Genomic DNA, 144,179 nt, shown 5'->3' on the forward strand with positions numbered 1-144,179 from the left:
GAATTCAGGCACTTCCTGTTAAGTTTGGAAAGACATGAAAATTGTGCATCTGCCAACTAATTAGAAAGTTGGAGAAAAGGGACTGACAAAGGGGACAAATGAAGTTATTGTCCTATATTCCACTCCTCTCTGTTCACTTCTCTCACTTCCATCTCTTCCCTTTACTTGTAGATTCTGACTTTATGGTCAAAACAGCTTCCCTTTTGGCAGGAGTCTTGGTGTTATAATGGATGGAATGCTGGGCTTTAACCAGGAACACCTGAGTGAAATCCACTATATGTTCCAAAGTTCATTGGTAACCATGGGCCAGTCACTACGGGCCAGGTCATCCAGCCATCTATTATGGGATGCCCTATGTTCATGTGCTCCCTTCCCTCCTTCTCCTTCCACCTTTTGGACTCCTGATCTGGCCACAACTTGGTATCTGTGGACATCATGGCACCTGCCAAAAATATTTCCTGGCTGTTAGAATGCGGGTGGGGGCAGGTTGGTCATTTGTCCAGCAAGGCTTCTGATTGGCCATTGGAAATTTGACTGCCTGTACATCTTTTTTAAAATGTTGCCTCAGCAGCAGCAGCCACCATATGACAAGGATTTTCATTGTATGATGGAAGTTAAGCTGCTTAAGCTCCAGCATCTGTTGTATGAGTGGCTCCACTTTGTAGCAGGAGCTCCTTTGCAAATTAGGCCACATCCCACTGATGCAGCCAATCCTCCAAGAGATTACAGGGTTGTTCTTACAGGACCTACTGTAAACTCTTGGAGGATTGGCTACATCAGGGGTGTGTGGTCTAATATGCAAAGGAGCTCCTGCTACAAAGTGAGCCCTTGCTCCACCTCCTGTGGTGGCCATTTTGTGCAGCCATTTTATGACTGTGTCAGAATTCCAAAGATCACCCAAGGCTCAAAAAGGTAGGAGACCTGTGCAACAAACTACAGGTTGCTGTTAAACCCAAAACAGCATCTCATGCTCTATGCTTGTCCTCCCATCCAAGTCTGCAAAACATTATCAAAGTGTGGTTTGCAGTCCTGGTTTGGAGGGCTATCTACAGTTTGCTTTGTCTGGATGGAATGGCAAAGTCATCAAAAGATTCCTAGTGTACAAGGGGTGGAGGAAAGGAATGGACAGGCACAGGGATCATTCACATGGTACCAAGCAACGGTTTGGAGTTAAGATTGAACTACACTTAACCCATTTCTCAGGATTATCGTAAGGACACTTTCTCAAAATCCTTGGAGGAAGGGTGTGATATAAACATGATATGCATTTTTTTAGAAAAAAACCAAGATCTTCCCAGAAATGACTACACACGCATGTAGTCAAGAAAATACGAGAAGTGTATTTCCGTTGGGGTGTTTTCCCACATAATACCGGCATTCAGCCATTACTATTTTGGTGCTGCCCTCACATAATGGGAGAACACATTATCCACCATTCTTTTGTATGATGGAAGGTAAGCTGCTTAAACTGCAGCATCTGATGTATGAATGGCTCCACCTCCTGTGGTGGCCATTTTGTGCAGCCGTTTTATGACTGTGTCAGACTGCGTATGCACTATCATCGTTTTGCACTCACAAGACAACCCATCCGCACAGCCCTTCTCCAGGCATACACACCTGCTACTAAAGTCCCCTTTACTTCCACGTATCATAGATATCATACAGTGAATAACACAGTGTATGCACACATAGGTTGAGTTCACATTACACTAAATTAATACGTTTTGCAACTGGATTTTTGCTCTGTAAGAACAGCAAAAATCCAATCGCAAAACACATTATTTAGTGTAGTGTGAATGCACCCATAGAGTGTGCCTATTAACCTGTGACCTATCTATTACATTTACTGATTTCCTCCAAGGAGCTGTCCATAGGGGTTTCAGGCCACAAGGTACAAACCAGCCCAGTCTTAAGGACTGGACAGCCAAGTTAGCAAAACTCTCATCAATTTGACTTGGTGTGTTCCCTTATTAAGGGGAACATAACAGAAAGTTCGGCGTAAAAATAAGAGCAAGAAAAAAAATAACAGGATTAAATGCATGTTGTTCAGGAAGAAGGTGGGCTTATAAATTAGGGGAGAGGCTGTGGCTCAATGGGAGAGCATCTGCTTGGCATGCAAAAGGTATCAGGTTCAATCCCCAGCATCTCCAGTTACAAGGACCAGGTAGCAGGTGATGTGAAAGGCCTCTACCTGAGACCCTGGAGAACTGATGCCAGTCAGAGCAGCCAATACTGACCTTGATGGACCAATGGTCTGATTCAGTGTAAAGCAGCTTTATATGCTCATGTGCTCAAATATTTCAAATAAATAAATCGGAAACTGCCATACGGGTGGAAGTGGATCATCGACATAAACCCATTCAGCTGATCCTGGTTTAATTGGAGGTGGTTCCACAGCAGCAGGAGGGGGTGATTCTTCAGGGGGTGGTGGAGCAGATTTCCCTGGGGATTTTCCTCGTGGAGTACCTTAAAAATGAATGGATAAGAACATAAGAGAAGCCATGTTGGATCAGGCCAATGGCTCATCCAGTTCAACACTGTGTCACACAGTGGCAAAAAAAAAACCCCAAGTGCCATCAGGAGGTCCACCAGTGGGGCCAGGACACTAGAAGGCCTCCCACTGTGCCCCCCTCCAAGCACCAAGGATACAGATCATCACTGCCCCAGACAGTTCCAATGATAAACTATGGCTAATAGCCACTGATGGACCTCTGCTCCATATGCTTATCCAATCTCCTCTTGAAGCTGTCTATGCTTGTAGCTGCCACCACCTTCTGTGGCAGTGAATTGATGTGTTAATCACCCTTTGGGTGAAGAAATACTTCCTTTTATCAGTTCTAACCCGACTGTTCAGAAATTTCACTGAATGCCCACGAGTTCTCATATTGTGAGAAAGGGAGAAAAGTACTTCTTTCTCATGCTTAATATACGTCTCCTATGAATACATAAATAACTTGTAAGCAACTAAAAACTGGCAGTTTTCTTGGAACACCCTTCATCAATGGGGCAGCAGCTACACGGTATATGTCACATTTATTTGCAATATGGGAAAGTAGGCATTTTAAAATGTACTGAAATCATAGAATCAAAGAGTTGGAAGGGGCCATACAGGCCATCTAGTTCAACCCCCTGTTCAATGCAGGATCAGCCAGCAGGGATAGGGAACGTTGGCTCTCCAGATTTTTTTTGCCTACAACTCCCATCAGCCCCAGGCAGCATAGCCAATGGCTGGGGCTGATGGGAGTTGTAGGCAAAAAACATCTGGAGAGTCAACGTTCCCTACCCCTGCTAGAGCATCCCTGACAAACATTTGTCCAACTGCTGCTTAAAGATGCCAGTGAGGGGGAGCTCACCACTTCCCTCAGTAGCTGCTTCCACTCTTGAACATCTCTTACTGTAAATAAGTTTTTCCTAATATCCAGCCAGTACATTCCTGCCCTTCATTTAAACCCATTATTGTGAGTCCTCTCCTCTGCTGCCAACAGATCCACACAGCCCTTCTCCAGGCATTCACGCCTGCTACTAAAGTCCACTTAAAAAAAAAAAGGTAGTCCCCTGTGCAAGCACCAGTTGTTTTCGACTCTGGGGTGATGTTTTCACAGCAGACTTTTTACGGGATGGCTTGCCATTGCCTTCCCCAGTCATCTACACTTTCCCCCCAGCAAGCTGGGTACTCATTTTACCGACCTCGGAAGGATGGAAGGCTGAGTCAACCTTAAGCCGGCTACCTGAACCAGCTTCCACTGGGATCGAACTCAGGTCGTGAGCAGAGCTTAGGACTGCAGTACTGCAGCTTTACCACTCTGTGCCACGGGGCTGTCCCCCAAACACTGCCTCCAAATCTCCAGGAATTTCCCAACGCAGAGTTGGCAAGTCTCCACTGGGCCTCACTTGTGAAATAGCTGTTCTCCCCCATTTTTCAACAGAACCATTTTCTTCCCTATTGAATGAAAACATGCCACTGTCGTCGTTTTTAAAAGAAAAGCATGAAGATGAAAGTGAAAGTGAAAGCGGGAATCTTTTGTGGCTATGAGCAAAATAAGCATTACAAAAAAAATATAACTCAAACGGAGCTTCACCTGGCCTGTTGCTTGCCTCTTTCCCTTTGGCTGCATCATCTTTCTTTTTCTTCTTGTCTTTACGAGGCGGTGACGATGGAGGAGTTTCTGCAGGGGATGAAAGACATTTAAACATGGACAGCTTCAAGAGAAGACTGGATAAATATGTGGAGCAGTGGTCCCCTTGTGGCTATTAGCCACCACATATAGATGGAACACTGTCTGAGCAGTGATGTCCTGTATTTGTGGTGTGGTGCTTGGAGGGCAACAGTGGGAAGGATTCAATCTGGACTTCTGGCCAAATTGCTGGATCTCCTGATGCCAACTGGGCTTTGGCCACTGTGTGACACTGAGTATTGTACTGGATGGGCCACTGGCCTGATCCAGCATGGCTTCTCTTACATTCCTATGTTGATACAAATGCTCTGGCTCAAGCTGGCTTAGCTGCCCTTTGACCGCTAGCCAGTTCTTCTAAAGCATTCAGGACAGCTTTGTCATTATCTCATTTTGTAATCAAAACAATCCTATGTGAGAATGAACTGCGCAAAGAGATTTGTCACTGAGCTGCCCAATTTGAAACTCTCTTTTGGGGAGCACAGCCAGACATATTTACATTCAGGAGGATATGTACAGTAGAAGTATATCCACTGCATCTGCATGTGTGCAACCTGGCATCCTCTTTAAAGTTTAAGGGGAATTCTTCTTGGACAAGAATTACAGACGATGTTTTGAAGGAAAACAAACATTTCATGTGTGGGAGAGGCAACCCAAAGTTTTAACATGAATGGCAACAATGGGAGGGACGGTGGCTCAGTGGTAGAGCATCTGCTTGGTAAGCAGAAGGTCCCAGGTTCAATCCCTGACATCTCCAACTAAAAAAGGGTCCAGGCAAATAGATGTGAAAAACCTCAGCTTGAGACCTTGGAGAGCCGCTGCAAGCCTGAGTAGACAATACTGACTTTGATGGACCGAGGGTCTGATTCAGTATAAGGCAGCTTCATATATCATATATCAATGGGGAAAAGGAAAGAGGAAAAAGAAGAAGAGGGCCACACCAATACAAGTGTCTAGGAAGAGAAAGAAATAGGGATGCCAGCTCCAGGTTGGAGAATTTATGGAGATCTGAGGGTAGATTCTGGAGAGAGCCCCCAATGGGGTATAATTCCATAGAGACCAATCTCCAAAGCCATCATTTTCCCCAGGGGAGAAAATTGCATTGTTTATTGTTTGCACTTTGTCTTTTTATTGTATTATTTTCTCCTTTGGCAATTTTTTTTCTGCTTTATGGTAGGTTATGGGCCAATACGGGGGTGATTGCCTGCATTGCCTTCTGGTTTTGTAATCCTAGTCCAACGGCATTGCTCATTGGATGTCTTATGCTAGCAGCGCTGCTTTTATATTTTGTAAGAAAGAAGCTCCCAGCATTTTATTTTCCCTCTGAACCTCAGTTGTGTGAGGCCTAAGTGAATTTGGGACCGAGTCAGAAGGGATTTAAGTTTTCCCTGAAGTGCTTTCCCAATCCAAAATGGCCCAGGCCAGGAAACACACCTGTGCTCCATCCAAGCACTGAGGAATTTCTAGTGAAGCCAAAAGAGCACTGATAAACCTGTCAACATTTCCTAGCGAGTGGGATGGACATGATTGTCAAGAGGGAAAAGCGGGGCCAGCATCAGCATACCCTGCGATGGGGCAGTCAGCAGGCCCAGGAATCACTGACTTCCATCCACACACCTCCCATACCACCTGTCTGTACCTGTTCTCCCAACTGCCCAGAGTCACTGAAGAAAGGAACGAGGGTGGTACACAGCGGTAGCTCTCCTGGTGGCCAGGGCAGATGGTGGGAGGGCTTGCAAAGAGGAGAAGGATGCATGGGTAGGTGAGTAACATACAGGGGGGTAGAGTGGAGGGTGTGAAGCTCCATCTGCCTGGTGAAGGGCAGATGCAAACCCTGGGCCCAGCGCCCCCCAAAACCTGAAAGGAGCAGCCCTGGTTAAAAGTATGCATTACCATGTGGCACATGAAAGGACTTGACCTGTCCAGGGGTGGAATTCTAGCAGAAGCTCCTTGGAGGATTGGCTACATCAGTGGGGTATGGCGTAATATGCAAAGGAGCTCCTGCTAGAATTCCATCCCTGGACCTGTTATTCCATATAACTAAGAGGCAATTGACACTATGTTTCTATTTATACTGTACCAACCTTTAGGCTCTGCTTTGGGTTCTACTTTGGGCTCTACAAGTTCTGGTTCCAGGGGCTCAGGAGAGGAAACAGCTTCCAGTTCCTCTAGTTTTCCAGCTACTACTGACAGCACTTCTTCTTGGGAGATAGGCGAAACTGTTGCTTTTGCTTTTATCTCGGCTTCTTTCTTTTCCTGTTCTATTCCTTCAGCACAAAATCCACAGCAAAACACAGATTAACCGACAGAAGTCCATATATAAGATACAGATCTGTGACCAAGCAAGCTTAAAAAAAGAACAACACACAGTGGGTTGAATCCAAAGGACTCCACACTAAGCTGTGCTCCTGAAGCAGAAGTTCCCAAATCTTCTCCTTCCCATTCCCCACATGTGATGGCTGGCAAAATTCAATTGTCCCGGATTGCCATTTGGACACAAGTGTATGTTTTATGAAGTTTGAATATACGAAGTGTGGAGTGAGCATATAGATAAAACCACAGAGATTTTGCATACATAAACTGCCTCATTTGCAGAGGTTTATGCAATTTTCCTGGACTTGCTAGTATGTAATTGATTTTGACGAATGCTGGCCCTAAGGTGCATGGCGCCCCAGGCAGGCTCCCTGCCCACTGCCCCCTGCCCTCCCCGCCACCGCATCACTCCCCGCCCTCCCTCTGCAGTCGTGCTCCATTTCGCCCCCTCACCATTGATTAGAGGAGCGTGCTGTGATGAGGCTGGGCCCTACTGGCTTAGAGGCTGCCGGGCATCTGAATGCTTTTTTGAAGAGAGGTGGAGGAGGCTTCTCCCTCTTCCTTTCCAGAACAGGAAGTGAGGGGGAGCGAAGCCTCCTCCAGCTCTCGCTTCAAAAAACGTTTAGATGCCGGCTGCCTCGAAGCTAGTAGGGCCCCGCCTTGTCATGGTGCGCTCCTTGGAGGGGGGGGGGGTGCAGAGCATGGCATGGCAGAAGGGAAGGGAGGGGGTTGGCAGCGGAGGAGAGGGCTGGGGCAGCAGCGGCAGTGGAGGGGGAGAGAGGCAAATGTAGGCGGTTGTCTTGAGTACCGGGAAGGGGGGAGCCCAATTCAGCAACTCCCTCCCAGCACCCTAGGCAACCGCCTAGTTTGCCTAGTGGGTGAGCCGGCCCTGATTTTGGCAGCCATTGGATCTTGGTTTTGTCCCTTCCACCTCAGCGGAAAAAATAACAGAATTTCTTTTATGCTGTTGCAGGCTTTTACAGCCAGAATTCATTAGTTGTAGATTTTCCAGGCTTTATGGCTGTGGTCTTGGCACTGTAGAACCTGACGTTTCGTCAGCAGCTGTGACTGGCATCCTCAGAGGTATAACACAGAAGGCTAGATTCTTTCTGCGTCAAGTAATTTCTTTCACTTCACTGCTTGATGAGGAGTGGGGCAGCTAGTATGGGACTGAACTCATGATACTGGGAAGCTGTGTTCCAGCACAAGACACATGCTGGTACCATTTTTTAAAAGGCCAACTTTCTATCTTCCTGTCCTACCATGTTCATTTTGAAAAACTTTATACTAGAAACTCTCCCCGATGGCTGTCAGAACTACATTTATGACTATCTCTGACAACCATATTTGTGGATTACAACTTTTTGGTATACATTAACAGTGTTATTATTTCAGACAATTATTATTATGTTATATAACAATTGATATTATTTCAGAGCATAGCCATGTTGGTCTGCAGAAGAACACCCAGATTCAAGTCCAGGAGCACCATAGCGACCAACAAGATTTTCGGGGAATAAGCAAGGCTAGCATCAGCATGCCTTGAAGTGGGACATCTGGTGAGGTCCTCTGACCCTTACCCCCACCCACACATCTCCTGTACCTGTGGTCCCAACTGCCCAGCATCACTGAGGAAGGACATGTGGAGGGTTAACAGTAAAGGTGCACTGGTATCAGGTACCCTCAGCTGCATGCACTGGCCGATGCTGTCAGGGAAAGGGTGTGTAGGTGGTGCAGGCATCTGAGCATGGAAGGTGGCAGGGCTTGAAGGCAAGAGAAGCATGCATATATAAGTGGGGAGCATGCAGGTGTGGGGGTGGATGCAAAGAAGGTGAGAAGGGCTTGAAGGCAGGAGAAGGATGCATGGATAGGCAGGGAGCATACAGGTGTGGGGGTGGAAAGGAGTATGGGGGGTCCTGTTGGTGGGCAGATGAGAGCCCCAGAGCACTGTCTGCCCAGGAACCTGCAACCAGCCCTAAGTATAAGCTTTCAAGAGTCAAAGCTCCCTTCGTCAGGTATGGAGAATTGACATCAGGTATTTGATGCAGGGAGCTCTGGATCTCGAAATTTCGTACCTCGAATATTTCACTGGTCTCTATGGTGCTCCTGAATTCGAACCTAACAATTAGGATTGTTGATGACAATGATGACAACAACGATGTTGGGGAGGTTCTTGTGCAGGAGAAGTGATGTGTTAGCTTTGTTTCTGCTTAGAATTTCCGTGGACACAAAAAGAGGCAATATTTTCAGGCACTGCCCCCCCCCTCCCCCCGCAGCAGTGCCAAATGCCTCCCCAAAAGCTGCTTCTGTGGGCCAAGGAACACTTAGGGATAATATGGAGGAGAAATCATAGGTCTGCTGAGGGAGGGGAGAATTGGAAAAGATTTTCCTATGGGGTGCCTATGAAAATTTCTGGCAGGATCAACAAGCCAGCATGTGGTCACAAAGTAAGGCTGCCTGGAAGCCACATGGTCTGCACTTTGCACCAGCTCAGTGTTGCTCTCAATAATTATGCACTAGGAACCGGGGTGGAATTCTAGCAGGAGCTCCCTTGCATATTAGGCCACACACCCCTGATGTAGCCAATCCTCCAAGAGCTTACGAGACACTTTTTTTGTAAGCTCTTGGAGGATTAGCTACAATGGGGGTGGGGGCTAATATGCAAAGGAGCTCCTGCTAGAATTCCACCCCTGCTAGGAACTAATGCATGGAAGTCAGATCCTGGAATTTTTTATCTCATTACCAAACCACCACCACCACCCCCATTTTAAATGTCCTTAGGGCCTTCTGCAGGTACCCCCATGAAAATGGGCAAAATCAACAACTGCCTGTACAGATGCCTTCTTCATTGTGGCCCCTGCCTTGTGGTAGGGAGAGGTCAGGAAGGCGCCCCTTCTCCTGGCTTTCCGCAAACAATACAAAATGGAATTACTACAGAGGGCCCATCTACTCAGGCAATAGTTACAATGTTACATAGACAAATTATTGGGATCTGTGCTCTGTACTGCTGTATCAAGGGTAGCCAAACCTGCTTAATTTAAGAGTCACACAGAATAAATGTCAGATGTTTGAGAGCCACAAGACATGAGTGTGGCCAGATTTGCTCTGGCCAGTCAGCTCCTGAGGTGGAAATAAAGCAACTTTAACTTTAAATGCATTCTTCAAGCTGCCCCCCCCCCCCAATGCCAGCTGGCTTGGAGAAGGGATCTAAAGAGACAAATGCCTTCGCCAAGCTGGCCATTGGAGCGGCAGGGGCTCCGAAAGCCACAATTTGGCTGCCCTTGGTGTATAGCTTGCTGGGGAGTGCTCCCGTTGTGTAATTTTGCATCATTTAATGTGTCATATTACATTAGTTCTGTTTTTTAGACTTCTGGTTGGATTGACAACTCAAACTCTATTTCACTGTTTACCGAATGTCCCATCTTGTTGATGGACTCAGTATACACAATCCACCTTGAGCCCCATGGAGAAAGGAGGACTCTAAATAATTTAAATAAATATATAAAACCAGTGGGACAGCATGACTTACTCTTCTTTTCAATCTCCTCCATCAAAATTGCTTTTACTCTTTGACACAAAAGGTTCTCCTCTATCTCTGCATTGACTTTTATGAGTATGTTCTGCTGCTCAGCTAACCAGGTTTCGAGTTCAGGCCAAGTGTCCAGGAAACCAATGATTCTATGGAATCAAAACCATGAAAACTGAAAATCAGATATGAGAGCAGCATTCAGAACCTAAATGAGTCAGGCCAACAAAACACCTCAAGATGCCTATCTGCAAAGTCCTCATATAGCATGGCACTCCCGGGTACCATTTCTCTCTTCCCTCAACAGAACTTTACATTCAGTCCTATAACCCTACATTAATGGTAGTGACAGAAGCAGTTGCCATGAGGCAGATCCAATCTAGGCTTACATTGCTGCAGCTTTTAGAACAGTGTATCAGAATACTGGGGTTTTTTTTTGTATTGACATACTCAAATAAGGAATATTGCCTGTTTATATTATTACATATACTAACCCATCCTCCACAGTATTTTAATGTATTCCTTTTTTTCTAATGGCAAACTATAATGATGCTATAACCTCTTGAGTAACTATGCCCTCTATTTAAACTAACAAAGCCAGAATGTTACCCAGATTTATGGCACTTCACACCTATGACACCAATCTGCTTTTTTTATCATCCTCCAATGTTGTTTCAGCCCAGTTAACAACATTAAATAACAAACACAGACCCCAATGTGTGATTCTTTTAATCTGCTAAAAACATTCCCATGATTCTACATACCAACTCACTGTCCACTTATATTAAGAACTGCTGCTTGCCATTCCATTTTTGTCTGATGAAGTCTGCTTAGAGCATATGAAAGCTTACATTCTGAATAAAACTTAGTTGGTCTTAAAGGTACACTTGTCTACTGCTTTGTTCTATTGCTGCAGCTTGGCGGACTTTCAAAGTCATGCTCCTTTCTATGTTTATGAAAACGAAAGGGTGGTAGACCATCAAAAAATTCTCAGAAATTCGCAAGTACCCATAGACATTAGTCTATTGAAACATAATCATAGTAAATACAGAAAATGAAATAGAATTGGTGGTCACAATTCAGATACAAGTAGTAAGAACAAAATGTCACAATTCAAAAACATTCTTCAATAGCAAACATGAATTCAACATGAGACTCCTCTGAGCTCCTTCACAGAATAGTGTCCAAAAGACCTCCTGAAGTCCAAAGAAAAGGCAGAGGACATCCCAGAGAAATTTCTACAGCTGATACTTTCTTTCCAGGTATACAAGATGTTTCAAAACAATTCTTCATCGGTTATACGGCTGAAAAATGGAAACCAATTTCTACAGTACTCTAGGCACAGCTCATATTTCAAACGGAATCTTGAGAAGATGATGATACTGGATTTATAGCCTGCCCTTCACTCTGAATCTCAGAGTGGCTTGCAATCTCCTTTTACCTTCCTCCCCACAACAGTCACCCTGTGAGGTAGGTGGGGCTAAGAGAGCTCTCACAGAAGGTGCCCTTTCAAGGACGACTCTGTGAGAGCTATGGCTGACCCAAGGCCACTCCAGCAGCTTCAAGTGGAGGGGTGAGGACCCAGATAAGAGTTCATGCACTTAACCACTACACCAAACTGTCACTCAGAATGAGGTTCTCAGAATTCACGTTTATTATTGAGGAATGCTTCTTGAATTTCCTTTTCTGTATTTACTATGATTATGTTTCAATAGACTGATGTCTACTGATACTTGTGAATTTTTGATGGTCTACCATCCTTGCGTTTTCCATATCTCCATATTTCACACATTTGGGATCTCTATTATTTGGTCCTTTCTATGTTTGAGCAAGGAAGTTAATTATGGTTCAACAACACGGGATTTTTGGTGTTCCTCTGTCCTTGCTAAACACACACACACACCCCGCAACAGCTGTGTGGTGCGTAGCTGAATCTGTCTCTCTGCCTTACCTTTAACCCAGCATCATGGAATATCTTCGTGATTCCTTCTTTATTATTCTAAGTTATCCTTGCGATTGCAGGATTACTGCAGTAAATCCACACCACAGTGACATCCCACCATTTCTGTCCACACACAGATAGGCCTCTTGAATGGTGAGACCCCTGTCCTCCCTCCTGAGACCCCTCCCCCATCTGATCGTCAGTCACTCCTGAGTTGTTTTGGGGCACACCCTCTTTAAAGCCTAATTCTGGTGGGCAGGCCTTGAATTCAGCAGGAGCTCACAGGAGTGTAGCTCCTGAACCTACCTACCTTGTCCATTGAATCGTAGGTGCAGCTGCATAACAATCCCTGGATTAGGAGAGCAGGCAGTCAGCCAGCCACCAGGACCTTTGCCACATCCCCAGCAGCCTTCTATAACCCCTGGAGAAACCAATGCCACCTTTCTTATGTGACTTTGGATGGCGGGTGGCTTGCTGGTATTTTGACTGGGGGGGGTGGCCAAGGAGAGCCCCAGGTGAGTAAGGCCTGCTTGAGCTGACTGGATCTCTAGTGAGCCCAAGCAAGCCTTGCTTGCCTGGGGCTCTCCTTTCTTGCATCAGGAGAGCCAGTTTGGTGTAGTGATTAAGTGTGCGGACTCTTATCTGGGAGAACCGGGTTTGATTCCCCACTCCTCCACTTGCACCTGCTGGAATGGCCTTGGGTCAGAGGTTGTCCTCGAAAGGGCAGCTGTTGTGAGAGCCCTCTCCAGCCCCACCCACCTCATAGGGTGTCTGTTGTGGGGGAGGAAGGTAAAGGAGATTGTGAGCTGCTCTGAGACTCTTCGGAGTGGAGGGCGGGATATAAATCCAATATCTTCTTCTTTTGGCTGGTGGGGGGGCAGCATATGCTAATGAGTTATGTTAATGAACACCACCAATTTTTCTACAAAATGACCCCTGCTGGTGAGTCTCAGAAGTGCACCTGGTTTGCCATGACCAAGCCACATTCTACCAAGGAAACTCAGGTTTGAATCCCCACTCTGCCTTGGAAGCTTGCTGGGTGACCTTCGGCCAGTTGGTCAGTCTCTCTCAGCCTAACCAACTTACAGAGTTGTGGTAAGGATATGCATAAGGCACTGACATAATCCAAGGCAGGCATAATACAAGCATATCCCTTGCTTCAAGAGATGCCTCCTCAGGGTAACATGAATAGTTTCTGACCCAAACATTGACCAAAGAAGCCTAACGTCCTATCTACCCAGGATGCACCATCAAGAGGACAGTCGTACCATCATTTCGGGTAACAGAATGTCACATGTGGGTTGAGATCACGCTTTTAATTAAAGCAAACAGCAAATGCAGGGGCTCCAGCCAAACTATGCGCTCTGGCAAACCTGTGGTTTTAAATGGATGTTAATTTATTAAAAATCTCGGCATCCACAGATACTCTACATTTAAGGAAAATCCATCACGAATCTGTACCATGGTCTTTGCCTTAATGGCCCAGCCTGGCCTGATCTCATCATATTTTGGAAGTTAAGCAGGGTCGGTCCTGGCTAGTACTTGGATAGGAATTCTCAGGTTGCTGGGCAGAGGCAGGCGACAGCAAACCACCTCTTGTTCATATCTTGCCTTGCAAACCCCACCCCATTGCAATAGCTCTGCAACTTGATGGCACTTTCCACCACCATTGTCTGTGCACGCTTTCTCCCAGGGGTGGAATTCTAGCAGGAGCTCCTTTGCATATTAGGCCACACACCCCTGATGTAGCCAATCCTCCAAGAGCTTACACAAAGCTTACATCAGGGGTGCGTGGCCTAATATGCAAAGGAGCTCCTGCTAGAATTCCACTCCTGCTTTCTCCTGTAATAAGTATTCGGTAGGGTAGGATTCCTTTGGAAAGGGATGGAGCTACCTGGCTCTGTCCCATTTATTAGGCAGGTATGTAGGCTGAGATTGTTCATGCACTGGATTGCAACTTACCGCTGCTGCATCTGGCCTTTTAGGGAATACTCTCTTTCTCTTGCTTGGAGGTTGGCACCCGAAACAGCATCACCACTTTCACCGACATCAGGGATAGCTGTTGGGTGGAAAATGGTTCTTTGAAGAAGTTACTAGACAGAATACTTCAATTGCTTTGGTTGCAGGGTTTAAGGGAATAAGAACAGCTGCCAGCTATTATTAATCATGTATCTATATGAAATCCTGAACAATGGGCAAGTCATCTCGGCATGCCTTGGGATTATCTCAATTTTTGCAAGCTGTCTTAGGGAAAAAATCCATTTTTAAAACAAAGATCTCTTTGAGAACATTGATGCCCTGATTCCCCAGACTGCTTGGCAAAATGGAGGATCCATGGGGGAGTGTTGTGACTTTGGCAAGCTCAGTAGGAGCTGGTGTGAACTTTAATGATCTGGTGTGAACTTTAATGAACTCGGCTCAGAGTGGGCTTGGAGGGAGGCATCGATTTCATCCCTCCTCTTCGGAATCATGAAAAAAGAAATCTCAGAAAATTCATCTTTGGAGAATAAGGGAGAAAAAAATCTGGTGTGTTAGCACAGCAAAAATGCAATCCAGGATATTATTATCCTGTTCATTGTTCATTGCTATTCTTGCCAACAACCCATTTCTCTGAGCCTTGGTGAGAGTATCCAAGGATATCCTTTATAGAATACTGTGCACATACAGTTAATCAGTATTAAATTTTGAATTAATGTTGTATGTTGCATACTAGATTCAATCAGTCAATCAAATTTATTGTTACAGTCGACAATCAGCTCGTTTAATCGATTCTTATATGTTGGGAAGGTTTTTGCATTATGGTTTTAATTTTAATAAATGGTTTTACCTTTGTGTTGTGTATTTGAACTAAGGTTGTGTATTATTAATGGTGTTCCTGCCTGGCTCATTGGAACCTTTAGGACTGAGCTTGGGGACTCAGGAACAATGGGCAGTAGGATCCAAATCCCTGCTGCCCTGCTCCAATCACGGGCCCCCTGCTGGTTTGAATGATCCAATGGCATTCTTGTGTGGGAACCCCGAAGTGTATAGTTGGCCCCGTTGGCCCAGTTCTCCACTTAGAGTTCAGCCGCTACCATGCTGTACTTAATGAAAGAGCTTTGTAATCTCATCTCTCCATGCATTGAACCCACTATATTATACTTTGGTTTCTCTCCCTCTCTCTCAAATTATGGGGTTCTTGCCAGTCACCCCCCCCACACACACACACAAATCCAACTTACTGAACGTGGGAATGGGAGTCCTAGGAAAGGTTTCTATACTCCAAAATTCCTAACACTTTCCCACTCTGGCATTTCAGCTATCATACTTTTTAAAAACCCTGACCTGGGTAGCCCAGGCTAGCCCCTCTCAGAGCCTGTTTGGTGTAGTGGTTAAGTGTGCGGACTCTTATCTGGGAGAACCGGGTTTGATTCCCCACTCCTCCACTTGCAGCTGCTGGAATGGCCTGGGGTCAGCCATAGCTCTTGCAGAGGTTGTCCTTGAAAGGGCAGCTGCTGTGAGAGTCCTCTCAGCCCCACCCACCTCACAGGGTGTCTGTTGTGGGGGAGGGAGATAAAGGAGATTGTGAGCTGCTCTAAGACTCTGAGATTTGTTGTGGAGGGCGGGATATAAATCCAATATCTTTTTCTTCAGAAGTTCAGCAGGGTTGGCCCTGGCTACTATTGGATGGGGGATTCCCAGGGGTGGAATTCTAGCAGGAGATCCTTTGCATATTAGGCCACACCCCCTGATGTAGCCAATCCTCCAAGAGCTTACAAAAGGAGACTTGTAAGCTCTTGGAGGATTGGCTACATCAAGGATGTGTGGCCTAATATGCAAAGGAGCTCCTGCTAGAATTCCACCCCTGGGGATTCCAAGGATTACTGGGGTGTGCTAAGGCAGGCAATAGCAAACCTCTGTTAGACTCTTGCCCTGAAAACCCTACTGGGTCACCATAAATTGGCTGTGACTGGATGGCAAAAAAAAAAGTTATTAAAACAGGTGGGTATGTGTGGAGAAAGAACAAGTATATTGCAAAGATGTTGCATGCAGAGATGGGGTGTACATCTCTGGAGAATTCCCATCACCACTGGCATAACCCCCAGTAGAGGGCAGAGGGAGGCGAGTGTGGCTGTCCCTGAGCAGTGCCCCCAACTGCAGCTCTTTACTTTCCCCCATAAAAATGAATGCCATCTGTTCCCCTGTGTGGCAGAAAATAAACACATTCAGGTTCAGGGATCGCACGGAAGTGAAGCCTAAATCTGCTCCCTTTCAGGTGATCCCAACTGTATAAACATCTATGAAGCTGTCTCAATACTGAATCAGACCATTGATGCATTAAAGTGAGAACTTTCTATTCAGACTGGCAGTGGCTCTCTCCAGGGTCTCGGATATCTTCTTAAGAGCCCCTAATTAAAAAAATGGAGTTGGTTTTGTTAAGGCTGTCAGAGATTAACTTTCCATCAAGCCAGTGGAAGTGGTGGTGGTGATGAGAAGCAGATGGGTCCGGTGTTTTTTAAAAGGTACAGCATTTTTTAGTTGCTGGGGAGACACAGAAAGGAACATACAGTTACTTCTGGAGTAGACTGAAGTATGTTAGAAGAAGAAGAAATTGGATTTATATCCTGCCCTTCACTCAGAGTCTCAGAGAAGTTTACAATCTCCTTTACCTTCCTCCCCCACAACAGACACCCTGTGAGGTAGGTGGTGCTGAGAGAGCTCTCTCAGAAGCTGCCCTTTCAAGGACAACTCCTGCAAGAGCTATGGCTGACCCAAGACCATTCCAGCAGCTGCAAGTGGAGGAATGGGGAATCAAACCCAGTTCTCCCAGATAACAGTCCAGGCACTTAACCACTACACCATACTGGGTCTCCAACATTAGAAGGTACAGGACCACCTTGTAGATTTGAGGTGGTGGTTTTCCTACGTCGGAGGTGTGCCTCTTTTCCACCACCTGTGCTCTATCTCTGTATTTGCAAATGAAGCAAATACTACAAAACACCTTTCCCTCTGTTCCCGCAGCCCCTTCTGACTTTTAGAAAGACCATTTCTAAACTTCTGAAGGAGTAGCTATGCAAGTCAAGGAGCTACAGTGAGGACTTTGGCAGAAGGAAGATCCAGAAGAAGTAGCTGCTCCTTCTTCCCCCTCCTGACTGCAGACTTCAAAATTGGCTATTCCTACCTGCAAGTCCCAGAAATAATCCTTGGAATTGGGGGCTTCAGAAGAGGCAGCCAAAAGACAGAGGAAAACAAGAAGACTCTGCATGCTTTTCCTGGACAGATGGGTAGGATACAGGTAAATATAAGCCTTGAATGTCTACCTGGATAAGAACAGCCCCTGGAACTTCTCACTGCTTGGAGGAATGAGGTGCGCACAATGGCATTTGCTGAATATTGAGGCTATTCCTGTCTGCATAACCCCACACTGGGTTCTGTTTCTGGATCAAGAGTATGATGGAATATTGGGAATTGGCTTATTATACATTCAAACCTATAAGATTCCTGTAATCCTTGTGTCTCCCTGTTCCTTTAAAGTCAGTAAGAGAATCTGATAGAATGGTTACATACAGGGCTTTTTTTGTAGCAGGAACTCCTTTGCATATTAGGTTATACCTCTCTGGTGTAGCCAATCTTCCAAGAGCTTACAGAGTTCTTTTTAAAGGGTCTACTGTAAATTCTTGGAGGATTGGCTACATCAGGGGTGTGTGGCCTAATATGCAAAGGAGTTCCTGCTAAAAAAGCCCCGGTTAGATAAATTCTTCCTAATTGTGCCCATGGAAACATTAAACTTACGCTTTCTGTTGGTCACTCGGTCCAGAACGGTGGAGTCTGAAACTTCTAACAATACGGCGAAGTCGAGAGCAGGTGGGAACACAGGCAGCTCTTTCGGTGCTGTCGGGTCGACAACCAAGGTGGGCTTATTCACACTGGCATCCTTTGGTATTGGCTGGTCTGGATCTCGCCCCGTCAGTGCCTTTTCAAGGAGCTTGGCCTGATTCAGAGTCATTGGGAACCCATTTATGATCCAGCCTTGATCTGGTGGCAACCGGCTAAGTGAGAACAGAACCCCAAATTGTCCATATTGAGTAAAAACACTAAGCATTATTTTTTTCTGTAGTTCTTAGATCCTAAAATATGCAGAACTCTGGCTAGAAGTACCCAAAAACCACACCCTGGGAAGGATAGAAGGCTGAGTTAACCTTGAGTCAGCTATCTGAACCCAGCTTTCGCCAGAATCGAACTCAGGTTGTGAGCAGAGAGCTTGGACTGCAGTGCTGTAGCTTTACCACTCTGCACCATGTATCAATAGGCAGCTGTGAAGTCCAGCATGAGAGTTTTCAGCAATGTGGCCACCAGTTTCTAACAATATGTAAAATACCCCTTTCTTCTGAAAAGGTGAAGCTTTGAGGATGCTTGTGATATGATACCAATCCCCAACCATAAATCCTGTTCATAGAAATGCAGCTGGGAGGAGGAGCAATTCTGAGCAGAAAAATACCTTCAAGAGTTAAGAACCCTCTGCCATTGCTTCCATCAAAGGGATGAAAGTGTCCTTTGGCTTCTCTTTATTAAAAAAAAATCCCACACTAAAAAAGAGAGCACAGCATGTGTCTGCTGCCATGCAATGTTTTCAGACTCCTGATTGTTATTGCACAATATTGCCTTATATTGAATCAGACCCTTGCTCTGTCAAAAGTCAGTATTGTCTACTCAGATTGGCAACAGCTCTCTGGGGTTTCAGACAGAGGACTTTTACATCACCTCCTGCAAGATCTTTTTAACTGGAGATACCAGGAATTGAACCTGGGGCCTTCTGCATGCCAGGCAGATGCTCTACCACTGAGCCACAGCCCTAATCCTATTGCATTGTTTATGGAATGACCAATCTGTTGACCGTATTGACTCACTTTGTGCAACCCAGCTGGACTCCAAGTGAGAAAGGAGGACTATATGTAAATAAGTGAATAAATAAATAATGACTACTTTGTTTTTTAGCTACAGGTTCTGTTGCTGGGAAACAATTGGCATTCTTCTTCCAAGAAAGTAGTCAGCTGACATTTGAATACACCCAATACATATTGCCATGACCTCATCGTTCAGGCACAGGTAATTAAAAAATGTAATTTAAATGCTGTCTTGTGAAAATGGATAAAATGACTGACATAACTTCTAAGCTAAACACAGCTTTCTCAGTGCTCGATCAACCATTGGCTTTTGCTGTGCTTGGGATTGCAAAATCAAAATCAACCCAAACCACAAAAGAGGTGCTCTCAAGCACGCGACAATCCCTTTTACATGGTTGATGGTCCACATTCATCTGAGTAGCGTTAGAGATGCTGCAAAGAATAGAGTCCATAGTCTTTGCTTCACAGATAAGCCTCCCCAAAATCTAGTTTATCCACCAAGTATTTGCTATGATGTCCATATTATATGGACCCCTCTTTGCACAAAGCAAGGCAAAGGTGAAATATAGAAGAAATAATAAGCAGGACATTTAGATATATGCCAGCATTTTCATAATGCTGGGTCTCAGCCGCCCTGAGCCTGCCTTGGCGGGGAGGGCGGGGTATAAATAAAAATTTATTATTATTATTATTATCATAAGAAGGCACATGGAACTGCCTTATGGCACCATTGGTCTATCAAAGTTAAAACTCAAGGTCTGAGATCTATCTGGTCTTTTTAGCTGGTGATTGCATCTGGGATATTCTACGTGTAAAGTTCATGCTCTACCACTGAGGCACAGGTAGATAAAAGCAAATACTTCTTCACTCAGTAGGTAATTCAACTGTGGAATTCATTGCCCATGGACATACTGACAGCCACAGATGGCTTTAAAAGGGAATTAGATTTATGGAGGATAGGCCCATTAATGGCTATTAGCCAGGCCTTGGATTCAGCAGGAGCTCACAGGAGCGTAGTTCCTGAACCTTTCTGAGAGTTCCACCTCCTCTTTCCCACCTTGCCCATTGAATAGTAGATGCAGCTGCATAACAATCCCTGGATGAGCTCCACTACCTATTTTTCTACAAAACGACTCCTGCTACTAGCCATGAGGACTAAAGGGAACCTCCACATCCATTGAAAGGAAATCTATGAATACTGGGGCAGATCCATCCTCCAAGGAGTCTTTCTCCAGATTAAGGAGACCTCCTCCAACTCAAGTTCCTCTTTCTCTGTCTTTAGCATTTAATTTGCAAGAAATCTTTAGGCTGAAGGAAGGCTTCAAACTTTGTTCAGCTTTAGGAGGCAACTTCAGGGGCCCTGTTTATTGGCCCTGCAGGGCAACTGGTTGGCCATTGTGTGACAGTGGATGCTGGAGTAGATGGACCAGTGGTCTGATTCAGCAGGGCTCTTCATTTATTCTTAACACTCTCGCTGAAGAGGCATGAGGGGAAAGAAGATAAATATCTAGTGACCATTAGCAATCATGGCAGATGAGGTCACATTTGCTACTGTGATGAAGAGCTCCTATCTTGAAACTGAATCTCAGTTATTTGAATGAGGCTACTGGCAGAGTGATTCTCAAGTGCTCATTTTGAGAAAGAATGGGAAACTGGACAATAACAGCAGATACTCGAATTCAGTTAAACTAAGGTTGCTATTCCATACCTAATATCTTCAACCAGGATGCCAATCAATAATTCATCTGGAATGTTTCTTCCCCTCTTCAACAGTGTTTCTGCAGCTGCCCCAAGCTGAGCACGAATAGAAAACTGCAGAATTGAAAAGAGACATTTAAATAGGGTTGGAAATGCTCAGTAAATTCAAAGCAATTTTACTTTTTAAAAAAGATGCATTATTTCTTTAGCTCCAATAAAGGGCAAACTCTTTGGCTAAGGTTGACCAGAATGGTGCTATGGAAGTCACTTTTCTTTTTTTTAACTTCTTTTTTATTTTATTAAACAAAACACACACACAAAAGAGATATAACAACTGCAGACAAATATTCACAAACTCTTAACCCTTTAAATTCCCCTCTCCTCGGACAAAAACCTACCATTATCCTAAGATCAGATTCAGGCAGGCAAAGTTCAAAAAGCAGCTACAATATGATCTACATAAAGCTGCAAAATAAACTCCCAACACAGAGAATCATACTGACATGTTCAAAAGAGGCTCATCTTATAGAATGAATGGAATGCACAGGGTGAACTAACTTTTCAGAAAAGGAGGGTGAGGAAGTCACTTCTAAAGAACTTGCCCAGCACTTGTAAGCAGGATCAAAAGAGCCATGTCATACAAAGGGCTAGCAGTAGACTCAGGCAGAATTATTGACTACTTTGAATAACTCCCATGCCATATCAGAAACTACTTTTGAAACTGAACTCAGGCCCAAAAGCAGTTTGTCTCTTGCTATTAAGCAAGTTTTTTACTCCGTTGTATCTTGGCTTAAGAAACGAACTGGTTTTTTAAACAAAATAAAAGGGAATGGAAAAGTTAAGGAATACAGCAGTTATTCCATGGTGCTTTCATACTAGCTAAACATGAAGTTGTCCTGACCTGGATAGCCTAGGCAAGCTTGACCTTGTCAGATCCTGGAAGCTAAGCAGCGTCAACCCTGGTCAGAACTTTGCTAGGAGAACACCAAGGAAGTAGAGGGCTGCTATGAAAAGGCTGGCAATGGCAAACCACCTCTGAACATCTCTTGCCTTTAAAACCCTACAGGTGGTTGTCATCATCATAATCAGAAGAAGATGATGAAGATGAAGAAGATGATATTGGATTTACATCCTGCCCTATACTCTGAATCTCAGGGTCTCAGAGTGGTCACAATCTCCTCTACCTTCCCCCCTCCCAAAACAGACATTCTGTGAGGTAAGTGGGGCTGAAAGAGCTTTTTACAGCAGCTGCTCTTTCAAGGACAATCCCTGTGAAAGCTATGGCTGACCCAAAACCTTTACAGCAGATGCAAGTGGAAGAGCGGGGAATCAAATCCGGTTCTCCCAGATAAGAGTCCGCACACTTAACCACTACACCAAACTGGCTGTGTCTTGATGGTTATGTCTTGATGGCAAAGCAAACCAACCAACCAAAGAAAGCCCAAGCTGAATAGGGAATCATCCCCACCTCCCAATTTAAAAGCTCCCTGCATAGAATAAATTAATATGCTGCTGCAGGTAATTTATTAATGAAAGGGATTCCTATCGTTATACTCTGCTTCCCTATTTTGCATAAAAGAAGGGGAATTTCCTGAGACAAAAATACCCATTAAGGGAAAACTGCAATCTCCTAAGAGATCAGTACTCAAAGCGGGTCAACGAGTCAACAGGGTTCTTCAGTTTTATCAAAGCACAGGCTCACTCTAGGGAAAGGAAGAAATGAAGAGTATTTAGAGATCCAGTAATGCCAGAAAACAGAGTATATGAATGAAGGGGGGGGGGGGGGGGAGATGGCACTGTATAATACGAGCCCATGAAATCTCAGAAGTCAGTACTTGGAAGAGAGACCACCAAGGAAGACTCTGCAGAAGAAGGCAATGGCAAACCACCCCTGCTGCTCACTTGCCTTGAAAGGCCCTTGCTGGGGTCATGATAAGTCTACAGCTAAACAATGTTGGTAGCTAGGACGGGACCTAAGCAGGGTCAGTACCTGGAAGAGAGACCACCAAGGAAGACTCTGCAGAGGAAGGCAATGGCAAACCACCCCTGCTGCTCACTTGCCTTGAAAGCCCCTTGCTGGGGTCACCATAGGGTTGCCAAGTCCAATTCAAGAAATATCTGGGGACTTTGGGGGTGGAGCCAGGAGACTTTGGAGGCGGAGCCAGGAACAAAGGTGTGACAAGCATAATTGAACTCCAAGAGAGTTCTGGCCATCACATTTAAAGGGATAGCACACCTTTTTAAATGTTTTCCTTCTATAGGAAATAATGGATAGGGGCACTTTCTTTTGGGGCTCATAGAATTGGACCCCCTGGTCCAATCGTTTTGAAACTTGGGGGGGGGTACTTGGGGGAGAGGCACTAGATACTATACTAAAAATTTGGTGCATCTACCTCAAAAAACAGCTCCCTCAGAGCCCCTGAAACCTCCAGATCATTCCCCCATTATACCCTATGAGAATCGATCTCCACATAGGGAATAATGAAGTGCTCAGCAGACGTTGCCCTCCCACCCACCCCCTTTCTGGCGATTGGCCTCTCTACTCATGAGTTGCCGCCAACTTCTTCACAGCAACACAGAAACACCATCCCGAGAGTAAGCCTTTCAATCGGAGACTGAAACCTCCGGAGGTGGAAAGGCACATGGTCCTCTGGGGGCGGGGCTTCCCCCTCCCCCCCGCCAGCCAGCTGACTGGGGGCGGGAAGGAGCCTGGGAAAGCGGAAGAACTCCTGCTGGGACCTGGGGATTGGCAAGCCTAGGTCACCATAAGTCTGTTGTGACTTTATGGCACTTCACACCCATAAGAATGCAAGTGAGGTCTGTTTACTGATTGTTCCTTTGATGCAACACAGCCTAGTTTGACCTGTAGCAGCTTCCCAGTCTTTTTGTCTGATATTTTTTTAATGGACTATGTCAATGACTGAACCTGAAACACATTCAGGAAACAAGTGCAAGACTCCAGTCCAGTAGCACCTTAAAAGATTTCCAAGTTTTTGAGAGTCAAAGCTCTGACGAAGGGAGCTCACGTACATCTTGAGTCCCACTTAACGGTTCCTCTTTTAAGGTGCTGATGGGTTCAAATCTTAGAATCATAGAGTAAGAAGGGACCTCCAGGGTCATCTAGTCGAAACCCCTGCACAATGCAGGAAACTCACAAATACCTCCCCCTAAATTCACAGGATCTTCATTGCTGTCAGATGGCCACCTAGCCTCTGTTTAAAAACCTCCAAGGAAGGAGAGCCCACCACCTCCCGAGGAAGCCTGTTCCACTGAGGAACCACTCTAACCATCAAGAAGTTCTTCCTAATGCTGAGCTGGAAACTCTTTTGATTTAATTTCAGCCCATGGGTTCTGGTCCTACCTTCTGAATCTTGCCTTTTTACTAAAGACCAACATGGCTACTCGCTTGCAAAAAAAGTGCTTGACCACTAAGTGACCACAAAGGAGAAAAAAATGTGAACTGTTGACTGCTTTTGTCTATGAAATTGGAACTCAGTTTAAAAAACAGAGGAGCCTTGTGGTGCAGAGTGGTGGCTGCAGTATTGCAGTCCAAGCTCTGCTCACAACCTGAGTTCGATCACTGCAGAAGCTGGGTTCAGGTAGCCAGCTCAAGGGTGACTCAGCCGTCCATCCATCTGAGGTCAGTAAAATGAGTATCCAGCTTGCTGGGGAGGGGGAAAGTGTAGATAACTAGGGAAGGCAATGGCAAACCACCACATAAAAGTCTGCCAAGAAAACATCCTGATACGTCACCCCAGAGTTGGAAACGACTAGTGCTTGCACAGGGGACTACCTTTACCTTTTTATAAAAAAACAAACAAGCAATACTTGGTTTCAGAGTGCTGAATGTAATGTGGCAGAGGAGTAGCTCCCTGAAGTGTACATGCTGAGGTGGATTCTATCTCCGAGCAAAGTGTATTTATTTAGACATTTATACCACACCTTCCCTTTTCAGCACAAATCTGAAAGGTAGTCCCCTGTGCAAGCACCAGTCGTTTCTGACTTTGGGTGATGTTGCTTTCACAATGTTTCCATGGCAGACTTTTTAACGGAGTGGTTTGCCATTGCCTTCCCTAGTCATCTACTCTTTCCCCCCAGCAAGCTGGGTACTCATTTTACTGACCTCGGAAGGATGGAAGGCTGAGTCAACCTTGAGCCAGCTACCTGAATCCAGCTTCTTTGGGATTGAACTCAGGTCATGAGCAGAGTTTGGACTGCAGTACTGCAGCTTACCACTCTGCGCCACAGGGCTCCTACTCCAATCTAAGGAGCCTCCCCCCAACTTGAGTTGATCGTCCATTGGAGGAATAAATAAATAAATAAATAAATAAATAAATAAATAAATAAATAAATAAATAAATTTTATTTTTATATCCCGCCCCTCCCCCACCAAAAGGCGGGCTCAGGGCGGCTCACAGACATGACTACGTCATGATTCAATTAAAAGCAGATAAACATTATGAATACAATACAATTACATATATAGATTAAAATACATAAAAATAGGTGCTATAATTTCTGGTGTCACAATTACATATTATCAGCTTCAGTTACAACATAAGATGGCTAGAGTTAGAATGATTTTATCAAGTTAGTCTGGTCCTAATTCAAATGCGAGTTGGAAAAGAGAGGTTTTGCAAGCCCTGCGGAACTGGTTCAGGTCCCGCAGGGCTCGCACCCCCTCTGGGAGTTGATTCCACCAGCGCGGGGCCACTAATGAGAAGGCTTGCTCCCGAGTTATCTTCATTCTAGCCTCTCTTGGCCCAGGGATTTGTAGGAGGTTTTGGGAGCTAGATCTTAACGCTCTCCTGGGGATATATGGGGAGAGGCGGTCCCTGAGGTAGGCAGGTCCTCGGCCATATAGGGCTTTAAAGGTAATAACCAGCACCTTATACCGAACGCGGTAGACGACCGGTAGCCAATGCAGATCCCGCAGCACCGGCCGCACATGTTCCCACCTAGGTAGTCCCATCAACAGCCTGGCCGCTGCGTTCTGCACTACCTGAAGTCTTCGCGTTCGGCACAAGGGCAGCCCCATGTAGAGGGCATTGCAGTAGTCTAGTCTTGAGGTGACCGTTGCGTGGATCACAGTTGCTAGGTCGTCGCGTTCCAGGAAGGGAGCCAACTGCCTCGCCCTCTTGAGATAGAAGAAGGCGGATCTTGCGGTGGTAGCTATCTGGGCCTCCATTGATAGCGAGGATTCCAGTAGCACCCCCCAGGCTCTTGACCCTGCGCACTGGTGTCAGTGGCGCACCGTCAAAAGCTGGCAGAGTGATCTCCCCCCCCCGGTCCGTCCCGACCCACGCAAAGGACCTCAGTCTTCGTTGGATTCAACTTCAGCCCGCTCAGCCTGAGCCAGTCAGCCACGGCCTGTAACGCCCGGTCCAAATTTGTAGGGACATCACCAGTCCGGCCTTCCATCAATAGATAGAGCTGGGTATCATCAGCGTACTGATGACAACCAAGCCCATACCTCCGGGCAAGCTGGGCAAGGGGGCGCATAAAGATGTTGAACAATGTCGGGGAGAGAACTGCCCCCTGAGGCACCCCACAATGAAGCGGGTGTCTCTGAGACAGCTTCCCCCCAATTGCCACCCTTTGTCCCCGATTTTCAAGGAAGGAGGAGAGCCATTGTAAGGCTAGCCCCCAAATTCCTGCGTCGGCGAGGCGGCGGGTCAGCAGCCGGTGGTCGACCAGTCGAACGCCGCCGACAGGTCGAGCAGCAGCAATACCGCCGAGCCGCCCCGATCCAGGCACTTCCATTGGAAGAGGCACTTCCATTGGAAGAACAGCTTTATTAAAGTCCAGTAGCTCCTCAGAGACCAAAAAGGTTTCCAGGTGCAAGCTTTTGAGAGTCAACACTTCCTTCTTCGAAACTCTGATTCTTGAAAGCTCATACTCTGGAAATCTTGTTGGTCGCTAAGGGTGCATTGTTCACACTATACTAAATAATGCAGTTTGCAATTGGATTTTTACTGTGTAAGAATAGCAAAAACCCAGTTGCAAAATGCATTATTTAGTGTAGTGTGAATGCACCCTGATGCATGAATGGACTCAAATCTAGCTGCTCTACTGCAGACCAACACTGTGATCCTCTGAAACACACTAAAATTGGAGGAAGGAGACTAAGGCTGAAGGAAGGATGGTCAATTTAATCTTGGGTTTGTAGAATCTTTCGGACTCAAACGCCGTGTTCTACTGGAGAAAGTTTTTCTTCCAGACGTTTCGTTCTCGGCTGCAGAGAACATCCTCAGTGGCGTTGCAGCCAGAGCAGGTGCTCTGACCTTCTTGGCTGCTGTGCATTGAGTGAGGCCAGGGCTGCTGGAGAGCTGCTATTTCTAGGCTGGAGGGGGTGTGGTGAAAGGGCAATAGGTTTGTGAATGTGCCCATTGTTTGGTGGAGCTTCCTGGAAGGGTAGTGATAAGGAAACTGGCTGTTGAATGTGACCATTGTTCTGTGTTAATTGCTGGGAGGGTTGGAAGGGGTGTGAAGATAAGGAAGATGGTTGTTGACTGTGCTGATTGTTCTGTGGAATGTGCTAGTTGTTCTGTGAATTTCTGCAATTTATAGTCTATAGGATGTTTTGCAGAGCTGGATACCAAGATTGGTGGATGGAAATGCCTTCTTCCTTTCTGTTAAAGTAGTGCTGGTGTTTGGTAGAGTGGCGGGGATGAAAATAAACTTTGAAAAGACAAAGATATTGGTCAAAAATATTTTAAAAACTGAGTCTATAGAATTGCAATGAATATCTGGTTTTCAAGTTGTTAAAAAAGTGAGATATTTGGGAATATATCTCACTAACGGATGTAGTACAATATCTGAGGATAATTATTCAAAGTTATTAAAAGAAATAGGGCAAGATATGGGCAAATGGTGAAATCTTCAATTGTCTTTCATGGGTAGAATTGCAGCCCTGAAAATGACTATTCTCCATAAAATAATGTTTTATTCCAAACTATCCCACTACAATTGAATAAGACCTTCTTTCAGTCATTGAATAAAATAACCAGTGATTTTGTGTGGCGAGGAAAGAAAGCAAGAATAAAATGTAAGCTCATGCAAGACTCTAGAGATAGAGAAGGACTATCATTACCTAATTGAGAACTTTACTATAAAACAAATATACTTGTGTGGTTGAAAGAGTGGGCTAAATTAGACAATAAGAATATTAACGATTGAAGGTCAGTTGGCATGCATTTATATGGCATGGAATAGATGGTCACAAATACTTTAAGAATCATTTAATAAGAAAGTCATTAATTGTTATGTGGGGAAAAATAAGAAGATCTTTGTATGAAAAGACTCCAAACTGGGTCCCCCCCATTAGAGGCATTCACGCAGCTCCATCTGTCAATACATGAGATATCGTTAACATATGAAGCCATGTTGGACAAAGATGGGAATATCAGAACAAGTACTCAATTAGCAGACCAGAACATTATTCTAGATTGGTGGAGAATGGCCCAACTAAAATCTAGACATAATAAAGATAAAGAGAAGGGCTTTTACCTGAAAGAAACTGTGTTTGATAAGCTCTTTCTAAAGACTGATGTAAAACAGATCAGTAAACTATACAGTTTTCTCCTCCAGTTAGAAATGCAGGATGAGGTAGTTAAAGATGTAATGATCAAATGGGCCAGAAATATAGAGCATGGAATACACCTGGATAAGATTTGGCAAACAAATATAAAGATTATTAAGTCAACATCTTTTAAAGAAAATATTTACAAAATGATATATAGATGGTATATGACTCCAGCGAAATAAGCAAAGATGTTTCCAGGCCTATCTAATAAATGTTGGAAATGCGAGAATAATGTGGGAACATTTTTCCATGTATGGTGGTCTTGTAAAAGAGTCAAGGAATTTTGGACGAAAGTTCATGAAACACTCCAAAAAATGTTAAAAACTATTATTTCTTTCAAGTCAGAATTATTCCTTCTACATTTGTTGCCGGATAAAATGGGGAAAGTTGAGAAGCACCTGATAGTCCATGTCAATACGGCTGCGAGGATTTTGTTGGCACAGTATTGGAAAATAAATGAAATGCCAACAATGGATGGGTTAATTGTAAAAATAATAGATACTGCTGAAATGGATAAACTTTCTAATATGTTAAGAACTAAACCTAAGAAGTATGTTGATGAAAATTGGAATTTATTTTATAAGTAGTTAACAAAGGGTTGAGTTGTTAAAATTGAGAGAGATAAATGAAAGTCGCAGAAATAGATGATATATATACACTGGGACTGATTTAATATTTTCTAGGTCCTTGTTTTGTATCGCTCCACTTAGTAGGGTATGTTATGGATATATTTTTGTATTTAGAAGAGTGAATGAATGTTTGCATTCAATAATAAAAAAAGAGCTTACAAGGCTCTTTTTTGTAAGCTCTTGGAGGATTGGCTACATTAGGGGTGTTGTGTCCTAGGTTCAAATGGAGAACTGTTACTTTTGGAGGGAACTGTTACTTTTGGAGGGAAGCTGAACAAGCCAAGCTTGTACTCCATACCAGGGTTCCAGAGAAGGCCTAAGCGTGCCCAATCAGGGGAAGGATTGAAACATAAGTAGCCAATCAACATCTAGGCTCATACTGTACCCTGATAGGCCCTTAGGCCTCTGTAAATAGCCAATCCATGTACATAGTTAAGGTCCAATCAGAAGGGGGCAAGAATTGAATAAAAGGAGTGGGAGGTTTGAATAGAGCTCAGTCTGTGTTGGTGTTCCTGAAGAAAAGCTTGCTGAAATCACTCTCCGACTCTGGTCTCTTACTGCGCCGACCCCAGTACTTTACAAGGGGTGTGTGGCCTAATATGCAAAGGAGCTCCTGCTAGAATTCCACTCCTGCCTAAATCTGCAGGCAGGTCAGCAAGACTCACTGGAAAAAGATAAGCATGCTGGGGAAAAGTGGAAGGCAGCAGGAAAAGAGAAAGACCCAACATGAGATGGATGGACTCAATCAAGGAAGCCACAACCCCTCAGTTTGCAAGACCTGAGCAAGGCTGTTAATGACAGGATGTTCTGCAGGTCATTAATTCATAGGGTTGCCATGAGTTGGCAGCAACTTGACGACACTTGACATGTGCATTCAGGTAGAAAGTATAATGTTCCCTCCCCCCCCCCCAAAAAAAATAACCCTGAAAAGTTGCCTTGACATGTTGCTACAGTGGGCTATAAGTATTTTGAATCATTCATGTGTCAACCCAGTTTGAATAGAGGCAAAACAGGGGACAAAAGAAACAGGTGTGTGAAGCATTGGCAGCATCCACAGGATCTACGGGGGTGGAAACTGCTGTCAAGTCACAGCTGATTTATGAAAAGCCCTGTACGGTTTTCAAGGCAAGAGGTGCTCAGAGGTGGTTTGCCATTGCCTGCCTCTAGATAGCAACCCTGGATTTCCTTGGTGGTCTCCCCTCTGATTAGCTTCTGAGGTCTGATGAGATTGGGCAAGAGTGGGTCATCCAGGTCAGGACTTAGGATCTATGTCCAGAGGAACTTAGAACCAAATTACATACCTTGGTTAAGTCATTCCCTTCTTCACTCGGCTCTGTTGACTTATTTGAGGCTGATATTTGTTCAAGATCTGTGGATAGCAAACACCCCCAGTTTTTACTGTGAGATTTAACATGTCAATGTTGTCACAATTTGTATGGAAAGCTTCCTTTTGCAATAGGCAGTGGTAAATGGCACTTGTCTGCCTTTCAAATCGAGCCATTTCCTTAAAAACACATGATTTAAAACCAAAGGTTGGTTTTACAGTCTTGACTTCCTGCCATGAATGTGAAGTTGAATGTTTGTACCTTGCTTCCATACATACTTTTTAAACAATGGCTTTTTCGACTCACATATATCTTGAGTCCCACTCAATGGTTGATATAATTTTATAACATTTAACCATATGCCTCACTTAATTATCCATACACACCAGAGGTTAGCATTCCCTTTGTAAAAAGAAAGCTTTATCTTTTGAAAATCGAAATTCACAGATAGCTGGAAACATTTGCAAGTTACTCAGATCAGCAAACAAGACAGCATTATATTTATATACTTCTCCCCACCCCCCAGCATCAAAAGAAGAAGATGATGATGACATTGGATTTGTATCCTGCCCTCCACTCCGAATTTCAGAGTAGTTTACAATCTCATTTACCTCCCCCCCCCCCCCAAAAAAAAGACACCCTGTGAGGTAGGTGGGGTTGAGAGAGCTCTCACAGAAGTTGCCCTTTGAAGGACAGCTCTGCAAGAGGTATGGCTGACCCAAGGCCATTCCAGAAGCTGTAAGTGGAGGAGTGGGGAATCAAACTCGGTTCTCCCAGATAAGAGTCTGCGCACTTAACCACTGCACCAAACCATGTGAAGACAAATAGGAACCCTTTAGCTACAACAGTGCAACCAGTTTGCACTGCCAAACCTAAAGCAACATCCTAATGCTTTCCTTTAAATGCTCCTCTCCATTTATTGCTAAAGAATTAGCCGCACAAAGTGACAATCCTTATCATGCCTCCTCCAGAAGTTCCTAATCAGGAGCACTTGATGTTTCTCCCAGTAGAATTTCACAAGTACTCCCTTTTGATCATGTGGCACAAATGTGACTCACAGCAAATGGAAAATGGGAAAAAACTAAGTCACAGAAGTAACAAAAGCTCATGGCCAGCTGATCAGTGTGGTGAAGTGAAATGTTGATCTTGGGTGGTGGATTCAGGGGGAGGGGAGGCACAGTAGCCCCTTTCTGAAGCCCTCGCCTCTATCATGATCTCCTGTTACTTAGCCCAGGATCGGATTAGACAGTACACTTTCTCTCCTTTCTTCACTAGGCACCTTCAAACAAACTGCAGCAACCTGTGCATGCGCATTAGAGCTTTCAGAACTCTTACAAGCCCTACTGAGCACAGGCAGCCTGCAAGACAGCTTCTAAAGATGGCTGGCAAATGAGAAAGGAAGGGGCACACTATCTCCTGTGTCAGGGCAGTGAGAGGCAGGACAGTGGGGCAGCAGAAGGATATGGAGCAAGAGAGGCAAGGAATGGTAACTGCGGTGGTACCTTCAGGCATCCCCCCAGGCCCCTTGAGACCCAGTTTGGTGTAGTGGTTAAGTGTGTGGACTCTTATCTGGGAGAACTGGGTTTGATTCTCCACTCCTCCACTTGCACCTGCTGGAATGGCCTTGGATCAGCTATAGCTCTTGCAGAGGTTGTCCTTGAAAGGGCAGCTTCTGTAGGAGCTCTCTCAACCCCACCCACCTCACAGGGTGTCTGTTGTGAGGGAGGAAGATAAAGGAGATTGTGAGCCATTCTGAGATTCGGAGTGGAGGGCAGGATATAAATCCAATATATTATTATTATTATTATTATTATTATTATTATTATTATTATTACTGCAGCTGCTGTAGCAGAGCTAGCGCTAGGCCAGAGCAAGTACAAAAATACAGATCATCCCGTTACAGGAAGGTATCCTAAGATGCTTTGTTCTGTGCAAAGAATTTCTAAAATAGAGTTCTCGACTTCTAACTAAAGCACAGTTGCTAACATTTGAGGTGGGGAGTCACAACAGTTAGGGTTGCCATCTCTGGGTGGGAAAATTCCTGGAGATTTGGGGGTGGTGTCTGGGAAGGGCTTCTGTGAGGTATAATGCCATGCAGTCCACCCTCCGAAGCAGCCATTTTCTCCAGGAAAACTGTTCTCTGTAAACTGGAGATCACCTGTCATTTCAGATCTCCAGACCCCGCCTGGAGACTGGTAACCCTATAAAGTGCATATCCAATATACATTTGTGCCAATACGCATGTCAATTAGCTGAAATTGTACCAACTGTCTGAATTGTGGTCTCAGGCTGGGCCAATTGTCTGAACTATGGTCCTTTGTTTTAATCTTTATGTTTATATTTATGAGATAGTTTAATTTTGTTGATATGCTTTATTTATTGTTATTGTAATGTTCTCAATGTTGTGAGCACTGGCGGGATATAAATTGCAAATTTAAAATTAAATTAATATAGATATGCACAGTGGCTTTATTGAGCAAGACTATTTTAGAAGGACCATTGGGGAAGTGGAAGGAGAAAGGAACACAAAGCGAAGGAAAATGTTCCCAATACTTTTGACATAAGAACAGTAGCAATGGCTAGCTGTGGTAAATAAATAAATGGCAGTGCAAGGTCCTTTGGATTTTTTTTTTTAAATTGAAGCTAGGGCATAGCAAAAAGGGGCAAAACAATCCCAGTATAAATTTGTTATTTTAATTTACCTTTGCTTTCTTCTTCCCAACTCTTCAGTGCTACCAGGGAAGCCTTGGAAGCCGCCCTCATGACCTTGTGTGGGGGGGGGGGGGGGGAGAGGAAAAGTCATCTGTCAGAAATGTAATATTGTGAAAGAGAAGTACAGTTGGAGACCTCACATTGAAAGTGCTTAGGATTTTATACAGTCCTTTAAAGAGCATAAAAAGAACTCCAATGGATCAATGGGCAGCAACTGTGTCCTTGGCTCAAAAAGTACCTCAAACCAAGGTCCTGTCAAACTATAAAGAAAGAAGAAGAATTCCAGGAAAGCTTAACTTCTACATATTTTACAGATCATCTTGATGGGCTATTCACATGCAAAAGAGTAATCAGAATGGGTCTACCCCCCTCCCCATGTCAGACAAGTCAGAGGCGAATAGCGGGTTCTCAGTTCCTGTGAGCAGGGCTTTCTTTGTAGCAGGAACTCCTTTGCATATTAGGCCACGCACCCCTGATGTAGCCAATCCTCCAAGAGCTTACAGGGCTCTTAATACAGGATTGACTACATCAGGGGTTGTGGCCTAATAAGCAAAGGAGTTCCTGCTACAAAAAAAGCCCTACCTGTGAGTATGGTGTCTAATCTGTATCAGGCCCCATGGTGCATGTGGAGAAGAAACTTCAGCCTTCTCTCCTAGGGATGCCAGCTTCCAAGTGGGACCTGGGGATCCCCCAGAATTACAGCTCAACTCCAAACTACAGAGATCAGTTCCCCTGGAGAAAATGGATGCTTTGGAGGGTGGACTCTATGGCATTGCAGTCCACAGAGGCCCCTGCCCTCCCCAAGCTTCATCCCCAAACTTCTAGGAGTTTCCCAACCTGAATCTGGCAACCCCTACCCCCTGCCTCCACAGTACCATTTTCGCAGCCACAAACAGTCTGAGAGATGAGGCACCAGGAAACCTAATTCACAATAGACAAATTCTGATGATTACTGACATACAAACATGTCTTTCTTCAGAACCACTGTCTTTCACTAGAACAGCATTAAATGAAAGGGGGCATGGCATACCATTTTATTTCTTTAAATTATACTCAGCTTTTCTCCCCAAAATGCTCACATCGTTTTTCTCTCCTCCCACTTATTCTCACAACAACCTTGTGAGGTAGATTAGGCCGAGTTAATATGACTGGCCCAAGGTCACACAAGAAGCTGCCAGGGCAGAGTGGCAATTGGAACTTGGGCCTCCCAGATCCTTGTTCAGGGGTGGCCAAACTTGCTTAACAAAAGAGCCACAGAGAATAGACATTAGATGTTTAAGAGCCGCAAGACAAGAACATCAGGAATTTGAGAGTGAGCAGACAGGTGGGAGGAAGGAAGGAAGGAAGGAAGGAAGGAAGGAAGGAAGGAAGGAAGGAAGGAAGGAAGGAAGGAGGGAGGGAGGGAGGGAGGGACAAATGGAGAAAGGAAGGGAAGAATGAAGGAAGGAAAATAGATGAGGGAGGAGCAAAGGAGAGGTGAAAATAAAGCAACTTTAGAATCATAGAATCATAGAGTTGGAAGGGACCTCCAGGGTCACCTAGTCCAACCCCCTGCACAATGCAGGAAACCCACAAATACCTACCCCCAAATTCACAGGATCTTCATTGCTGTCAGATGGCCATCTAGCCTTTGTTTAAAAACCTCCAAGGAAGGAGAGCTCACCACCTTCCCAAGGAAGCCTGTTCAACTGAGGAATCGCTCTAATGATCAGGAAGTTCTTCCTAATGTTGAGCCGGAAACTCTTTTGATTTAATTTCAACCCACTGGTTCTGGTCCTACCTTCCGGGGCCACAGAAAACAATTCCACACCCTCCTCTATATGACAGCCCTTCAAGTACTTGAAGATGGTGATCATATCACCTCTCAGCTGCCTCCTCTCCAGGCTAAACATCCCCAGCTCCTTCAACCTTTCCTCATAGGAGTTGGTCTCCAGACACCTCACCATCTTCGTCGCCCTCCTCTGGACCCATTCCAGCTTGTCTATATCTTTCTTAAAATGTGGTGCCCAAAACTGAGCACAATACTCCAGGTGAGGTCTTACCAGAGCAGAATAAAGCGATACTATCACATCACGTGATCTGGACTATACTTCTGTTGATACAGCCCAAAATTGCATTTGCCTTTTTAGCCACCGCATCACACTGTTAACTCAGGTTCAGCGTATGATCCACTAAGACCCGTAGATCCTTTTCGCACATACTACTGCTAAGACAAGTCTCTCCCATCCTATAACTGCATAAGATTTTTCCTACTGAAATGCAGAACTTTACATTTATCCCTGTTAAAATTCATTTTATTGGTTTTAGCCCAGTTTTCCAGACTGTCAAGGTCATCCTGCATCCTGTTTCTGTCTTCTACTGTGTTTGCAACCCCTCCCAATTTAGTATCATCGGCAAATTTAATAAGCATTCCCTCTATTCCTTCATCCAAATCGTTTATAAAAATGTTGAACAAAACAGGTCCCAGGATAGATCCTTGAGGCACTCCACTTGTTACTCCTCTCCAAGAGGATGAGGAACCATTCACAAGCACTCCTTGGGTGCGATCTGTCAACCAGTTACAGATCCACCTAATGGTAACAGGATCCAAACCACATTTTAGCAACTTGTCAACAGGGATAGTATGTGGAACCTTATCAAAAGCCTTACTGAAATCAAGATAAACGACATCTACAGCATTCCCCTGATCCAGCAAGGTAGTCACTTTCTCAAAAAAAGAGATCAGGTTAGTTCGACATGACTTGTTCTTGAGAAACCCATGCTGGCTCTTAGTAATCACATCCATTCTTTCTAAATGTTCAAGGACTGATTGACTGATGATTTGTTCTAAAACTTTTCCAGGTAAAACTAAAGTTTCTAAAACTTTAACTTTAAATGCATTCTCCAAGCCACCAGATGTTTTGGCTTGGAGAAGCAATTTAAAGAGACAAAAGCCTTTTCCAAGTTGGCCAATGGGGCAGGGGAGCTTTGAGAGCCACACAATGTGTGTGAAAGAGCCACAGTTCGGCCACCCCTGTCCTTGTTTATATGCCACCTTTCTCCTGAACATCTCAGGACCTAAGATAGGTTTTCCACATTCCAATCACTACCATTCTCCACACACTAAGACCAAGCAAGGTGAGGCAGCGGATTTCAGTCCTAATTAATAGCGGCCGAGTTGGAAACAGACAGATCTAGCTCATGAGAAACAATCTATTTTAAAGCACTCTTGTTTGAGGGCCAATGAAAGAAAGCAAATGCGTGCCAGCATTCATGCAGCTCAACGAGACTTATGCAATAGATTTTCAGAGAAGACTGTGCTCTGTGTATGCAGATGGCATTGTTTAGATTTTCCCATCCTGGCTACTGAAATGCCTTAGAACAGACCCAGCAATGTGTGCCTTGGCTAACAACAGAAACCAACCAGACAGTGCTGATTGATTTGAATGGCTATAGCAAGCAATCCTTTGGAAGTCCTCATGGGTCATGCATGAAGCTGCCTTATACTCAGAGCTTTTTTGGTAGAAAAAGCACAGCAGGAACTCATTTGCATATTAGGCAACACCCCTGATGTCACTATTGTTTCACATAGGACTTTTTTGGTAGAAAAAGCCCAGCAGGAACTCATTTGCATATTAGGCCACACCCCTAATGTCACTATTGTTTCACATGGGACCTTTTGGGTAGAAAAAAGCCCAGCAGGAACTCATTTGCATATTAGCCCACACCCACCTGATATCACCATGGTTTCACATATGACTTTTTGGTGGGGAAAGCTCAGCAGGAACTCATTTGCATATCAGGCCACACCCCATGATGACACCATTGTTTCACATAGGACTTTTTCATAGAAAAAGCCCAGCACGGACTCATTTGCATATTAGGCCACACCCCCTGATGCCAGCTGGAACTGTGTTACTGTGCATTCCTGCTCAAAAAAAGGCCTGCATATATTGAATCAGACAATCAGTCCATCAAGGCCAGGATTGTCTACTCAGGCTGGCAGCAGCTCTCCATGGTCATGGGCAGAGATTTTTTGCACTGCCTGCTGCCTGGTCTGTCACTGGAGATGCCGGGAACTGAACCCGGGACCTTCTCCGTGCAAAGTAGAGGCTCGCCCACTGAGCCACAGCTCTTCCCCAAAGATCAAGGCTGCCAGTTCTTCTACACTTCACAGGTCTGCTCGAAGTTTTAAAAGGTGAAAACGAAATGTTCGCTTACATCAATTTGATTCATGGGAGATTCTTCCATTTTTATTTGAGGCAGGCAGGTTAGGCTTTCCAGTTCGTTCTGATGGAAAGCTTCGATGGCATCTGCAATCAACTCGTCGATAGACAACACCTGTATATTGCAGACTGACAGGGAGAACACACAGTGGGTGTCATAAGCTTATATTTTAAAAAGGTCCCCTGTGCAAGCAGCAGTTGTTTCCGACTCTGCAGTGATGTTGCATCACGATGTTTTCATGGCAGACTTTTTTTTTTATGGGGTGGTTTGCCATTGCCTTCCCCAGTCATCTACACTTTCCCCCCAGCAAGCTGGGTACTCATTTTACTGACCTCAAAAGGATGGAATGCTGAGTCAACCTTGAGCCAACTATCTGAACCCAGCTTCCACCGGGATCGAACTCAGGTTGTGAGCAGAGAGCTTGGACTGCAATACTGCAGCTTAACACTCTGCACCACAGGGCTCTTCCAAGCTTATATTTTAGGACAACATAATAATAGCGAACATCATCACATGAGCCCTGACCTTGTAGTAATATCAAAAACAGATGAGATGTGCGCTTGTGGAATGCCTCTTAGTTTCAACGTAACACACAGAGAAAAGATTACTAATAAATTAACTATTCTAAGCTAACTATTCACAGATGGTGACCAGAATGTACTAACATGTCATGGAAGAAGAAGATGATATTGGATTTATATCCTGCCCTATACTCTGAATCTCAGGGTCTCAGAGCGGTCACAATCTCCTTTACCTTCCCCGTCCCCCCACCCCCACAACAGACATGTTGTGAGGTAGGTTGGGCTAAGAGAGCTCTTAAAGCAGCTGCCCTTTCAAGGACAACTCCTTTGAAATCTATGGCTGATCCAAGGCCATTCCAGCAGCTGCAAGTGGAGGAGTAGGGAATCAAACCCGGTTCTCCCAGATAAGAGTCCGTGCACTTAACCACTACACCAAACTGGCTCTCAAGGAGATTTAGAAATAAGATTGGGCAGTACATCCTACTTTATTCAGTTCTTAAATCCCATTCATTGCAAACAGTAAGTTAACTTCCCATGGATCAGTTCTGTAAGACACCTCTCAGTTCATTCTGCTATTACCTTTGTTTTCTCATTCCACTGAAGTAGGCCAGTGAGTCCATTGTGGCAAAAACCAAAAGGAAAATTTTTGGTTCCTTAAAGACTAATAGATTTATTGAAGCGTAAGCTTTCATGGGCCAGAACACAGCTTGCTTGGCTACTAAGGGTGTTAGGTTGCTTAACACAACCAAGTAAATGTGTAATCACTAATTATGGCTGCTGCAATTCTTCACTATGCTTATTTAGTAAACTTCTGAGTTTTCATTCATTTGAAATACTTACAAGCTACCTTTCTCTTGAACATCTCAGGACCCAAGATAGGTTTTGTACAGAAATGTCGCAACTGTACTTGTTGCATTATGTGGCTTTTCAACACACTGGTCACAATTTATCCCCCTCCTTTGTCCATTTATATATACCCAGAGGTGGAATTCTAGCAGGAGCTCCTTTGCATATTAGGCCACACACCCCTGATGTAGCCAATCCTCCAAGAGCTTACAAGGCTCTTTTTTGTAAGCTCTTGGAGGACTGGCTACATCAGGGGTGTGTTGCCTAATACGCAAAGGAGCTCCTGCTAGAATTCTACCCCTGTATATATCTATTACATGTGGAAAGGAAAATGTGCTTAGTACAATTTCACTTGCACAAGCTGTAGGACAATGATAGTAGCCAGACATAGCATTTAATATAATTTTGAATAAAATAACAATGTACATATTGAGCAATGGAATCCATATGTTTATATGATTTCATTTAATTCCATTTTGAATTTGTGCTGTATCTCACACATGCGGGAAAGATAGTAGGGATACAACTGCTTTAACTTGGCGCAAGTGCCATTGAGGTGACCATGGCGACCCAAATTATGGGGTGTTCAAGGCCAGAGATGTTCAGAGGTGGTTTGCCATTGCCTGCCTCTGCTTAGCAAGTCTGGTTTTTCTTGGTTGTCTCCCATCCAAGTTTTAATCAGACCCTAGGGCACATGGTGCCCCAGGCAGGCTCCTTGCCCCACGCCGCTGCCCCCATCACTCTCCTTAGCTTTCAAAATCTGACAATCTTGGGGTAACTGGCTGCTGCAAAGACATGAAAATCCTGCGCAAGGACATACAAATATTGCCTGGGATCCAGTCCAAAATCTCCAGCTGACAGAAAATTCACTTCAGGCTCACAAGGGCCCTAAGCACACAAAAATATGCCTCAATAAATCTGTTTTTTTTTTTTTAAAAACACATATGTTTTGATTTAATCATTTCCTGCTGCTAGAATCAAGTCCAGGAGCATCTTAGAGACAAAAGATTTGGAGAGGGGTATGAGCTTTCAAGAGTCAACACTCTCTTTGTTAGATCCCTTCAACAGATCTCCCTTCATCAGACACCTATCAGTCTCAATGACACAGAGTGTGGTCACACATGCTAAATAATGCTGTTTCAATCCACTTTCAATGCACTTTCAAACTGGATTTTGCCAGTTCACACAGTAAAATCCAATGAGAAAATGCATTAAAAGTTAATTGAAATGGCATTATTTAGCATGTGTGATCACAGCCTGAGAATACCAGTTTAAGAGAGCCAGTTTGGTGTAGTGGTCACATGTGTGGACTCTTATCTGGGAGAACCAGGTTTCATTCCCCACTCCTCCACTTGCACCTGCTGGAATGGCCTTGGGTCAGCCATAGCTCTGCAGAGGTTGTCCTTGAAAGGGCAGCTGCTGTGAGAGTCCTCTCAGCCCCACCCCCCTCACAGAGTGCCTGTTGTGGGGGGAGAAGATATAGGCGATTGTAAGCTGCTCTGAGTCTCTGATTCAGAGAGAAGGGCGGGGTATAATTTATTTATTTATTTATTTCTTACTTTCCATTTATATCCCGCCCTTTCCGCAAGCGGACTCAGGGCGGCTTACAACATTATAAAAACAATCAGTCCAATAAAACATATAAAACCATAATTTACATATCAACTTTAAAACCATTCTATAGCGCTATTTCAGTCCAGTATAGGCGGTATTGACTTCTCGACTATGATCGCCAGCATTCTGTAGGATGTCCGGTGGCAGCCCTTTTTCAATTAGACCGCAAAAGCCTGTTTAAACAATTCGGTCTTACAGGCCCTACGGAACGCAGACAAATCCCGCAGGGCCCTTATAGCTTCTGGGAGGGTGTTCCAAAGTTCTGGTGCTGCCACCGAAAAAGCCCTGGATCTTGTTATACATAGTCTGGCTTCTTTGCAATTCTTCTTTGCAATTGCAAATCTGCAATTCTTCTTCTTCTACCACAATCCCATTAGACAGACTTCCATAAACTCACAAACACCAAAATCTTGTTGGTCTCAGAGGTGCTATTAGACTTGATTCTAGCTGTTCTATAGTTTACCCTTAGAAATTGTTTTCAACAGAGAACACAAAAAAGAGGCAGCGTAAAACTACCTCTTCCAGAGAATAACAAGCCCTACCTTCCTCCAAGAACTTGAGACAGGTTGTTTTCCCGCTACAGAGCTTCCCCAAAATACATCCCTTGATCGGAAATGGAGAGAGCACAGGTGGAGGTGGCTCCGGTTCCGGGGGATAAACAATACCCCTCATTCGATAGATCACATGACCCAGGATCGGATTACTGGGAGGAGGTTTATTGGCACTGATATCTTCAGGAGGGCACCATTCTCCGGTCATAATCTGCAACAAGACAAATCACAAAATAGAACTGAACACTTCCCCCCCTTGCCAAGCTGTAGGTCAAAAATTAAAGCGGCCATGACCTGTAACCTTATTGAGGAGCAAGTCCCACTGAACTCAGTAGAGCTTGTATTCCAGGAGACGCACAGAAACTTGGCTGCATCACTTTGGCACTGTGTGTCTACAACCAGGGCTTTTTTGTGTAGAAAAAGCCCAGCAGGAACTCATTTACATATTAGGCCACACCCCCTGATGTCACCATTGTTTCACACAAGGCTTTTGGGTAGAGAAAGCCCAGCAGGCTCATTCGCATATTAGGCCGCATCCCCCTGATGCCTAGCCAGCTGGAACTGCCTTCCTGTGCGTTCCTGCTCAAAACAAGCCCTGTCTACAACAATTATCATGGTGGTTTACCAATAATAATCAAAGGGGCCATTGTTCAGGTCTTGTAAATGGAGGTCCATTTGATTGAGTCAATCCATCTCATGTTGGGTTCTCCTTTTTCTTAACGCTAGGAAATAGTGCAGGATAAGAGGAAGACCCAACATGAGATGGATTGACTCAATTAAGGAAGCCACGACCCGCAGTTTGCAAGACCTGAGCAAGGCTGTTAACAATCAAACACTAGCAGGACATTAATGTGGCAGAAGCCTCTTGATGACACTTGACATATATTCAATCAAAGGGGCTGGGGAAATGGCAAGCAAACCTAATTATTTGCTAAACTCCCAGTGTATCAAAGTTTTTTTGTCATGACATTCAAATATATTTTGTACATTTGTACAGATTATCAGATCTCAGCAGCTAAGCAGGGTCAAACCTGGCTAGTACTTGGATGGCAGACCACCAAGGAAGTCCGGGGTTGCTATGCAAACCACCTCTGCCCATCTCTTGCCTTGAAAACCCTCTGGGGTCACCATAAGTCGGCTGTGACCTCAGAGAACTTCCCACCACCATTAACCAAGGTGAAAAGTTCAGCATCTTGAAACCTGCTCTATTTGTATGACACGTGTGAAAATAATTTACTAACAGCACATTTTTCGTTACTGCTCCCCTTAGAAGATGAATTAAGTTTATTCATTCATATTTGAGGAAGAATATGAAGTTATGCTTCTCTGCATCAAGAATAAACTCCCGTAAATAGTGGCACTATTAGATTTCAGCAGGGGTGGAATTCCAGCAGGAGCTCCTTTGCATATTAGGCCACATGCCCCTGATGCAACCAATCCTCCATGAGCTTACAAAAAAAGAGCCTTGTAAGCTTTTGGAGGATTGGCTACATCAGGGACGTGTAGCCTAATATGCAAAGGAGCTATTCCTAGAATCCACCCTCCCCCTGGATTTCAGCATTACACAGGAAAGCAAACTGGATCTCAATTCAAGAGGACATGTCAGGAGCTGAGCTTAAAAATGGCAATTTATTTAAAAAATGTGGATTCCATTTGCATCTCCTTCTATGGTCACATTAGGCTGAGGGAAGACGGTACTTCATGCCTTGAAAAGGAAGGATTTATTTAACTGGGGTACAGCAGCAAATTGGGTGCAGCTCAAAACCTATTCACCCCCTTTCTAATCCCATGGATTTCAATCGATTTAGAAAATGGTAAGTCTTCTTGGGATTGCACTGTCTAGTGCCCCAGTCTCAATGACAGAGAGTATACCACAATCCCATTAGATATTTCATTGGCTGCCCTCTGGATCACTTCACTCTGCTCTAGGAACAATCTGTATTCTTTGAACTCTGGATGATGCAGGTCAGGTAAACAAGGCCACACAGATCACACACATTGAAATGGCCAAACAGATCACAAATTAGTATTCCATATAACTAGGACATTAATCTGTCTTGTCAATTTGAGTCTACTGTTTTACCCAACAGTGAATGAAGCTATGGTTTTAGTACACTTACATTTGAATCCAGGAGTACCCTAGAGACCAAGAAATGTTTCAGTGTATAAATTTAACTGGCAAAGGGAGACTTGATTCTCAAAAACTGATACCCTGAAACTTTTCTTGGTCTCTAAGGTGCTCCTGGATTTGAATCTAGCTGTTCTGCTGCAGACCAACCCAGCTTCCCTCTGAAACTGTCTTCATGGTTTAAGTTGTAATATAATCATGTTCAGCAGCCAAAAATTGGCATTCTCTGCAGAAAGCTTTGGACTAATTTGACCTTTCCGCTTGTACCAGTGCTCACAGTTTAACATCTGGGTTTCCTAGAAGAGCTTTAATTTCCAACCCCAGTGCATCCCTCTGGTAGCAATAGTTATAATTTTCACGAATTTTTTAATGTTTAATGTCACTCAGACTACGGGGGAAAATGTTGCCATCTTAGAATAGCAAACACACCTTCTTTATACATGTAGACAGAACAAGAGTGGTTGGAGAGGTTTTTTTTTAAAAAAAAATGCAATTGCACTATGCCAGCCAGGAGCTCAGGGAAGCACACAGGGTTGTCTTCCTTCCCTGCTTACCTGTACAACAACCCTGTGAGGAAGGCAAGATGGCAGGAGAGCAACTGGCTTAAGACCACCCACCCACTAGACCAAGTCTTCCCAGATTAGTCTGTCACTTTAACCAGAGTGCCAAACTGGCTTCCTACGAAAAGCCCTTTTGTGAAGCAGTTCACCAAGAAGAAGAAGAAGAAGAAGAAGAAGAAGACTGCAGATTTATACCCCGCCCTTCTGTCTGAATCAGAGACTCAGAGCAGCTTACAATCTCCTGTATTTTCTCCCCCCACAACAGACGCCCTGTGAGGTGGGTGGGGCTGAGGGCTCTCACAGCAGCTGCCCTTTCAAGGACAGCTCTGAGAGAGCCATAGCTGATCCAAGGCTATTATAGCGGCTGCATGTGGAAGAGTGGGAAATCAAACCTGGTTCTCCCAGATAAGAGTCCACACACTTAACTACTATACCAAACTGGCTCTCCAAGTGGATGCAAGGATTTTCTATCAGATCACTACCAATCTTTTTTTCCTGCACTATGGACCCTTAACTGCATGGCTCAGGCTAGTCTGATGTTGTCAGATCTTGGATGCTAAGCAGGGTTGGCCCTGGTTAGTATTTGGATGGGAGACTACCAAGGAATACCAGAGTTGTGATGTAGAGGCAGGCAATAGCAAACTATCTCTGAATGTCTCTTGCCTTGAAAACCTAATGCAGTCACTATAAGTCAGCTGTGACTTGACAGCAAAAAAAAAAAAAAAATAGTTTGAGAAATCTTGGTGAGAAATCAGATTCAGCAGAATGTTTTTGCCAGGTGGAGAAACTTCAACATCACTGAAACATAAGTGAAGGCCACACTGCAGTGTGAATTGGGGCTAAAGCATTGATGAAAATACATTACAGGTATCTTGTTCTTCAGTATCTATTTGAAAGAGTTTCTTCAACTGGTATATGGAGTTATCCTTGAATAGTGGCTGAATAACAATTTCCTATCTCTTCACACCACTCTTCTACTTGGACTTCTTTTACTGAACGTGTGGGAAACTTAATGCCTTTTTATGAAGCAACTTCACTTCTCCTTTCTTTTCATCTGATTAAAGCTCCTTGACTAAAAGTCTTGAGCAATCAAAAACTCCTCTGTTAAGTAGCTTCTTGAAACGGTTCAAAGACAAGATAGCAGATAAAAGAGGGACTGATACACTTGCTAACGATCTTCTTAGTTAGGCACTGGCAAAGGAATAGAGGAGATGGGAGATGTTGGGGCAGAAGAAGCAGGCAAGATGAAAATGCATCCATGATCTAGAACAGGGGTGGCCAAACTTGCTTAATGTAAGAGCCACATAGAATAAATGCCAGAAGTTTGAGAGGTGCAAGACAGGAAGAAAGGCAAATAGATGAAGTGAAGGAGAGGTGGAAAGCAACTTTAAATGCATTCTGCAAGCTGCCAGTTGGCTAGCTTGGAGAAATGATTTAAAGAAACAAATGCCTTCTCCTAGCCAGCCAATGGGATGGTGGGGGTTTCAAGAGCCACACAATATGTGTGAAAGAGCCACATGTGGCTCCTGAGCTACAGTTTGTCCATCCCTGACCTAGAAGTTATCTGTGTCCAACGTGATATCAGAACACCTAGTCTAAATGGTTGACTAACCTGACATCTTATAAGAACATAAGAGAAGCCATGTTGGATCAGGCCAAAGGCCCATCCAGTCCAACACTCTGTGTCACACAGTGGCCAAAAAAAACCCCAGGTGCCATCAGGAGGTCCAGCAGTAGGGCCAGGACAACAGGAAGTCCTCCTACTGTTGCCCCCCCCCAGCACCAAGTAAAATCACATGACCCAGGATTGGATTAGAGGAAGGAGGTTTATTGGCACTGATCTCTTCAGGGGTTATGTTCTCTGTATCCTAGATTATGAACAGTAAGAGTTTGAACGCATAAAGCTGCCTAATCCAGAGTGTGATGATGGGTGTATCAAAGACAGTACTGTCTACTCAGACTGGCAGTGGTTCTCTGTTATCTCATGAGGTCTTTCGCATCACCTACTACTACATCTTTTAAACTGGAGATGCTGAGAATCGAACCCGAGACCTTCTATATGCAAAGCAGAAGCTCTGCCACTGAGCCATGGCCAGCCATGATAAGGCCCTTTCCTGATAAGGAGCTAGAATAGTTTATTATTTAATTTTTTTATCCCGCCCTCTCCGCAAGCGGACTCACGGTGCCTCTGACCGTCTTTCTTTTTTACTTCTGACTTTTTGAGATATTGGCTGCAGGAGAACCCATTGGCTCCACCAGTCTATTTTTAAGCAATCTGTGGGATCAAGATTACAAATGGCACAACAAAAACCACATTCTCATTTTAGTATTCTGTGTTGTACGGCACACAGGACAAGATGTGGTAGATAGATTAATTATATTTGAGGTATTGGGTTTGGAGTCTTCATTTTAAAATAAAGTCATACTAAAATAGCAAGGCAAATTCCACTTGTATGCATTTAATAAAGAAATGACTGCAGGGAATTAGCCAGGTGTTAGACAAGCACCCCAAATCAGGAATGGATATCTATGCTCACAGTTGATACAGAGGCACACCTGAATGCAGATGTTCATTTCAATGCTCATCTGGTCCCATTCATGCATATCCTTGCGCAGAGCTACTTGATGCACACAAATGCAGCTACAGCCAGGCCAAGGCAAGAATGTTTTTATAGTCTGCAAATGTAAGGAATTGCTTTGAAAGCAGCAAACCTTTCATTATAAAATAACGGCATGGTGAAACTGTGTGTGAGTCTGTGTGCCAAAAACGGGGAAAAAAACATGCTGGGAAGTAAAATAAAATAATGCAACAGCAGTACAACTATATATAGATCAATAAAATATCTTAATGAAAAGAAAGGCTGGATTAATTTCTTTGAATTGCTCCACTTTGGATGGTTCAGACTACATGGGTGCTCATTAACCCAAACTGAGATTTAAAATATTTACTTGTATTTTAACATTAATGCATTAATCAATCTGCACTCATAGGATGTGAAAGGTGTACATGAAGCTTCTCTACAGGTACTGCAATGGATGGGGCAGCTCCCTTACATGCATGCACTTTTTTTCCTGCATTACAATATTAAGGAAGCCTTTAAACTCACTGTGTTCTCTTCTATCTCAACCATCCTTGCCATAATGGAGACCCAGAGATGTTTGCTATTTCAGTTCAAAAAGTGGAATGGAAGCAGACTTGAGAGTACTCAATAGAAGAATGTAGATTTGACAGCATGTTAGTTATCTGTGACATTTCTTTTCTGCATTCCTAGACTGCAAAGAACCCAATTTGAACATTACCTGGGTGGTGCATCTGCCAATCCACACCGCTTAATCCTGTAGTGCAACAGTAATGCGGACATATCTACATCTGTGCTGTTTCTTGCTGGGGCAGGCAAGACTCATGTGGTTCTTGCAAAGAGGGTTTGCTCATGCCTCTTGTTCACTCTATCCAAACCTGATCAGGCTGGCATGCTATCAAGTCACAGGGAAAGCAGTCACCAGGGCTTTTTTTGTAGTAGGAATTCTTTTGCATATTAGGCCACACCTCCCTGATGCAGTCGATCCTCCAAGAAATTACAAGGCTTTTAGTACAGGATGTACTGTAAGCTCCAGGAAGATTGGCTACATCAAGGAGGTGTGGCCTAATATGCAAAGGAGTTCCTGCTACAGAAAAAGCCCTGGCAGTCGCCATGATCTAGTAAACTTGTGGACTGAGCCCAAGTCTACCGAAACAACAGGAATGTACCCACTGATTTCATGCCGACTACTCAACAGTAGTCAACACTTGTGAAGCACTACTAGCAATGAGATGCCAACGTTAAGCGGGAAATGAATTACCCTCCAAGCTAAAAAAAAAATGTTCTTCCAAAGGAAGCCATATTCAGAATTATAAAACATTTATACAAACAAGGAAAACAGCTTTCATTTGCAGAGGTAAAACCTCAAAGAATGAATTAATGCAAAACCATTTAAGGCATCTGGGACACCAACTCATAACAAAGGTTTACTATGTAAGACAAAAATAAAATGTACTAAATTCAGGATGTGGGCACAAAGAGAGCATAAAGATGTGGTAATCACTTCCCTAACAAGATTGGGGGGGGGGGGTACTATTTGCAGAGGTACATCAAGAGACTCAAAATAGAAAAGTTCCAAAACCAATGAAAAATCCCTTTGCTCAATGGAGCTGAGTTGATAACAGTGAAATTTGGTCAGGAACTAAAAAAAAAATTATCAGAACAAACTAATGTTTGGTTTTATAACCAGAGCCTATTTTCAAAAGATATCACGTACTCTAGGTATGGTTTTCACATAAGATTCCTATGGAGATGACACTGATAGCTATTTCTCAGAACCATCTTATGTAAGTCATGATATTAAAATTAGCTGATCACAAAATACCAAGAATCTGAGTAGAAAGTACTAATCTACTACCTTTAAAAAAAAAACAGATACCAAGGGTATACGAAACAAGACTACTCGTGTTGGGGAGACAGTGTTTATTTTGCATTCAGTTTTGCAGAATCCTTTATGTTACATTTTCTGGCACAATGGAATGTACTACAGTTTAACATTTGCTTAAACAGTAGCACTCTTTTATCGTCTTATTTGATGGTCTTACATACCGTCATTACTGTACTTTGGGCTGAACAACAAAAAACGTTTAAAGGATGATGGAACAGCCTTCCAAAATGGCAGTTACCTGAAGCACCATCTATTCCCAGAAAAACAGAATATGAATGAAGTACATTGAACCATGTGAAAATGCGCATTAAAATTCTAGTAATAAATCATGAATCAAACCTATACAGCATCCTGGACAACAGGCGGCAGTCACGAGCAACGGGTTTTTTTACAAGCATGCTTTTTGTTCTTCCACTAAGCCGTGTCAGCGGGGAGTACCTTATATTCATCATAATCTTTTTCATCTAGAAAATTCATTTTGTCCAGTTCTACAATCTGTTGAGGAGTGGGGTCCGTTGGCAAAGGGTCGATCACGGCTTGCTCGTAAACGGGTAACCCTTTTAAGAACAGTTCCTTCCAGTCACGCATCAGCTTTGCTGGGATTAAGCTGTGGAGATCAAGCAAAACCAAAACCTGTGGTCAGATCAACCAGACCATGTTTTTTTAAAAAAGAAGAAGATATTGGATTTATATTCTGCCCTATACTCTGAATCTCAGAGCCTCAGAGCACTCTCCTCTACCTTCCCCACCCCCTGGGGTCAGGTGATCAGGTCTCCTCTACCTTCCCCACCCCCAACAGACACCCTGTGAGGTAGGTGGAGCTGAGAGAGCTTTCACAGCAGCTGCCCTTTCAAGGACAACTCCTGTGAAAGCTATGGCTGACCCAAGGCCATTCCAGCAGCTGTAAGTGGAGAAGTGGGGAATCAAACCTGGTTCTCCCAGATAAGAGTCTGCAAACTTAACCACTACACAAAACTGATCAATAGCAACATCACATATACCACAAGAAGGGACCTCTTGAAGTACAATCTGCTCTGAAGCGAAGACCTAACATGTTCTCCGGACATAAAAAGAATAACCCCCAACTTATTACTCTATATGTTCAGTCAAGCCAGTAATTTCCCTTTAACCAGGAAGGGAGTCACTGCTCTGTTATTCTGTAAAGAAGCCACTGTCAATAGGTTACAAAGATAAAAGAAAGTCTGAGGGAAGGACAGGCACAAACTGACTTTTCATCGGTAAAACCAGTGCCTCTAGGGAACCACATCAAGGGTTCAATTTCTGGCTCTTCTCTCCTCCTACCTTTGTCCAGGAAAGACCCTCAGCCATGCCCAGCTTGCCTTAAAAGATGACTTAAAAAGTGGGTAACATCTCACTGTCTGTGGAAGCGGATTCTTTTAAAAGGCAGTTACAGACCAAGGAAGCATAGAACGGTAGAATACTCAAGACAAAAGACCTGCAGGCTCAGTACCTATTCTCTATACTGTCTGCCACCATGCCCACTGGGCTGGAGATGGAAACTGTAGTCATATCTGGCCAGGTAACAGGCACGGCTCTGCAAAATCCTTGGTGGTCAGGTGATCAAAGACAGCCAGCCCTGCACTGTTGGGTGTAGTGGTTAAGTGTGCGGACTCTTATCTGGGAGAACCAGGTTTGATTCTTCATTCCTCCACTTGCAACTGCTAGAATTGCCTTGAGTTAGTCATAGCTCTCACAGAACTGTCCTTGAAAGGGCAGTTTCTGGGAGAGCTCTCTCAGCCCCACCCACTTCACAGAGTGTCTGTTGGGAGGGAGGGAGGGAGGGAGGGAGATAGTGAGCCGCTCTGAGATTTAGAGTGAAGGGCAGGATATACCGTAAATCCAATATCTTCTTCTTCTTCCCAGTCCAGATACATAGTTTCATGAACTGAATTTTATATAAGGGAACTGAAGAGACTCAGAATTTCAATGGGTCCAAAATACGGCTGCGAGGTTATTAACTGGAGTTTACCAAATGGAGCACACAGCTCTGACAGTGCATCAACTTGACTGCCTCCCAGAGTTCAGTTCACAGAGCTGGTGTTGATATTTAAAGTTCTAAACATTCTAGAACTGGGTCACCTTAAAGGCCACCTCCACTATAATATGCTCGCAGTTTGAGATCAGAATCCAAAGCCCTGATCTGTGTTCATCCACCATCTGAAGTGCAGTGTGTTGGGACACGAGTCTTTTCAAATGTGGCACTATGATTCTGGGATGTTCTCTTTTCACCAAGCTGAAAAAACACCTCTGACTGAGAAGGAACCAACTATTGGCTGATTCTAGTCTTACTGTCCTGATTTTTCTGCCCTGCTGTGGTGCTATGATTATTGGTTACTGAGGTTTTGATTTGTTTTCTTTTTATATTGATTTGTTTTTTAAAAAAAATGTTTAATTTTATGCAGATTTTTTTCTGACAAATGCGGAGTAACAACTACATAAAATCTACTTTAAAATTCTGATATTGAGTATGTAACTTGGGCCAAAGCCAGGACAAAAGCAGTATATAAAGGGCCCCCACCCAGTCACTATTTCCCAGTATTAGTTCCCCTTATTTACTTTTTGTCCCCTTGTATAAAGGAGGTTACCAGACCAAGCTTCCCATCTGAAGAAAAGACAAGAATGTGCCACTGGACTTGAAATTCTCTGCCCTATTCATCCCATAGATATGCCTAAGTAAAAAAGGAGAGGAAGTGACAACTTTACCTCCTCCCTTCCTTTCATGTGTGGAATATGGGGTTGGATCCAGCCAGATTATTCAGTCACCCACAATTCTCCTCTTTCATTACATCCAGGGCTTTTTTTGAACAGGAACACAGTTCTGGCTGGCTTGGTGTCAGGGTGTGTGGCCTAGTATGCAAATGAATTTCTGCCAGGCTCTCCCTATAAAAAAGCCCCGTGTGAAACAATGGTGATGTCAGGGGTGTGGCCTAATATGCAAATTAGTTCCTGCTAGGCTTTTTCTGTGAAAAAAGCCCTGGTTATGTCCCTGTCCTACATGGCTCTTGCCAGCGATGTCTCCTGATTCTCAGCACAAACATTTTTGGTGGTCAAGGAGTGTTTGCCAGTAGAAAAGCTGATTGGACCCAACCCATTGACCAGAGTCCCCAACCTTTTTCAGCCTGTGGGCATCTTTAGAATTCTGACAATGTGCGGTAGGTGTTGCAACCACAAAATGGCTGTTGCACTAAGTTCATGCCAGGAAAAGGTGATGGATGGATCATTCTGGATAAAATAACTCAGCCATGAATGGCCACTGCAGGAGGTACACACATACACACACACACACAGAGGAAGCCCAAATGCAGGCGGAGGGGGAAGAGGAATATTTTTTTAAAAAAATACACTGAGGAAAAAAGAGAAAATAAAACCAACACCATGGTGGCAGCTGCCTGGCCAATCAGATTGGCCAGGGATAAGCAAACCTGCAAGATTGTCTCTCCCTATATTTCTCCCCGAAGAGCCTTGAACTCTTTGGACCAGCATTGCCTGAAAGACATCAGCCTCGCCTCGACCAAGGTCAGGGCCTTTTCAGCCCTGGCCCCAGCCTGGTGGAACATGCTCCCAACAGAGATCAGGGCCCTGCAGGATCTGTTGCAATTCCACAGGGCCTGCAAAACAGAGCTCTTCCGCCAAGCCTTTGGTAGAGGTGGCAGAAGTCATAAAACATCTGCCTCCCCTTAATCATCTTAAGCGCTGCAACTGACTTGAACTGCTCCATAGTCACATTTATATTAATTGGCACCAGAAGCAGTTGAGTTATTTTATTCAGAATGATCCATTACCTTTTCCTGGCATCAACTTAGTGCATGTTGAAATCTAATGAACCACAAGCTGCCAGTTATGTAATTTAAACCAACTATTTAAATTCTAACTTTGTTAAGTTTAATGTTTGATGTTCCGACATGTTATAAGCTGCTCTGAGTCTGCTTGCAGAGTAGGGCGGGATATAAATCTCATAAATAAATAAAGGCCAATCAGGAGCTTTGCTGGGCAGGAGCCTCACCCACTTTCTAAAACACTCAGCAGGCAGTAGGAAACGGGACAGTGGGCTCCCTGTTGGGATGCCTGCCAAAGACTATCCCTGTCCTGAACTCTGTTTGAGAAAGGTCTTACAACATAGGCGTTGAACTCATTTGTTATGAGGGCTGGATCTGACATAAATGAGATCTTGTCAGGCTGGGCCATGTATGTCATAAAATATAATGCCAGGTAGCAGAGAAATAAAGGACTCCGAAAAACGCAACTGAAGATTTTTTTAAATTTTTTTTAAAATGAAACATACTTAAAGCTTTAGCACTTGTTGGTCTTAATGGTGCTTTCTTTGTATATCTCCTGTGAAATCCAGGGAACTGGATTTCCTTCCTTCCCCAGGGGACCAGGAGGGAGAGACCCTCAGCCAATAGAAGGAAGAGAGGCTTGACTCAGTAGCTCTGCGGTGCACTTGAGAAAGCCTGGCAAAGAAAGCTCTCCTTCCCCCCTTTCCTCCCCAAGGGAGGAGCCTCAGCTAATTGAGAAAATAGAGTCTTTGCTCTGTAGTTCCTGTGGGATTTAGCAAGCCTGGCAAAGCAAGCGGTGATGCAGAAGGAAGCAAGAGAGAGGGAGAAGGAAACAAACAACAGCCAGTTGCTTGGGGGCCTGTAGAGAAACCCTGCACTCCAGCCTCGTTTCCTGTACAGACTGCTAGTCTTGTGAAGAAGACTTCTCTTTCTCCTTATAAAGCTCACTGGGTGGGTGAGGGATATTTTCATTTGTTAAAGCTGAATAAAGCTGCATTTCTTTGGCCAAAATTTATTGCTTGTAGGAATCTCTAGAACCATGGCTAATACACCATTGTTTGGTGTTACATCTTCTGAACCATTTCCCAGTGGTGTCACTCAGGTGGTGAAACTGTCTCTCCTGGCATATTTGTTTAGTCTCTATTCTGTTTTCAGCTTGAGCAAATCTGGAGCACTGGGAAGAGCTCCTGGAGACAGGTGGTTTGGCAGCTGCCCTGCCATTTAATTCTGCTCTTTTGCTTGCTTTGAAATTATTCTTATCTGCTTTAGATTTCAGCTTCAGTTGTGTGTTTTTTAAACAAGTATGCTAGCTGCCTTGGAGGCTTGAGTTGTGGAAAGACAGGATAGAAAATAACCTAAATTAGAAATACAATAACTGGGCTCGTTTTTCATCAACAGCAATTCTCAGCTATATGCAAGTTCCATTGATACCCAAAGGCATTTATTTTACATAGGAACTCCATCTTTTTGAAGAAACAGTTACAATTCAGCAATAGATCCAAGCCGGAAGCTGTGTTGGTCTGAAGCAGTTGAACAAAGCAGGAGTCAAGTTGCACCTGCACCAACAAAGTTTCATTCAGAACGTAAGCTTTCATGTGCTAAAAGCACACTTCTTCAAATCTGATCCCCTCGTCTGAAGAAGTGTGCTTTTAGCATACAAAAGCTTATGTGCTGCATAAAACTTTGTTGGTCTTAAAGGTGCAACTTGACTCCTGCTTAATTCAGCAATACTTTCTGATCAACAGCTGCATCTGATTCCCATTCAAAAAACACACCTTCAGAGCATTATGCCCATGACTCCTGTGCAAGGCTGGTGAAAAGGATCCCTGCAGCAACCAACAGGAGCAGAAAAGCTATGCAATACTGCCCCATCAGCTTCTGTAAAAGTGATTATTCTGAAAGTCAGGGACGCTCAGGCCTCACAACTGCCATTCTGTACAGTAACCACATCCTCATCTTCAAGTACTTGAAGGGCTCTCATGTAGAGGATGGTGTGGAATTGTTGTCTGTGGCCCCAGAAGGTAGGACCAGAACCAGTGGGTTGAAATTAAATCAAAAGAGTTTCCGGCTCAACATTAGGAAGAACTTCCTGACCCTTTAGAACGGTTCCTCAGTGGAACAGGCTTCCTCGGGAGGTGGTGGGCTCTCCTTCCTTGTAGGTTTTTAAACAGAGGCTAGATGGCCATCTGACAGCAATGAAGATCTTGTGAATTTAGGGGGAGGTGTTTGTGAGTTTCCTGCACTGTGGAGGGGGTTGGACTAGATGACCCTGGAGGTCCCTTCCAACTCTTCTATGATTCATCATCCCAGTTCTCCAAGTGTTGTGTTCAGCATGAAACCCAAATTGGCTGAAGCCATCGTGCAGCTGGGGAAAATACCCCCAGAAGGAAACACTTGGAAACAAAAGCGCTAGAGTTGAGTCCAGGGGCATCTTAAAAACCAGCAAGATTTTTAGGGTGTAAGAAATCGCTGATCTTGAGCCAGACATCCTGGAATGTGAAGTCAAATGGGCTTCAAAATGCATTACTAACAACAAAGCGAGCAGAGAGGACGGTATCCCAGTTGAGCTATTCAAAGTCCTAAAAGACAATGCTGTTAAAGTGATGCACACATTATGTCAGCAAATTTGGAAAATGCAACAGCGGCCACAGGGTTGGAAAACGTCAGTTAATATTCCAATCCCAAAGAAGAGTAATGCCAAGGAATGTTCAAACTATCCCACCATTGCACTCATTTCACATGCCAGCAAGGTCAGGTTAAAGATCCTACAAGCTAGGCTTCAGCAGTATGTATATCAGGAACTACCAGAAGTTCAAACTGGGTTTCGGAGAGGTAGAGGAACTAGAGATCAAATTGCCAACATTCACTGGATTATGGAGAAAGCACGGGAGTATCAGAAAAATGTCTATTTCTGCTTCATGGACTAAGTTAAAGCCTTTGATTGTGTGGATCACAACAAACTGTGGCAAGTCCTTAAAGAGATGGGAGTACACAGCTGCTGTTCAAGAATGGCGGCCAAATGGATCCTTCTTGAAACTAGTGTAACAGCAGTGAAATTGATCAATGCATGACTCCTGGCTGATCAGGAAGGGGTCAGAAGGAAGTGTGTGTGGTTGGAGTGGGTAGCAAGTCAGACTAGGATCTGGGAGACCCAAGGATCAAAACCTCCCTCCCTCACTTTGCCACTGAACCTAGCTGGGTGACCTTGGGCCAGTCACACACTCTCAGCCTACCCTACCTCACAGGGCTGTTGTGAGGATAAATCAGAGAACAATGTAAGGTACTTTGGGTCCCTATGGAGAAGAAAAGCAGGGTATAAACCAAGTAAATAAACAAATAATCTGGATTTGGTTGCTGTTTGTTCCACCTGCCCCTGCTTTGGTGTTTTGTCTCCCCTGCAAAGACCACATTTAAGAGAATGTTGTTTCTTCAACTTCAGAAAATTAACTTTTTGTGAGTGTGTGCTAAACTGAGGAAAGTTAAATCTACTTACTTGTTCGTCAGCATTCGGTACTCTCCGATTTTGGTCGCTAAATCAATGATTTGTTCAACCACTTCCCAACAAACAGAATAATGCTTCTTATAGCGAGCCTCGGCTCTTTCAGCGGCAAGTTTGGCATGCAGCTGTTTCTCATGAAGGGCTTGATCCTCAAGCTCAATTTTCTCTTGTTTTGCAAGAGCCTAGAAGAAGCACATGAACAGATACTTAGTCAGACCACTGGTTTATCATTATCATGGTCAGCAACAGGGCTTTTTTAATAGCAGGAGCTCCTTTGCATATTAGGCCACACCCCCTGATGTAGCCAATCCTCCAAGAGCTTACAGGGCTCTTCGTACAAAGCCTATTGTAAGCTCCAAGAGGACTGGCTACATCAGGGGTGTATGGCCTAATATGCAAAGGAGTTCCCGCTACAAAAAAAGCCCTGGTCAGCACTGCCTATTCTGTCCAGCAATAGCATCTCAAGTGGAGGTCTTTCACATCCCCTGCCACATGATTATTTTAACTGGAGATGCCAGGGATTGAAACTGGGGCCTTCAGCATGCCAAGATGCTCTACCACGGAGCCACAGACTCATTCTAAACTTTCATTCTTTCTGACATGCCAAGTTATAGTGCAATGATGACCCCCAGTGGTCAGGAGGTACATGTGTAGTTTCCAAACCCTGCAATCCATCACAGCCTGTTCACATCACAGTGTTCACTTGTATTAAGCAAACCGAGTTTGCCACAGTAATAAATTTCTCATTGCATCACACATCACTTCTTTTACACTTTTTTTACACTTTTTTTTCCACTTTGTTGCTCTGAAGTAAAACATCTTCAACTGTGCAATGATCAGCTCTGGTATTAGGACACCAGAAACCAGAACAGAAATGTATAGGTGCTGGCAGAGGAGGAATTCTAACAGGAGCTCCTTTGCATATTAAGCCACACACCCTGATGAAGTCAATCCTTCAAGGCTCTTTTTTGTAAGCAATTGGAGGACTGGTTACACCAGGGGTGTGTGGCCTAATATGCAATGGAACTCCTGCTAGAATTCCACTCCTGGGAGCTGGCACTTTGAGAATGTAATTAAACCAGGAAGGTTTAGCCATATAAAGTCTCATGTCCCTTCTTCAAAAAGTGTGGATTGCTCTGCTTTGGAGGCAGTCTGCTCTCTGCCACATTTCTCTGGTCTAAAACAGAGGTTTGCAAAATAGCTTTCCAGGAAAATGGATGGCTGTTTTTGGACCATTTAAAGTTCCTCAATGACATGAGTGAGCATGAGAAAAATCAAGCTTGCCACCATCCTTTAAGCTTCAGAGCTGCTGGGGAGCATCTAGTACAGGGGTGTCAAACATGCAGCCCGGGGGCCAAATCAGGCCCCCGGAGGGTTTCAATCAGCCCCCTGAGCAACTGCTTCTTTCTCCCTCTCTCTTGCTTCCTTCTGCATCACAGCTTGCTTTGCAAGGTTTGCTCAATCACAGGAGCTACACAGCAAAACCTTTGTTCTCCATTGGCTGAAGCTCCTCCCTTGGAGAGGAAGGGGTGGAAAGAGCTTGTTTTTCAGGCTGTCTCAATTGTGCAGCAGAGATACTGAGCCAAGTCTCTCTTCCTTCTATTGGCTGTGGCTCCTTTCCCCCAGTCCCCTGGGGAGGGAAGGAAGGAACTACAGCTTCCTTTGCCCCATTCCCTGGATCCCATGGAAGAAATACAAAGAAAGCACCTTTAAGACTGAGTGCTAATGTTTTAACCATGTTTTAATTTTTTTTAAAATTAATTGTGTTTGTTTGTGGTAAAATCAGAAGTAAAACTGAAATTAATTTGAAGAGCCTACACCACTGTGGAAGATTGAAAAAACTGAAACGGAGTAATAAAAACCTGGAGTCTTCATATGGACTTGGGCTGAGACATTACAGCATGGGACTCAATTATTACTGCCTAGTGCTGGGTGTTCTTTTATATCTTGTCTAAACCGTCACTCCATATTTTGTATTGTACAATTATTGTGAAGACACTTCCAAGGACTTTTAACTTCGCACTTTTGGAAAGCCTTAGAATCAAACCAGTGTCAGAACAGACATATTCCATTTGTGATTATAACACACAGGCAAAGTAGCTTTTGGGGGGGGGGGGGAGAAAAGGAAGAAGACAATCAATGCTTACCGCCTCTCTGTCAAGGGCTTCTTGGAATTCTTTCAGGCGCCTTTCCTCAAACTGTTTTTCTCTGTATATTCTGTTCTGCCATAAGACTGCTTTCTCATGCCGCACGTGCATCAGCTGCACAGCAATTCTGCGCTCCTGCTGAGACTGTCTCATCAGCCGGTTGATCAGCTGCTCCTCTCTGTAGGCATCCTAAAGAAAGTGAAAAGCAGCCCACAATCAAAAGGCTCAGCTAAGTACAGCTTGACTGGCAGAAAGCAGGACACCCATTTTCATCAGTTAGAAATATAACAAAGGACGAATTCCCCATGACTCGCATCATAACTAGGTTACTAATTACAAGCACAAATGTTTTGGAAAAGGAGGGGGGAACCTTCAGTTTGCTTTTGGTCAAAAGCATGTATGTGGATGTTAAGTGCCGTCAAATTGCTTCCAACTTATGGCAACTCTGTGAATTACTGTCCTCCAAAATGACCAGTTTACAGTCTTGCTCAGATCTTGCAAACTGAGGGCCATGGCTTTCTTGATTCAGTCAATCTATCTTGTGTTAGGTCTTCCTCTTCTCCTGCATACCTTCCATGTCAGAGTCAAGAGTACTTAAGGGGGTTGTATTTCTTTGCATATACAGGACCTCACTGAAAGCCAGTTCAGTGTAGTGGTTAAGTGCACAGACTCTAATCTGGGAGTACTTGGTTTGATTCTCCACTCCTCCACCTGCATCTGCACCTGCTGGTATGCCCCTGGGTCAGTCATAACTCTCTCAGAGTTCTTCCTCGCAAGAGCAATTCTCAGAGAGCTCTCTCAGCCCCACCTACCTCACAGGCAGTGTTCCCTCTAAGCTTAGTGTGAGCTAGCTCAGTTTTTTAGCCTCCAGCTCACACATTCTTCTCTTAGCTCAGGAAAAATGGCCTCAGAACAAACTGATTTATGCAGCAGCTCACAACTTTAATGACAGTAGCTCACAAAGTAGAATTTTTGCTCATAAGACTCAACAGCTTATGAGAGAGTTCCAACGATAAGCTGTGGCTAGTAGCCACTGATAGACCTCTGTTCCATATGCTTATCCAATTAACCTGCCCTGAGCCTGTTCTGCGGGAAAATGGAAAAGGAAAGGAAAGGTCCCCTGTGCAAGCACCAGTCGTCTCCGACTCTGGGGTGACGTTGTTTTCACAACGTTTTCACGGCAGACTTTTTACAGGGTGGTTTGCTATTGCCTTCCCCAGTCTTTTACACTTTCCCCCCAGCAAGCTGGGTACTCATTTTACCGACCTCAGAAGGATGGAAGGCTGAGTCAACCTTGGGCCGGCTACCTGAACCAGCTTTCGCTGGGATAGAACTCAGGTTGTGAGCAGAGTGTTCAGATCACAGTACTGCAGTACTGCTGCTTTACCACTCTGTGCCACAGGGCCGCTTTATTATATTGATAATAAATGTATATAATATAATTTATAATATAATATAAAAATATAAAATATTATATTAAATATAATAAATACATAAAGGGCCAGTTACTGCTGCACCATTTACCCTTTGCCCATATTCAGAACACATCCCACTCCTGGTGCTAATTTTCTGCCCCCCCAGCACTTCTCCTTTACTCTGACCATGCTGATTACAATACTCACTGCACTTCTGCATCCTTCACAAGCATTCTTTGCAACTTCCCTCCCACCTTCTAACTGGGATATAAAGACTCCGAGCTCCATTCCTGGTCATATCTGATGAAGAGAGCTTTGACTATTGAAAGCCTATACTCTGAAAATCTTGTTGGTCTCTAAGGTGCGCTCCTGGACTCAAATCTAGCTGTTCGACTGCAGACAGACACGGCTGCCCTCTGAAACTCACTTCTTGTGCTTCATGGGCTACCAGCTGCTCTTGTAGCATCTTCCTTCGCCTTTTCTCCCGCTGCTCACGAGCAAAAGTGTTTTCCTCGAGCCGTTTCTGAATTTTCCGTATGTATTCATCATCCGAGTAGGTATTTAGCAGCTGCGTGATCTTTGGAGCCACAGCATCCATATCTTTTGTTTGCAACACCATCTGCACCATGCTAAGGAAACAGGCGGCAAGCATTATAGGATTTGCAAATGCAACAGGGGGAAACCACTGCTTTCCCGATCTTTAGTCATTGACAGAGTACCACTGAAGTCCTTTACAGAGTAAAGTAATAATAATAATAATAATAATAATAATAATAATAATAATAATAATAATAATAATAATAATAATAATAGATTTTATTTGTATCCCGCCCTCCCCGCCAAGGCGGCTCAGGGCGGCTAACAACATTCCATACATTAACATAAATAGGTAAAACGTTAAATTTAACAGTTAAAAAATTAAACATAAAAACCAGTTAATTAAGTTAAAATACATAATTTAAGTTACATTAAATGTATCTGGCAGCAATAAAACTGTTCTGGCGCTGGTTCTGCCAGTTTAGATAGTTCCATGGTAGTATTATAGATGGCGGTTCTTTTATTCCTAGCAACTCAGCAGTCGATATCAGCATAGGCTTGTCTGAAAAGGGCGGTCTTGCAGGCCCTGCGGAACTGGTCACGGTAAGGGGGCAAAACAGCCAAAACAATAGAAAGAGGTTACAATGTTTTGATGTAGAATAATTTTTAAGGGACCAAATGTAACAGCCATATAGAATAACATCAGATGTTTGAGAGCCACAAGATGGATGAGAGGAAGGAAGGAAGGAAGGAAGGAAGGAAGGAAGGAAGGAAGGAAGGAAGGAAGGAAGGAAGGAAGGAAGGAAGGAAGGAAGGAAGGAAGGAAGGAAGGAAGGAAGGAAGGAAGGAAGGAAGGAAGGAAGGAAGGAAGGCAAATAGATGGGGGAGGGAGGAGGGAAAAGAAAGCAACTAACTGGTGTAGTCAATCCACCAAGAGTTTATAGGGCTCTTAGTACAGGGCCTACTGTAAGTTCCAGGAAGATTGGCTACATCAGGGGTGTAATATGCAATATGCAAAGGAGTTCCTGCTACAAAAAAAGCCCTGGGCAGGAGGCAACATCAGGGGAAGGCCTTAGCCTCAATGCCCTGTTGTTTGATTTCCAGAGGAACTGGTTGGGCGCTGTCTGAGACTGGATACTGGACTAGTTGGGCCACTGGTCTGATCCAGCAGGACTCTTCTTATGTTCTAATGAAACCCTCAGAACTTCTGGAATGGAAATACATACTAATTTTCCAAATCTGAGCCATCAATCCATCTGCAATGGGGAAAGCACTTGTGTAACTACCTACGGGGTGTTATGGGAACCACTGAGACATTGCTTGCCATGCAAAATGCAAACAGGGAACAGAGTGCACCTAATGAAGCAACCTTGATAGATAAGTGATTAGAACATTTTATCTGCCCACCTGTATGACAAACAAGTTACCTGCAAGGAATGCTGATGAACCAAAGATGATTGGCAAGTTCAAGGTTGGAAAGCAATTGCTTGCTTCTGTTTCTACACATTGCAACAGGACAATGATGTTCGGTTTGCTCAGAAATTACCGCTCCCAGTCTTACCTGTCATTGAGTTTGGTGATGGTGGGCATGGATGTCTCTTTCCTCATCTGCTGTTCAAACTTCCGGATTTCTGTGTACGTGCTCTGGAAAATAAGTAAGCTCATTTGACCTGCCTTCCTTCTGTGCAATACACTAAGCAGATTCTACCCTACAGTTAACAAGTCCAAACTAACTGCTGAAACAAATGTGTGACATGGCCCTCATTAATTTGTCACATGGTCAAACAAGTTCTGCAAAATTAGAGAACTTGAGAACTGTATGTAGCGAGGGCAAGCTCACTCAGGCTGGATTAACCTCATGTTTATTGCACAACAAGGAGGCAGTCAAGCATTTAGGAAGACAAAATTAAAGAAACAAAATTCTGGGGCCCTGGTTGCTTTGGAGAACCCATGGAGTTGGACAAGTCATGTGATTCCCTGGTTTCCAAAGAGTTCCAGCCTCATTACTTAAAACTCTGCTGTTTCCATGTGATCTATGTCACTGTTGACCTCCCCCCCCCCCCCCCACTTAAAACTTCCTGCTAAGACTATTCCATGAGAGTACTGCTGCCATTATGCTAGACACAATCATTTCTATCTATGATTATGGTTACGCAGTAGATTTGCAACAGGTAACACAGCAAACTGCTCTTCTCTGTATCACATAAAACAGATCAGGCTTCAAAGGAAATATATTTCAGATGCGGCAGCAGGTCAATGAACATGCAGCACAGAGGCCCCCAATGAGGTGCCCATGAACACTATAGCACCCAATTACACCTTTTGTTGTGCTGGACAAGTGTTTTTAAAAGTGGGTGTAGCCAGGGCTTTCTTTTTCTTAGCAGAAACGCAGTTCTGGCCAACTTGGTGTCAGGAGGTGTGTCCTAATATGTATATGAGTTCCTGCTGGGCTTTTTCTACAAAAAAGCCCTGGGTGAAACAATGGTGGTGTTGCAAATGCAAATGAGTTCCTGCTGGGCTTTTTCTACAAGAAAAGCCCTGGGTTCAGCCACATAGGGCTTTTTCCCAGCAAGGCTTCTGACTGATATGCAGATTTTTTAAAATTGCTGATTTGATAGCAGCTGCCACCACTGTGTGATTGACAGTAACCTGAGGCAGCCATTTTGTGGTTGTGCTCACCACACTGCTTCAGAATTCCGAAGGTACCTGCAGGCTCAAAAAGGATGGGGAACCCAGTTGTGGCACATTCTGCTGTTTGTAGTTTTTGTTTTCATTAAAGATCAAAAAGTAAAACTAAACAAGCCCCGGCACTTACTTCTGCCTCCCTTTTCTTTCTCAGCAATTTCTGGGCTTCAATTGCCTGCATGGTGTGCTGAGGCAATGGTTTTGGAATCTGGATGATTGCCGCTTGAATCTTAGCCATTATTTCATGTTGCCGCCTTCTCTCCACAACTTTCTAAATAACCAACGAAAAGCTAATGAGATTTTTAAAAAAGAAAAACAGGCTAGGAAAAAGTAACTACCTCCACAAAGTATCATTGTTGTACAGCAAATTCATGAGAGAGTCAGTCTCTGCCCATGCAGACTTCACAAGCATATATACAAAATGGTGAGGTTAAAGCAGACAGTTTTGCTGTTCTTTTAGATAGAGGCTTTAGAACAATAAGAAATGGAAGCTGAGATTCTAGAGACTTTATTCATTACAAACACAGAGTGCATCTCCAATGGGTTTGTCAGCTACAGATTTTAAAGTATTTTGCTGCCAAGGTGCAGCTGACTGATAGCAAGAGCAAAATTGTGGCGTTTTCAAAGCAAGAGATGTTGAGAAGTGGTTTCCAAGCATTAACAGGGCTAACCCTGCTTAGCTTCTGAAATCTGATGAGATCAGGCTAGCCTAGGATTGCCAATCTCTAGTTGGGGGTGGGGGATCCTCTGTTTTGGAGGCCCTCCCCCGACTTCAGGGTTACTAGAAAGTGTTTGAATGTCCACTGGGCACTCCATTCTACCCTGTGGAGACTGGTCCCCATAGGGTATAATGGAGAATTGATTTGTGAGTATCTGGGGCACTAATTTCTTCATGGTCACAGTGAAGCTTTAGGTTAAAACCTATTTCAGGAATCATGAACCCACATGGGGGCCAAAGCTCCAGCACACCCAAAACATAATCAGCAGAAGAGTCAGACCACGTACTCTGGAGCAGTGTTACTAAATGACAGCCCCTTGGATTAAATTGCTCTTGACGTTTTTAGAAGGCATGTATAGCATGTGCAGAAGTACATAAGAACATAAGAGAAGCCATGTTGGATCAGGCCAATGGCCCGTCCAGTCCAACACTGTGTGTCACACAGTAGCCAATATGTGTGTGTGTACACACACACACACACATATATATATATACACACACACACACACATATATATACTGTGGCTAATAGCCACTAATGGACCTCTGCTCCATATTTTTATCCAAGTAAAATTTAGGTGAGTTTTCCATGAAAAATAAAGAGAAAAAAAACACTTCATAAAGCTATCTTGCTCTGACCTGGATAGCCCAGGCAAGCTTGATCTCATCAGATCTCAGAAACTAAGCAGAGTTGACTTGGATGGGAAACCTCCTTGAAATAGCAGCAGTGAGGAAGACAGGAGCAGGCCCCCAGTAGGGGTCAGTCAGACTCAGGCACAGAAGAAGACTACTGCACTTGGAGCTGCAACGTGCATGCTAATATACTTCTGGACATGCACGGCTATGCTCACTGCAGAGTGTGCCCTGGTTGGTATGCCTATTGATTCTCAGGAGGATGTGCACAGCCATAAGAAGCAAACATACCCACAACAAGATCTCATGGGTGCAATAAACAGGGTCTAAAACCATTTTAGATGTATCTAATAGGCAGTGATGTTGAGAGTTAACATACTGGTTAGAGTACCAGATTAGAGTATTGGAAGGATGCTAAAGGGATTTCTCTGGTTAGGTGGTGCACTAAATTAAGGAATATAGCAGTACTTGAAAAATTAACAAACTAGAGTATATTAATCCAGGGGAGAAAAAAGAAAGAAATTTTTAAGGTAATTTGGAATTGTTTTATAAATTATTTAATGGGCTTTCCAGAATAGGGTTCATTTTTAAATTGTCTCTAATTGTATGAAAATTTATATTTGAATTTTGACTAAGACATAGAATAGATATATCAGAGGATATTATTTTTTAGAAATTGTATCAATGAAACATAAAATTACAATCAACTAGATGGAAGCGCCCCTTCCCCCCCCCCCCCCCACTCTTTCTTCTAATTGAATTATTTATTGTTTTTGTTTTATTATTAGTGTTTTGAGTTCATTTTTGTTGGAACATTGCCATAATAAGACTGCATTACTCTACATTGGATATGAGGCTACAGATGGTTTTGCTTGTTGGCTTTGTTGTTATTTACTTTGTGTACGTAAAAAATAAAAATATTTTTAAAAGAGTACCGGATTAGGAACCACGAGCCAAGTGGGTTCAAGCAAAGTCAACTGGGTGATGTTGGGCCAATCACTCTCTCTCTAACTCATGGAATTGGTAAGATAAAATCGAGAAGAGAGAGCAGCTCCAGCTCACACTGAGGTAGGTACCAAACAGACTTTAACATGGGTAAGTTCTGACATTTCCCAAAACTGCACATGACTTGGAACTTTTCAGCATCCTGTGTAGTGTAACTGCAAGAAGAGACAGTTTTCTGAAAACCTATTCGATGAAACTCATCATGGTCTTTGAGCATTTACACCACAAAATCCACACAGGTCATCTAAACTGTAGCCCAGGGGTGGCCAAATTGCAGCTCAGGAGTCCCATGTGGATCTTCCACATTTATTGTGTGCTCCATCAGCTGGCTTGGAACAGGCATCTCTCTCTTTAAATCACCTCTGCAAGCCAAGCCAGCCAGTGGCCTGCAGAATGCATTGAAAATTGCACCTCTCCCTCCCCCCATCTATTTTCCTCCCTCCCTGCTCTCAGACATCTGACATTCATGCCTTGCAGTTGCCAAGCATCTGATATTTATTCTGTGTTGCTTTTATGTTAAGCAAGTTTGGCCACTCCTGCACTAGCCCCCCCACCTATACGTTTCCTGGTTCAAGCTGCAGCCTCAGCAGCCACATTTGGACACCCCTATAGACAAAAAAAGAAAAGAAAAAGGAGTCCTTAAATCACAGGGCCCAAACAGACTGTGTAGCTCCACCTTGGCATTTGGGCCATGAAGAGCTTTCCAAGTAAGCAAAATCACCTTGATTCCAGCTCAAAAGCAAACTTGCAGCCAGTGAGCAACTGCTACAAAATTAGGACAATACACTCTCATCTCCAGTCTGGTGCAGTGGTTAGAGTGATGAGCAAGGATCAGAGGGAGCCAGGTTCAAATCCCCACTTGTGCCATGGAAGCTCGCTGGGTGACCTTCAGCAATCACATTCTGTCAGCCTAATTTACCTCACAGGTTTGTTGGGAGAATTAAATGGCAAAGACAAGAATAAGTTGCTTGGGGTTCCCAATGGGGTAAAAGGGTATACATGAATTAAAGAACTGTATCTGTCAGGAGGCAAATCATGGCAAAGAGACAAAGAACAGCTTTTCACCTTTTCCATGTCTTTAATTTTTCTCTCCTCTTGCAATTTCTTGGCTTTCTGTTGCTCCATAAGTTGCATCTGATTTTTCTTATTGTCCATGTCCTTGGCTTTGTTCTGGAAGTTGTCTGAAATCTGCTGGAGAGACAGGTCTGCTTGACGCGGCACCAAGGTTTTCAGGCGCTGAAATAAGAAGATTTTCAAAAATATATGACAAAGACATTGGCTCACGTCCAGCTGTCCACAGACTTTGCAGAGTGAGGCCTTCACATTTCCCCCTTTTGCTGCATCCTACTGAACCCCGTGAGGGACCCTCAGGAACAACTCTGGAACAAAAGTGTGTGTGGGGGGGTCTATGACGGGAGGGAGGAAACCAGCAGAAATTGCCACCTCCTCTTTCACAAACATAAATGCTGCTATGTCAGAGGAACTGCAGGGCTTGAATGCATGACTACAGAAGAAGAAGAATTGCAGATTTATACCCCACCCTTCTCTCTGAATCAAAGACACAGAGTGGCTTACAATCTCCTATACCTTCTTCCCCCACAACAGATTCCCTGTGAGTTGTTGATGCGCCTGTGCTTAGCGAGGGTGGTCTTTAGTGACGCAAAGAATGAAGGCTTGCACACAGCAGTGATAAAACCACTATATACAATTTATTTACAACTCCACTCTCCAAACCGACAGAATGCTCCGCTGCAACTCCACCATACATAACCCACACATAGTAAAGTGTCTTTGTACATTTATACAAACCATCCACCCAGGTAACCAATCAGCTTGCTGCTGAGTCATGCTGACATTGTCCAGGCTGATGCAATCTGGCAACCAGCCACCTTCTGTCACTTAGATGATCTACCTGGCAGTTCTGTTACTTTCACTTTTCCCAGCATGTGCATAGAAACTGCTTGGCTTTCATAATAATGACAGTGAGGTGGGTGGGGCTGAGAGAGCTCTCAGCGCAGCTGCCCTTTCAAGGACAGCTCCTGTGAGAGCTATGGCTAACCCAAGTGGAGGAGTGGGGAATCAAACCCGGTTCTCCCAGATAAGAGTCCGCACACTTAACCACTACACCAAACCGGCTCTCAAGTGAAGTACTCTAGCTTTTTCTCACATAAAGAAAAACATTCAAGTCCAGTAGCACCTTAAAGACCAACAAAATATTCCAAGGTATAAGCTTTCCTTAGTTATAGATCACTCACGAAAGCTTATACACTGGAAAATTTTGTTGGTCTTTAAGATGCCACTGAACTTAAATATTGTTCTACTACTGCAAAGTAACACGGCGCCCTGAAACTGTCACACAGATACACACCCCTGCAGCTCAGACCAAGTGACAAGTATGAAACAAAAACAAACATTGCTGACAATAATATATTCTGGGTTGGATCCTATCAACTATCCCACTGATGCAAGAGGAAGAAAGAGCCCCTTGTATTACCTGCAGTGTTTTTTCAGAGCTTCTACATGAGATTATGCTATGAATATCCTGTTTCCGGGTTTTCCCCATCCTCACTACTCTCCTTCCTAAACCTGCTTCATCCTAATCTTTTCGGAAAGAATGTGGTCCAGGCGCACTAGCACGTCCTGTGGAAAGAATGGTGCATCTTTTCCTGCTTTACAAAAGTCCTGCCCACACTGGTAAGCAGCCTTTTCTTTTTAAAATCAGAAATAGCTACACTGACAAAGTTACATCTGTTTCAAATTTTAACAGAACCATTATAGCACTATAGCATGTGTGCATCATGAGGCAAAAAGTGTGTGGAGGAGGCAGACAAGAATTCATTGCTCAAATAATACACTACGTACTGACATCTCTGCGAACCAGCTACAGGAAACTAAAGCAGTGATGAGACACTATTTGTATATAAGCATGTACGAAGAACAGAACCCCACCCCCCAAAAAATCCCCAGAGCAGCAAGTCACTCTAGCACAAAAGTTCCCAACCCCCGGTCCGTGGACCTGTACCAATCCGTGGCCTGTTAGCAACTGGGCCATAAGTTATATAATTATTTCATTATTTACTACAATATCCCGCCCTCCACACTGAATCTCAGCATTTCAGAGTGGCTTACAACCTCCTTTATCTTCTTCTCCCACAACAGACACCTTGTGAGGTAGATGGGACTGAGAGAGCTCTCCCAGAAGCTGCCCTTTCAAGGACAACTCTGCGAGAGCTATGGCTGACCCAAGGTCATTCCAGCAGCTGCAAGTGGAGGAGTTGGGTAATCAAACCCCGTTCTCCCAAATAAGAGTCTGCATACTTAACCACTACACCAAACTAACAGAAATAAAGTGCACAATTGTGCCATCCTGAAACCATTGCGCCCTGCCCCCCCCCCCCCCCCCCGCGCCAGTCCGTGGGAAAACTGACTTCCACAAAACCGGTCCCTGGTGCCAAAAAGGTTGGGGACCACTGCTCTAGCATCATGACAACCACACCCCCATGGCTGACTTATACAGAAGGCACAGTAGGCACAGTGCCAGGGCCCATTATACTTTTAGCTCATGAAAATGTTTTGATTTCTTTTAAAATCTGAAGAAAAAATGAAATTTTAGGGACAAAGAAAATGTTTTAATCTTTAATTTTTTTCTGTTTCAGAAAATTTAATGTATTTTCATGGGCTGTAAACATTTCAGTTTTTTTCTGACATGAGTGGGGCCGGCCCTGCCACTAGACAAAGTAAGAAATTGCCTAGGGCACCGACCTTCTGGGGGTGCAGGATTGGGCGCCCCTCCATGCGACTTGGTAATGTTTTTTTTTTAAAAAAATATTGATATTATTATGGTGGAAGGTGCCACAACAGCATAAGTACCTTGATCCCATGAAATTTTTATGACCCACAAAAATGTTTTACATTTTCTTAAAACAAGGGGGGGGGGAGTTAAAACCTAGTAGTAATGATTTATTTTCACACCTTTTGGCCTTGAAAGTATATTTGTCTTTATACCAATGCGGTCATAAAATATATTTTTTAATATTTTTATGGAGAAGGGGGTGGTGCCCACGAAGGCAAACATGCTCAGGGCCCACAAAAGTCATAATTTGGCCCTGCACACCTCCGAGAGCCAATGCAGAGTTACTGCAGGGCATGTATGGAAGGCGAAATGCAGAAACAAGATAGAAGAAGAAAAATGCAGATTTATACTCTGCCCTTCTCTCTGAATCAGAGTGGCTTGCAATCTCCTATATCTTCTCCTCCCAAACAGACACCTGTGAGGTGTGTGGGGCTGAGAGGGCTCTTACAGCAGCTGCCCTTTCAAGGACAACTCCTGTGATAGCTATGGCTGACCCAAGGCCACTCCAGCAGGTGCAAGTGGAGGAGTGGGGAATCAAACCCAATTCTTCCAGATAAGAGTCCGCACACTTAACCACTACACCAAACTGGCTCTCTGGCCTGTGCTGGAAACTTCTGCATATGGAAGCTCCATCCACAAAGTACATGGCTCTGCATTCACAGTAGTGATGAAAGCAATGTGAAGATTCCTCACTGTCAGGAAGCAGGTAGCTCTGCCCAGCTACATACCCCAGGTGTTTGGGAGGGTGTGTGTGTGGGGGGGGGGAATAGGGAGATTACATCCAGCTAGTATTGCCAGGTCTGACTCAAGAAATATCTGGGTACTTTGGGGGTGGAGCCAAGAGCAAGGGTGTGACAAGCACAAATGAACTCCAAAGTCCTGGCCATCACATTTAAAGGGACAGCACACCTTTTAAATATCTTCCCTCTATATGGAAATAATGAAGGATAGGGGCACCTCCTTTGGGGGCTCATAGAACTGGACCCTTTGGTCCAATCTTTTTGAAACCTGGGGAGTGTTTTGAGGAAAGGCACCGGATGTCACACTGAAAATTTGGTGCCTCTATCTCAAAAAATAGTCCCAGATACCCATGGATTAATTCTCCACTATACCCTATGGGAATTGGTCTCCATAGGGTATAATGGAATGCCCAGCAGAAATTTCCCTCTCCCCTCTGCTTTCTGATAACCCTGAAGCAGGGGGTTAAACTGTGCCTCCAAACTGTGGGATCTCCCACCTTGGGATTGGCAATCCTACATCCAGCCCCCATCCCTGCTTCAATTCTGAGCTGCTATCACTGGCTATATTTATACACGAGAAGTCCTCCAGCTGCATCAGGCAGAAACAGCACATACAGTACTGACCTCTTCCTCTAGACCAGGAGCACTGGACTCAGATCTATCTGATCTCACTACAGATGCTAATTTTCTGCTCCCAAGCATTTCTCCCTTGCTCTAATCTAGCTCATTGCATTATGCATTGGACCTTTGCATCCTGACTCCCTTCTCTGTAACCCCCCTTCCATTTGACTGGGCTATGATCACCATCTTCAAGTACTTGAAGGGCTGTCTTATAGAGGATGGTGTGAAATTGTTTTCTGTGGCCCTAGAAGGTAGGACCAGAACCAGTGGGTTGAAATTAAATCAAAAGAGTTTCCAGCTCAACGTTAGGAAGATCTTCCTGACTGTTAGAGTGGTTCTTCAGTGGAACAGGTTTCCTCAGGAGGTGGTGGGCTCTCCTTCCTTAAACAGAAGCTACGTGGCCATCTGATAGCAATGATTCACAGATCCTGTGAATTTAAGGGGAGGTATTTCTGAGTTTCCTGCATGTAGCTAAAGGAATTTCCTGCATGGGTTGGACTAGATGACCTTGGAGGTCCCTTCCAACTCTATGATTTTATATAAGGATGCAGGGATCTCTCCTTTCCTACTTGTATCTGATGCAGGGAGTTTTGAATCTGAAAACCCTAAATCTGGAAAAACTTGTTGGTGTCTAAGGTGCTGCTGGAACTGAATCTAGCTGTCAAGGCTATTCGCTTTCAACACGTTTTCTCAGCAATATGAGGCCCATAAATCTGGGCAAGGAATTTTTATAGTTGCTTGCTGCTGCAGTCCAGTTCAAGCCAGGAGGAATATAAGGTGAACCAAGCGTTTGTGTGAAGAACAGCAGCCATCTCAGTGTGAATTTGGCCCTGCCGTTAAGAGAGCCAGTTTGGTGCAGTGGGAGAACTAGGTTTAATTTCCCACTCCTCCACTTGCAGTTGCTGGAACGGCCTTGGGTCAGCCATAGCTATTGCAGGAGTTATCCTTGAAAGGGGAGCTGCTGTGAGAGCCCTCTCAGCTCCACCCACCTCACAGGATGTCTGTTGTGGGAGGAGATTGTAAGCCGCTCTGAGTCTCTGATTCAGAGAGAAGGGCGGAGTATAAATCTGCAATTCTTCTTCTTCTAAGTGACTCATTTAAAGTAATTCTTGCCTGGATGGAGGGAACACAACCAGCTCAGCATGAGTGTATCTGTGTGAAATGAGGGAAACATATGTTCAGAGGGAGTCACAGTTCGGATCTCCTTATTTAGCTTCCCAGGCATTTTGCCCAGTTTCAGTTTCCCAATGTGGCTTAGCACTGCAAACATTTGGCCAAGAGCTGTTTGCTTCAAGACTGAGAGCGGAGAAAGAACTACTCAGGCACCTACTGGGAGAAGACAAAGCAAGGACAACAGACTGTAATTAAAAAGCTGTCTATTCCACTGAACCAATGTGAGGAATACATTTTCAGGAATCTCCTGGAGTGGTTAAGTCAATACATAAGACAGGGTTTTTACTATGATCACACCAGCAGAACTCACTCACTCAGTACTATGGAGAGTCCTGTATGTGAATCATATATCCAAGATGTCTCATGTAGCTAAAGGAATTTCACGTGTGAAGTGGAGACCCCCTGAAACACACAATCAAGCTTTTAAGGGCTCTTGCCTGCCTGGGTCACGGAGCTGATTTCTTGGCCCACCTAGATCTACCTTCAGAAAACTTTGTAAGGCCTTTTCTTTAACACTAATAACAACAGAACTCTAGATTCTGGTTCTGAATAGTGGTAGATTTATTATCTATTATTTATTGTTATTTATTTATTTATTTAATTCAATTTTTACACTGCCCTTCCTGTAGAACAGGCTCAGGGCGGGTTACATCGCAAGAACAGTCAACAGTAAAAAACAATTAAAAAAAACAATTTAAAATATATTAAATTTAAAATTACAAAGACTAAGATGACAGATTCTGCCTCACAGATGTGACCTATTGTCCAGGTCCAGCAGATCTTGCAGCGCTGGGATGGAATGTGCGACGGAATGAGGGGGGGAGGCCAGTAACAAGTGACGTCCATTGCCTCAGCTGAAATCCTGGCGAAAGAGCTCTGTTTTACAGGCCCTGCAGAACTGAAGCAGATCCCGCAAGGCCCGGATCTCCAGAGGGAGCTCATTCCACCAGGCAGGGTCCAGGGCTGAAAAGGCCCTGGCCATCATCGAGGCAAGATGGACGTCTCTGGGGCCGGGTATTACCAAAAGTTGTTGGTTTGCTGATCAAAGGGACCTACGGGGCTCATACAGGGAGAGGCGGTCCCAAAGGTATGCTGGCCCCTGGCTGTATAGGGCTTTAAAGGTAAGTACCAACACCTTGAACTGGATCCGATACTCAATGAGTAGTCAGTGCAGTTCATGCAGCACAGGATGGATCCGTGCCTGTACAGGCGACAAAGTCAACATCTGTGCAACAGCGCTCTGCACCAGCTGGAGTTTCCAGAGGAGGATCAAGGGCAGCCCCACGTAGAGAAAGTTACAATAATCTAGCCTGGAAGTGACCATTGCATGGTTTACTGTGGCCAAGTCATGGGGGTCAAGATACAGGACCAACTGTCTGACCCGCCTCGGAAAAAGGCCAATCTGGCAGTGGTGGTAACCTGGGCCTCCATAGTTAGAGAGGCATCTAGAATTACCCCCAAGCTCTTCACCCTCGATGTGAGCATCAGTGGAGCCCCATCAAAGGATGGGAGCCTGATCTCTGATTCCAGTCCCCCACAGCATAGACACAACACCTTTGTCTTGGATGGATTCAGTTTCAGCTGGCTCTGTTGCAACCAACCAGCCACAGCTTGCAATGCCCTACCCAGTTCCTCTGGGGCTGAATCTGGGTGGCCATTCACCAGCAGATAGAGCTGGGTTTCATCTGCATATTGATGACACCCCAGCCCATACCTCCGGATGATCTGGGCAAGGGGGCGCATGTAGATGTTGAATAACATTGGGGAGAAAATTGCTCCCTGTGGCACACCACATTGTAATGGGTGCTGCTGGGATAGTTCACCCCCAAGCGTCACCCTCTGCCCCCGACCTTGGAGAAAGGAGACCAGCCATTGTAAGGCCAGCCTCTGTATCCCTGTGTCAGCGAGGCGGTGGGCCAACACTTCATGGTCCACCGTATCAAACGCTGCTGACATATCAAGAAGGATTAGCAGTGCCAAACCGCCTCAATCCAGATGCCTCCAGAGATTATCCACTAAGGCAACCAACACCGTCTCTGTCCCATGGGCAGGGCAGAAGTCAGACTGGAAGGGATCCAAGACAACAGCATCCTCCAAAAAAGCCTGAAGCTGTGTTGCCACCGCCCTCTCCACTACCTTGCCCAAGAACGGCAAGTTCGAAACTGGGTGGTAGTTTGCTAGGACCGTGGGGCCCAGAGACGGTTTTTTCAGGAGAGGATGGACCACTACCTCATTCAAAGCCCCCAGGAATGCCCCTGTTGAAAGGGACAGGTTGATGGTCTCCCTCAGGGGAGTTTGTATGGTGTCATCACAGGCTTTAACCAGCCATGACGGACAAAGATCAAGGGGGCAAGTGGTGCATTTCACAGCAGCCAGGGTCTTGTCAACTTCATCCTGGGAGAGCAGGCTGAAATGGTCCAAACTGGACCTGAAGACGGGCAAGGGGCTTCCAGTTCCATTATTGTATCAATTGTGGCTGGAAGGTCACGGCGGAGCGACAAGACTTTATCTGCAAAATAATCTGCAAAAGCCACGCAGCCTATATCCAATTCCCTAGGCAAAGATGATAAGGACCAAATTAGTCTAAATAACTGAGCTGGGTGGGATTTTGCAGAAGCGATGGAGGCAGCATAGAACTCCTTCTTTGCTGACTTCGTCGCCATCTCATGGGTGTTCATAAACTATCTAGAAGATGTTCTTGTAGCTTCGTCTCGGGCCTTCCGCCACACTCTCTTTAGTCGTCTCAGCTCCCGCTTCATCCGCCTCAGCTCTGGGGAATACCAAGGAGCCAAGTTGATACAGGGGTGGAGAGGGCACTGGCTCTCCACATCAATGGCTTCAGAAAGACGGCTGTGCCAGTCTTCCACCAGCTCATCCAATGGGCTGCCAGGGGGAATTGGATCCCGCAGAGCCTCCTGGAACCTATTTGGGTCCATTTGGCTCTGTGGGCGAGCGTAAATCCGCTTGCCGCCTAAACAGGGAGGGTTAGGCGTGGATAGCCGGGCCTTCAGGACAAAGTGGTTTTTTTCTGGCGCTTTGCTTATTATTTATTACTAATGATAAAACTCTAATCTCTGCTCCTTTAAGTATTAGTTGTTTATTTCTCATTCTTAATATTTGTTAGTTTTACTTCAAAACATACATTCCATTTGCTAGCCCCAAAAGAGCTCTTCAAATATAAAAAATAATATAAATATGCTGTCAAATTAAAACATTTTTAAATAAAACACATCACCCCAGCAACCACTCAAAATAACACCGAGTCAGTATTGAAAGTAATCAAAATGTCTTTAGCCAGATCCTGAAAGATTAACAGTTTTCCAAAAATAGTATGGTTTCTGAGGCCTTTATAGACACCTGCCTAACCTTAAAAGGTAGAAGCATCCAGAGAAAAGCTTCTTAGGAGGAACACTAAAGGGAAGTTATTCCTGCAAAGATGAACATGCTTTCAGCAGGGCTGGCCCTAGACTGTCTGGCACCCTAGGCAAGACTAACTTCTGCACCACACTGAAAATGTCACCGAGTCACATGGGGGCACCTAATTCAGTGCCCCCAGAAGTCTGGCACCCTAGGTAATTGCCTAGTTTGCCTAGTGGCAGAGCTGGCCCTGGTTTCCAGAGGTCATAAGGCATTCAATGCAGGACAACCTCGTCCTGTACTGTCCACCCTGCTCGTTAAGTTCTCCCTCCCAAGTTCAGTTCTCTGTGTCCCCGTATGTGTAGAGGTGCAATGAATAAGCCTCTAGAGGGCTTAGTGCTGTGATAGCAAAAAGAGTGTTTTGCATAGAAGCTTTATTTAGTGTGGGATGAAACTTGCTATGTTTGTGTCATGTACGCATGCGTTTGCTGTCACCAGGCAGAGTAAGTACGATGATTTATAGGTTGATGTTGTGGAATGCTGTGATGTCATAGAACTAATAAAAGCAGTGCAGAGGTGCGAAGGAGGAGTTACATTCCCCACGCAAATCTCCAGTGCACTTGGAACTCCTCTCAAGACGTCTTCCCTGAGTTTTATTGCCTCGCAAATCTTCCTATCAGCATCGCAAGTGTTAGGAGCAGGTTCTCCGACAGTATGAAGAGGCGGGGTTAGTGGCAACCAGTGTTCCCTCTAAGCTGAGCTAGTGTGAGCTAGTTTACAGCTTTTTCACCTCTGGCTCGCACATTTTTGTCTTCGCTCAGGAATGATGGCCCCAGAACAAACTAAGTTACCTTATTCAGTCGCCAAATTGCTCACTCACAACTTTAATGCCAGTAGCTCACCAAGCGGAATTTTTGCTCACAAGACTCCACAGCTTAGAGGGAGCATTGGTGGCAACCACAGGCAGGGCTCTTCCAGTAGTGGCACCTCACCTTTGAAATTCCCTCCTCCTTGAGGCTCACCTAATGCTTAATTCACTGTCCTTTAGGTGCTAGGCCAAAGCATTACTGTTCATCCAGGCTTTTTAACCAAAGGGTTCTTTCTCTCTAAATTATTTTTATGGTCTTCCTCTAGCCCGTTTTATGGATATCATTTTAGGCTACTGGATATTGTTTTATGCTGTTTTTATGCCCCTGATGGGCCCTTTGGCTTCTTTTAATATTTGTCGTTTTTACAGTTGCTGTTTTTATGATTTTATTATATTTTCTCTTTAATTTTGTGAGCAGATCTCTGGAGAGCTGTCATTTACATTTTCTAAATAAATCAATCTAGATGTGCAGTATAAGTGAAGAAGTCAGTCTGTCAATCCTTTTCACAATGATACTGAATGAATTTGAATAGAATCTGGGTTTACACTTGTCACGTTCGCTTTTGACATTCACATGCTACATGCCACCTAAAGGGACTCCCTGCAAAGAACGGTGCCCATATATAACAACTCACCTCTCGATACATCTCTGTCCCAACTCTCTTGAGCTTCGCAGGAGCCGAAGGCCTCATGGCATCCATGGCTACTCCAGTGAGTCCGGCTTTCTTCTTCTTCTCCAGAGCCACATACAGCTGGTACACTAGCTTGGTGGCAGCCCCACGCTGCTCAGTCATGATGTTTCGAGCCACATTTTGATCAAACTGCACACCCAAGAGTTGTAGGGTGGGCTCCATGCGGGAGAAATTGTTAAGCTTGGCATTGGCAACCCTGTAAGTTTACAGAACACGTGAGGTCATAGCCCAAGGCTTTCAAACTGTTTGGAAACGGGGAGGCCTTTTCAGACACTTAACCTGAAAAAGCTCATCATTCTACAATAAACATAAGCCATGGCAGGTAATGGAGGCAAAACAAAATTACCGTTGGGTGTGGATCAGAACCTTCTAAAGTTACTTTCCATCCCAGATGAACAAATAAAACTGATGTACTGAATTACGCTATTGGCCTCCCTATCTCCAGAATCCATAATGACAGACCGAGGTCCTTCATAGCACTGTTACACAAGCTACTTCATTAACTGGAGATGCTCAGGATCAAACCACAGAGCAAGACACATAACTTTTTGCTACTGTAAAAGGTGGCGCTTGTCCCTTAATGGGAGGCAAATTGTTTGACACAGGTAACTCCTGCTCTGGAGCATCTGTCCTGGATTCTGATTATTTCCAGTCCCAACTGCAATCCTCAGACTGCCACCTACTGGCTTTTCCCCTGCTTGAGGTATCCTTCCTGGCATCAGCCAGAGCCTTTTCTATTGTAGTACCCAAGAGTGGAATTCTAGCAGGAGCTCCTTTGCATATTAGGCCATACACCCCTGATGTAGCCAATCCTCCAAGAGCTTACAAAAAAGAGCCTTGTAAGCTCTTGGAAGATTGGCTACATCAGGGGTGTGTGGCCTAATATGCAAAGGAGCTCCTGCTAGAATTCCACCCCTGGTACCCACCCTGTAGAATAGGCTCCTTTAGGAGGGAGGCACCATCCTTAAAAATTTTCAGAAACTGCTGAAAGGCCATTGTATTTGGTATGGCTTTTAAAAGGATATAGGCTCCATGCAACTTGGGACAGGGGATGTTTGTGGCTTTGTATGTTTGTACGTTTTATATTATTTATTTATTCTACCAGATTGATATCCCACCTTTTTGCCCTCATAAGGGCCGCTATGGTGGCTAACAAATTAAAATGTACATAATAAAATTTACACTTCAAAAAAACCCCATTAAAACTAGCATCAACTGTAGTTCTTACAAAATATGTGATCATATAAATTCAGCTGCAGCCCGGGCACCGGTGTTCTCAGTAATTACCATCATTGTGTCAGAATGAACCTCCAGAGAAAGTTAACTGAGCAGTGCTAGAATTTAGGAGGCTGATGCAGGATGGAGCTTTTGAAACCAGCATTTGAGATGTAGAGGCAACATCTGTTTTGGTTCTAAGTCTGTAGACAGGAACAACTGACTTATTTCTAGATAATGTCTATATGAAATTGTGAACCAACTTGAATCCTGTAAAATGGAAAATGTAGTATATAAATTTTAAAATAAAAGTGTTTTCTCTCTGAGCTATAATCATCCTGATATGAGACTTTCTGATTTCAATCATCTCTCTTTCCAAGGCTGGCCACATGGAAGTCACCACATTACAATCCCTCTATGCATAGGTGATGTCCACAATGGATGCTCTAGGTAACACACGCACAACATGTTTGGGCATATGTCATTATTGTGCGGATTACATTACCAACGTTCCCTCTAAGCTGAGTTAGTAGGAGCTAGCTCACAGGGGTTTTTTAACCTCTGGCTCACACATTTTTGTCTTAATTCGGGAAGGATGGCCCCAGAGCAAACTAATGTATGCAGTATCCAAATCACTCACTCACAACTTTAATGCCAATGCCAGGATTTTTGCTTACACGATTCCACATTGGACATAACTCACCCCCACTTTCTAGCTATAGGCTTAAAGGCACTGAGGAAAGTTAGCAGAAGCAACTTCTGTTAATCAGCAGTGCTTCATCTTTCAGGCATTGAAGTATAGCCGGTAATACTGCAATTCGCACAAACTAAAGTCAGTGAAATCTCAGTGTACCACCTCTCAATGATGTCCAGGAATGTTACATTACAGCTACCTTAAAAGTACTAACCTGCCTTGCGAAAACTGGTCAAAGTCATCCTGAAGTTCATACTTATGTAGAAGTTCTCCAATGAGGTATCCAGAGGCAAATTCTCTAGGAAAAGATTCTTGATCTGTTTGAATGAAGGGGAAAAAAAGCTGTTTTTGCCACTGACTTTTCAATTGTTCTATGAAAAAATATCAAGTCAGGCAGGGCTTACTTGATTAAGCCAGACTTTTCACCAATTTATTAAAATGTAAGGACTGATGAAAGCTGCTTCCCCATGGTCTATTCCTATCATGCAGACCAGATAGTGTGTGTGTGTGTGTGGGGGGCAACAGTGACCTGGCCCTACTGCTGAACCTCCTAATGGCACCTGGGTTTTTTGGCCACTGTGTGACACAGAATGTTGGACTGGATGGGCCATTGGTCTGATCCAACATGGCTTCTCTTATGTCCTTTTGTTCTCTCAGTATGAAAACTACTCTCAGGGGAGGGGAGGGGATGTTGGCTTGGCAAGGAACCATTGATCAACAATCTACTGCTGATCCACAACAACGAAACAATATTCTTCTTTTGCAAGATGAGGCAGGCAGCCAAAGAAATAACCAGTAGCACCTTAAAGAGTTAAGTCTTTAAGGTGCCGTTTGGACTTTGGTTTTACTTTGCTATAACAAAGGACGTTTCCTCATGGGGACAGGCTGTTGTAGTTTCCCTGTTGCTGATGCGGCTGTACATAAAACACAGTCTTGATCTTTTGTAGGCAGCTGGAGATGGTTTTATTCTGGAGAGAATTCAATTAGTTTAGTTCTCCTACCTATCAGCAGTTTTAAACTTTGATTTTAATTAATGGTGTTTTACATATCTTTATGTTTTTCTGTTCTATTATAATCCACCCTGAGTTCCAACAAGTAGAAAGGTGACTGATAAAATGTTTTAAATAAACGAATAAGGTGCTGATCTTGACTTTTAAAACCTTTCACTACAGGGAATCAATATATTTGTTGAAATGCCTTTCCCTTTAGCAGCGTGAGTATCAAATGCACTCTGCCCAGCAGTTCCTACAAAATATGCCATCGTATAAGTTCAGCTGCAGCCTGGGCACTAGCATTCTCAGTAATAGCTCCATCGCTGTGTCAAAATGAGGCCCCAGAGGAAATCAAATGATCGCTGCTAGAATTTAGGAGGCAACGTAGGATGGAGCTTAAAACATACATAAAGTACAGTGGTAATGGGGCTCCGACATGGCAGGTTACCCTGCAGTTTCCCTGCCTCAGACCCACAACAGTTGCTCCCGAGCTGCCAGGACTATTCTATTTTTTTTTTTAAATCACCACTAGAATCTTGTTATATGAATACAATGCTGTAGCAATAGATGTAATGAGCGTTGTGAATTCTCAGCTTTCTTTTTAATAAAAATAAATAAATACTTTGTTTGTTGCAAAGGTGTGCCTTTGTCCTTATTTTTGGACTGAGCCTTAATGGATCAGATGAGTATAAGCCCAAACCATATTTTGATGAAGTGTTATGGAAAGACTGTCCAGAGAACCTACCTAGGACTGCCAGATTCAGGTTGGGAAATGTGGAGATTGGGGGAGGGGGGGAGCCTCAGGAGGGCAGGGTTTGGGGAGGGGCTCCAATGGAGTATAGTGCCATAGTCTACCTTCCAAAGCAGCCATTTTCTCCAGTTGAACTGATCTTTGTTGCCTGGAGATCAGTTGTAATAGTGGGAGATCCCTAGTCACCACCTGGAGGTTGGCAACCCTAAACCTATCCCTCTGCTTTACTGTATGAATTGGTCCTAATTGAGCATACAAGTAGAAGGAATGGCCACTTAGTTTTTCAGTGTTCCCAAGGCTCTGTTCACCTGTAGAAGTGACAAAACAATAATTTCAATCCAATACGTGGCATAGAGAAACTGGGAGAATACAGGGCAATTTAAGTGTTTATATAATTGCCTCCTCCCACGGCCCAAAGAGAGCAAGAAATCTGCTAATCCTGTTTTTCATTAGAGAACTTTCATTGCTCAGTGAGGATACAATTTTACCCTGGGGAAAAGGCATTTGTAGCTGAAACATTAAGAACCGCTGGATAAACACATACGTATGAGGGAGGTTTGCCCCTCCAGAGTCCTTGTTAATTGAGGTATCCCAACCGCTTTGTGTCTCTTGAATCCACATAAGACTCCTGGCTGACGAAAACCCTCCCTGTTGTTGTTGTTTTTCCTCCCAAGGGGGGTTCTGGGAACATGAAGGGAGTGTTGTGTAACTCTGAACAAGTGCCATTAATGAAGGTATTTCACTTACGAACTGAGAAAACATACCCAGGTATGTACAGATCTACTTCCCAAAGCATTTTGCAACTCTGCCTGACCTGTGAATCACAGAGCCAAATGATGCCATGTCAAATCAGGCCAATGGCCCATCTAGTCCAACACTCTGCATCAAACCCAACACTCTGCATCACACAGTGGCCAAAACCAGGTGCCATCAGGAGGCCCACCAGTGGGACCAGATACACGATGTACAGTGGATCATCGGGAGGGTGGGGGGCTTGAAAAACCACCTGCTTATACTGTCTTCTTGGTCTACAAAACAGGTGAGAGGAAGCCACAATATATACTTATCATGCACTCCTTGCATGTGATATCTGAGTCACTTACCTAATTCATGATTATGTATCTTTAGACAACTGCAAAAGGTAAATGCTTGCTACCCCACTAGCATATGAGGAAAGCCCTCAATTGCAGCTAATTTTACAAGTGCCCTTGTTTCTGGCAAAGCCTACTAGGATTGCCAACCTCCAGGTAGGTCCTGGAGAGCTCCCAGAATTACAATTGATCTCCAGGGTATGCAGTTCTGTTCCTGGGCAAAATGGCAGCTTCGGAGGTTGGATGCAATGAATATGCTACTGAGGTCCCTCTCCTCCCCAAACCCCAACTTCCCCAAGCTCCACCCCTAAATCTCCAGAATTGGCAACCCTAGCTAATCACCACCTCAGTTTGGGCTTCTAATTCTGCCTGTATCGGTATCCAATGACAGCTAGAAAATACAATAGAGGATAACAAATTAATAGTGGAACATGTCTTTACTCAGATCCAACTGCAAAAATAAACAAAGGATAGCATTAAGTGGCCTTGAATCCAGGAGCTTAGACTGTAACTGGGATAAGAACATAAGAAGAACATAAGAATGGTCCATCTAGTTCAGCATCCTGTCTCACACGGTGGCCAGCCAGTTCCTCTGGACAGCCACAATAGCTGATAGAGCCTTCTCCTGATGTTGCCTCCTGGCTTTGAGATACAGAGGTTTAGGACTTCCGGGTAGGAAAATGCTGAGCTGAACTGCTTCTCATAAAGGGAGCAGGCTGGAACTTCTGTTCAGGGTAGTGGAAGGCAAATTAATGCCTACTGCCTACTTTTCTCAGTCAGAGATTAGTCCAAGATATGCACAGAAAACTTTGAGGAGATTTACCTTGGCTAAAAGGGAGTCCCGGGGGGGGGGGGTGTCCTTTGAGGGGTCTCCGGAGAAGAGTTGCATTTTCATCATCTGCAGAATTTCCAGAGTCATTTATTTGACATAAGCTCGACAGAATCCTAACCTTCTTGGACATTACTAAACTTCTAAAGTTACACAAGACTGGTGTGGATCTGGATAATTTGCAGAAAAGATACAGATTACTATCTTTCATTCTGGGACTATTTAAAGTTAAACAGAATAAATTCAGAAGGTGGGAAATGAAAATCTAGAAAGCTTGGAAGAAGAAGGGATGAAGAGGTGAAATATGGACTTTTTAAATTTAAAGGACAGTGCTAAGGAATTTATTGTTTGGTCTACTTGCGGTTTTGAAAAAAGAGCACCATCGTCACAGACCTGCAGCATACACAGTCAACACAGGAAGTACATCAACTATAATGAGATCTCGCTACCAGCGAAAACGGGATTTGGTGGCAAGTAAAGCAGGAAGCATTAGATGAAAAGCCTACTCTAGGACTATAATACCATAGAAAAACATCGGTGGCCATTGAAAAGAGGTCAAAATTAAAATAACATTTTTAAGGTGTTTCCAACAATTATTAAACAATTGAGGTGGTGATGAAAAGATAACTACTATTGGACATTATTGTTAATAATAGATTTTAGAAACTTTTAAAGGAAAAAAGAATTTTTTTAAAAGAAAAGTAGAAAGTCGCGACCGCCATTTTGAAAAAAATAAAAACTTTAAAAATTAATATCTCAGCCTAGGAGGCTCTGAGGATGGCAAAATTAGGCTTGTGGAAAAAGCAAGCTCTAATCTTTTGAATCTGATAGTCAAATTTTAAATTAGTTAGAATAAAATTTTCAGTGTTTTTAAATGTCAGAGCATAAGCAAACCCGTACAAGGGCTACTTCTCTGGAGAAAATGCAGGAACAATTAGAGGCAATGGAGGCTAGAATGATGAAAGAGATGATAACTGCCTCTAAGAAAAGAAATTATAGAAGAGATTAAAAAAGATATTGAGGATCTCAGAAATGAGACTGAGGAAACATCTAAGAAAATGCAGGAGGTAGAAGGGAGAATGAAAATACATGATTCCACCTTGTTGAAAATACAAGAAAAAGTGGCAATCCATGACTGCAAATTGATGGAGACTCATACGTCTGAGAGGAGTACCTGAAAAGGAAGAAAGTGACTTGAAAGAATATATATTAAAAATAATTGCAGAATTTTTGGAGGAAGATCCTGAAGAGACTAAAAATATGTATGATTATATGTATAGAGTGAATTCATTCTATGCAAAAAAATAATAATAATCTACCAAGAGATGTGGTCATAAGATATATGACAAAGGAAATGGTGGGAAAGATCATGAACAAAAATTTTGAAAAGACATTGATAATAGGAGGTGGTAGAGTAAGAATCATGAAGGAGTTACCAAGGCAAGTGATAAATGACAGAAGAACATACAAAAAACTGACAGAGAAATTACGGGAAAATGAAATTAGGTATAGATGGATAATACCTGAAGGTTTGAGCTTTGAACTTCAGGGAAAAAGAATTACAACTACAAATGAACAGGAACTGCGTAGATTTTATGAAGAACATAAAGAATTTGCACCATGATGGATTACAAATTATTATCTTGGAATGTAAATGGACTAAATTCACCACAAAAAAGAAGGGCAACATTTCATTGGATTAAAAAGCAAAATTGTAATATGGTTTGTCTACAAGAAGTACATACAAAACAGAAGGATTATAAATTTTTATGAATAAACAATTGGGATTAGAATTGTATTCCCTTGCTGAGCAGAAGAAAAGGGGAGTGATTTTTTATGTTAAACTGGAATTGGATCCGAAATTTAGTACTTAAAGATAAAAATGGAAGATTTGTAGCAGTAGAAATAAATTTGAATGGGAAAAAAACGTTGTTATTGGGATTGTATGCGCCAAACAGAGCAAAGGATGTATTTTTTAAGGATGTTACACAACAACTTGATTAATTAACATATGATCAAGTTTTGATAATGGGGGACCTTAATGGAACAATTCAGAATGCATTGGATAGCTCTGGACAAAAAAAATAATAAAGAAGGAAAATTCCCAAAATCTTTTTTTGAATTGGTTAAACAAGAAAATTTGGAAGACATATGGAGAAAATTTAATCCTGAAGTATGGGACTAAACCTTCTTTTCAGCAAGACATAATTCTTTTTCTAGAATTGACATGTTGTGGGGCACTAAAGATTTGGGCCTTATAACAAAGAAAATTGAGATTTTGCCTAAAATAGAAGCTGATCATAACCCAATAAAGTTGATTACAAATTTGTTGAAGAAATCAAGAAGATAGAGATTAAATGAAGATTTACTACAGAATAAAGAAATAGTGACATCTCTAGAAAACGAAACCAAAGCTTTCTTCCAAATAAACGACAGAGAAGATATTGAATTCCAGATGGTGTGGGATGCCTATAAGGCAGTAATGAGAGGAATATTGATAACATTGAACAATAAAGATAAAGGGCAAAAGATAAACAGACGTTGGACATTCAAAATGAAATAAAGAAAAAAGAAGGTGAATTAAGGAAAAGGCCAGGGAAAAAGAAAATTATGAGGGAGATTACATTATTACAAACACAAATGAGACATTTGTTAAATAAAGAACTAGAATGGAATTTGAAAAAATTACAGCAAAAGTCTTTTGAGGGAGCAAATAAACCTGGAAAGTACCTGGCCTGGCAATTGAAAAAAAGAGAGAGAAAGTAGAATTATTAGTAAGATTGTGGTTGATGGAAGAGAGATGGTGGATCAAGAAGGAATAAAAAGAGAATTTTTTAAATATTATGCTAAATTATTTAAGGGTGTTAAAATAAAGAAAGAAAAGATGGAAATGTATTTACAAAATATTAAAATAGCACCCTTAACAGAAAATATGAAAAAAAGTTTTGAATGCGCCAATTGAAAGAATAGAGATTGAAGCAGCGATCAATGCAATGAAAATTGGAAAGGCACCCGGGCCAGATGGATATACAGCTAAGTTCTTTAAAACCTTTAAAGAGGAATTAATACCAAAACTCCAAAAATTGATGAACATGATAATATTAAAAGGTAAAATACCAAATACATGGAAGGAAGCAGTGATTTCGTTAATTCCAAAAGAAGATAGAGATGTCACGAATGTAAAAAATTATAGACCAATTTTATTATTGAATAATGATTATAAAATATACACAAGAATACTGGCAGAACGACTTAAGCAATATTTGATAAATTTTATAAAGGAAGATCAAGCGGGATTTCTCCCCAAAGGACAGATAAGAGACAATATTAGGAGTGTTGTAAATATTGTAGAATATTACGAAAGACATCCAGAAAAGGAAGTAGCATTATTCTTTGCGGATGCAGAGAAAGCATTTGATAATCTAAACTGGGACTTTATATTTGCAGTTATGGAGAAAATGGAGTTGGGAGAAGACTTTATAAGGATGATAAAAGCAATATATACTGAACATTGTGCAAGGCTATGTATAAATGCAAACCTTTCAGAAGATATGATAATTAGTAAAGGTACAAGACAAGGGTGTCCGCTCTCTCCACTGTTGTCTATAATGACACTTGAAATTTTGCTGATGCAAATTCAAGAAGACAAAGAAATAGAAGGATTAAAAACAAAAGGATTTACTTATAAAAATAGAGCATTTGTAGATGATATAATGTTTATAAATGAAAATCCCACTCAAGTAACACCCTTGCTGTTAGCTAAAATACAAGAATATGGAGAACTGGCAGGATTTTATATAAAAAAGGAAAAATCAAAAATTTTATGCAAGAATATGCAAGTAAGTAAACAAAAGGAGTTACAAAAGCTAACGGGTTGTGAAGTTACATCGATGGTAAAATATTTGGGTGTGGAGATAACAATGAAGAACATTGATTTGTTTAAAAATAATTATGAGAAGCTATGGCGTAAAATGGATGAAGACATGATAAAATGGAATAAACTTAATTTGTCATTGCTGCGAAGAATAGCTGCAATTAAAATGAATATTTTACCAAGAATAATGTATTTATTTCAAACTATTCCAATTGTGAAGGACAGCAAACAGTTTAACAGATGGCAGAGGAAGATCTCAGAATTTGTGTGGGCTGGGAAGAAAGCAAGGATCAAAATGAAAATTTTAACAGATGCAAAAGAGAGAGGAGGATTCCAATTACCAGATTTAAATTGACAAGAATTTTAAGAGACTATGATCTAGAAACTTTTAAATTGGAGCGGAAGAAGTTTAGAAATTATATAGAAAAAGAGTGGAAAATAAAAGGACATTGGACAATTTTTGATAATGATTAAGTCTTAAAAGAAAGAAAAATAGAATTTTTTTTATTAGTTAAGGGTACCTTTAAATATTAGTTTTTTAAGTATACAACACCTGCTGGGGTCAAGTAACGGGGGGAGGGGGGGTTAGATAAAAAATGTAATTAATAATGCAAGAATTGATTGTTACCATATGTTACTGGAATAAAATTGTTTTAAATCTGAGATACAGAGGTTTAGTGCCTCTGAATGTGGAGGTTGCCTGTAGTCACTATGGCTAATAGCCCTTGAAAGACTTATCCTCCATGAATTATCTAATCTCCTTTTAAAGCTGTGTATTCCTGTGGCCATCACTACATCCTCTGGCAGAGAATTCCACATTTTAATCACTCACTGAGTCCAGTAGTATTTCCTTTTGTCTGTCCTGAACCTACTGCTTACTGGCTTCATTGGATTCCCTCAAGTTCTAGTATTTTGGGAGAGGGAGAAAAAATTCTCTTTGTTAAATCTTTCCATCCCATGCATAATTTTATAAACATCTATCATATTCCCCCTTAGTTGTCTCTTTTCTAAACTGAACACTCCCAGACCATTCAGCCTTTCCTCATAGTGAAGGTGCTCCAACCTCTTAATCATCTTGGCTGCCGTCTTCTGTACTTTTCCCAGTTCTGCAATGTCCTTTTTGAGATACAGTGACTAGAATTGTACACAGTATTCCAAATGAGGCTGCACCATATATCTATACAGGGGCCTTACAATACTGGACATTTTATTCTCAATCCCTTTCCTAATAATCCCTAACATAGAATTTGCCTTTTTCACTGCTGCACACAATGGGTTGATGCTTTCATTTACCTATCCACTGCATCCCCCAAATCTTTTTCCCTCTCATTTTCAGCAAGTTCAGACCACATTAGCCTATACTTGGGATTTTTCTCTCCGAATGTTGGGATTTTTCTCACCGAATGTGCATCACCTGACGCTTACCAATACTGAACTTCATTTGCTACACTATTACCCACTCACGCAGGTCCTCTTGGAGCTTTTGACAGTCAGCCTTGGTTGTCACCATCCAGAATAATTTTGTGTCATCTACAAACTAGGCCACTACACCACTCACCCCTAATTCCAGATCATTCATGAATTAAATAGTACCAACCCCGGTACCAATCCTTGTGAGTCCCCACTGCTTACTTCCCTCCATTGCAAAAACTGTCCATTTATTACTATGCTTTGCTTCCTGTAATTTAAACAGTTTTTAATTCATAAGAAAACCTGTCATCTTATTTTAGATGAGCAGACAGCTACTAGCCATGGGTACTGAGGGGAAGCTCCACATTCAGAGGTACTGAATGCTCTGAATCCCAGAGCCAAGAGGCAACATCAGGGGAAGGGCTTGGCCTCTATGCCCTGTTGCTGGCTCTCCAGAGGAACTGGTGCAGAGAGACACAATCCAAACATTTGCTGAAAGCAGAACCCCAGTGCCTACTTTCAATGCTAAAACTAATTGTGGGAGTGTGTGATTTAATATAAACTACTTGGGCAAATTAATGTTTCTGTCACCAAGGCTGACCGGTAGCATAAAGTGACATCATGGCCGACTCATAGCTACTCCATAGTTTCCAAGACAAGAGACAAACAGAGGTGGTTTGTCATGGCCTGGCTCTGTGTATCAACCCTAGACTTTCTTGGGGGTCTCTTATCCAAGCACTAACCAGGGCTGACCCTACTGAGCTTCTGAGATCTGGAGATTGGACTAGCCTGGGCCATCCAGGTAAGGGCAAAATTGACTACATCTCCAACAATGGAATCATACATCTGCGATTGAGGCATAAGAAGAGTACTGCTGGATCAGACCAATGGTCCACATCCATCTAGTCCAGCATCCTGTCTCACACAGTGGCCAACCAGTTCCTCTGGACAGCCAACAACAGGGCAAAGAAGCCGAGGTCTTCCCCTGATGTTGCCTCCTGGCTTTGGTATACAGAGGTCTAGTGCCCCTGAATGTGGAGGTTCATACATCTGGGATTGAGGCAAAGCCGGGACACGTTATTTATCAATGATACTCAACCCTGCACCCATTTTCAGCACTACAAAATATCCTGGAAATTTTGAGTCCAGTGACACCTTTAAGACCAATAAAGTTTAATTCTGGTATAAGAAGACAGAAACAGGATACAGGATGACCTTGACAGGCTGGAAAACTGGGCTAAAAATCAATAAAATGAATTTTAACAGGGATAAATGTAAAGTTCTGCATTTAGGTAGGAAAAAACCAATTCATGGTTATAGGATGGGGGATGGGGGAGACTTGTCTTATGTGCGAAAAGGATCTAGGGGTCTTAGTGGATCATAATCTGAACATGAGTCAACAGTGTGATGCGGTGGCTAAAAAGGCAAATGCAATTTTGGGCTGTATCAACAGAAGTATAGTGTCCAGATCACGTGATGTGATGGTATTGCTTTATTCTGCTCTGATAAGACCTCACCTGGAGTATTGTGTTCAGTTTTGGGCACCACATTTTAAGAAGAATATAGACAAGCTGGAACGGGTCCAGAGGAGGGAGATGAAGAAGGAGAGGGGTCTGGAGACGAAGTCCTATGAGGAAAGGTTGAAGGAGCTGGGGATGTTTAGCCTGGAGAGGAGGCAGCTGAGAGGGGATATGATCACCATCTTCAAGTGCTTGAAGGGCTGTCCTATAGAGGATGGTGTGGAATTGTTTTCTGTGGCCCCAGAAGGTAGGAGCAGAACCAATAGGTTGAAATTAAATCAAAAGAGTTTCCAGGTCAACATTAGGAAGAACTTCCTGACCGTTACAGCAGTTCCTCAGTGGAACAGGCTTCTTTGGGAGGTGGTGGGCTCTCCTTCCTTGGAGGTTTTCAAACAGAGGCTAGATGGCCATCTGACAGCAATGAAGATCTTGTGAATTTAGGGGGAGGTGTTCGTGAGTTTCCTGCATTGTTCAGGGGGTTGGACAAGATGACCCTGGAGGTCCCTTCCAACTCTATGATTCTATAAGCTTTCATCAGATACTTTGTTGGGCTTAAAGGTGCCATTGGATTCAAACTTCTATTTTGTTTCATTTTCGTTCACTAGAGTGCCTCTCTAGGCACGTTCAAAGTACTTTTCCCCGTTTCATCAAGGCTGCACCACTTTCACATATGCCAAATAATGCACTTTGAATCCACTTTAGTGACTGTTTGCAAATGGATTTTGCCATAAAATCCAGTTGGAATTTACCACTTGTAAAGTGAATCAAAAGTGGACTGGAAGTGCATTAGTGTGTGCGTGTGAAAGTGCCCTAAATAAACAAAAAGCCTCACATCTCTGGGACTGGGACCAAGGGCTTTAGGGGCAAAGGAGAAGATTTTTGCAGGGCAAGTTTAAACGGCGGGAACTTTTTGTTGGAGAACCGAAGGCGAGAGGTGGCAGGTACGGGGAAGAGTTTCTCTGCAGTGGTGAAGGAGCAAGCGGCACATGGTGGCGGCGGCAGTGAAGACCAACGCTCCCTCTAAGCTGAGTTAATGTGAGCCAGCTCACAATTTTTTAGCCTCCAGCTCACACATTTTTGTCTCAGCTCAGGAAGAATGGCCCCAGAGCAAACGAATTTCTGCAGTAGTAGCTCACCACTTTAATGCCAGTAGCTCACGAAGTAGAATTTTTGCTCAAAAGACTCCACAGCTTGGAACACTGGACGCGCCGCGCCAACTCAGCCGCCTGAGGCAAGCGAGCAGCCGCCTTGCCGCCGCCGCCACCAAGCCAGCCCCCGCCTCACCAGGCTGTCATTCGCCGGGGCAGCGCCGGGGAGAGAGGAGCTGGCGGCCGGCTGCAGCAGGGGTGAATGGGCGTGCAGTCTGCAACGGAAAAGCCAAACTCCGCCCTCCGCATGTGGCCGCCTATTGCCATATTAACCGTTCAGCTAGGTCAGATTTACTTCGGGTATTGCAAAGTAAATCTTTCTCCAGGAAAAAGGGGGTGAGGTGGGGGTAATGCCGCATTCCTGATGGTGGAAGTGGCTGAAACTTCCCTCGGGCCAGCGGGCACAAAGAATTTTTTTTTACTGTTAGAGGTGGGGGGGTGGGGAGAGGGCACCTTCTGCTCCTGTCACACAGAAACAAGCCATTCCAAAGGTAACCCTGGCCCAGGATTAAGCATTGCCGTCGACCGCTCGCTTCCACTTGTTCACCCTCCTCCCCGGTCTGCGGCCCCCCTTCTTTGCAACGCAAGTCTCACCCACGACCCGGGAGAGTTTCACTTCTCTGTTCAGCCAGTCGCACAAGATGTCAGTCATGGCCGCAAGCGAGCTCCGCTTCTCGCCACCTTTGCACCGGGCTCGAGACCGGCTCGAGCGGCGCTCCGCGTCCGGTAACCATGGCTACCGACCCCTCCCCCCACACACACACACATGCGCGGGCGGCAACTTGTTTGCCGGCTCTGAAGCGAGGGCAACGGTGTGCGCCTGCGCGGTGGAGTTTGCTGCTGTTGGTCAGGGTTGAGAAGTGAGCTCGGTGAGCGCAGGCGCGATTCCGGGGTGCGCTGTCAAGAGAGCGCAAAACTTGAGGGGGTCATGATGGTTTTGACTGGATTTGAATCCTGGGACTTACTTAAATGGTTCATTAGGTGTTGGGGGCGTCAGTTCTGGGGCACAGGGAACCTCTGAGCGTGTGCAGAATGCTTTTGTGTCGCCTAGTTTTCCTGGCAGGACTCCTGAGCCTTAGGGTTGCCAGGTACAATTAAAAAAAAAAAAGGTTGGGGGACTTTGGGGGTGGAGCCAGGAGCAAGGTTGTGACAAGCAGAATTGAACTCCAAAGGAGGTCTGGCCATCACATTTAAAGGGACCACACATCTTTTAAATGCCTTCCCTCTATTGGAAATAATGAAGGATAGGAGCACTTTCTTTGAAGGCTCATAGAATTGGATCCCCTGGTCCACTCTTTCTGAAACTTGGGAGGAGGGGGGGCGGGATGTTGAGGAGAGGCACCAGAGGTTATGCTGCAAATTTGGTGCCTCTGCCTCAAAAAATTACTATGCAGTAGTAATGTATGGCTGTGAAAGTTGGACCACAAGGAAGGCTGAGTGCAGAAGAATAGATGCTTTTGAGCTGTGGTGCTGGAGAAGAATATTGAGAGTCCCTTTATTTAGTGTGTAAGCACCCCGGGTACTTACAATCACCAGTACACTTTAATTTTTCTAATCATGAATTGAGTAAGTCCTGTGCTGCGGTTGTTGTTATTTATAACATTTAATTGATTGCCCACCTAAGCTCATACCGAGCTCTGGGTGCTTGCACTCACACGAAATAACACACTTTCAATCCACTTTCTGTGCACTTTGCAACTGTGTTTTACTGTGTGAAATGTCAATATCCACTTGCAAATAGTCACTTAAGTGGAGTGAAACGGCATTATTTTTGATGTGTGAAAGTGCAGTCTGGCTTTTACACTGCCTGTCATTTAATGTTGGAGCACTCTATGCTAATCTTGAATTAGTATACTAGGATTAATCTATCTACTTCATTTATTGTCTGCCTTTCTTGTTAAGACTCAAGGCGGATTAATAATAGCAATTAAGTGCTGTCATGTTACACCTCAGTGCTGTCATGTTACACCTTCAAAGCAAGAGATAAACAGAAGTGGTTTACTATTGCCTTCCTTTGCGTAGCAACCCCAAAGTTATAAAAACAATCCAATAAAGACCAGTATAAATCCTAACAAGGAACAATGTAATAAAACTGGATCATGAAATAGATGAACTATAAAATAAGGACAATATAATGCATGCTGTAAACTGGATTTCACAATTAGGGAACAATGAAAAAATGTAGCCAATAAAACAATGCAGTTATAAAGGGAGAGGAAACAAAACAATTGTGTAAATTCACGAGCAATTAAAATTAGCCTATAACCCTATTAAGAGCCCCGTGGCGCAGAGTGGTAAAGCTGCAGTACTGCAGTCGGAGCCCTCTGCTCATGAGTCACAACCTGAGTTTGATCCCAGTGGAAGCTGATTCAGTTAGCTCCAGGTTGACTCAGCCTTCCATCCTTCCGAGGTCGGTAAAATGAGTACCCAGCTTGCTGGGGGGAAAGTGTAGATGACTGGGAAAGGCAATGGCAAACCACCCCAAAAAAAGTCTGCCGTGAAAACGTTTTGCAACGTCACCCCAGAGTCGAAAACGACTGGTGCTTGCACAGGGGACCTTTACCTTTTTATAACCCTATTGGGTCTCAACAAGAAGGCCATACAAACAATAACTGCAGCAAATAAAACAATATTTGAAAAAACAGAATATGTACAGAAAGCTTTTCCTTTGGATATGCAAACATATGGGATAAAGGCAGAGGGCTCCCTACTCAACAGATGTAATTCACTGCTTTTCCTGTCACATTTTTAATTGGGAGTTAAGCCTGATGCTTTTGTTTGACTGTCTTGTCCTTTTCTCTCTCTCCTTTTTGTTTCTGTTAACAGCCCATGGGAACCCGGCTGAAAGGAAAGGGCTGTGCAGTGTCGCTTAATGCTAGTACAAACATGGGCATCTCAGGAGGGCAGTACAGTGTAATGTAGTATGTAGGGTTGCCAGGTATCCCCTGGTAGGGTTGCCAAATCCGCACTGGGGCACTCTTGGAGATTTGGGAATGGAACTTGGGGAGGCCAGGGACCTCAGGGGTCCCAGCCTCCAAAGCATCTGTTTTTCTCCAGGGGAACTGAACTCTGTAGTCTGGAGATGAGCTATAATTCTGGGGGATCACCAAGTCTCACCTGGAAGCTGGCATCTGTGATTGCCAGGTTCCTGCTGACCACCTGCGGGGGATGGAGGACTATGGTTACCAAATCCACATTGAGAAACTCCTGGAGATTTGGGGGTGGAGCTTGGGGAGGACAGGGACTTCCGTGGGGTACAAGATGAGCTGCAATTCCAGGGGATCCCCAGATCCCACCTGGAGGCTGGTGGTATCCCTAAGTTGTAGTGATTAAAGTGTTGGACTAGGATCTGGGAAACCCAGGCTGGAAGCCCAACTCTGCCATCAAAGCTTGCTGGGTGACCTTGGACCAGTCACATGCTCTCAGTCTCACTTACCTCAGGGTTATTGTGAGGATAAAATGGAAGATGTAATAGAAGAAGGAGAAAAAGGTGAATAGATTTGATTTATACCCTGCCTTTCACTACCCAAAGGAGTCTCAGAGTGACTTACAATCCCGTTTCTCTTCCCCTCCACAGAACAGACACCTTGCGAGGTAGGTGGGGCTGAGAGAGCTCTTACAAGAAACTACACTTGAGCAGAACAGCTCTGAGAGAACTGTGACTGACTCAAGGTCACTCCAGCAGGTGCTTGTAAAGGAGTGGGGAATCAAAGCCGGTACTTTCAAATAAGAGTCTACGCGCTTAACCACTACACCAAACTGGCTCTCCCTTTGGGTCCCCACTGGGGAGAAAAGTGGAACAGAAATAAAGTTTTAAAAAATAAAAAAATAAGTAGAGTAAGTAAAGATTAGATAAAATGCTCCCTGACCTTTTCTGTCCCTTTATTACCCAGAATGCTCTCCTTAGAATTTCTTTCCTTCCAATTACGGTACTTCCTTTCTCTTTCTCCCCATCTCTCCGTCCACCATGGAAGCTGGACATGCTTCCTTTAGTCTATCTCTGCCTTTCCTTTTAAGCATGGAATTCTTGCGATAAACAACTTGAAACGCTTGGGACTCTTTAGCTTGGAGAAACGTCGACTGCGGGGTGACATGATAGAGGTTTACAAGATAATGCATGGAATGGAGAAAGTAGAGAAAGAAGTACTTTTCTCCCTTTCTCACAATACAAGAACTCGTGGGCATTCGATGAAATTGCTGAGCAGACAGGTTAAAACGGACTTCTTCACCCAAAGGGTGATTAACATGTGGAATTCACTGCCACAGGAGGTGGTGGCGGCCACAAGTATAGCCACCTTCAAGAGGGGTTTAGATAAAAATATGGAGCACAGGTCCATCAGTGGCTATTAGCCACAGTGTATGTGTGTATATAACATTTTTTGCCACTGTGTGACACAGAGGGTTGGACTTGATGGGCCGTTGGCCTGATCCAACATGGCTTCTCTTATGTTCTTATGTTAACTTCTGTTTCTTTTCTAAGTAACAAACCTCAGTGTGAATCTGTTCCTCAAGCAGCAGGAGTACAGAATTCTGCTGTGCAGAAAATCAGATTTGCTTTCAGAAGCAAGCTGTAGAACAGGCTGTCAAGGTTTCGGCAGATCAGGCTAACTTGAGTTGTGACTCATCAGACCAACCAACAAGTATTGCCAGTGATCAGACGTAGGATTGTGGCCTTCTGGATTTAGCCACTAGGGTTGCCAATTCCCAGGTGGGGGCAGGGGATCCCCTGGTTTGGAGGCCCTCCACCACTTCATGGTCATCAGAAGGGGGGGGGGAGGAAATGGCTGCTGGGCACTCCATCATTCTCTATGGAGACCGATTCCCATAGGGTATAGTGGAGAATTGATCTGCGGGTATCTGGGGCTCGAGCGGGGGGCTGTTTTTTTTAGGTAGAGGCACCAAATTTGCAGCATAGCATTTGGTGCCTCCTCTCAAAACACCCTCCAGGTTTCAAAAGATAAGACCAAGTAGTCCAATTCTGTGAGCCCCCAAAGAAGGTGCCCCTATCCATTATTTCCAATAAAGGGAAGGCATTTAAAACGTGTGCAGTTCCTTAAAATGTGATGGCCAGAAATCACTTGTCACAATCTTGCTCCTGGCTCCACCCCCAAAGTCCCCAGATGTTTCTTGAATTGGACTTGGCAACCCTATTAGCCACCCTGTCACTATCCCAGGTGGGGACTGTGTCACTGAGAGCTAAAACACCAAACTGGGGTTGTTTTACAGAAGACAATGAAGAATTCCTTACTGACATTTCCCCTTCTGTTTGTACTCAGCAGAGTCCATGACAGGTAAATAGATTTATTTGTCATTTGTGTAATTAGTAGTTCAAAGAATACACTCTTTCTCTGCTGGGTATTTAAAAGAAATGCTCTGTTTAAGGTGGTTATAGAAAGGGTATGGTTCTTCCATTTTAAAAAAAACTTTATTAAAACAAACAATGAAAGGATATATAAACTTTACAACCGTGAACATAGGGCAGTCAGCATAGGGCGATTGTGGTGCCTCTTCTTTTATTAATTGCTTGTTTTCTGAAATTTATTATGGCAAATTTCCAGACTTGCAAGCCTTGGTTCTCAAAGTTGTTGAAAACTGGTCAACAAATGTAGTATTGATGGTTCTGCTAGCATAAGGAGGCGGTGATGAAATCTGGCATTTCTGGATCATTCTACCAGACGGGCTGTTTCTCTCATGCTAGTGCACTCATTACCTGGCAAATAATTTCTTGCTCAGCAAGTGGCCGTGGAAGGAGAATTGCCCTTCTATTACATTCCTGTGAGGTATAATCCTTTCATTTGCAAGGACTGTGGATCAGCAGTTGAAGAAGACCAGGACTAGATCCTTTTCCCACAGTCACTGAAGTTGTGAGGCAGGACTACTGCCTGTAGAAACAACAGTCCAAGGGAAAGGGAAGCACTCCTTGGAAACTATTTCAAAACCTATTGCCTTGAAAGAGAATCACAATGCATAAACATATATGTTCTTGTTTTTTCCCCTAGTAGCAACCATGTGTTAGGGTGGCACCATAGAAGGTTTTTTTTTTTAACCAAATGCTAGAACATCCCCCACCTTTAAAGGGCCCACACTCCTTTTAAATTCCTTCCCTTCATTGGAAATAATGGAGGATGGGGGTACCTTCTTTTGGGGCTCATAGAATTGGACCCCATGGTCCAATCTTTTTGAAACTTGGAGGGAAGGTTGAGGAGAGGCACCAGATGCTGTGCTGAAAATTCCGTGCCTCTAACTAAAAAGAAAAAACACAGCCCCCTCAGAGCTCCAGATACCCACAGATTGATTCTTCATTATACACTGCAGGGACTCGTCTCTAAGGTAGAATGGAGTGCCTAGCAGACATTCAGCCCCCCCCCTCCCACTTTCTGATAACCCTGGGAAGGGTTATCTGGGGAGGGCCTCCAAACCAAGGGATCTCCTGCCCCCAACTGGGGATTGGCAACCCTAGCCGTCTTAGTGCCCCCTCTTCTGTTTCACTTGCTGCAGAACCAGGAAAAAGTTGAACGGTGCTCTCTCCTTCTAGGCAGCTGCTTTCCACTGCCCTATGGTTGCCAGGTCTGTGTTGGAAAATACCAGGAGACTTCAGGAGTGGATTCTGGAGAGGGCAGGGTTTGCGAGGGAAGGGGCCTCAGAATGGTACAGTGCCATAGAGTCCACTCTTCAAAGCAGCCATTTCCTCAAATCCCAGTATTCCCCCACCTTTCCTTTCTAAACAAAATATCACAAGAGTTTTAAGCAGGGCTATTTTTGAGCAGGAAAGCACTTGGTGCTTGGTGCCAGGGGGTGCAGCTTAATATGCAAATGAGTTTCAGCTGGGTTTTTTCTACCAAAAAACCATGCGCAAAACAGTGGTGACATCAGGGGTGTGTGGCCTAATATGCAAATGAGTTCCTGCTGGAGGTTTTCTACAAAAAAGCTCTGGATCTTCTTCATGGTCTTTGTGCAGTCCCACACGTGGGTTATCCGTCTGGATCAAACCCGACCTCGGAGAATTCAAAGCAATCTTAAGCGTTAATTTTGGCGCGCACTCCCTCTCATTCAGGGGAGGAAGCATCAACCGCTCATGCCTAGAACGGGAGAGAGGCGTTCCACCCACCTTAGTTTCTTCTTTACCGCCGTCTGGGATACACCTACCTCGCTGCATCTCCGTCTTTTCTCTGCAATCTTCGCTACTTGCGTCTTCATCGTTCTTCATTTCAAATTTTCATCTTCACCTCTCTGGTATCATTAAAAAAAATATTTTATCTATCCTTCCATCCTTCCTTATCTTTCTCTTTCCCCTTGCCCTCCCCCCCTTCCCGGGCGGATGGAAGGGAAGGACAACAAAATCACTTTTAAAAAGTGCACTCAGTGTGGGGCTAAGATTCCGTCTACAGACGGACACTCCTTGTGCCTTTTCTGTTTGGGGGAGACCCATAGAACCGACACCTGCCTCCACTGTAGTCAGTTTGGGAAGCAGGCTAAAAAGAATTGCACGGCCAGGCTCAAAAACCACCTTCTGGAGTCATCTCTACGGCCTGCGATATCTCAAGCTTCGGGATCTCAAATTTCGCCATCATCCCTAACCACGCAAAGGGAAATGGCTTGACCAGCAGCTTCCGTGGCATCGGCTCCCAGCAAGCATAAGTCCGGGAAGCACTCCGAGAAGTCTGGCGATTCCAAAAAGAAACATCATATGGAATCGACTTTCACAAAACCATCGGATTCAACAACCCATCGATCGAAGTCGAGGACAGATCATCGGTCTTCGGCTCCTAGGTCTCCCACTATGACCTCGACATCGCACCCGACTGCTCCCGCTACAACTTCAATGTCAATGGTGCCGACTCCACCCGAGCATACTGATAGGAGGCGCGAAGAGATCATCCATATTCTTTCAAGGTCACCTTCGATCCACGAATCCTTACTGGAAAAGATCCTCGACACCGAGTCACCTGAATCACCACGTCTTCGGAGTCAACAATCTAACCTTCTCGAACCACATTCTTTTCAAGAGGTCTCTTTTCCTCGTAAGCAGCAGACAGCCTCCCCAGTGTCTCCGCTTCGAAGGGAACCATTGACTCCGAGGAAGCCATCCACTCGAGTCATACCGGCACGATCCCCACGTCACTGTCAGGAATGCTACTACTACTTCACCTTATTGCGTTCCAGATCACCATCCCCCCATCGGTACCGATGGTACTATAGGTCACCATCTTTGGAGTCACATCGGTATCAGTACCATGAGGAACCACTTCACCCTCGGTACCGTGAGGAATCATTCCACCCTCGGTACCATGAGATGGATTATCAGTACAGGGAACATCGACTTTGTGAAGACTCCTACCATCCTCGGTACCGTGAGGAGGTCTCCTGTACTAGATCCTTTGGAAGCCCTCACCATCCAAGACATTATGCCTTAGTATCTAAGCCATTATTACCAGCCAGGTCCACTTCAGTCTGTTCAATATCTTCAGAACAACAACCTGAACAGCCTTCCTTGACAACTAAGTCTGTGATACCTACCAAGCCTACTTATTCGGCTCCCACCGATGTTGCCATTGATGCTCCTGAAGAATTTGAAGTTGAGCACTCAGACTCTTCCCAATCAATGACTTCTGCACCTCATTCTCCAGCCTCGGATATTACCAAACCAGCTGACCTTTCACCATCGGAGGGATCCAAGGCTTACCTGGATTTACTTTCTAACATGGCTGCTGCCCTAAATATCAAACTCACCACTGACCTACCCAGAGTGTCAGACGTGGTTCATGACTTGGTGCATGCAGACTTGCCAGCGGGCTCTTTTCTCCCTATGCTCCCGGTTCATCTAGAAGCTTTAAAAGAGGCATGGGACAAACCAGCATCAGTCTCACCTACATCCAAGAGGATTGAGTCTCTCTATAAAATTCATGCACCAGATTCAAAATTTCTGTTCAACCATCCGGTGCCCAACTCTATGATCGTTCACTCATCATCAAAGTTTAAGCAGACGCGCCACCCGGTTCCACCTGAAAAAGAAGGAAAAAAATTGGATACTTTAGGGAGAAAGATCTACTCTCTTTCCACTGCTACTTCACTGTCTTCTACATCAATCGCCAAGGGGGCACTGCTTCCGTCCGCCTCTGCAAGCGAGTCATGTCCCTATGGCATTGGAGCATTGCGCACGACATATTTCTGACAGCTATGCACCTACCTGAAGTCCAGAATGTGAAGGCGGATGCACTAAGCCGACACCTAGTCAACGATCACGAATGGACCCTCAATCGCCAATACCTTCAGTCAGTCTTCAAAATTTTCGGAGTCCCAGAGATAGATGTCTTTGCCTCACCGCACAACACCCAGTGTCTGTGCTTCTACACTCGAGGTCCGAGAGATGCATTCCTTCACCAGTGGTCGGGACCTCTGCATTACTTATTTCCACCAATTCCTCTCATCACAAGATCACTCCAGAAAATCAAGCTAAATCAGACCAATTGTATCTTGATCACTTCATGGTGGCCTCGTCAACTCTGGTTCACCACTCTTCTCCTTTTTTTTTTTTTTTTTTCCTTATATATTCATCATTTATTGAAATTAGTATATGTAACAGATCCATAGTAATAATAAATATTTAACAATTAAACAAACAAAAAATTACGTAGTTCACAATTATCCACTCATCCAGCACCCTGTGACCCGTCACCCTTGTTGCCCATACTTATCTATCTCTGCCAGCCGCCAAAAACGGTGCCCAAATGTCCTCGAATTGTTGTTGTTGCATCATTCGTCGGTAGACCAGCCTTTCATCCACCGCCAATCGCAGCATGTCCTCCAGCCATTGCGCTACGGTTCCTGAAAATTCCGTTCTCCACATCTGCATGATTATCCTCTTTGCCGTCATCAGTGCCCGAAATCCCCAATATCGCTGTGGGCGAGACAACACCCATGCTGACGGGAAGTAGTTTAAAAGAACTTGCATGGCTGTGAATCTGTGCTGACCTCCCAATACGCGGTTTATCCACCTGAGTATATCGCCCCAGAAATCAAGCAGCACCGGGCATGACCAAATCATGTGGCTTAGCCCCGCTTCACCTCCCTGGCATCGCCAACATGCTGGTGAAGTCAAGAGGTTAAATTTGTGTAGTCGAACAGGTGTCCAGTAAATACGGAAATGAATTTTTTGCTGAATTAATATCAAGCGTTGATCTTTAGAAACTTTTCGGATCGCCCTGTTGATTGTGAACCATTGGAATGGTAGAATACTAAGGTTCAGTTCATCTGCCCATTTTACCCGTAATTCTTCAATTAACTGTTGTTGTTGCGTCCCATATCGAAAGTACGTGTACAGGGCTTGCACTGGATTATCTTGCTGCCATGTCCGCCTTAATACAGCTAAAAGGGATGGTGGATCAGGGGCAGCCAAGGCATCCGGACCCAGCAGCTGCGTCAGCGCCATCTTTATTTGGTAATAATGTAGCCATTGGTTAGATTCAAGATTATACTTGTCTTGAAGCTCCTTAAATGTCCAGAATTCTTCTCTGTTTGGGTCTCGTAGATGATCAAGAGTTGTTATCCCTTTTTCAATCCAACCCTTCCAAACCACTTGGCACCCTCCGATCCTCAATTCTGGGTTTCCCCAAAGAGTCATTGATCCATGTAAGAAGGCGTTAAAGCCTTGCTTGGACCCTATTAGCTGCCATAATCGCCTGGTGGCCTGAATTGCTGGAAGCAATACTTCCCCTTGGTAGTGCTTCGAACCCAAAACCTCTAGCGTAGAAAGAGGGGCCACTGTTGAAGCCTCGAGGGCCACCCAGTCTGGAGATTCCTTCCCTACATCTTGCCTCCACTTACTAACACTTGCCAACATATAGGCCCTATGGTATACACTTAAGTCTGGCATCCCAAAGCCACCTTGATCAATTGGGAGCTGGAGCCTAGCCAAGGAAAGTCGTGGCCTTTTCCCTTCCCACAAGAAGTTTGTTATTAGAGTATTGACTCTTTTAAACCACTTCTGCGGAATATACTGATGGAGACCTCGGAGAACATAAAAGAAGCGGGGGAATGTAACCATCTTAAGGGCATTCACTTTACCCCACAATGACAATGGGATGGGTTTCCATCGGGTGAAGTCAGCTTGTGTTTTCTCCAGGAGCTTTCTAAAATTCATCCCCACTAAGTTTTGACTTCGATTGGGAATTTGTATTCCTAAGTATTGAATCGAGTCCTCCTGAAGTCTAAACCGCCTTCCAACTGCCTCAGGAATCTTCTTACCGCCCACTTGGAGTACCTCAGTTTTCCCCCAATTCACTTTGTAGCCTGCAAGTTGGCCGAATTCTTCAGTAAGCTTAATAATTGCTGGAAAAGAGGACTCTGGCTCAGTCACCATCAAAAGGGCATCGTCTGCATATAACAGAATTTTAAATTCGCTGAGACCGTGCTTCATACCATATATGTTCGTCCTTTGGCGCACCGCCTGGGCGAGAGGCTCAATGCAGATGTTGAACAGGAGTGGGGAAAGCGGACACCCCTGTCTTGTGCCGCATGCCAGATCGACTACTCCAGACTGCTCTCCATTGACTCTAATTCTCGAGGTCGCATTCTGATATATCAACTGGGTCCACCGAAGGAATTCTTCTGGAAAGCCCAGGTATGTCATCGTCTTCCTCAGGAACCCTCTGTCCACACGATCAAATGCCTTCTCAGCATCAATAGAGATTAGAAACGCAGATTCCGGCTTCTCATTATAAGTGGCTATTAAGTCAGTAATTAACCGAACAATATCAGCTCCCGAGCGACCTCTGATAAAGCCTGCTTGAGCTCTGTTCACCACCGAAGCTATTACTGATTGAAGGCGTTGTGCTAATATAGCCGTCAGTATCTTGTTGTCAACATTTAACAAGGATATTGGGCGATAGCTTGAACAGAGATATGCGGGCTTCCCCGGTTTAAGAATCAGTGTAATCCAAGCCGCATTAAATTCTTTTGAAGGCATACCTTTGTCAAAAATTGCTTGATATGTCTTCAGCAACTTAGGAGCTAAGATATCCCTGAATCGGAAATACCAGACCGGAGAGTACCCATCTGGCCCCGGGGCTGAACCATGTCGAAGTGATTCTAATGCAGCCGTTACCTCATCCAATCTTAGGGGAGCTGAGAGGATCCTTTGAGCCTCTTCCGACAGTTGTGGTAAGTCAAGTTGACGTATAAAGGCGTCCTGTTTGTCATCTACCTCTTTAACATGACCCTTGTACAGCTCTTGGTAAAAGAGGCGAAACTGGTCTGCTATTCCAGAAGGTGTAGCATGAACGCCTCCCCTGTCATCACTAATCTGAGTTACCCATCTCTCTTCCTGTTGGCCCTTTAACCTTGAGGCTAATATTTTCCCCTGCCTTTCGCCGAACTCCCAATACTGGTGTTTTATCTGGGCATATATAAGTTCAGACTTGCGCGACTTGAGCAAATTCAGCTGAAAAGTTAACTGTTGAATTTCCGTGTAGAGGGCTGGAGACGGATTCTGAAAGTGCTTTTCCCATAGGTCTTTAATTAACATCTCTAGCTCTTCCTCCCGTTGGGCTCGTTCTCATTTCTTTGCTGTGGCATACGCAATTATACGACCTCTCATCACTGCTTTAAATGCTTCCCAAATGGTTAAGTAGTGGTCCACCGATCCTTCATTACTCTGGAAGAACTGTGGAATCTCCTTTTCCATCTGCGCACAAAAAACTGGATCATTAACTAGTGAGTTATTAAAGTACCATGTAGACTTCTTCTCAATCCGATTTCTCATATCCAGTTCCATGGTAACAGCATGGTGATCCGAGAAGGAAAATGGGCAGATTTGGGAATTCGTGACCAGGTGAAACCTTGACCTCGAAATCAGAAAGTAGTCAATCCTTGCCATACTCTGGTGGACGTGCGAGTAGTGAGTAAACCCTTTTTGGTCTTTATGCTGTTCTCTCCACACGTCTACCAAGCCTAACTCCTTCATTGCTGCTGTTAGCGCTGCCCAAGCCCTTGGGGACCTTAGATCTGACTTGGTGCTTCGATCTTTTTCATTATCTAGGACTAAGTTAAAATCTCCGCCCATAATTATCCATTCGAAATCCACTTTCATTAGAATAGAGACCACATCCTTAATAATGGCAGGATCATCCTTATTTGATCCATAAAAATTTACCAAGGCAACCTTTTGTCCATACATTAAGCCGCTTAGAACAATGTAGCGTCCCTGGGGATCAGAAATCTTCATTAAGTTACTCCAGCCCAAGCGTCCACGAATAATTATTGCAACACCGCGAGCATTCCTCTCATATCCTGAAGTGTAGACCTGGTCACCTTGGAATTTAGCCAGCAAGGAGCTTTCATTGTCCAAAATATGAGACTCTTGGATTAATACTATGTCCGCATTCCGAAGGACCTGAGTCCTTAAAACTATCGCTCTCTTCTTAGGGTCTCTGAGGCCGCGTGCATTAAGCGATGCTACTTTAACTGACATCTTAGTTCAACCTCTGGTCGTTCGGCCAGGGGCCAGAGAGCAATCCTCCTCCTCCCATACCATCTTGGCAATGCTACTGCACCCCGTGTATAAGTCCCCTCCATGGCGAACCTACGCCTTGGAGGGTAACTGCCCCCACCTATTCTTCCAACTTCCATGTTAGAATCCAGAACAAAGCAAAAAATTTTTAAAAAGGCAATCGCCCCGGGCTAAAAAAAAAAAAAAAAAACAAAACAAACCATTAATCTACTCAAATCATAGAGATCAGTAGTCTCTCTTTGGTCTGTACTGTAACAAATTCTAGGGTCCCTAATAGACCTCTATGGGCCCATCTCCATCCTACTTAATCACCTAATACACAGACAAATTGAATCTCCTCATTCCCTTCAACATCCAGCCATGCCAGTACAAAGTTTACCCTGAAATTAACATCCTGCAAATTCCCTTGTTTCACACATCTTGCCCTCAACCCCTCCTGGCTCTTGCATTAAGCTGATATAAGGTTTGTATTCCGTTTATATGAGCTAACCAACCCTAAATAGCCTGCTTTTCCCTTTACATTCTCTTCAAGACTTGCATAACCTTGTCTTATCATTAATTAATTATCATTAATTAACAAGTATTTCTAGAATAACCATTGGGCATATATCATTGAAGGTCTCTCCTGCCTAGCCTCCAGCACATGGTTGACAACCAAATCTACATAAGAAATTCAAAGAAATAATTCATCTATAGCACAGACCTAATAAACAATAATCACAAACTGAATTATTTCCCACTTGCCATCCATTAATTAATGAGTGTTGGTAAGTTACTGGGTTAAAGACTTTGCATCATTAACAACCCAGCTGGAGAGTGCATTCAGGATTACCTTCAAAAGCATAATTGCAAACAATTGCCATGGTGGGATTCATATAAACAGATCCTCTATAAGCCTTTAAAATTACGCAGCCACCCAATTCAGAGTTGAACCCTTCTTACGTTAATCAGGACTTCATAAACGGAGGGATAATCAGGTGCCCAGGAAACTATAAATTACATTCCTTTAACCAGACCAAGCAAATAGGGTTTTACGTCACCACGTCATTAGTTATTGTCCCCCTGATATTAATACAGATCCAACATGGAAACCCCAGGCGGAATATGTCCAGGGTCCTAGCAGGTCTTGTATATAGAAGAAGCCAGATCACCTAGTCAACTTAATGCAAAGGGGGAAAAAAAGAAAAACTTTATTTTAGTGTCTTCCACCTTAGCACTTAGAAAGAACTTAGAAACAGCGTGGAGGAAAACCATTATAAGGACCCATGCGAGGGAGGTGAGGGGGGCTATTATCTGCATTCAGTATAGGGTATCCAACAGGAAAAAGGACATGGGGAAAGCTGAGAAAAGACCAAAGGGTTTTGAGTAGTGGGGATAGTAAGCAAGAAGGAAAGAAAGAAGGAAAAAGAAACAACCACCACCCGGCTTTAATTGCAAGAATCCAAAGACTGTCCATGCTTCACGGCGCAAGCCTCAAGTGTCCATTGTTCCTGGTACAGTCTCTCCTTCAATAGCACGTAGATAGTCTTCTGCACTTTGTGGGGTGTGAAATAGGACTCTTCTGCCATTGCGAATCAGCACCAGTGTAGACGGAAAAAGGATAAAGTTCTCCACCTTTAATTTCCGAGCTAATTCCTTGGCTGTCTTATATGCACGACGCTTTTGAATTATTGCAATTGGGAGATCTGGGTAAAGTGAAAAAGAGGCTGGTTGGCCCTGCCAGAAAATGCCCTCCCCCATGGATAATTCCCGGAACTTGCGTAGGACGAAATCACGCGTAGACACACGTACAAAAGAGATCAGCAGCGTGGATCTTATTAACCCTTCTGGGCCTGGTCTGATAAGTCGCACCACGTCAGCAATTTCTAAAGGGAACTCCACTGGGAGCTTAAGGATATGGTGGAAGAAATTGTTTGCAAAATCAACCAGCTCTGCTGGGGCCCGAGCTGTCAAATCTTTAAGTCCTACTAAACGCAGGTTACGGCGTCGAGACTGCCCCTCTAGAACGTCTACCTTCTCACGCAGGGCAAGGACCTCCTTCCTTGTTTCACCCGCTGCTGTAGCTTGTTCGGCCACTGTATTTTCTATAGCCACTACTTTCCCCTCACACTGCTGCACTCTGTTTAAAGCCTCAGCAGTAATTTGCTGTATCTGCTGCAGCTGCTGAGTTATTTGAATCGGGAGAGACTCCATTCGTGCTGATAATGCATCTATTTTCTTCTCTAGCTTCTCCAATGAGGAGCCCTCTGATACAGAAGCTACCTCAGCCATTAGAGTCTCCTCTTCACCCTCAGAGTCGTCTTCTGCCCCCCTTCTACCCCGTGTATCCTTCTTTCTTTTTTGCTGTAGTCTTGGAGGCATCAGCTGTAAAGGAGGGGGGAGGAGGGAGGGAACGTGCCGTGCAAGCGTGGGGAAATCTCCAGTCCTGGCAGCTTAGCCCAAACAAAGTTCAGAAGGAGACTTGACCCCACTGTTCACCAGGTCTTACGATGACAAACAGGAAAATTTAATTCACTTATCTGTCCAAAACCGCTCTAATTGCCAAAAACTTCCCGAGCTCTTTTACTGTAGTTTTGAAGGCTTCGGCTTCGGCTTCGGCTGTGAAGGAGAGGGGAGGGGGGAAACCTGCCGTATAAGCGTAGGAAATTCTTCGCTCCTGGCAGCTTAGCCCACACAAAGTTCAGAAGGAGTCTTAACCCCACTGTTCACCAGGTCTTGCAATAACAAACAAGAAAATTTAGTTCACTTATCTGTCCATAAATCACTCTAATTGGCAAAAAAAACGCCCGGAGCTTCCACCAGCCGCGTCGTCTCACACCATTCCGGAAACAGGAAGTGTTCACCACTCTTCTCCTGTCAGACAACACATTCCTCCAATTTCCCAGAATACGCAATTTACTCTACCAACAAGAAGGCACGGTCCTACACCACAACCCTGGTCTTCTAAAACTGACTGCCTGGAAGATCAGTTTTTGAATTTTCCTCAGGAGGTTTGCCATGTCATGCTTAATGCCAGAAAACCCTCCACTAGGAAATCGTACTCTCTGAAATGGAAACGTTTTTCGACCTATGCTTCCAATCATAATTTCCATCCTAAACTTTCCACTATAGCTCAGATTTTAAGGCGGGACTAACTTATTCTTCATTAAAAGTGCATCTAGCAGCCATCTCAGCCTTTCGTCCTCACATTGAGGGATGTACTGTTTTCTCCCACTCTGCAACTAAAGCCTTTATGAAGGGAATCCTGCGCATCCAACCTCCAATTCGTCAGCTACAGCCCACTTGGAGTTTATCTCTCGTCCTGAGCCAACTCTTAAAACCACCTTTCGAGCCTATGGCATCTATCCCTCTGCACCTTCGGTCATGGAAGATGGCATTGCTGGTGGCACTTACATCGGGTAGAAGGGTCAGTGACATTTGTGCTTTCAGGGCAGATCCTCCATACACTATCTTCCATCATGATAGAGTAATATTACGCCCTGACCCATCCTTTCTACCTAAAGTCATTTCACCGTTTCATTTAGGAAAACCTTCTACTCTGCCTTCATTTTTCCAACATCCTAGTGATGAAAGTCAATGGGCCCTTCGCAATTTGGATGTGCGTAGGGCTCTTGCCTTTTACATTGAAAGGACACGTTCTTTCCGCACTGATACTAGACTTTTCGTAGCCTATGGAACCCGCAACCAGGGTCGCAAAATCTCAACCCAAAGATTTTCCAAATGAGTAGTTGCGGCCATTTCCTTATGCTACAGACTGGCTAAGCAACCTGTACCAGAACATTTACGAGCTCATTCCACTCGAGCCGTGTCTATGTCATCAGCCTTCTGCAAGGGTGTCCCGATGAAAGACATCTGTGCTGCTGCGGTTTGGTCTTCTCTATCTACGTTTGCCACGCACTACGCCTTAGACGTCCATGCTCGGTTTGATGCATCCTTCGGACAGGCTGTATTATGTTCCATTTTTGACTGACGTCCCCAGTCTTCTATTCTGTAAGTACATTCCTTATTTTCTCATATGCCTACTTAACCTCTGTCTTCTTATTACAGATCCAGCACCCGCCTCCGGGCAAAATAGCTTGCCAGTCACCCATGTGTGGGACTGCACAGAGACCACGAAGAAGATGGACAGGTTTCTTACCTGTAACTGATGATCTTCGAGTGGTCATCTGTGCAGTCACACGCCCGCCCAGCCTTCCCCGCTGCTGGATTGTTTTAATTTCTCTACTTACTAGATTTCTCTATACAGCGGCTAGAAGAAACTGGGTGGGTGGAGCGCCTCTCTCCCGTTCTAGGCATGCGCGATGAATGCCTCCTCCCCAGAACGAGAGGGAGTGCGTGCCAAAATTAACACTTAAGATTGCTTTGAATTCTCCGAGGTCGGGTTCGATCCAGACGGATAACCCATGTGTGTGACTGCATAGATGACCACTCAAAGATTTTTCGACTTACAAATGACAGAGGCAGTGGCTCCTGGCCCTGCAGAGAGATCGGGAGTATTGCTACCGGGTGGGCTGATGCCGAAGTGGAAGTGGGGTGTGGCCGCAGACTGGCGTGCAGGTGAAGCCTGACCAGTGCTGGGAAAGGAGTGCGGAGCCGGGCGGTGCAGCGAAGAACAAGCGTATTGTATGGTGGCTGGAGGCGGTTGCGGGCGGAGGCCGAGGAACAAAGCGTGGCTACCTAAGCACGGCTGGGCTGACAGCTGGGAACTCCTCGACTGGGAAGCCCTGTACGGGACTCAGGTGATACAGGGAGTCCCAGGGTGTGTGCCGAGCTGTGAAAGATCTGAAACGGCGTCGACAGGGTCGTACTCTTCCCTGGCCGAAGCTGCAGGGCCTCAACCGAACAGCTGGGAGGACACGGGGGAGGACTCACACACCCCCCCCGGGTCGCCAAGCTGTGATTACCATCAGGCCCCAAGAGAGCCACACGAACTGCACCTGCACTTTGATAACAACTGTGAATATCGGGTTAGAGAAATGGAATTGAAATTTTTCACCAAATGGTATAGAACTCCGGCCACTTTAGCCAATATGTTTCCTGGGTTGAGCCCTAAGTGTTGGCACTGTAAGAAAGAGAAAGGATGGTATTCCCACATGTGGTGGGAGTGTCCTGAGGCCAAGAAACTATGGGATATGGTAGTGGAAATGATAAAGAAATTCTTTCAGGTAGAGCCGAGAATTAACTTTGAACTAATGCAGATGAGTTTATTAGGGAATGAAAAAATAGGGAAGAACAATCAAGATTTACTAAAAGCAATGATATCAGCGGGTAAAGCAGTAATAGCGGCAGGATGGAAGGATAAAAGTAAATGGAAGGAAAGAACTTGGCATAACTACCTCTTTGATTTTGTCCAGTCAGATATAGCTGCTACAATGTCGCAAGAAAAATCATGGGAAGAAAGGAGATCAAGAATTAAAGAAAAGTGGCGGACCTATCTGAAATGGGCGAAGGAAGAAAGGAGAGTGGACATTCAGTGGAAGCTTAAAGCCCTTTGCCCCTGGCTGGAAGAAGAAAAGGATGTATAGACTAAGGGGGGTGGGTGGGTTGGGGGAAAATGTATTATGGATATCAGAAACCATGAAAAGAAACGGATAATGTATAATAACAATAAAAATATACATAGAGAAAAAAACCAACTGTGAATATCTACAGGCACTGGCGCTTAAGAATAGCACTTTATGAACAATATACATCATCTACCTCCTTAACTTAGTATTCAGACTTTCACTCCACTGACTAAAAGATTTTGCTGACCACTAGTTGAAATTTGTTATTAATTAATTAATTAATTAGATTTTTAGCTAATCGATTGGTAATTGAAATTATCATTACATATTTATATACTGGAATATATATTTATATTTTTAGCATATTAATTGGGAAGATTGATGGGGGGATTATTTATTAATAATGCTGGGAATGAATTTATTAATTTGTGACCAATCAATTAGAGGGAGTATTAGGGTGGGCTTTCAAATTAATTAACTTTGAGTAAATAAGTAGTGAGTCAGACAATTGGGGGACCGAAGTGGCTGGTGGGGTGTGAATCTAAGCCATAAACTGAGATAATCTAGGTAGGAGGGTAAGGCCGTCCTGATATCGACAAGACCATTCCGGGCATAGGTGTGGATGCTTGGCCAGGGGATTCCAGTGCTCCTGGGGAGGGGAAGATACGACGGTGAGAATAGACAGAAGTGTAAGGGAAGGGGACGGAAACAAAATAGCGCTCGGCCCCCTTCCAGTCTATTTCCCATCCCAACGGTGACAGGTAGTGGGGCCAAGAGGAAATGCCCGTCTCCGTCATTGGTGTTATGCAACACCAGGTCCGTGAATAATAAGACTTCGATCCTTAGGGAGTTCCTGCTTCGGCAGGATGTGGACCTGGCTTGCGTGACTGAGACCTGGGTGCGAGATGGGGAGACGGTGGCTCTCTCTCAGATGACCCCCCCCCCAGGTTACTCGGTCTTTCACCAATCACGGACTAGCGGGCGGGGGGGAGGGGTGGCGATATTCATACGGGAGGGTTACTCCTTTTGGGCTCTCCCGGCGCCAACGATTGATGGTATTGAATGTGCCGGTCTGGCGTGGGATGTCGAAGAGGGGTTGGCGATCTGGCTGGTGTACCGTCCGCCTAATGCACCAGCTAGCACCTTACCATCCCTGATGGAGGCGGTGGCGGGCTGGGCATTGGAGTACCAGGGCTTATGGTCCTGGGTGATTTCAATGTCCATGCCGATGACACGGTTTCCACTCAGGCGATGGGTCTAGTGTCTTCCATGGCGACACTAGGACTCTCTCAATTTGTTACGACCCCCACGCACCAGGCAGGGCACATGTTAGATCTGATCTTTGCGTCCGGGATTTTGGTGAACGATATCGCGGTAGAAGCGGTACCATGGTCGGATCACCTAGCCCTCAAGGCCCATATGGAGATGCCACCTCAACCCTGTATGGGCGGAGAGCCTATTTTGGCTCGCCCGCGGAGCCTGATGGACTCGGAATGATTCCAAATGGCTCTGAGGGATCCCTGGCCCCCTGGCGATTCCCTTGATGACCTGGTAGAGGCCTGGCAAAACCGGCTATCCAGGGCTATCAATGAGATCGCACCTTGACGTCCTCTGCGCCATCGTGTGAGGCTGGCACCGTGGTACACCTTGGAGCTACGTCAGCTGAAACAAGGGCTCAGACGACTAGAGAGGCAGTGGCGGCATACTCGGGACGAAGCGACGAGAACATCCTATAGAATGTTTATGAGGTCTTATGAGATGGCAGTCAAGGCTGCAAAGAAAGACTACTTTGCGGCAAAGATTGCATCTGCAAATTCACACCTGGCACAATTGTTTAGAATAATTGGAAATCTTACTACACTGCCTCAAGGCAGACCAAATGTGAGAAAATTAGAGATAGGCTGTGAGGCTTTTGCTAAATATTTTGCAGATAAAATCACGTCGCTCCGCCAAGACCTGCCTATCACATTGGATACAGTACAGGAACTTGAGGCTCCGTGCCTGTCTTCTGGTTTAGTCACTTTGACCCACTCAGCCTGGAGGAAGTTGACGGAATTCTCTCTACTGCACGCCCAACAACTTGTGATTTGGACCCTTGCCCCTCCTGGCTGATTAAACCTTGCCAGAGGGAGCTCAAATGTCCTTTACGGGACATCATAAATAGATCCCTCTTGGAGGGGTGCTTTCCAACACCCTTGAAAGAGGCTTTGGTCCATCCCCTCCTGAAAAAATGTACAGCAGACCCGGCCGAATTGGCAAACTACCGACCGGTCCCTAATTTACCGTTTTTAGGTAAAATTATTGAGAGGGCAGTGGCGTTGCAGCTGCAGGGTTTTCTGGATGACGCTTCCATCCTAGACCCTTGCCAGTCTGGCTTCCATCCGGGCCATGGTCGCCTTGGTAGATGACCTCCAGCAACATCTGGATCGAGGTGGCGTGGCAGTGCTGATGTTGTTAGATCTGTCGGCGGCATTCGATACGGTCGACCATCAGCTACTGACCCGCCGCCTCGCCAACATAGGGTTTAGGGGGTTGGCTTTACAATGGCTTTCCTCCTTCCTCAAGGGACGGGGACAAAGGGTGGCAATCCGGGGTGAGCTGTCCCAGAGGCTCACACTAGACTATGGGGTGCCTCAGGGAGCAGTTCTCTCCCCGATGTTATTCAATATCTACATGCGCCCCCTTGCCCAGATTGCCCGGAGGTATGGGCTTCGGTGTCATCAATATGCAGATGACACCCAGCTCTATCTGCTAATGGATGGCTGGCCTGACTGTGTCCCAGGGAATCTGGACCAGGCATTGCAAGCCGTGGCAACTTGGCTCAGGCTGAGCGGGCTGAAGCTGAACCCGACAAAGACAGAGGTCCTTTGCGTGGGCCGCGGCGCTCTGGGGAGGGAAATACCTCTCCCGGTTTCTGACGATGCGCCGCTGAAAGCGGTGCCCCAGGTCAGGAGCCTGAGAGTTCTACTGGAGCCTTCATTATCAATGGAGGCCCAGATAGCAGCCACTGCCAAGTCGGCGTTCTTTCATCTGAAGCGGGCAAGGCAGCTGGCCCCTTTCCTAGAGCGTCAGGACCTAGCAACAGTGATCCATGTGACGGTCACCTCAAGATTGGACTACTGTAATGCCCTCTATATGGGGCTGCCTCTGTGCCGAACCCGGAAGCTGCAGCTAGTGCAGAACGCAGCGGCTAGGCTGTTATTAGGGCTCCCGAAGTGGGAGCACATACAGCCAGGGCTGCGCGGACTGCACTGGCTGCCAGTTACATACCGGGTTCGCTACGAAGTGCTGGTTATTACCTTTAAAGCCCTATATGGTCGAGGACCTGCCTACCCGAGGGACCATCTTTCCCCGTATAAGCCCCAGAGAGCACTGAGGTCAGCGGGGAAGAACAAGCTGGCTATCCCCGGGCCAAAGGAGGCGAAACTGCAGAACACCCGCACATGGGCCTTCTCTATTACAGCTCCACATCTATGGAACCAGCTCCCGGAAGAGGTGCGGGCCCTGCGGAGCCTCGACCAATTCCACAGGGCCTGCAAGACCACCCTTTTCAGGATGGCCTTTGCGGACTGCTGATTGAAGGACTGATGGATTGATGGGTTCATCTAAGTGACTCTTGCCTAAGTGACTCTCGCCATCATGCTAACCGCCAGAATAGCACCAGAAATGTCTATTGTATTGCCAATTTATGTTACTTGTAAATTAGATTGGTTTTAAGATTAATGTTGATTTTAAAGTTTTGTATAAATTACTGTATGGACATGTTGTTAGCCGCCCTGAGCCTGCCTCGGCGGGGAGAGCGGGATATAAATAAAATTTTACTATTATATTATTATTGTTATCATCAGTTACAGGTAAGAAACCTGTCCTTTTAAGCATGTTTGTATTTTAAAAATAATATATTTAATGGTGTTTATCTGTATCCTTTATAAAGTTTATATCTCCACTACCTGGCAATACATTTTATGACATGAATGGCTTGGCCCCACAAAGTCTCATTTGTGTCGAATCTGGCCCTTGTAACAAATGAGTTCAACACCCCTGCTCTAGTGGGACTCGCTACTGAGAAAAGATACAGACCAGGACTTTTTTTGGTAGAAAAAGCCCAGCAGGAAGTAATTTGCATATTAGATCACACACCCTGACATCATCATTGTTTCACACATTGCTTTTTTGTTGCAAAAGCCCAGCAGGAACTAATTTACATATTAGGCCACACCCCCTCACACCAAGTTAGCCGGAATTGCATTCTTGTGAATTTCTGCACAAAAAAAGCCCTGCAGAGAACCAGTCTACTTGCAGTGGATCCTGTAATAAGAACCCTCGGCAAAACTAAAGCAAAGAAAGGTCTAATGAGGAGGAATCGTGGAAACCATTAAAAACCATCAAGGGAATAATGGAAACCACTGGAAACAATCAAGGGAATACAAACAGAGGTGGTGGAATTAAGTGGGTGGTAATTTGCTTGGCCTCCTGTGAATACAGTCTAGTATTAAATACCAGTTCTCCATCTTCATTATAGCGAAAGACAGGAATTCACATATTGCTTGCCAGATTTGTGGTGGTGGGTGGGAATATTACCCTTGTGTAATTTCTCATAGATAAGTGGTTAGATATTTCAGATAAAATTGATGGGATGAGCATAGAAGGATTAAAATATACCTCACTCATGAGTAAAGGAGAAACTACAATTATAATGTGCCCTCCCCAGACACGCTCTGTTTACATAGTGCATTAACGGATGGGATGAGTTATGGCATTGTAGCTGAATGTCCCACACTGAAGTATTTTTTTAAAATAAGAACAAGATATCTCAGATGTGGAAGTCCTTGTCTAATTACTGACTGTAACATTTTCTGTTATGAGTCATGGATCGTGATGGTCTCCTTCCCCAGTATATGGAAGTACACATTGTAAGCCCTAACTATTTAATTGTGATTTATTAGTTGGGTAGCTGAGGGTTGTTACCCAAACAGGACCCAGAGAAGGGGTAATTAGCTTTTAAAAGGTCTCCAGAAAGGAATAACGCAGGACCTTGTATTCTGTTTATACCAGGGTGGATCTTGAGAGAGAGAGAGAGAGAAAGAGTGATTGTAAACCCAAACAAATAGCTTTATTGTATTCAAAATAAAATAAAAGAAGTAAAATAAAGAACCTACACCGATCATTTTAGAACTGATTCCCTAAGTAATCACACATGCACACACACACACACCAACAAGAAGGCACACTTATGAATGGTGGAAGGGAGGAAATTGGAAAGTGTTAGGAAAGGGATATACAATGTTAAATCCAGGGTTTAGGTTCTGAAGAGGTCCAGGTCTTACACTGTGGAGGTCCAAAGAGTAGAGCAAAATGAATGAGAGAGGGGGGGTTGACAGAGCTAACAGACCCCCAGTCAGGCCAGGGTATCTCCCAACCCTTGGGGCTACTATCCGCTACTGGCCAGCTGGCTAGCGGGGGAAGCCCCACCCCAAAGATGTCAGCCACCAGGTATTTTCCAACACAGACCCGGCAACCCTAATAGAATGCAAAGGTTGAAGGAGTACGGTGGCTCAGATATGCTGCCAAGATGGAATCTGGTATTTCAGAGGCGAAGTCAGGGTGGAACTAAGCAAAATCTTGCATTTCTGGTTTTTCAGCCTTCACTGAAAATTATGGCTGTTTGACAACTTCTTCCTTTCTTGCCTCCAAGTTGCAGCTGATCTGGTAAGGTTTTTAAGGGAAGAGATGTTCAGAGATAGTTTGCCATTTACTGTTTTCACACACAGCTTACCTCGCAGTCACAATCCTGTTTCCTCCGCAGCGTCTGTCAGCTTTCCCACCATCTAGGGTTGCCAAGTCCAATTCAAGAAATATCTGGGGACTTTGGGGGTGGAGCCAGGAGACATTAGGGGTGGAGCCAAGATCAAGGCTGTGACAAGCATAATTGGAAGATTGGAAGAAATGGAAGATTTTATTATCACACTCTACACAACCCAGACATTAAAGAATGGGGTTTGAAGCAGGTGATATCCTCAGTTAGGAACCCTGGTTATGCTAAGCTCATTGGCAACACATTTTTATCCTGAACAGTGATTCAGCATCCATGAGCAATTATAACATGAAACATCACACCTCCGGTTTATCATCTGGCCTGGAAGACAGCCAATTCTACTCAACTACCACCACTGGTACTTTAAAGAGCCAAACCAAGAATAAAAACTAAATATAATAATACAAGGGGATTACAACATTTCAAATATTTTTTTGAATTATTCAAGTAAGAAGAAAGGAGGGGATTCTAGTGCCTTTAGATATGAATTAATGTTTATAAGCACAGAGGGGGGAAAAGCCAAGTACACAACAGAATAGGTACAGCAAGACTCACTAAATCATACCACGGCTTGAGGAGCTCACGAAAACTCTTCATGTTTACACAAATCTACCTATAATTTCACTAAAATGTTTGCATGGAGTATGAATGTGAGCTGAGTTCCTAAAAATATACTTTATTCAGTTAAAATATGCCACTTTTTTAAAAAAAGAGAACAAACCTGCTGTTTTTATACCTTACTTCAAATTCAAAATGGCAAAAATAGCTATTAAAATAGTTTCTAGCAATCTTGTGACACTCTATAAAGGAAACGCTCCTCTACTGTGAATGTGAAACAAGAACTCTGAGGGCACAAAATAGGGCACAGACTATTTTCATATAACTCTTCATTTACATATATGTCAAGCTAAAGTTGCTTATTGCCTATTCTAATGTTAACCCCCCCCCCCCCGCCCAAATATTAACCAGCAGCTGGCAGAAAACAAACAGCCCTAATCATGCCAGAAAGAAAACATGTTTCCAAATCTAAAACTTAAAATAGCCGTTGGCCTACTATATACAGAATGAAATATAGGAAGAGAGGCACCCTTAAATTTTAAGAGGCATTGTAGCTTCCAAACAGATCACTATCGTGTAGCACACAGAAAAAACCATAAGAGCTCTGTGTGTGTGTGTGTGTGCTTGCTCTCTTCACATACCCCCATCTAATTTCATCAACAAGAGACAGGCATCTGTGTTCATGGTTGACAGTCACAGATCTCAGGGACGACTGATTCCGCGCCGAGGTGCCGTGGCGAGGGCTATGACTGCGCCGAGGAAGGCACAGGGAGCCCGGCGGAGGCGAGGAGGGGAAGCTTATGGAGCGGAGGGCGGCGCAGGGAGAGCCACCGCTGAGGAAGCCAGGGAAACAGTTCATAGCCCCAGGGGATCTGGAACGTCCTGCAGGCGCCGGCGCCGCCACAGACCGAGGCCAGACAGCCGCGAGCCGGCCGGCCTGCCTTCCCTCAGCCTGCGCCTCAACGGCACGGCGCGCGCTCTCGAACGGAGCCACTGCGCATGCGACAGAAACCTGAGCGTGCCGCTTGACACACGCACGCACACCTCTTCCTCAGAACTTCCTTCTGCAGATTCAGATTCGTTTCTGAATCTGCAGAAGGTGCCGTTTCCCTCCCCTCCCCCCGCTTCTGTTTTTTTTGGGAGCGGGGTAAGAGGCTGGAAAACCTGGGGTCCCCCGCCAGGGTGGGAGGGTTGGGAAGCCTACCACCATCTGCGCCGGAGTTACAGGAAGTGCCGCGGCTTTTGCGTAGCAAACGTAAACTGGGTTTTAGCGGTTTACGTTTGCTACGCAAAAGCTGTGGCACTTCCTGTAACTTCAGCGCAGATGGTGGGAAATCCGACCAGACGTTGCGGAAGGAACAGGATTGTGACTGTGAGGTAAGCTGTGTGCGAAAACGGTTGCGTAGCAGCCCTGGTATCCCTTGGTGGTCTCCAGGCCTCAGATTCAGTGGGAGTTCACAGGAGCACAGCTCCTGAACCTTTCTTAGAGTTCCACCTCCTTCTGAGAGTTTCACCTCCTTGTCCATTGAATAGTAGTGCAGCTGCATAGCAGCCCCTGGATGAGCTCCACCACCTATTTTTCTGCAAAACGACCCCTGGTGGTCTCCCTTCCAAATACTGAGTGGTGGTGACCCTGCTTAGCTTCTGAGATCTGGCCAGGGCTATTTAAGTCAGGGCTGGACAACCCTGGAGATAGCTAGCATTCGCCATAAAGGCCTAGTTTTGACGTTGATATGAAGAGTTAATGGTTTAATATTCCATCAAGGGGTAGAACAATTTGGTTACTGATTCAACATCAAGGACTGGAGGTGGGGATTCTTCCAGGGAATCATTCATTGTGCTGACAGCAACAACAATAGAGACCAGAATAAACTGCGTCGCAAATCTTAACTGGGTTGGGTGGAGGACTTCATGTGATAATAATAATTATATGCTGTTTATTACACCTGTTATCAAATTCCAGTCTCAGCCTTTTGAGTTTTTGCTCAGAGCCTGTGCAGTGCTCTTGTGCCTGCGGCTGGGGAGCTTCCAAACCTGCCTCACACTATAGCCAGGATTTTAAAAGTTGGGGGGCATGTAAAAAAGTCAGGGGGCACTTAGTGGCTCCCCTTCCCTGGACACCATCGTCATGACTCGGGGCACCCAACTCCGGTTGCCTGACTTTCCCTCCTGTCATTGCTTGAGGGTGCACAGGAGAAAGCTGAGAGGCTGGGGGCTGTCCCCCCTCCCTCTCTGTGATCTAAGTTGCACCCAGGAGCAGCTGCTGCCCTCCCACACTATTTAAAGGGCCCACCAATCAGTGCGCCCTTTAAATGGCATGGGAGGGGCAGCAGCTGCTCCTGGGTACTCCCTTCATGGCAATTTGGTGTAGTGGTTAAGTGCGTGGTCTCTTATCTGGGAGAACTGGGTTTGATTCCCCACTCCTCCACTTGCACCTTCTGGCATGGCCTTGGGTCAGCCACAGCTCTGGCAGAGGTTGTCCTTGAAAGGGCAGCTGCTGTGAGAGCCCTCTCAGCCCCACCCACCTCACAGGGCGTCTGTTGTGGGGGGAGAAGATATGGGAGATTGTAAGCCGCTCGGAGTCTCTGATTCAGAGAGAAGGGCAGGGTATTAATCTGCAATTCTTCTTCTTCATGCAATTTAAATCATGGGGGGAGGAAGGGGGCAGCCCCCAGCCTCTCAGCTTTCACTTTCACAGTGGTGGCAGAGGGAGAGAGGGAAGGTGTGGGGTACCTGAGTTGGGGCACCCCCTGTAGTTACAGGTCTATAGATGTAACACACTAGCAAAATCCTGTTTCTGCTACAGCTTTATGTACATTCACCGCTGGTATTTGTATGTGTGCACAATGGCTGCAGGAGAAGTTCTTATGGTATAGCAAGATATAGCAAGAAAGTTTGCATTTCTCCACCCCCAGCTCAGGGCTGCCAAGCTCCTGGACAGAACAGGGGTTCTCTCGCTTTGGTGGTCCCCAACCTGCCAGCCCACAATGGGCCAGTGGAGGGATCCCAGTGACGTCGCACACCAGCTGCTCTAGGAGCTTCTGGGAAAGCTCTATGGTTTTCCCAGACGCTCAAGCAATTTGGGAGGAAAACTCTATGGTGCATGTGTGTGAAAAGAGTCCCCTCTCGGAGGCTGTGGGGCACTTGGCGACCCTGCCCCTGCCCTATACCCGCAAAAACACAAAGAAGCTCTGGAGAGCTGGAAGACATCTGTTAGATTATAAAGAGCAGCCCTCCCTGTCTCCCTAAAGTATGCTGAAACTCTCTCATTTTGACAAACAATGTGTAACCATTTTCACCCAATGTTTGCCAACCCTGGACAGGGAAAGTCCTGGGGATTTGGGGGTAGAAGTAGGAAGGCAGAGTTCAGGAGGGAGACAAATAGGGTTGCCGCATCTGTGTTGGAAAATACCAGGAGACTTTGGGGGTGGATCTAGGAGAGGGTGAGGTTTGGGGATGGGAGAGGCCTCAGCAGGGTACAATGGCATAGGGTCCACTCTTCAAAGCAACTTTTTCTTCAGAGGAACTGATTTCTGCCAACTGGAGATCAATTGTAAAAGTGGAAGATCTCCAGGCCCCACCTGAAGGCTGGCAACCCTAGAAGGAAGCTCATCCTTCATAGCATTCACCCCCCCTCCCCCACAAAAAAGCACCGGTGATGAGGCCTAGGCCTTCTCCTTTGTCCTGGGAAGTCACCCCAGCCAGCTAGCTGATCAGCAGCTAGAGACTGGCACCAAGGGATCCCCGCCTCCACCAGGGGTCTGGCAACGCTACTTCCTCTCAAGGTGGGGGTTGATACTGACAGCAAAGAGGGAGCAAGTTTGTACGTGAACAGAGATATGGAAAGCGTCTTGAGTTCTGGAAATGGCAGTTAGTGGGTTTCGGGTTTTTTTTTTTAACCTCCATAGCATATCGAATGGTGTTAATATCAGTTTGGCATATTACTATTTTCATACTGCGATATAAAGCTGACCTGTTGCCAACATGGCCTTACCTCGACATAGCCCATAGCTGACTTTACGTCAGAGGAAAACCAACTTCTGGGTTGGATTCTAGGAATCCTGAATATAGGAATTGGGAGCTGGGGTCAATTAGCAGGTAAACAGGTGCTGTTGAACACTTTCCTGTGATTTGTGAATTAACAAGGCAGTTGCTACACAATTTATGACCTGTGAGGCAACCCACGGTGTAACTGGAAAAACTGACGTGTAATACTTTGTATGGATGAATAAATTGTTCCATGTATTGATTCTCTTTTGTTCTGGGTTTTTTTTTGCCCACCGTTCTTTTTTATTTTTATTTTTTTTTTGCAGTTGGCTTTGCAAATGTATATGGTATCTGCAACTTGTGTGACTTTTCTATGCAGTTTATATGACATTTTATATGTACAAGGTGTCATTCAGATGTAGAATGTATAACAATGATTTATTAACTCAAAATCTTTTGGAAAATATGCAGTTTTTACAGAAGGGGTGGAATCCTGCAAGAGAGGAAACGGAGCAGCGTGAAAAATAAGGAATCACAGGAGTCGCACCATGGCAAAGCAGAATTGAAACTGGGATTTTCAGACAAAGGATGAAAATTTTAAAACTGTCCCGAATAGTGTGAGTTGTGTCTGTGGGAACGAGTAATCTTTACTTTGTTTCCTGTCATTTGGATTATGTGCTTCAAATAAAGTCAACCAATTTTTCTTTATAGCATGAAATCTTTCTGTCTTGGTATCTGAGTTTTGCGTTAGGGTGATTCCAAATGGGTTATTTGCCTGGCCTTCCATGCTGTTGGGAAGTGGGAGGAGTTCCTGCTTTCCCACTAGTTTTGCCAACTCCAGGTTGGGAAATTGATATTTTGGGAATGGAGACTGTGGATAGTGGAATTTCACAGAAATCATAGAATTGGAAGGGATCTCCAGGGTCATCTAGTCCAACCCCTTGCACAATGCAGGAAATTCACAAATGCCTCCCCCTAAATCTACAGAATCAGCATTTCAGGGATTTGAGGAGGGGAAGGATATTAGTGTGGTCTAATGCCAGGGAATCCACCCTCAAACCAGCCATTTTCTCCAGGGGAACTGGATCTCTCTGTAGTTTGTAGACAAGTTGTAATTCCGGGGCACCACCTGGAGGCTGGCAACTCTAGTTTTATGGCAGACTCTTTATGCCAGCTCTATATCATTCAAGCAGCTTTAGAGCGCTGTGAATCAGCAACATACGCTTTGCTTTCAGGTTGTAGCTCTTGGAGTAACTGACACAACTCAGGAATAACAAGGCTTGCAATAGATAAGACTTCTTTTCAGTGTGGAACTTTTTGCATCTTTGTGTATTCAGCAGTGAAACAAAACTGCCTGTGTTGCAGTTTCCACTAGTATTAGAGAGACTCTTACTAAATGGCAGAGCATCTTCTTTGTTTGCAGAAGGTTCCAGGTTTGGTCCCCAGCATCTCTAATTAAAGGATTTGGTAGAGGGTGATGTGAAAGATCTCCGCTAGAGATCCTGGGGAACTGTTGTCAGTCTGAATAGAGAATACTGCCCTTGATGGACCAGTGGTCTGACCCAGTATAAGTCAGCTTCATGTATTCACATGTGAGTATTGTTTTAAGCAGGTCTCAGATTCAGTGGGAGCTTACAGGAGTGCAGCTCCTGAACCTTTCTGAGAGTTCCACCTCCTTCTGAGAGTTCCACCTCCTTGTCCATTGAATAGTATTGCAGCTGAATAACAATCCCTGGATGAGCTCCACCACCTATTTTTCTACAAAACAACCCCTGGTTTTAAGAAGGAAAAGAGTTTGTGCAGGGAAACTCAAAGCTGACATCTGACTGCACATACGCATGAAGCTGCCTGATACTAAATCAGACCGTTGGCTCATTATGGTCAGTATTGTCTACTCAGACTGGCAGCAGCTCTCCAGGGTCTCAGGTAAAGGTCTTTCACATCACCTACTACCTGATCCTTTTAGCTGGATATGCTGGGAATTGAACCTGGGACCTTCTGCATGCCAAGTGGATGCTCTTCCACTGAGCCAGAGCCCTTCCAGTTTGGTGTAGTGGTTAAATGTGCAGAGTCTTATCTGGGAGAACACATGGTTGATTCTCCACTTCTCTACGTGCACCTGCTGATGTGACCTTGGGTCAGCCATAAGTTCTCTCAAGGCTGTTCTGCTCAAGGGCAATTCTGGGAGAGCTCTCTCAGCCCCACCTTCCTCACAGGCAGTATTCCCTTGAAGCTGAGTTAGCATGAGCTAGCTCACAGATTTTTAGCCTCCAGCTCACACATTTCTGTTTTAGCTCAGGAAGGATGACCCCAGAGCACAATAATTGATGCAGTAGCTCACAACCTTTTTGCCAGTAGGCCACAACTTTAACACCAGTAGCTCACAAAGAAGAATTTTTGCTCACAAGACTCTGCAGCTTAGAGGGAACATTGCTCATAAGCTGTCCATTGTGGGGAGGAGAAGGGAAAGGAGATTATAAACCGCTCTGAGACTCCTTTGAAGAAGAAGATGAAGAAGATATTGGATTTATATCCCGCCCTCCACTCCGAAGAGTCTCAGAGCGGCTCACAATCTCCTTTATCTCTCTCCCCCACAACAGACACCCTGTGAGGTGGGTGGGGCTGGAGAGGGCTCTCACAGCAGCTGCCCTTTCAAGGACAGCCTCTGCCAGAGCTATGGCTGACCCAAGGCTATTCCAGCAGGTGCAAGTGGAGGAGTGGGGAATCAAACCCGGTTCTCCCAGATAAGAGTCCGCACACTTAACCACTACACCAAACTGGCTCTCCTTTGGTTAGTGAACGGCAGGATATAAATCCAATCTCTTCTTCTTCCCCTGTAAAGTCTGAAGGGTTTATAGGAACAGAGAAAGTCATCAATTCATGAAAAAGTTGACAGGTGGGGTTTTTTTTAACTGTTTGATATTTGGTTTTTCTTTAGGCATCACAAAAGCTACAGATGATATGGGAGGTTACACTATGTACACAATTCCCTCTTTATGTTGCCAATTTGTGCACATTTACTTATACATTCAGGTTATATGTGCAAAAGCCGGTGTTCTGCTCTCCACCATCTCACATTTTACCTTACCAAAGTGTTGTTTTGTCTAAAAAACCCACAAAGTTGGCACAAAGGTGGCTCAGTGGTACAGCATCCGCTTGGTAAGCAGAAGGTCCCAGGTTCAATCCCTGGCATCTCCAAAAAAGGGTCAATAGGTATGAAAAACCTCAGCTTGAGACCATGGAGAGCCTCTGCCAGTCTGAGTAGACAATACTGACTTTGATGGACCAAGGGTCTGATTCAGTAGAAGGCAGCTTCATATGTTCAAAGTAAATGAAAAAAAAATCACAGATGGCAAATATTGATGTGATTCTTCACTGCCTATGAAGCCATATGTTTTCAAGTTTCTAGAGGAACATATGGGCTTTCAGAATCTCAATAACACTTTCATTTTGAAGTGCAGGCATTTCCTGGCTCAAAGCTGTAATTGCAAAAACAACAAGGCTTTGTAATTGTGATTTCAAAAAGGGATCCAGCCTAGGAAAATCACATTACAGAGGTCATACAAAGTAGGAGGACATGCAGGAAGGTTGTCTGGTACCTCTCAATGACACAGCATCTTCTAGTCTAGGATGAGGCTTCAAACTCTGGAACTTGTAGGCTTCCATTCATGTGGCTTCTCTTTAAAAAGTGGATATATGTACCAGACATTAGATCAGGGATGTCAAACTCATATATTATGAGGGCCGTATCTGACATAAATGAGACCTTGTCAGGCTGGTCCATGTGTGTCATAAAATAATAGAGATATACACTTTATAAAGGGCACAGATAAACACATAGATTTTTTTTTTTTAAAAAAAACCTGAAAATAAAACATGCTTAAAACATTAGCACTTGATAGTCTTAGTGGTGCTTTCTTTGTATCTCTCCTGTGCAATCCAGGGAACTGGGCAGAGGAAGCTCCTTAAGAGGGAGAGAATTCTCAGCCAATGGAGAAAACAAAGGCTTTGCTCTGTAGCTCCTGTGCAGTTGAGCAAGCCTGGCAGAGCAACTGTAATGCAGAAGGAAGCAAGAGAGAGGGAGAAGAAAACAGACAGCAGCCAGTTGCTCAGCGACCTGATAGGAGCTCTCCAGGGTCTCAAGCTGAGGTTTTTCACACCTACTTGCCTGGACCCTTTTTAGTTGGAGATGCCAGGGATTGAACCTGGGGGCTTCTGCTCTACCACTGAGCCACCATCCCTCCCAAATCTTATGAACCCCAAAAGAAGGTGCCCCTATCCATCTTTGTCAAATGGAGGGAAGGCATTTAAAAGGTGTGCAGTCCCTTTAAATGTGATTGCCAGAACTCCCTTCGGAGTTCATTTGTGCTTGTCACACCCTTGTTTCTGACTCCACCCCAAAGTCTCCTGGCACCACCCCCAAAATCCCCAAAATATTCCTTGAGTCAGACCTGTCAACCCTACCTACAACCTAGACTACAACTGTATGCCTACAACCTGAACCTATGCCTACAACCTAGAACCGGAGTTGTATCCCTTCAGTAGGGAGGTGAGAACCTCAGTTGCTAGAAACAAGACCTAGTTGGAAGCTGGAGGGGGTATGGTCTTGAGGTGCCCCTTGTTCCAGATAGGAATGTAGCTGTTTCCCTCTGAAGGCTTCATCAATAGCAATAGGAAGGTGAAAAAAAGGGTCTGTTTGATGTGATGATAGATCCAGAGGGGAAGTCATGTGGGTCTGAAGCAGTGTTACAAAGTTAGAGTCCAATAGCACCTTTAAGACCACCAAAGTTTTATTCAGGCTGTGAGCTTTCGGGTGCATGCACACTTTGTCAAACAGGATGGAATCAGACTCATCTGTCTGTCTGTCTGTCTGTCTATGGCTGAAGTTGAACAGCAAATCAGCATACAAGCATACAATATAATGAAATGTTTTAACGGATGCAAACATGTATTTATTTTTTATTATTTAGTAAATTTATATTCCACCCTTTCCCATGATGAACTCAGGGTGGATTACAGACACAAAAAACCAGTTAAAACTTACAATAAAATAATAAAACAGTCAAAAATCAACAAGGTAAAATATAGCATAGGCGGTGCAGGCACATTTTACAGATTAAAAACGTAAATATTATACATGTTATAGATGTTGGCACAAAATCTAATAGTCCAGATGGTAATATAAAACAGAATGGAACTTCTTGAAGTTCCTTTGCAGTAAAACTTCTACTTTGAGGTCACCCACTGAATGTCCTGGAAGACTGAAGTGTTCACCTACAGGTTTTTCAGTTTCTCAATTCCTGATGTCAGATTTGTGTCCATTTATCCTTTGGCGTGGGGTTTGACCTCTTTGTCCTATGTAGAGTACTGAAGGGCATTGTTGGCACAACGGCATATACAGTGTCAGAAGATGAGCTATTGAATGATCCAGTTATGTTGTAGCTGATGTAGGTCCAGTGATTGTGTTGTCTGGAAGTATATGGCAGCAAAGTTGGCATTTGGGTTTATTGCAAGCTCTGGTACCAGTGTCCATGTTCAAATTAGATGTTGCCTTATTGTGGGTGAGTAGTTGTTTGAGATTGTTGTCTGTATGCAAAAAAGTGTTTACCCCCCAGTACTTGTGAAAGAGAGCTGCTGTTGTCTAGTAGAGGTCGTAAGTCATTGATAATGTGTTGAAATGTTCTGAGTTGGGAGTGTGATGTTCTTGGAAAACAGGGATCTTGTGTAAAAGGCCCCAGGCTTTTGGGAACTTTGGTAGGTGGTCCTTTAATATTAGGAATATTTGGTAACCCGTGATACATTGTACACACAACTTGGGTTGGGTACAAATGCCAGAATGAAAGGTTTCCTTCAGAGGCTGTTATCAAGCCATCGAACTGTACGTTAGTCATTTGTGCAAAAGAATCTGTTTATAATATTAAAATGGGGGGGGGGGGCGGGGGGGGCTCCCTCTGGGTATCCTACCCCCCCCAGGGAAAGTGTATGCGCAATACATAGCCTCTCCTTCCCGGTGTAGTGAACGCCGCGTGGTCACTGTCTGGATATGCCTGGCAGATGGTCACTGCAATGGCCTCTCCTGCATTACTGCATCCGTAGCAACACCTTCTCGCTGGTCCCCCCCGTTTTTCACAGAGTTTGCTACGTCATGGTGCGACCGAATTGTCCGGCGGTATAACCGGATGGGCAGGCTGGGCCCACCAACCTCGCCAGCCTAAGAGAAGGAAAACTCTAACATCAAACCCGGGCAGATAGAGCTCGTTAATGTAACACCTACCACCTGGAGGACTCGCTGCCGGCGTCCCGGCTTACTGGGCCATGGCGAATGACCCCCAGGTGAAAGGGTGGAGCCAGTACCGCGCACACTGCGCTTCACCTAAAAAATTCCTCTGCGCAGGCCTGAAGGGCATATCCACATACACAACCCACAACGCAGCTGGTCTTGAGGACAAAAGGAGATTGAGGAAGAATCGCACTGCTACAGCACCAATCCTAAATCAGACTTTTCCCTGCAGCCACTGTGGCCGGACCTGCCTGTCCCGCATTGGTCTTGTCAGCCACCAGCGAGCCTGCAGCAGACGTGGACTATTGCACCCTTCTTAAATCTTCGTTCGCGAAGCCAAGCCGAGGAAAAAAAAATAATATTAAAATGATTTGTGCACCTGTTCCAAAAAAGACATTAATTAGAGGCACAGCACAATAATTAGAAGCACTAATAGAAAAACTTGTCAACTTCAGAGACAATCTTTTTGACATGAAAGTGATGACATCCATCATTTCATTTTGAATCAGTTAAAAGTTGAACAACAAGGGAGCAGAAGACAGCCTAAATTTGTCTTTGTTACCTGTCTGGGTGGCTGTTCTATTCTACTTACATATATTAATAGTGAAATCCTGAACAGAGTTCCATGCTTCTAAGGCCACTGAGTTCAATGGCCTTAAATGGGCATCTGTTTAGGATTGCACTGATAATATTCTAGTAATGTAGAGAATGCATGCGCACAACACTTTCCTGTGAATTGCTTTTGTCATTGGTTAGCATTCAGAAATCCTTGTTAGGCAAAATTGTCTGATATGCTGTGGAAGTCCCTGACCAGAGTTGTTAGATCAGTGTCTAGAACATCAGCTATGGCTTCACATTAGGCTCTTTCCTGGGCTGTTTCCAAAGACAATAAATTCTAGCTTGCCAAAGGAACAGCTGCTACTTAAACATATTGTCTCGCAAAAACTAGAAGGTGAGGTATTACCCCAAGGGCACAACTGGGGGAATTTTGGATCTGATTACTAAAAAAAAGAAAATAGCTTCCAGTAGAAGAAGCACTCCAGATACAGTAAGTATGGCTTAAAATGGGAGCAATTCCTGAACGCAGTAAAACAATAGAACAAAGTTTTGAGTCCAGTGGCACCTTTAAGACCAACAAAGTTTAATTCTGGGTATGAGCTTTCATCTTATCTGAAGATGTGCAGATGCACACGAAAGCATATACTCAGAATTAAACTTTGTTGGTCTTAAAGGTACCATTAGACTCAAACATTGTTCTATTGCTTTTAGATCAACATGGCAACCCACCTGAATCTAATAATGTTGTGCTTATCTGATGGCATCCTTTAGATGTGTTGTTGGTGTGTGTGTGTGGGGGGGGGTATGCATTGTGTTTTCCTTTCGGGCACAAAACTGAAAAGCCAATACTACCTAAACTGAAAAGGTAATAAAAACCCCCAAACCTGTTAATGTCATTCTGTATTGCCCTTAGAAATTGTACTACTTTGAAAATTTCAGTATGCTTTTGAGTAACAAAAGAGACTCAGAGGACAACATCTGGATATAAGAGAAATAGCCTTACAAGAAGAACACCTGGGGGATATAAAGGAGACATCTTCCCTCCAAGATGGGAGATAGAAGGACACTTGCATGGCTCAGAAAGATACCTGCTACTTTGGGGGTGGAAGTGTAAGATAATCCACAAGGGACTGTTCCTAGCAAAGACACTCTCACACATCTCGCTCTTCTTGTGATGAAATCCCTTTGTGTAGAACCTTTTTGTTAATCAACCTGCTCTTGCTTGGAGTAGAGAGCATTTTTGCTAGGAAGTTCATGCCAGCCTGCTTCCGAACTGAAGGAAACTAGAAGACCACTCCAGTGCATTGGCCCCATTTTAAGTGCGTTCACATGCACTGAATACTGATGCACTTTCAACTCACTTTCAATGCACTCTCGTGATTGTTTGCAAGTGGACTGCCATTTCACATAGTAAAATCCAGTTGCAAAGTGGATTGAAAGTACATTGTTCAGTGTGTGAGAGAAAATGCTTCTGGTTCAGCCATGTGGGTCATGTTCTTCAACACCAGGAAGCAACGTTGCTGCCATTTTCTACTAACTGAAGTTTCCAAACAGTCTTCAAAGGCAGACCCAAGTAGAATGCATTGCAGTCATCTAGCTTGGATGTGGTCAGAACGTGGAGAGCTGTAATCAGACCACAAGGCAGGGTGACAGCAGGTGCTTTCACACACACTGGCACCACTTAACAGTCTATCTGCGGGACTGCCTTGTCCCACATGTTCCCCAGAGAGCACTTTGATCAAGTTCTCAAAATCTTTTGGTTGTCCCTGGGCTAAAAGAGGCTAGGTTAAATTCCACCAGAACAAGAGCCTTCTTGGTGGCAGCCCCAATAATCTGAAACACAAAATAGTCTTTCCTGGGTTTAGTTGCATTCCCGTCTCCTTAGGCACCCAGTTAGGACTTTCCCTAACTCACCTACCCCTAGGGTGGCCATAATATCTGCAGGCCAGCCAGGGACACCTTGAGGGGGGAAGGAATGTGTGTGTGTGTGCGCGGTCTGCGCGCGCGCCGCCGGAAACAGGAAGTGACGTCACTGGGTTGTGGGACCCAGGGGGCCGGCGCAGCGGCCCACCGAAGCAGCCTGTCACTAATAACACAGGTCGAGATGCAGGACAGGAACCCGGAAGTGACCGACAGGCTGCTTCGGCGGGCCGCTGCGCCGGCCCCCGGGGTCCCACAATGATGGGACCAATGCCACAGGGACGGGCTCGAAACACTCTATAACCCCTCAAAAGAACAGCAGTCTAGCTCGCTTCCCCCAAGCCCTGCTGCCATAAGCCTCAAGGGGGCTCATTTTGCGGCATCTCCCGGCGGGAGGGTGGCACCCGCACGGGACACATATCAAATGAAAGAGGGGGCGCAGGGCTATCAGAAACAGCCGGCGGAGGGAGTCGGGAGCCCACCCCACTGGGGGATCCACACCCCGAAAGTGATGAAGGTGGCGCAGATAGAGCCAACAGAGCAAACAGGACAAAATAAATAGACTGCATTATGCAGCACAGTTGAGAAAGTGCCTTATCCCATATACTGATGAAGTAAATACAGGATTTGAGAACAAAATTGCACCAGAAGACACAAACACAAAGCTCCCTTACACTGAATCAGTGCTTGGGTCCACCAAAGTCAGTATTGTCTACTCCAGGGGTGGCCAGAGTTGCTTAACAAAAGAGCAACACAGAATAAAGGTCAGATGTTTGAGAGCCGCAAGACATGAACATCGGATATTTGAGAGCCAAAGGAAGGAAGGAAGGAAGGAGGGAGGGATGGAAGGGAGGAGGGAGGGAAGGAGGGAAGGAAGGAAGGAAGGAGGGAGGGAGGGAAGGAAGGAGAAAAGGAGGGAGGAAGGAAGAAAGAAAGGAAGGAGGGAGGAAGGAGGGAGGGAGGGAAGGAAGGGAGGAGGGAGGGAGGGAAGGAAGGAAGGAGGAAGGAAGGAGGGAGGGAGGGAAGGAAGGAGGGAGGGAGGGAAGGAAGGAGAGAAGGAGGGAGGAAGGAAGAAAGGAAGGAGGGAGGAAGGAAGGAGGGAGGGAGGGAAGGGAGGAGGGAAGGAGGGAAGGAAGGAGGAAGAAAGGAGGGAGGGAGGGAGGAGGGAGGGAGGGAAGGAGGGAAGGAAGGAGGAAGGAAGGAGGGAGGGAGGGAAGGAAGGGAGGAGGGAAGGAGGGAGGGAGGCAAGAAAGGATGGAAGGAGGGAGGGAAGGAGGGAAGGAAGGAAGAAAGGAAGGAAGGAGGGAGGAGGGAGGGAGGGGAGGAGGGAGGGAAGGAAGGAAGGAAGGCTGGCCGCCCCCTCCCGCCAGCCGCCCCCCCCCGCTTTTGGCCCCCTCCCTCCCTGCCTGCCTGCTTACCTTCTTCCAGGAAGGGTGGTGGCCTCCCCTCCGGGCGGGCGGGCTGGCCAGGAGGCGCAGCGGCTGCTGGTGCTGCTGGCGGCGCTGCTGGCGGGGCTGGCGGCGGCCGAGGAGGAGGCGGCCGAGCCCACCGACCCGGGGCCTCCCGCCATGCCGCCGCCGCAGGCTCCGCCGGCCCGCCTCCCGCTCCGGCCGCCGCCTCCCCCCACAGGCCTCCAGAACTGGCCTCCCCCTCCGCCACCGGGCCGCGCGGGCGGGGTAGGCGGCGAGTGAGGGAGGGAGGGAGCGTCCCTGCGCGTGCGCACGGCGATTGGCGGCGGTGTGGTGGGCCCTACGCCGCCCACTTTCCTGGCCCCGCGCATGCGCAGAGCCCGCCACACCGCTGCCAATTGCCGTGCGCACGCGCAGGGACGCTCCCTCCCTCACTCGCCGCCTTCCCCGCCCGCGAGCGCGGCCCGCCGGCTCCTCTGGCTGGCTAAACCGGGATCTCTAATGGTCCCGGTATAGCCAGCCCGGGAGGCGGGAATTTGCGGCCAGAAGCGGGACTTTCCCGGGTGACCGGGACGATCTGGCCACCCTACCTACCCCAGCTGTTGTCATCAGTTCACTAGTAACCAGTGTTCCCTCTAAGCTGAGTTAGCATGAGCTAGCTCACAGATTTTTAGACACCAGCTCACACATTTTTGTCTTAGCTCAGGAAGGATGACCCCCGAGCACAATAATTTATGCAATAGCTCACAACTTTAATACCAGTAGCTCAAATGTAGAATTTTTGCTCATAAGACTCTACAGTTTAGAGGAAACATTGCTTGTAACATCTCTCTTTCTCTCAGCAGGTTAGTATTAACAGGATGGGACGCTGCAGGACTACTGTAGCTCAAATGTCATGAAGCTAAGCACCTTCTGCAGCTGAATAGTAGACTGAAGTACACTCATCAGAGCCCTCAGTCAGCTGGTGTGGTACAAATTGTTGGATGCTTCTCATGAGACTGTAAAAGGTCCAGCAAGCTAGCCATGTTAGTCTATTGCAGCACAAATCAACATGAGTCTTGTGGCACCTTAAAGAGCAATAAGGTTTTATTCTAGTATAACCTTTTTTTGTGGTAGAGCCCATTGCTGATGAATGCATTTTCATAGGGTTGCCAAACTCCAAGTGGTGGCTGGAGATCTCCCACTATTATAACTGTTCCTCAGGTGACAAAGATCAGATCACCTGGAGAAAATTGCCACTTTGGCAGTTAGACTTTTTGGCTGTTATACCTCAAATCCTGCCCTCCTCAGGCTTCTCCCCCCAGATCTCCAGGTATCTTTCAGCTCAGAACCGGCAACCCCAGCACTGGACAAAGAAGGGTTCTGGACTGATCCATGAAAACTTATGCTGGAATAAAATCTTTAAAGTGTTTGAGGTGCTGCTAGACTCCTCTTTATTTTTGGTGGCTCCAGGAGAACTGAGAGATCTCACTTTATCATCTCTTAGTGAAGATCAAGATGAAAAGGCAATGTTAGTTCCTAAACCAAGCAGTGATACCAGATGGATATGAGCCCAGGTAAGCTTAATTGTATTGGGGTTCCAAATGTGTGGTATAAATCACCTTTGGGCCACTCGCTGCCTTCTATTCATTCTTAATGTAGAAAACCAAAATGGAAATGAGGCATTTGTGATGCCAGAGAGCATTCTGACCCAGCATAGGTTTTAAGTTCACATTACAAAACTGGCATGAGGAAGCCTCATGTATAAAAATGTCCTAAAGCTATCTTTGAAGATAGCAAAAAATTTACCAGTGGATCATCATTGCAGAAGAAATGTGACTGTCCTCATTTAGTTCCATTTTGCTATTGTTGTTAGATCAGTCGCTGCATGGCTCAGCTGCCCACAGCTGTCTCTTTTGTTGGCAATTTTACATTCATTGGAAATTATAAGGCCCAGAGTGTTCCGGGTAGTTCTTTTATGTCTTGGCTTTATCTAAGTCAAGGATTCTCAGAAATATTGAAGTTGTGGCTTTGCTGGGAAGGGGAGAGGAGTTCTGTTACATTATAGTTCTTTTACCTGTGTGTTGTTTTTAATGTACAAATATGTACTTGTATCCAAAGCAGCCCCCGTGTATGCAGAAGGCACTTCTGCTCAAGTAACAGGTTTATATGCAATTTCTGTGGATTTCCCACTCAAATTTCAGCCCTTGTTTTCCATCTCAGAGTCATCCTGCCCTGATCCTCAGGATCCGTGGGTTGGTGGAAATAACAGCTTCAGAAAACAGGAGGCACAATAAAGATCTCTTTCACAGAACGCCAGTTGTACTTCTCTAGGTCCAACCAATTTCTCTGCATTTTAAAACCTAGGAATCCATCTATCTAGTAGATTTTTTTAGTCCATCTTCCTGGTAGGAGCTTACAACAGCATACTTATTCTCCCTGCATGACTATTATACAACAAAACTCACAAAAGCACATGTGTGGAAGTGTAGTTAGATATGAAACTAGGATCACCTTAGAAACCTATAAATTCTCGAGAGTCAAAGCTCCCTTTGTACTTGTATCTGACAAAAGAACTTTGATTCTCTCTTTTTTGGGGGGAGGGGTATTTTTGTTGGAATGAACCACACAACACGCGTGTTGAGGAGAAAATGGCTTGCCTCTCTGAGCAGGGGTTTATTTATCTCTGCATCAGTTGCGCCAGAAATAAACCAGTTTACAGCATCGAACAGACAAAAGCACTCACAGGAAGACATCTGCCCATGAGGTCATGTCTACCTAGTCTACAGAAACTAATACCAGCTCAGCAGTTGTCAGGAATAGATTTATCTGAAGAAGCAGAAATGTGGTTTGAACACGAGTGTAAGACTCTTGTGCTCTTGTGTCATCAGAATGATAGGGAAGCAGGTTGGTGTGCTGACTGCATGATCCTCCCACATATTTTTGTATTTTTATGTGCATGTGTGTGAATGTGGACATCATGGTGACCTCTGGTGACTGACTCCTACTGAGTGGTTGGAGGATATTCAGGGAAGTGGGAAGAAAAAGGTGGTGGTGGTGATGATGATGATGGATTTATATCCTGCCCTCAAAGTCTCGGAGTGTCTCATTCTCCTTTATCTTCCTCCCCCACAACAGACACCCTGTGAGGTAGGTGGGGCTGAGAGAGCTCTTACAGCAGCTGCCCTTTCAAGGACAACTCTTACAAGAGCTATGGCTGACCCAATGCCATTCCAGCAGGTGCAAGTGGAAGAGTGGGGAATCAAACACGGTTCTCCCAGATAAGAATCCACACGCTTAACCACTACACCAAACTGGCTCTCAGTGGAAGCCTGCCCCTGTCCTCCCGACTGCTGGTATTCCAAGGAGGTCCCATCCAAGCACTTGCCAGAGTTGATCTTGCTTAGCTTCTGAGATCTGACAAGATCAGGCTTGTCTGGACTATCCAGGTCAGGGCTAGGGGGAGCTTTGATTCTCAAAAGTTTATACCATGAAGCTCTTGTTGGTTTCTAAGGTGCTGGACTCAAACCTAAATGTTCTAAAGCAGGCCATCATGGCTATCCTCTGAAACTCTCTACATGGGGAAGTGGAATTCCTCGTGTAGGGGTATGCAGAACCCGCTCGGGAAATTTAACCAGGTGGATCAAAGCTCAGTTTCCATTCAGCTTAGTTTGCATTTAACCCTAAGTCATTGTGAAATTCTTCAAAGGAGGTAAGGTTAAAAGTAGAGTTATATATATAGCTAGATTCATTAAGATGCTCCCATTCATATCAGTTTTGGATCCAGCCCAAAGCATAACTGTCAATCAACCATTTATTTGTTTTGTTTCTCAGAGGCAAATAAAGACGCCCTGTGAACTACAAAGACATCCTTCTGAGCTTCCATAAAACTTGAAAAATTGTTAACAAGATCTTCTAAAAACCAAATATCTCTTAGGGAGAAAAGCAAGCTTCTGGGACGACGAGCAATTTCAGGCAGACAATTCCCAGGGTTAGAATGGATTTAATTTCCTCCTCTCCCCCACCCCTTACCATTCAGTGTGAAACCCTTTAATGGAAGCTTTACTTGATGTAAGAGAATAAATGGTGAAAAGAATATTGGAGTGATATATATAACATGAAAGTCCACTCACTTTCTAAGCCAGAGATCCCCAGTGTTTTTAGAAAGTAGGTGGGGCCAGGTAGGGCTAGAGCTTCTGATTGGCCACTGAAGAGCAAATTGACTCTGCAGATAAAAATAATGTTGTTTCAGTGGCAGCTGTTACCTCAGTGTTGGTTTTATTTTCTCACCTCTATTTTAATATATTTCTCATTTTATTTCCAACCCCCTTCCTCTGTGTGTGTCTCCACCACCTGCGGCAGCCATTTTGTGTTTGGCCCCATCCCCCTGGATCAGAATTCCAAAGGTGAAAAAGGTTTGTGAGCTTTTGTCTAAGTCACCTCCAGGGCTCTTTTTTTCCTGAGAGACCATGATGGAATGGAGTTCCAAAACCTCTTTGTAGAAACAAAATCCTCAAAAAAATGTTTAAAAGTTCATGAGGGGCACCCGTGTGTTTCCATTTTCCTCTTGAATGTTCTGGCAACCTCTTTTTCCAGAAAAAAAGCCCTGGCCACCTCACAAGGTTGTTGGTGATGCTAAAATGCCATTCCAAGCTCCCCCGCTAGGGAACCTGTGGAAAGATGATTGTATGCCTTCCATTGACTAACTTCTAAAAGCAAGTACCATGCAAAGCTGTATTTGTTGCATCATATTGTCCTTTATAGCTGCGAACTTTAGTTCATAGGTTAGGTTGCAGAGCCCCTGGAGAGCCCACATACACACTGTTTTGTTTTGTTTTTGTTTTTGTTTGGGGGGGGGATTGAAGGACCTCTTTTGCCTCCTTGCACTGATTTAGAGAGAAACAGGAAAGATGGCTAGGCAACAACACTCAGTAACAGAGAGGATTCTTGTTGCCACAGGCAGGATGAGGCAGCAGCTTCCTGCCAAAAAAACTCCTTTGCCGTCTCTCTCTCTCTCTCCCCCCCACCCTGGGGCCTCATCCAGATGCTACTTCTGCTGCCATTGGTTGATCTTCCAGTGCTCTGTGAATGTGCTTGTGACTCAGAGTTGCATCTCCCTGCCAAAAGCTCTCCCATAAACACTGATGCCCCCCTCACCGCTGCTTCTTTCTGCAGTTGTACAGAATCTCAGGTCTCTCTGTCTAAATGTCAGAATACAAATAATAAAGATCTAATGTTAGACTGGGAGGAGAACGCTGCATTAGTAGAGACAAGTTGGAGGTTTCTGGGGTTTTTTTGTTTTAAATAATTCTAGCCTTCAGATCCCTGTGGCAAGTCAAGTCAGTCATCAGGCAGAAAGGATGAGGGGCGTGTCTGCCTCAGATGACAGGCGAGTGCATTTCCTGTGATAATAGTTGTTTTCCAGCTGCTACACAATAACAGCAGTCCAGGAGGGGTGGGAAAGGGTGATGTTGCAAAACACTGCAATAAAATTAAAAGCAAGGGTTTAGATAGGGTTGCCAGCCTCCAGGTGGGGTCTGGAGAAATCCTGCTATTATAACCAGGGGTCATTTTGTAGAAAAATAGACGGTGGAGCTCATCCAGGGATTGTTATGCAGCTGCACATACTATTCAATGGACAAGGAGGTGGAACTCTCAGAAGGAGGAGGTGGAACTCTCAGAAAGGTTCAGGATCTGTGCTCCTGTAAGCTCCCACTGAATCTGAGGTCTGATTATAACTGATCTTTAGACTATAGAGCAGGGGTGTCAAATTCACTTTTTAAGAGGGCTGGATCTGACAAAAATGAGACCTTGTCGGGCTGGGCCATGTGTGTCATAAAAATGTAATGCCAGGTAGTGGAGACATAAACTTTATAAAGGACACAGACAAACATAACTAAGATTTTTTTTTTAACTCAGGGCTTTTTTTGTTTGTTGAACAGTCCTTGGTAACTGACACCTCTTGCTCTGAATCATGGCAATAAAAACTGGAGAGAATGTGCTGTAGCAATCTTGAGTATGCTGTTCAGGTGTAGTTCAGGTGTGTATCTGCAAGTTGCAAACCTACATTTGATTTATTGATGTTCATTTCAGAAATCTCATGGTCAATTATTTGTGCCTAAGACCCAGGAGAAAACATGAATTGGTTGTGCATTGCAAGCTTTTGTACATAAGTTGCTTGGTGTCCTGGTCAACGGCACCATGACACAGACTGAGGGATATGTGTTTGTCTGCAAAACTATAGTCTTCCCCAGAGAAGTAACTACACTCCTATGTGGTAGTGCAAGAATAGAGAGACAACAATGTATAGTGGTCAATATCAGCCTACTATCTGGGAAGTCTAGGTTCAAAATCCCCAGTCTACAAAGGAAATGTGCTGGGTGAACTTGGTCTGGACACATACTCTTAGCCTAATCCACCTCACTGGCTTATTGTTATTCCTCATCATTTACAGATGTCCCTCCCCTTCCCGAATCCCACCGTGTCTAGGTTCCCCCCCCCCCAAAAAAAAATCTCCAGGTATTTCCTAACCTATAGCTGGCAACCCTAGATTTAGATATTACTTCAAGAGCTCATTTGAGAAGGGGCAAAATTTTGTTGTCTTTATATTGTTGGGCAGGAGATATCTGAAAAGATATCTCCCTTTTCACTGAACAGGGATTACTTCTCTAGACTAGAAACTCTGTCCCTTTTTTGGCACAAATAGTAGGGTTGCCAAGTCCAATTCAAGAAATATCTGGGGACTTTGGGGGTGGAGCCAGGATATATTGGGGGCAGAGCCAGGAGCAAGGGTGTGACAAGCATAATTGAACTCCAAGGGAGTTCTGGCCATCACATTTAAAGGGACAGCACACCTTTTTAAATGCCTTCCTTTCATAGGAAATAATGAAGGATAGGAGCACCTTCTTTTGGGGCTCATAGAATTGGACCCCCTGGTCCAATCATTTCGAAACTTGGGGGGTACTTTGGGGAGATGCACTAGATGCATTACTGAAACTTTGGTGCCTCTACCTAAAAAAAAAATGCCCCCAGAACCCCTGATACCCGCAGATCAATTCCCCATTATTTCCTATGGGAATCGTTCTCCATAGGGAATAATTGCCCAGACTTAGGGATATTTCATGATTCCCCTGCTCCTCTTTTAGCCTCCTTCCTAGTCCTCACTCAGTGCTAAATTGTCTCTTTTTCTCTGTCATTTCTTAACTAATGCTCTCCACAGATTTCTGTTTCAATAGCCTGTCATGACGCCAATAAACATTAACCCGGCCTTGACAGTCCATCACAGCTGCCAACTCCAGCTTGGAAACTTCCTGGAGATTTGAGGAAACTGCCCGTGGATGGTGGAGTTTGGAAAGGTGAGGGACCACAGAAGGGATGTGGTGCCATAGAGTCCATACTCTGAAGCCACCATCTCTTTATTCTGGAGATAAGCTGTAATTCTGGGATCTGCAAAGTGGGAGGAATCAGGTGGTCTTGTTACCCTCCCTGCATGTCTTTTCAAGTACCAAAAACAATCCCCCACAGCTGTTTTGGTACTTGAAAAGGAGCAGGAAGGAGGGAAATAAAATTAGCTGGTCTCCTGCTGCATCATGTGCCCAATCAAGATTGGAGCCTTGTAGCGATTTTAAAATAGTAAAATTCTTCCCTAAAATTGCAGTGGCAACTAGTGTTCCCTCTAAGCTGAGTTAGTGTGAGCTAGCTGACAGATTTTTAGCCTCCAGCTCACACACCTTTGTCTTAACTCAGGAAAAATGGCCCCAGAGCACAAAGCAGAATTTTTGCTCACAAGACTGCAGTTTAGAGAGAACATTGGTGGCAACCACATGTTGAACCATTGGACATCGTAACATCTAGTTTGGTCTTGAGTTACCTTGGCTAAAACATGATTCAAGTTTCTCAAAATAATTTTCCACTCCTAGAAATTTTCCTATGCCGTACACGCGGAGATTCAGGTTAAGCCCAGAAGTCCAATCACTTTGCCAAGTTTGATATCCTGTTTGCTAACAAATTTGATCTGTTATTTAACTTGATTTGTTATTTAATTGAATTTATATGTGTCATTTGTTGCATTTGTCAGAAGTGTCTCCATACTATGTTATCACTCAACATGTCTCTGATTATATTTTCCATGAATCGGCATATCATCCATATGGCAAAGGATATCTGGAAGTCGGGATGCATTCTGGCAAAATCTGCTTTTGAAAGTGCTGTGGGGCAGATGCCAAGGCAAAGGGAGCCAATAATTCTTGAAGGGAGTGATCCAGATTCTGTGGGAATCTGGCAAACACTGTTTTTTGCCTCAAGCTTGGAAAAAAACCTTAGCTCCTGATAATGGGGCCAATGTTTGATCAACTACTGGAAATGTTTATGTCTTTCTTAGTAAATGCTTTCTTTGTAAATGTTATGCTAAATCCATGCAAATGCAGATTTTCTTGTTGTTCACAGCCAGCGAGCTCATGTTATTGTCAAGGGGCTTGCCATGTCATGTATTTGCTGGGGTCTAGGGCCTTGGTGTTCTCTGTAGCTGTGTGTTCTCTATAACTGTGATGGGAATGTGGAAGGAGGGTGCACGGGTCTGCTTTTGCCAGCTTCCTTTAGCTTTTGACTGTAACACATGACGTACACATTCTGCCCTGGGTGGGGGGGAGGCCTATGTCTGGAACTCAAAGACATGTTATCTCCCACCAGAGAGTCAAGACTATCTTGGCACCTACTGGTGCACACTGCGGGGCTGGGTGAGAAATTGCATTTGTCTTTTGCACGAGCTTTTTGTTCTGAATTTGGGTGGGCTGCTAACAGCCCAAAAAGAGGGTATATAGATCTGGCTCTGTGTAGCCAGATCTGACACAGAGAGTCATACCTGTTATTATTTGTGGGATCCTCATCAGGAAGAGGAGGAAGAAGAGCCAATGGGGCACCCTGAGAACCAAGGAGGAGGCTTCAACGCTCTGGGACTGATGTGAATGGAAGTACGAGACCTGTTTGGGCAGTTGTGTGAAGTGATGAGGGACATGGGAGGTTTTTTGTTCCAAGAGATGCAATGCAGAGCCAAGCAACAGGTCCCCCACCAGCCAGATGGGAGACACCTGGTTGGGGGCCGCTGGTCCCTGACTGCCCCTGTACCCAGGGACCCACCCGGGGCTCATGGCCTGGAGTATTAAGTTTGATGGGGACCCTGAGAAGCTGGAATACTTCATCATCCAAGCGCGCAACTACCTGTTGAAACAGGGACATCTATTCCCATCTGAGGTGGGCCAAGTCAACTTCTTAGTGTCCAAGTTGAAGGGAGCTGCGGCCAGCTGGTATATAACCCTCCATGAAGCACTGGCCCCCGAACTCCATTCAACATGTGAAAAACAGAGTTTAACACACCCCTAGGACAGTTTGAGTATCTGGAGAAACGTCGACTGCGGGGTGACATGATAGAGGTTTACAAGATTATGCATGGGATGGAGAAGGTAGAGAAAGAAGTACTTTTCTCCCTTTCTCACAATACAAGAACTCGTGGGCATTCAATGAAATTGCTGAGCAGTCGGGTTAGAACGGAAAAAAGGAGGTACTTCTTCACCCAAAGGGTGATTAACATGTGGAATTCACTGCTACAGGAGGTGGTGGCAGCTACAAGCATAGCCAGCTTCAAGAGGGGGTTAGATAAAAATATGGAGCAGAGGTCCATCAGTGGCTATTAGCCTCAGTGTGTATATATATATATATATATATATATATATATATATATATATATATGTATATATATATATAATTTTTTGGCCACTGTGTGATACAGAGTATTGGACTGGATGGGCCATTGGCCTGATCCAACATGGCTTCTCTTATGTTCTGCAGGGGGCTCCTGTAGTGTTTATGAACTTGATAAGGTGCTGAAGAAATTCCTGTATAAGGGAATGGTCATATATTTGGATGATGCCCTTTTGTACTCCTCCAACTATGAGTCTCATGTCAAGTTGGTCCAGGAAGTACTACAGACTCTGTATGAGCACAAACTGTTTCCTAAGCTGTTGAAATGCAGTTCCATAAGACACAGCAAGACTTTCTCTAGAAAGGCAAAAGTTTTATGTAATCTGAAGAGAAACCAGAGTATCAGCAAGACTTTCTCAGGTACCGAGTATCTCTCAGGGGACTGGCCATGGACCCAGAGAAAGTCCAGGCAGTGGCTAAGTGGGTGGTACCCCACACCCAGCTCCAACTCCAAGCTTTCTTAGGCTTCTTGAATTTTTACCAGTCCTTCATTGAAAACTTTGCCCAGGTAGTCCTGCCTCTCACTGATCTGTTAAAAATGAGAGGAAGGGGTCCAGAAGCTGGGGGCCTGATTGGATTGGACCCCGGACTGTCAACTTGTCTTTGACCAGCTCAAAAAACTACTCACCTCTGAACTGGTCTTGATGCACCCAGATGAAAGCAAATTTCATTGTCCAATGTGACACTTTGGAGGTCACCATCGGTGGGGTCCTCCTCCAAGAAGCGGGGGGAGGACGGAAAGCTATGCACCTGTGCGTACATCTCAAAAGAATTCAGATCTTCCGAGCAGCACCTGGGACAAAGAGGCAGCAGCCATTAAGTTCATTCTGACCCCACTTGGCAGCAATGACTCTAGGGGGCCCACGTTCCATTTGAAATTTGGAAGCATTATGCGCCTGCCCTAAACTGAGTACCAAACAAATTAGATGGACGGAATTATCTCCAAATTCAACTTCACCCTCAAGCACCACCCTGGGAAATGTAACTTCTTGGTCGATCCCCTCACCTGCTTCCCACAACATGAAAGCAAAAGGGAGGAGATTGTCGATACTATGTTTACTTCCACCAACTGGGAGGAGCGGGTGTCACACAGGGCCAGAAGGCTCGCCTCAGAGACTCCCCTAAACCATCTCCTTGGGGGGAGCAACTTTAAACTGAAGTGGAAAAGGAGGGGCCAGAACTGACCACAGAGTCCAACACGGTCTATTAAAGACTGAACAATGTATACCAGCCAATGATCCACAGATTTGGAGATTCCCATATTACTCTCCAGAGCCAGTTTGGTGTAGTGGTTAAGTGAGCGGACTCTTATCTGGGAGAACTGGGTTTGATTCCCCACTCCTCCACTTGCACCTGCTGGAATGGCCTTGGGTCAGCCATAGCCCTGGCAGAGGTTGTCCTTGAAAGGGCAGCTGCTGTGAGAGCCCTCTCCAGCCCCACCCACCTCACAGGGTGTCTGTTGTGGGGGAGGAAGGTAAAGGAGATTGTGAGCCACTCTGAGACTCTTCGGAGTGGAGGGCGGGATATAAATCCAATATCTTCTTCTTCAAAGTTATTTCTGAGACTGAGAAAGTTAATTCCCAGGGTCATGGGACCTGTATGATCTAATAGCCAAGTGAGTCAGCTACAGTGGAGAAAAGGATAAAATTACCCTCTCCCCTCATCCCCTTCGCATTCTCCACTGCAGCGTCCAATCCTGACCCATGTGGCTGTTAGATCATGTGAGTCCCACATCCTGGGGAATTAACATTTCCAGAATTGGGAAGGACTACTGCAGGAAGAGTAGTGCGGGAAAGATCCACAGTAGTGCCTTCCATTGCATTGTGGGATCCAACCCAACCCAAAGATGTGGAGCAAGAGACATGGGTTAGTTCTATAACAGATTGTGTGTATTGGTGGGAGGGATATTGAGATGAGTACAAAAAAATGCCAGGTGACTGCTGTTTAAAGAAACAACCATGTGTTTAGCTAGAGTCCAGTGGAGCCTTAGGGAACAACAAGATTTGGGGATATAAAACTTCTGAGAGTCAAATCTCCTTTTGTCAGGTACCATGTGTTTACCAAAATATTAGTTTAGCCCCAACCGTGTCTAGGATCCCACAGAACATTTGGTCCATTGCTTAGGATTTCTCTGCCTCCCCTTCCAAAATTCTTCACAATGTTGATCCTATAGCCAGGGTGGCTAAACTGTGGCTTGGGAGCTGCATGTGGCTCTCAAAGCCCCCATTACCCTGTTGGCCAGCTTGGAGAAGGCATTTGTCTCTTTAAATCACTTCTCCAAGCCAAGCCAGCCAATGCCTTGGAGAATGTATATAAAGTTAAAGTTGCTTTCTTTCCATCTCTTCCTTCCTTCCTTCCTTCCTTCCTTCCTTCCTTCCTTCCTTCCTTTCTTGTGACTCTCAAACATCTGATGTTTATTCTATGTGACTCTTATGTTAAGCAAGTTTGGCCACCCCTGTCCTATAGGAAAGGGGACTTATGGAAAAACTGGAGGAGTGAAGCTGGAGGTCTGCAGCCAGGGTTGCCAACTTCCATGTGGGCATGGTCTACTCCTGGAATTGCAACTGGTTTCCAAATTTCTTCTGGAGGAAATGGCAGCTTTGGAAGGTGAACTGTAACCACTCTGCTGCACTCCCTCCTCTCCCCAAACTTCACCATCCCCAGACATGGCCACCAAATCTCCAGGAATTTCCTAAGCCAGAGCTGGCAACTCTCTCTGCAGCAGGAGGTTGGAAATGGCAAAAAAAAAACCCCTAGCAGCAGTTGTTGCCCCTCCCATTGTTTGAAATCCACTGTGAGATCCAAACCCTTGTTGTTGTGGGTTTTTTGTAGCAGGAACTCCTTTGCATATTAGACCACATGTCCCTGGTGTAGCCAATCCTCCAAGAGCTTACAGTAGACCCTGTACTAACAGCCCTGTAAGCTCTTGGAGGATTGGCTACATCAGGGGTGTGTGGCCTAATATGCAAAGGAGTTCCTGCTACAAAAAAGCCATGATGATTATGATGATTGACTGTTTATGTCATTTTCATTGGGCTCAATGCAGGATCATCTCCTAGTAACTCTGATAGCTGTGGACACTTATGCTCCACTTATTTCAAGAGGACCTAAATTAACAAAACTGCATTAAAATTGCATTTCTTATGCAGACAAGCTTAAGAAGGCTTTCTTTATTATTCAAGCCTTTTTGCTTGCCTAATTAGGAGTAATCTAAACAAACCAAATCCCATATGGCTGAGTAGCATATGGACATGTGTTTTGTTTTTGTATTTTATTTTGGCATCGCATTTGCTTTTGGATAAATATGAAAATTGGTTTTGGAGCATCTGGTTTTAATTAGCAGGAGATGCTTGCCAATTCCCAGAGCAAAGTCCGGTCATGATCATTTTGTACTTTCCTCCAGAATATTCATTTATTTTGAGCAGATAACATTATAATTCTCTAAAACTCAAGTTCACCCTTACATAAGTTAGAGCTCACAGCAAATCTTGGAGAACATTGGGTAAATATTTAATAAAGAACCCCTTGAGCACCGGTAGGCTAAAGCAGGGCCTGGGTACAGTTGCCAACTTATCAACTGTGGTGCGTAGCTGTGCTTTTAGAAGTGTCATGGTTGCAGACATTAGCAAACGATAATGTTTACATCTGTGCTGTGAAAATCTGCTGCTAAAGGCATAAGAGCAAGTCATAGTCTTTTTCCAGTTCAGATGGCAACCCCAGTCCTAAAATAAGTCTGATTTGTTCTTTAATCTCTGTGGAGTCAGATACCATCTATAAAACATCTTATACAAATTTTCTTTGAAAGTTACTGACCTAGTTAGTTTGACCCTTCCAGAGTCTCTCCCATTCTTCTAGTGTAATGCTATGACCCAATTTTTTCGCTCATTGGACCATACAGTCTTTTACAACTTCATCTTGTGTCTTCATCTGCAATAGATATGCATATAGTTTAGAAATTAGTTTTTCTTGAGGGCACGGGAGAATTTTGTCAAATGGGTATTGTTCAGTATTGAAGCTTGTGATCTTGTCTTTGGTATACCTAGATTCAACTTGCATTCTCAACCACCAGTTCATTTTAATTTCCATACTTTACAACTCTTCTTTAGTTTTTAATTGATTGTCTTTTCCCAACAAGTCATGATATCTATAACTCTGATTTGATTTTAAAAGATTTGGGTGAGTAAATGCTTCCACTGGGAAGACCCATCTTGGAATTTTTTGGTAAATTCTCATTTTTTACCATAACCATGTATGATACAAAGATTTTCGAAACCAATGGTTCTTAAAATAAGAATGACCTTCAAGTCTTTTATACCATACGTACATATGCCACCTCATAGTGAGGTCATGTTCCTCTAACAACAGTTGTCTCTTATCGTTCAGTAATATCCAGTCTCTTACCCACAAGAGGACAGAAACCTTATAATACAGTTGTGACGGATAGCATGTGCGCAGAGTGCTCCCAGAACGGCTTCTATTGGTAGGAACGCCAGCAAGAAGAGCCAACACACCAGTTTCTTCCAGAACAAATTATGTATTATACAGATTATTTACAGAAGTGCAGATATATACATACACAGTCCAGAGTAACAGTATGCTTCGCCAGTCCTTCAATCACGTCGAGAAAAAACATACTGGCTACTCAGCTGTTAATATAGTTCAGCCCACCAATCAGCTAATTCTGCTGACTCACCATAACTCTCTTAGAAAGTCTAGTTATTACCAGTTATTGCATCAGCCAGAGTAGTCCTGTGACCTCTGTCATGTGACACCTGTCATTCTGACAGTTCATGATCTACCATGCTTCACAGCAAACTATAATACCAGCACACCTCCTTAGGTTGTTAGTGAACGCATGCCTAATAATTCAGTTAGTTTTACATGCCTTTCAGTATACAAGCATTTGGTAAACTGATCAGCAATGTTGTCTTCCGTGGAACATTTCTGCAGTATCATAAGTCCACGAGTAACCGACTCCTTCACATTGTAATACCTGATCAGGATATGTTTACTCCTCCCTCTGGCACGTACATTTTCAGCCAACTGCTTTGCAGCAGAACTGTCATTGAATACAGTGATTGGTAAGTCACATATTACACTTAGATCTTTTAACATTTGTACAATCCATTCTAGATTTAATACACAATCATTTAATACACTGAATTCTGCTTCACATGTGCTACAAGCAACTAGAGTTTGCTTCACAGCCTTGCACAAACCCATTGGCTTGCAAGTATATTTTTTCTTTTTCCAGCCTCCCTGTGGGAGAAAACGTTCTATGTTTATACAGGGAGAAATACTCCCTCTCCATGGCTTCCAGCCAAGCTTTCTTCTCTGCCTCTCCAAGAGTTAATACTTCCTGATAACTCTCCGGTTCAGGCACATAAACATGATTTACACTATTCTCAAAGCCATACCGTACAGGAGGCACTCCTTTTGTACTCCAGGAGGATACCCGTGGCTCCTGATAAGTACTTTGCTCATTCTCAGACACCTCCTGTTTAACTACAACAGGCAATTGTGCAGCATCTTGCTCATGACTGTCATCAGACAGTGGTAACAATACATGAGTATTACCTTCAGTACCATGAATCCTAGCCCAATTACTATGCTCACTGAAGTTTGCAGACCTGCTGAGCGTAATTTTCATATCATTGTCACTAAATCTGTAGGACTTCATACTGATCTGGTATCCCAGAAACATCAATTTTCTGGATCTGGCACCTCCTTTCCTTCTTGATTGCAGAGGTATATTAACCCAGGCCTTAGATCCAAACACTCTAAGAAACTCTAAACTAGGCTCCTTATTGTCAATCGTCTTAGTCCACAATCTATTGTTCAAGAATGTGGCTACCATGAATGCCTCAGCCCAGAACACAATAGGAAGAGATGCATCCTCTAGCATGGCATACATCATTTGTTGTAATATTCTGCCTTTCCTCTCAGCCACCCCATTTTCTG

The 144,179-nt window shown here is 44.6% G+C and overlaps 2 protein-coding genes across 2 annotated transcripts; both read right to left on the reverse strand.

Moving 5' to 3' along the window:
* Positions 1-14,337: 14,337 nt before the first annotated feature.
* Positions 14,338-46,343, reverse strand: LOC132569847 (sperm flagellar protein 2-like). The gene is made up of 6 exons (XM_060236280.1): positions 46,320-46,343; positions 40,639-40,735; positions 30,051-30,118; positions 20,546-20,649; positions 17,726-17,982; positions 14,338-14,450 (listed from the first exon to the last, which is right to left on the reverse strand). The coding sequence occupies exons 1-6, from the start codon at positions 46,341-46,343 to the stop codon at positions 14,338-14,340; spliced, it is 663 nt and encodes a 220-aa protein (XP_060092263.1).
* A 1,356-nt stretch (positions 46,344-47,699) lies between these two features.
* On the reverse strand, positions 47,700-89,681 carry LOC132569722 (sperm flagellar protein 2-like). The gene is made up of 10 exons (XM_060236066.1): positions 89,537-89,681; positions 77,542-77,644; positions 75,362-75,614; positions 65,180-65,350; positions 61,890-62,030; positions 60,636-60,718; positions 58,965-59,166; positions 57,123-57,311; positions 54,970-55,157; positions 47,700-48,286 (listed from the first exon to the last, which is right to left on the reverse strand). The coding sequence occupies exons 1-10, from the start codon at positions 89,592-89,594 to the stop codon at positions 48,094-48,096; spliced, it is 1,581 nt and encodes a 526-aa protein (XP_060092049.1). The 5' UTR covers positions 89,595-89,681; the 3' UTR covers positions 47,700-48,093.
* Between the last annotated feature and the right edge of the window lie 54,498 nt (positions 89,682-144,179).

Source organism: Heteronotia binoei, chromosome 4 (genome assembly GCF_032191835.1).
Source record: "Heteronotia binoei isolate CCM8104 ecotype False Entrance Well chromosome 4, APGP_CSIRO_Hbin_v1, whole genome shotgun sequence".
NCBI classification, from domain to species: domain Eukaryota; kingdom Metazoa; phylum Chordata; class Lepidosauria; order Squamata; family Gekkonidae; genus Heteronotia; species Heteronotia binoei.

What these genes read in the sequence shown, in the direction of transcription:
- LOC132569847 (XM_060236280.1), bottom strand. Translation starts at nt 46,343, where the DNA reads ATGGTTGAGATAGAAGAGAACACA. An exon ending in TTGAGATAGAAGAGAACACA is followed by an intron (nt 40,736 to 46,319) that starts GTGAGTTTAAAG and finishes GTCTTGTTGCAG; the next exon opens with ATTATGACCGGAGAATGGTG. An exon ending in ATCCTGGTTGAAGATATTAG is followed by an intron (nt 17,983 to 20,545) that starts GTATGGAATAGC and finishes GTTCTCACTTAG; the next exon opens with CCGGTTGCCACCAGATCAAG.
- LOC132569722 (XM_060236066.1), bottom strand. Translation starts at nt 89,594, where the DNA reads ATGACTGACATCTTGTGCGACTGGCTGAACAGAGAAGTGAAACTCTCC. An exon ending in GAAAGAAAAGGGAGGCAGAA is followed by an intron (nt 60,719 to 61,889) that starts GTAAGTGCCGGG and finishes CTTATTTTCCAG; the next exon opens with AGCACGTACACAGAAATCCG. An exon ending in TACCGAATGCTGACGAACAA is followed by an intron (nt 48,287 to 54,969) that starts GTAAGTAGATTT and finishes TGATCTCCACAG; the next exon opens with CTTAATCCCAGCAAAGCTGA.